Source organism: Ostrinia furnacalis, unplaced genomic scaffold (genome assembly GCF_004193835.3).
Source record: "Ostrinia furnacalis isolate ACB-3 unplaced genomic scaffold, ASM419383v2 OfSCF4672, whole genome shotgun sequence".
Lineage (NCBI taxonomy): Eukaryota > Metazoa > Arthropoda > Insecta > Lepidoptera > Crambidae > Ostrinia > Ostrinia furnacalis.
Window position 1 is genome coordinate 392,757 of NW_021134911.1, and position 134,316 is coordinate 527,072.

The 134,316-nt window shown below is 36.8% G+C and overlaps 1 protein-coding gene across 2 annotated transcripts; it reads right to left on the reverse strand.

Annotated features, from left to right (window-relative positions):
• Window positions 1-29,786: 29,786 nt before the first annotated feature.
• mid (midline) lies at window positions 29,787-112,904 on the reverse strand. Of its 2 annotated transcripts, none has more exons than XM_028314411.1 (6): window positions 112,478-112,904; window positions 101,206-101,367; window positions 97,826-97,988; window positions 63,007-63,280; window positions 40,236-40,471; window positions 29,787-31,837 (listed from the first exon to the last, which is right to left on the reverse strand). In XM_028314411.1, exons 1-6 carry the CDS (start codon window positions 112,629-112,631, stop codon window positions 31,513-31,515), a joined length of 1,314 nt encoding a protein of 437 aa, XP_028170212.1. In that variant the 5' UTR covers window positions 112,632-112,904; the 3' UTR covers window positions 29,787-31,512. The 2 variants fall into 2 exon arrangements, with proteins under 2 accessions (XP_028170212.1, XP_028170211.1); XM_028314410.1 differs by lacking the exon at window positions 112,478-112,904 and adding an exon at window positions 108,690-109,115.
• Between the last annotated feature and the right edge of the window lie 21,412 nt (window positions 112,905-134,316).

Sequence of the window (134,316 nt, forward strand, 5' to 3'; positions counted from 1 at the left end):
AGTTTTCTCGGGTCTCGAGTCTTTTAATGAAAACTGCTGAAATCGGTTGAAATTTAATAAAAACACAGGTTTTTTTGATCTAATATACCTACTTTTATGCACAACAATCAATATTAGAATTTAGTACCACTTATTTTGGTAAGGAAATATACAAAAAATAAAATCTTCCTTCATAATTAATATTTACTAATAATAATAACAAAAGTCATAAAGTCGCGTGCACTTTAAGGATAAATAACAATAGGAGCTACAATTGAATCACTTGTTTTCTTAAGAACACAAGTCCAAATAGCAAAATTACGATAAATAGTTAGTTTTTTTTATGAACAAAATATTTTTTAAAGTTTCTTACAGATAACGACTTGAATTAACTTTACGAGGAGGCACGAGTACCTAACCTAACGTCTGTTAGGTAACGGGACTATTCCCACCTCTCGTTCCCACTACTGCAACTCCTGTGTAGCCAGGATCTACAGCTTGACCGCCACAAAAACCCAACCAATGAAGGTCAAGTTTGTCCCGGGGGAAAGTTAAACTGTCATTGGACCCGCAACGAAATTAATCAGAAGAACATAGGAGGAGTTCGAAATTAAGGTTCGACTTCCCTCCATTGCAAAGCGGATGACAGGTGACAAACAAAGGTTTAAAAACCTTTAAGAAAAAGATTAGATAGGTCTGTTAGGTAAGGTAAATGTCTAGTTAACATTTTTTTCAGTCTTTAAATCAGTTAGATTAAATAGGTACATAATAAATGTAGCATACTCATTGGTGAACATCCTACTTAGAGATCATTACTTGCAAATCAAATCAGTTAAAAAAGGAAAGACTAGGCCAGTCTAAAAGCAACGTTGACCTATTAAATAATTAAAAACTTAACTTTTGTCTAAGAAAATAGGCTTTCAAGAATATTAAAGCTTCAAAATCGAAACTCGAGAATTCTCGAGCTTCGGTAATTTTTTTCTCGTCTCGAATGAAGCCAAATTTCTCGAGTTTTCTCGAGTTCGAGAAAGCTCGAGCAGAAACCCTAACTAATACAAAATGCCTATTTATCACCAAAATTGGTAAATGTATCTATTACAGCTGCTATGGAAAGTATCTAGGTGACCTGGAGATACAGCCGGATTATACAGGGTGGAAACGAGAAGTTACAAAATTCAAAAATTCAATGTTACCAGCTGCCATAATCTGTAACCTATTATTGGTACCATTTGAAAGAGCTCGTGAAGCACTTTGAGAATCAGTAACTAGTTTTTCGATATCTTGTATAGTTTAGAAATAATCGAGTGAGATCACTTATCGTTCCATATGTATAACCACCCTGTATAATCCGGCTGTATCTCCAGGTCACCTAGATACATTACATAGCAGCTGTAATAGACATTTAGGTACATACATTTACCAATTTTGGTGATAAATAGGCATTTTGTACTAGTTTTTGTATAACGCCTGAACAAAAACAAAGGGTAATATTTTGGTGTTATACATAGATTTCGAATATAAAAAATATATAATTTAACTAATTAAGACATGACAAAAAACCTGAGGTATGTCTCGTTTCTGTCGGGTCTGGGTTTTTTTTGTATGGTGCGTGACCGTTCTTCTTTGGATCCATTTTTTGTTTGAAGTTTGTAAAAGCGCTGTTACACTATGCGGAAAATCGATCGAGGCATAGGTATAATGTAAACACGCACTTCAGTTAGTTTCGCCGTGCGTACTCGCGCTTCTGTTCGATAAATTTCTCGTATAGTATAATTGCGCCATTAGTTAGAACCTAATCATTCGCTTAATAGGAAACTAAAGGTTAGTTGTAAAACATAACTGCTGCGGGCTAGACAAAACATAGCATAGTTTCGCTGACATAAAGTTTCCTCGAGTGATCTTGAGACACTGCAGCCAATGGACAAAACGAAAACTTTCACAAACCGTTCTAAATCCGCATCTTCATATAAAAGCGAAGACTGAAGACGCGATTGATTTTTAAAATGCATGAATAACAAAATATCTTTGCATCAATAAATTTAAAGCTGTCTATTGACTGACTATGTAACATTTATGGTGAATTTACCATTTACCAAGCTGATCATATCATGGCTTCTTTTTCGTACTCTGTGCTCCGTTTTGCAGCCAGGACTAACATATTTCCACTACATTTTTTAATAAACGATGTTATTCTACTGCAGCTGCAGCTTGATAAGCACTACCAGCACATGACTGTGACGAACGTTCGGTGCTGGTTTGACCAACTTTACCAAAATGCCAAAAAATTGAGGATACCTAAAAAAAGAACAACTACGGTGATCACCAAGAGTGGCTTAGCTTCGCACTGATCATGGCATGGATACGAATGTTCACATAGTAACCTGTTACATTACGTTGAAGCTAACCAGTCAGTTATCTGCTTATAAAGTTCTCGGTGCCAGCCAAGCGAGAGCGGCAACAGCTATCCCAGTTACTAGTCAGCGAGCACTGATTCAAAAAAATTGAATGATAAATAAATGTAAATGAAAGTGTAAATTGGCCTAATTAATAATTTAATTGTGCTATTTGTTCGGTTTTTTACAATCTGCGATTGAAAGGAAAATCAGGAATAAGATTTTACGTCTGTTTTCTAACCAATTAAAATTCAATGATAAAAAAGGAGCGATAATGAAGGTAGATTTACAAATCAAGCATGTTGGTAGCTATAACGAAGCTCACAGCAGATTTGAAAGCTAATGTTTAGGCAGCGTGAAAGGAACGATGACCGTTTGGTGAGATAGGAACTAGTTCATTGAGTTTTGTCCGTATACCAAAAGGCGCACAATTATTGCAAAACCTATACAAAGGTCAGAAGACAAGACCTAATCAAAGTTGTGTCGAGTCCGTGTATGAAGGCTGCCTCTAGGTATTAAAAGGCAACAGAGGAAGAAGATGTCTTTAACTGGAAATTATTAATGAATTTAGTCCACATCCACTCGTTTTGGGACAGCCTGTACATGCGATCGTTATTATAACCCACTTATTTATTCCCACTGAAGAATAAATACCTAGTACATGATACGAGAAGCGCCATCTTTGGCGCTAATTAGCGAAGCCACATTACGTCACAGCCGTCATTAACACATTGAACGCCAACGCGGTCAATGTTGTCCGACACTGCACTTTCCTACCAGGCCAAGTAAAAATTTCAATTTTTTTCAATTTTCGTCGATTGTTTTTTTTTTTGTTAAATCGTTACATTATAAACATAAATAAAGGAGGTACACTAATCTTGGGAGCCGCGCGGGTCAGCTTATATGAGAATTATTGAAGAAATGCTGTCCATCGGCTCAATACAGAGGTTTGAACATAGGTCTGACTCGCGGTCATCATTGTCCGACGCGGCCCGAACGGAAAGTTAAAGTGTCGCCCATCATTGTCCCCCATGGCCCGAACGGAATAGTGCCATTTTTAGGCTGGCAGCGAAGGTGTTAAAAAAGTAATTAGTCCTTTCCTCGAACTGCATACTTAATTTTAGCCGCACCTAATATTTCAAAGAGTTAAAATAATTACACATATTTGAGTATTACGAAATAAGAAATGTAAGAAAATGCTCTTTTTTTTCGTTCTTCAGTATCGTACATTTCTAGAAACAGCAGAAAAAACAATTTATTATCACTTTATCTTCTTGGTTACAGTAATGTTAATTCGAAAATTATAATTTATTTATTCTAATTAAATTTTATCGCTGTCATAAAGTTTTGTGTAAATCTTAAATCTTAAGATTGCTTCGCCCTAGTCGTTTCAGAAAGTATGACAAATAGGTAGGTACTTATAGTCTTTTAAGATATAAATAAGAATATCAAAACACCTATCCCATAAAAAAACAGACGTTGCTGACTACCGGAACACTATCCGTAACTCTATCAGATATATTTAGGAACCGTACTAGAATCCAAAAGTGTAGTTTATCCAACAGATAAGTAATTTCACGTTAAATAATGATTACCGGTGTTGTAAGTTGGACGTTTTTCTTTATTTTAATAATGAAAGTTAAAATAAGTAAATTAACTAATTAAATAAACATAGGTAAATACGTAATCTAACATCAGTTTCCGATACGCATAGCAAATATTTAGAAAAATATTAATTGCTTTTAAATTTCGTTGCATAATTATTTATAGTTTATTTTTAGGCTGCTAATTTAAATTTATCGCGTTACCTTACATAACAACATACGTGTGTATGTATAATTAATAAAATTAATACTCAACTTAAACAAGTAAATAACTACTGAGCAGCGCGCGGATTTTGTCTTTCGACGACGATTTTCCGGCCAACTTATCCCATTTAATAATAACACTTTCTCAGAATATAATGAACAAAAACTTACCAAATCGGTGCCACTGGACCGATTCGATATTTTTTGTCGAGTTTTGCACTTAGAAACACATTTAGTAATTCAATTTTAGTATGTGGATTTATTGACAGAAGTTTTTAATTAGTAAATTAATAATTGATGAGTACTTATTGGATCCTATCAAATTGTCAGTCATCATTTTTATAATTAGACAGGAATATGTTGTGCTCGATAAAACCATACGAAACAGTTCACACGTCAATTATATTCCGTTATAAGTAACACACGTGTAACGTAAAGTTACGAGTAAGTACTGCCGACGGCTATAGAGCAGTGGCGCCGTAGTCCTAACAGGATCCTAGATTCAAGTACGGGATGGTACATTTTCTAAATTAGACCGTGTCATGAGTGTGCCGGGAGGAGCTTCCGGCTAGTTGTAGTTGTCGAGTAACACTTAACAAGAATGTAATTAGGCATAGACGGCACATCAAGTAAAAAAAGTGTAACATCTTATGCAGTTGGAATAAAAGCCATTTTGCTACTAAATTGTATAGTTTGATGAGCTGTCGACTGTACTTTGGGACCATGACATTAGTAACATATTGCCTGAAGCATTTACACTCAAGCTTTTATATTCTACAAGATTTTGCTGTAACCTGATTTATAACATTTTTATCCTAATAAAATACGTAAACCCTGAGGCATGGTCATATTAGGTCTGTAGGTATGAGAACAAAATTAGGTAAAGTTATTGATGAGATCTACCTATGTATGACATTTAATAAAGCATAGGTAGGTACAATATTAGAAGTTAACAATTGTAAGATAGTGTTGGATGTAAAACTGTATGACTTGCAGCAGGTGTGATTTAAAAATACATTTTCATAATACATAATATGAATTATTTTACCAATAACAAAATTTTCTTTTATTTCAGAGCATGTATGTGTGTACGTAGGTACCTCTATTGTTTCAATTGTGAAACCAATAAATACAAACTTTCTGCCCTTTACTATCTAAGTTCAACATCAACAATGAAACTTCTAAATGGTTATTGCATTGCACACTTTCAGAATGAACTAAAGATGTTGCCTGGTTCCCATGATCTTTTAAGGACTACTTATCTAACTACGACAACATAACGACAATAAAATTGAATAAAATAATCGTCCCCGCTTTTAAGCAAACAGGTGCCCAAAAATAGTTATTAGTATTAGGTCCGTCGAGGTCAATCTAACACAGGGAGGATTGGCAAAACTATTAAGGACCATGCATATTAGAATTTTTGTAGCTACCAATTTTTACCATTTTTTTTTCTATCGTAAGAGTCGCCTCTTGATCTAAATATTTTTAAATTACTTGAAAAAATATCGAACTGCCTAATAATAGTTCATAATAAGGGTTCATCTAGTATCTAAGTAGCTCAGATGGAAGAGCAGTCGCCCGCCAAGCAAAAGGTTGGAGTTCGATTCCCACCATAGGCAGTTCGATATTTTTAAGTTATTTTAAAAATAATAAATTATAACAAGAACGTCAAATAATAATAGCCGCGATACCTACATAAACGACTTTAATATAATTTGACCCTCTGAATTTCAATCGATTTTTGTTGAAACTATTTCCATACACATATACAAAAGAAGTTTTAAAATATAGATGTAAGGGATAATAATTTAACGTATTAATTAGCGAAATATCGTTAGTCTCGGTGCTTGGTCATACACAAAGGGCCGCGAATCATAACACCAACCTTGCTTGAACCGGCTTGAAATGACAAGGTTCCGTACTTTTCATTTAACACNAACCAATTTTTTTTTGGTCTCAGTGTACTGCCTACCTTCAGTGGTAACATCAAGGTAATAATTAGTTAACTAAAAAGCAAGAAATAAGTAAAATTTTATTAAAAAAAAACCGACTCCAAAAAACCTACACTAAAACGTAGAAAAATAATTACTAATTACCTACTTATTTATTAGGACGAATTATTAATATTTATGTAGGTATACCATGATTGATACTTCTGGAGTCGGTGCCAAGATTATGAAACATCATGTAAAGTTTGCCTGCACCGACTCCAAAAGTATCAATCATGGTACGTTTTAGTGTAGGTTTTTTGGAGTCGGTTTTTTTTTATAAAATTTTACTTATTTCTTGCTTTTTTTTTATTAGTTATTTTTGTCAGGGCTTAATTTCACAGTAAGAGTCATTTGCACGATAAGTATGTATCGAAGCGGTTTTTGAAGGAGACCTTATAAACCGTAGGTAGGTAGTAGAGTACTAATCCATAAAAATCGGTCCTAATAGACCCATTACAAATAATTCCTAGTCCGATTTGTAATTTCGAATCACTTGTAGAGTTAAAGGCCTAAAAAACCCGCCTACCATGTCTTAAACTCTGATAATAAGTATGAGTAGTGCCTAATTATACTTATGCAAATTTGCCGTTGAGTAATTTTACAAGTTAATTCAATACGAGGGTATAAATCGGGCATTAAAAAAAATATTGACAGAACTTAAAAGTAACTATTTACTTAAAGAGTCAATAAGTATCCAACTGGAGAATACGGATCTCTACAACTTAAAAGGCAGCCGTTTAAACGCGTCCTAAATACAGGGTGTCTTGTCATTACATCGAACGGTTCGGGATAATTGACCGGCGCCTTTACTGCCACCTTCAGGAAACGTCATATAAACTATCCTATCGTTTAGTCATTACTTTATTACTCGTATAACTATAAGATACCGGGCATTAACTTAATGACTTAATGTTATAAGTAACGCCAAGTTGTGCCAGACATTTATGTGACTGGCAATATTGCATTAAAATAAAAAATATACAATTAATATTGCCTGTTTATTATTCTAACATAAATGAATGCGTTTCTTTAAATGCAGAGGAAATATTCACCTTTGTTACATTGTTTCTTTTAGCCCTTAGACCGCTGCATAATTTGAGTCATAGAAAAACTTTAAGCTTCTATTGATTAGAAACATGAAAAATTATAGGTACAGTTTTACATTTATAAATTGAATTGTAATCGGATCTTTCGCAATGTAACGTTTGTTTCGTTTGAAGATGTAAATCACTGTGCAACCTTCAGGATTATATTCTAAATCGTCCGATAAAATAAACACACAGTATACCTACATATTTTCAGTTATTCGTATTTCCGTGTTAACGTTTCCAAATCGCTATTTCATCGGAGTGTCCAATAGACAGGATTTCAAGTCAAATAATAATCATTTTTTTTTTATAAGCAACCGTTGATCGATTACAATCGTAACTATTTTTAAATCATTAGCTACGGTAATTAATTACATTGATGTTAAGCAATGTTTAGGGTTCCGTTAAGTCATAGTGCTATTATATATATATATAGAGGGTCATATTCCTGGATTTAAAAGAAACAAGCAGCAGTCAACCCAAAAGGAGAAGTATATCTATCAAAACTCAATATTAGCGAGTAAGTATTTACGAATACCTACTTAGTTACTGCTTACAAACAACAGCAATATAGTTAAGCAATATTTAATTCTAATTTTTTGAATTATCCTATCGCCTGGTCGGCTGAATTTCTTTTTATAGAGATATAAGAGAGAGCTTATCTCTATAAAAAATCCATAATAAGTATACGTATATTACTTGGCTTAATCTTAATAGGCAAAGCTTTTCAAATTCTATATTGTTCCAATGTTGGTGTACAAAGGTTCTTACATACATATAGAAATAGACCCATAACATGGACCCTGCTAGCGTATTGCAACATGATATTATATTATGCTGCGTACCCTTTGTAGATTTTATATTGTTTTGCACAAAAAACTTAAAGTAGGTACGAGAAATACCGAAGGAACAGCAGAACTAATTATTTTGCTTCAGACTTGAGTCTATGACTATGTTTGTGTTCAAATCAAGAAAAAAATAACACAAATACTTTGCCAAGGTTGTGCTACGTCTTCCTTTCGGTCAAAGGCATGTACAGTCACGGAATGAAAAGGTTCGTCAGTTTTCAAATTGATTCCTTCAACGAATCGCGAGCACATAATACCTTTTAAAACTATGTTACAGAATAATCTCGAGTTAGAGAAAATAATCTTTAACTGTTCGTCAGTAAAGTTCAAAATTATTGATCAAAGTTGTTTGACGATTTATCTTGTCAAGAAGATTATTATGATTGATAAACTAAAACCTTCTTGTTGGTTCAACCTGCCATTATTATTTCTATTAAATAAAAAAAACTATTGTCAATTGGTCAATGTCATCATTGCATTGCACTGATGGGATAGAAAAATAAACAAGCAAAACCTTATTTGTTAGCAAACGTCATATTTATTTAAATGTTAGCAGCACTGTTTCTTGCACTGTTATGTTGGCAGGTTTGACTCTTACAGTACCTAGTGCAAGCGAAAACCGACACTAAGGTGGCGAACCTTTTCATTCTGCGACTGTACTAATACTTATTATTATTGTAGAGTCAGCTTTCTTTAATGCATTGACAGTACATGAAGTACATCAGACTACACATTTTTGTCAGAAAAAGATTTAAATGGGACCATCATCATTATCATCAACATCATTTCAGGCACAGGACGTCCACTGCTGAAAATAGGCCTCCCCCAATGCTTTCCATATTAACGGGTTGGTAGCGGCCACATTGGAAATCCTTGAGGAATTTTGGCTAGAAGTGGATATTCTGGAAGAAAACCAGAAGTCCTTCGCCCAGCAGTGGTTTAAAAAGATCGTTGGAAATCCTTCGGATAAGCCTTTGCAGCAGTTGGCTAGACAGAAGTTGGAATCTTTAGAGCAGTATTTTTCAACCTTTTTCAAGACGGGACCCCCCTAGCATGAAAAAAATTTTTGCGACCCCCCGACCGTTCGCTTATTTTTTCATGCCTTTTACAAAGATGTTGTAGGGACCGAATTCTTCAATCTATACAACATTTATGCATTTGCATAATTAGATTTCGGATAAATCTAGCTTTTAAACTTCTCTGGCTTCTGTAAATTTTTACTGAGGTAGTTTTTACGACCTCTCGCGACCCCCCTATAGAGGCTTCCCCCCAGGGGGTCGCAACCCACAGGTTGAAAAACACTGCTTTAGAGGATACTGGGAGGCCTTCGCTTAACAGTGGTTTAATCGTTAGAAATCCTTGAGGTCCTTTGACCAGCAGTTGGACGTTCAGCTAGCAGAAAAAGAAGAAGACTACATCAATATACTTACTTGCGTTATCATAGTCATAGAGCAGACCAGCATGCCCCCACAGAAGGAAGTCGCTGCTAACATGTCCACGCTCGTCGACAGGGCTGTCACCAGCCACACCAGGGAGTAGGGCAGGGCTGCTGCGATGAGCACTGTGCGTCTGCCGAGCCTCATCGCCATGCCGCCGAGGATACCACCGATGAGGGCACCTGGGGAAGAAGAAAGAAGGTCTTTAAGTACACTGAAGTAGACCAATGGAACAGAGTGAATCCCAAGTGACATTCTGCGCACCCAATGTTAGCGATGACCTAGTTAAGATTGTGGGAAAAATTCAGATCAATCGCTGTGGCTTAATAATAAAAATAATAGGAAGTACTTTTATACGCTTTACTATACCTTATTCAAGACTAATTTTTTGCAAAAACAAGCTCTTAACTCCTCTCATCTTCACACTAATATTCATTCAAATTGGTACAATGGTTTAATCATGACAGACAGATAATTGCAAGTACAGTTGTGGATATGAAGTCTGAATTAATTTACTTTCTACATAGGTACTTGTCTATACTTATAATAAATCTGTAGAGAGGTCAATTCTGTACATGAAATATACTTTCAAAATAACTATCAGGGGGTGATAGTGATCGATACTGATGCCAAAAATGCAATTAGTAAAATTTTTGTCTGTCTGTCTGTATGTTCCTTATAGAAACAAAACTACTTGACGGATTTTAACGAAACTTGGTACAATTATTCTTCATACTCCTGGGCAGGTTATAGTATACTTAGGAATTCCCACGGGAACGGGAATTAGCGGAAAAATCCTTTTGTATGAAAAATCTAAACCGCTTAAGTTAGATGCTTGTGGCATGCAGGTACCTTAGTAAACTTAAAGCTTAGTTACAACAGGATATTGCAAAATTCCCACAGGAACGGGAGTTAGCGGGAAAAACCATTTGTATGAAAAAATCTAAACCGCGTAAGATAGATGAAGGGGGTAAAACGGGATCCACGCGTACGAAGTCGAGGGCGGCCGCTAGTATAAGCAATAAGACTCTCTTGCTCTTCAGTGAAATGCCTGAGTAGGCAATATACCTAAAGTAAAATCGATATCGACAATCGTTTTACGGCTTCAGGCCTTTAATAGTCACCTGTCTATAGAGGGTATAAATATCTCGCACCCTGTATAAATCTAGCAAGGCATCTATAAACGTCCGCATGATAAGTGGCGATGTCTGTGTGTTCGTCTTCTGGGACAGACTTATAGTCCGTTTATATTTATTGGGTATCGCATTCAGTATTTTATTCGGACAATACAGGGTGACTATTAAATCAAGCAATTAACTTAACACCCTGCTTGCAAATGGAAATGGTTTTTAACTTAGAGATTTTTCTAAAATTTCAGCATCAACTGCCGTTTCAATATTGGTCTTTATGCAATTTTATGATCATAAAATCCAAACTACGTAGGTAGGTACTTATTTTTAAGTCTAACTCTAAACGCGTTAATGTTTTTATCTGTATATTTTTTATAGAGATATGTCGATCGTTGAACAAGAAATTCCTTTATCTCCAAGTAAAATAATGACACAAAAACAAAAACCTATCAAAATGATTATTTTATAACCAAAGTCATTTTCATTCTGAAAACTTAATTAACCTTTCAAAGTCCGCTCCCATTAATATCAAAAACATCATACAGAAGCGACTATCGCTATGATATTTCGTTAACGTTTCCTCAGCAGATAAATCAGGGCATCCAGAAATAAATGACATTTACGTGTATAATTATACATTACCGGCGCTAATGCATAGGTTAAGATGTGAAGCGTGTCATACTGAAATATGATGGTTTACATCAAAGCAGGAGTAAAATTATACACCTATAAAAAATATTAAGGGTTAAGTGGCATGAATCAACATGAAGAACTTGAATTATTAAGCATAAGTGCTAGGGTAAGTNACCTACTTAAAATACACTCGGCGTCAAATAAATCGCACCTCCCGCGACAATTATGTACTTTTAAGGTTTCCTTCTAACACAAACATGATTCTCCATGAATATTGGTATTATTTGAAAGCCCAATAAATAAACTTAAAGAAAAACACATTTCCTTTAATGAAATGAAGTTTAGAAGGTTTTCAAATGGTACCAATATTGGTGGGAAGTGGGGATGCATACGCTTGAAAGTGCTTGTCGCGTAAGGTGCGATTTATTTGACGCCGAGTGTATTATGACTAATAAGTAATTGTAATAACAAGTACAGCACGAGTTATTATGTATTAGCCAGACTCATGGCCAGTGTATATTACAAAATAAATGCAATCTAAATTCAATTCGCCTTTCACGGCTCGTAAATTGATAATACTGTTGTATGGTAACTAAGTAACGCTAACTACAATGTTGGATTTGATGAAACATACAATTAAGCACCTTCAGGGTAATTGTGTCAGAATTTTTGAAACTCGCCCTAATTTATTTATAATTATTACCTGGTTTTATTTCAAAACTTGCGTTTGACACAAAAACAAAGATGCCACAACGAAAACTCAAACAAAAGGAAAATAAATTTGTTTTGGCATGGTATCGTAAAAAGTCGATCCAAAACTGCGCTTTCCTCTGTTTATTTGAAACAGCTTGTCCTTCCCTTATGTTTTCTTGCAAATAAATATATTTTAAACGTAGCCTGAATTGACTGCTTGGGTGGAAAGTTAGGACAAAAATCTGGACACAACAGCTTACAGAAGAATGATCAGTCAATAGTTCTCCCGTAAGTTGATTTGGTAGCTTTTTTTAGCAGAATGAAAATGTCTAAGTATATTATCGGATATATTTTGCAAAACTTTAAATTTTAACGTCAATAAGTATTTGAACTATCAATGGAACCCTATTAGCAAAGCCCACTCGCTCATAAAGCCATACTTATCGTTAAAGAGTCGATTACTGCAGAACACAATCACGCAAAACACTAATTTGCCTACATTCGTATACATTGTTGATTTCGAATTGCTGTAACTGACAAAGTTAATGATATAATTGCTCTGTTGTTAATTATTTACAAGTACCGCGTTATTTCAAGGCTTACAAAGTAACCTGTAAATTACCTCTTAGTACATACACGTAAAATTATAAATAAGTAGTATAAAGGCAAGTATATGAATTACCACGCTTATTGTGTTGTACTTGTAAGTGATATTTCATACTTTTATAACAATCCGCTATAATTTTTAAACGGTTTTATTTAGCTTGCCGTGTTTTTCCATGCCTAACTTTTTAAGAGATTTATATTAATTAACTCTATAAAAATATATTTAAAAAATTTGAAATTAATAAAACATTCATGCAAAGTCAATGTAATTTTTTTTTATTTGTATATGTAGACTATTTAAATAATAACTTACAAATCGTCAAATATGTCATATTTTGCTCGTAAGGAGCCTCTACATGTCTCATAATATTTTTACCCTACCAGCGCTTCGAGACCAACATTTGGCAAGTGCTGAGAAGAAGCGCCGCAACAAATATAGTCACCACTGTCTTCCGGTTGATTTAAATAAATAGAAATAGCAGTAGTAGGTACATTATTGATTCAGGAGCAGCTCTCTGAATTTACCTTACCTACCTACCATTTTTATGTATAGTGTATCGTATAAGAACACTTAGCAATTGAACTTTGCATTAGCCTACAACAAATCCTACTTAAAGGATAGATATATTTCTAAAACACTTAGATTTCGAAATTATTAATCCCCCGGCAAGGTCAGAAGTCACAGGCAATTAGACGCAGGCGCATCGTTTCCTCGTTCCCGCAACAATGCGCTCGTAAATTTGACGCGCCTATTTTTAATTGAACTAAGCAGGATATAGTGTTGTCAATGTACGATTGTATCGACAACAAGGTGTATCGAAAGACATCTTTGTTTTTATTTTATTCAGTATTCAAAGATTGTCAGAAAGGATAAATTGTTTAGAGGATATTAAAAGATAAATTTATAAAAAATATGGACTTAGGTAGAGTCAAATTGAAATTATGTGGTCTTCTTCTTGTCGTCGTGCTTTGATCTTTGACAAACATACATCGACTAAAACTGGAATCTGTGTAGATTATTGCAAATTAGTGATTAAAATGTCCCTAATAAACCTAGAAATATAGAATAATAAAAAATAGACACGTTTAATGACTATCTATAGGTATCTTTTGTATGTAAGTATCATGCTATTTCGTTCATAAAAAGTTCAGACTGTAGTTATAAATAATATTGTCTACTTAAAATTTGACCTTTCTGTGATTTATCGATACAATTTTTTATACCGTGAAATAGATGAACCACAACACTACTGAATATCGAAGAAAGTAGTGATAATATCAGCAATAAAGCGTAATTATGTAACGCTTTTGTAGCACCGGCTGTTATCATGTGTAAAATACCTATTATAGCAAAAAATATTTATAAGTTTGAGATTTATGAGGATATAGATACATTTTTATTATTACCTAAGGTTTTAACGATATGTTAAATACGGTAATTGCGAAACTTCTGGAGGGTTTTCAATTTTCAAGGTTATTATGATATTTTATTCTGTACATAGCAAACATGATTACAGACCTACAACGTCGTATTGTGCATTATTCAATTATCACAATATTTAAAAAATATCATGTGAAGAACTGAAACGCTATATTTTTCTATCCCTATTATCTAGGCACATTTATTACAAGCATACATAATTAAAAAGTATGTTGATACGGTATACAGATACTAAACTAGTAATTAAGTTAGGGTTAAGTGAATGAAAAAAACATTACCGCAACTTATAATGCATTATACATTTATTATGCAATATACACGAAGTGTATAGAGCAAGCTCGTTAGATTCTAGCTCGTAAACGACATGGGCTAACGCCGTGTATTTTGAATATCGCGACACGCACTTAGCGCATAAAACATGCACTATAAAATATCGTCACCGTCGTGGCAGAATTAAATAACTGACAAAACCAAAGTTGCGAGATAATCACGTTTTTGTGTTTTTTTTTTCGTTAAAAATGGCGATAACTTTTAAGGGTTAAAATATTTTACTGTCGGTCTTTTGATATTTTATACAGCAAATTTATCTTTATTAATTCAATAGTATTCGATGATGTTACTTTGTATTATTTTAAATAAAAAAATAAAAATGTAATTATTTAGTTTTGCCACAACCGTATTTTACAACTAAGTTGCAGTTATTTAGTTTTTGTATGTCACTTATTTAGTTTTGCCTCAACCAAGGTATTACAAAAACGAATATTTCCATTGAATAAGTACACTTGTTTAATTTTGACACACTTTTATTGACATAAATGTTGATTTATTCATTTTATTTTATTTGTTTTGTCAATGCAATTTTAGTCAAAATCTGTAAAATTGTTAAATAATACTAGAATATACCTACTTATTTAATACTTATAAATTTTTAACAAATTGGTATGGTAACCATCAACATCAGATTCCTATAACATTGAAATACAATTAAAAGAACCAACATCGAAATGAATATCAAAATTAAAATAATCCAAAACCAATAAAACTGTAATAGGGATCTCTCCCTAGGGATCCATAGGGATTCCTTACCCTCAACGTCATAGCAGAACGACGTTCAATGTCACTGCAGATCTCCGTTGACGCTAAGGCACATCGGCAGCTCAATAGACAGATATGGAAGTCCTTGCAACATGATGTTCGCAACTTTAATACAAATAGTATTAAAGAGGCGATAGAGCGGAACCAAGGCTCGAAAGTGTTCGCAAGAGACTACTCTATTGGGCGAAGCTAGCTTACGAAGCTGAAGACTGCGGAAGGTAGTGTAACGTCAACAAAAGCCGAGGTTCTGGGTGAGATTGAAAAGTTTTATGGACAGCTATATACCTCGACGAAGATATTGTGGATATCAGCATTATCAGCCTATACGAGATTAGGATGGCTCTCAAACACCTAAAGAACAACAAGGTACCGGGTGATGACGGAATAACCTCGGAGCTTCTGAACGCGGGTGGAACATCGATATTAAAGTCAAGTCCTTCAGAGACTATTTAACTTCGTCTTACTCCAGGGAACAACGCCAGAGGCATGGAACAGAAGCGTGGTGGTACTCTTCTTCAAGAAAGGGGATAAAACCTTGCTGAAGAATTACTGACTAATCTCCTTTCTGAGTCATGTCTACAATTTCTGAAAAGTATCGGCACATATCGAGATGCTGAAGTGCTTTACACGCCACCATGTTGGTCCGAGTACAGAAGTGGAGTACGAGGGCGATTCCTCTGCAGCGAGGCATGAGGGAGATGTCATATCTCCGGATCTCCGAAACTATTCACCGCTGCATTGGAAGACGCTTTCAAACTCCTTGAATAGAAAGGATTCGGCATAAACATCAACGACGAGTACATCACTCACCTTCGGTTTGCCGACGATATTATGTGGTTAGTGCAAAATCACTGGAAGACCTCGGCACAATGCTCGAAGACCTTAATCTCCCAAAAGGTAGGCCTTCGGGTGAACAACATGGAAAAACGAAGCTTTTGTCAGTTTTGTCGAATGTCTATGTTGCGCCCTACCCAGTTTCGGTTAGGAGCTCGAATCTCGAGATTGTTGACAAGTATGTTTACCTCGGATAAACGTTTCAACTAGGTAGAGAAAGAGGTCGAATCCAACTCGGCTGGGTAGCGTTCGGGAAACTACACAACATCCTTTCATCCAAAATATTTCAGTACCTAAAGACGAAAATCTACGATCTGTATGTGTTACCACTGATGATGTATGCCTCGGGAACGCGGCCGCTTACTATAGGCCTTATAAATAAGCTCAAAGTTGCACAGCGTGCTTTGAAGAGGGCTATGCTCGGTTTTTCTGTACAAGAGACAAGGCACATAGTACGCAGAACTGATAGACGATGGGGCAGCAAGGTTCTGGAGTGGAGGGCACGTACCGGAAAGCACAACGTGGACTTCATAAAGGTAGCAAGAAAGCACTGGATGCAGACCGCTACTAGCCGGTCATATTGAAAATCATTGGGGGGAAACCTATGTTCGGCAGTAGACGTCCTATATGGCTGAAATGATGATAATGATGAAGGTAACTATCCAGATTCAACATCTGAGTAATGAACATTGAAATTAAAAGTAACATTTAAAGTAATGTTAAGCCACGATAGCCGAGCGGTGAAGGGGTCGGACTGGCCGACTCGTGATCCGGGGAACGCGGGTTCGGTCCCCGCCGCCGCTCGACTATTGTGGTGAGCTCACTCGTGACACAAGCATATTTAGCTTAGTACGAGGGGCTAACGGGACTATTAGTAATTTGTGTAATAACAAATTACTAATAATCTTTTTTTAAGAAAAAAAAAAAATGTTACAAAAATGAAATAAATCAAAAACACAATTGTACGAGTATTTTGAAGCAATGTTTCGGATTGAGTTGTGGCAGAATTAAATAAAGTCACTTGTTGACTTTCTTAGTACAAGTATTTTGAAGCAACGTTCGCAGTGAGTTGTGGCAGAATTAAATAAAATCACTTATTCAGTTTTGCCACGTACATTCTACAACAAACAGAGTTGTAATTTATGGTCAATAGTTTCACTAAACTGAAGATATCTTTCAAAATATAGGTAACACTTTCTACTATACAAAAAGTGGAAAAAGTGGTTTTTGCCAAAAGTGTCAGTTATTTAATTCTGCCACGACGGTGACGATATAGGTGATACGACCACCCGCAGAGGTATGATATATGTTGCAGTTTTTCATGCACTTACAGGAACATTGGCGTCATAAAATTGACATTAGATTTCTACTACTAATCAGCTAACTAATGGAAAACGGTAATAGGAAAGAGAATTTTCAGTCGGTGACTTCGCATTGTGTGAACACTGGTGTCGGACTGTAGCCAGCTACCCTAAACATCATCACATCATGACACTGACGTCTCGCGTTGCCAGGATCACTGATTGTTTTATTCGTTATCTCAAGATGTGTACAGTAAACCTACTTGGGAATTACATTATCTTAATGATAGAGTCCAGCTCTCTGGACACTGGAGTAGGGACAACCGTCACAACAAATTGAAGATGTATTCACCATAGGTAGGATAAATTATATCGCTCATTTTTTCCAGCTCTAGCTTTTCTGTTCCACAAAACTCCCCAACTCTTCTGGCCATGGTGAATGTTAGCCAAACCTTCTACTTGCCTCCGATAAGTCAGTGATAGAGGATCATACCCATGCAGTAGAGACTAAATGACTTGATGACGCCGCTGATGGTTTACGTCGCCTATCGTTACCTATCTCAAACAGCTTTAATAAGACTTAAAGTTTCTAGACAAACGTAGTGCAAATACAGCTGAATACTGAACATGCAGCATTCAATTTGGCTGTCATTTTCGCAAGACCGCCAACTCGTGCCGTGTCGGGCACCGTCGGCCGACAGCGTCGCCGGGCGTGGTCGCGCGATGCTATCACACCCATTAACGAGCGCCGCGCCCAGCCACTATCGCGGCATCGCTGGCCCTTCCAACGCATCAAACATCATAATACCACCACACTAACTACTATCAACTTTATCACAGTCTTATATGAGTCAAAATTCATCGATCTAAATTGCGCTCGAAATGAGAACCGAGTGGATCTAGGACCACGGCAGTGTGTCGCGCCAAGATTGGAGCCAAGAGTAGGTATAGCAACTGTTGGGATCTTAAAATAAGTACAAATTACAAAATTGGTAGCTTTGTAGGCGATTGAAAAGTGAATCGCCAAACGATAATTAACTTTTTGATCTCTCTTTACAGGGTTATCAAGTTTGTCTTATTGTGTCTTTTGAGATGGATGAAGACTACTACCTACCAAAATACTAGATCCACTAACAAAAAGCTAAATAAAACCAGACCCAAATACATCAGTAGAATAAAGAAATCATAATTAGTTATGTATTTTCACATAATATCTAATAGTGTAAACAGATAAAAAATACCACACAGGATTTTTTGAAACTGTAGTTATCCGGTGTTTTTGTATGGAGTTTGATAGATTTTTGATGTTTTTCAAAGTTAAAGTAAGATGGTAGAACCCAGCCTTAAAATGTGACAAAACCATATACCTATTTTAGATTTCTCTTACCTCACAATTACGCGTGCTTCCAAGTATAAATTAGCACTTTGTTATGCCGAACTTGGCTCCTCTTTCACAAGCTAGGCTCAAGTGATATTCATCTTTCATCAGAAATCATAGTTTTTTCCTTGCCAGATTTCGTAAATTCCAATCGCGATGCATATCTCTGCGGTAATTTGCGTGACGCGGCCGTTTTGATGATGATAGCTGCATTGTGCGATAAATTAGGGTGACCATGGCTTGCATGTGTTCAGGCTAATTCGAGACACTAACATGCACATTTCTTCATACTTTGTTGGGAAGTGGGAGGTTGCGTATGAATATTTTATAAACAAAGTTAGTTACGTACACTCGGTTAGGCAAACTTGTAACTTAATTGTTTAATTGTAAATTCTTAATTACTTTAATTGCGTCCAAAATTGTTTTTTTCTTCTTTTAGAATACCCTCTAACTTATTTATTATGTGAGATGCTCTTATGAAATAAAAAAAATCAAAACCTAAATAATTTTGACTCTACTCCATAAGTGTTCCCGGAATGTTTCACCCACGCTCAAGGTGCCTAATGCATACTATTGAACCAACCCCGATAACGATCTAAATCTCCAAACGCGGTGTTGTCATAAGAAAAATTAAAACCATAAATAATATTTTATACATTTCAAAAGCTTACGATCACGCTTCATTTTTTGTTTCGTCTGTCATTAAACTGTTTACTTTTTGTCTAGTAATTAAATTACTGAGAAAATGCACATAACAATCTTAATATTAATCACATAATTTTCATGTAACTTTTCTTCACAGTAGCAAATATTAATTAATCATAACGTCTATTATTGTTTAACCAGCACTGTTTAATTAATTAATTATCTGATTAAGTAGAGTGGAATATTTTGAATACTCTTCCAATTGCAGTGGAAACAATCAGAACTAATTGACGGCGATCGCAATTAATACCTAATAACAGTGGCGTGGTAATGACAAATTATTTTTCTCGATACAGTACAATGATGATTTTCTGTTAATTAAGAAGGAAACCACATTTCTACAGTTTACATTAAGAAACAAATGAAAGTCACAAGCGTCATTATTTTCATTATGTTTGTGGAAAGGCTATATTATTTAGCTTAAGTGGCTGAAGATTAGTATTTTCCAGCTGTGGAAGCTCCAAATCTACGAGTAAATATATCATCAGTGTTACCGGAACCGTTTATTGATGGGCAAATATGGTGTATTTCAGGCGTTATAAAGTCCCCTAAAGGCGAACCATTCACAAGTTCTTCGAAAAATAATTATTATGATTTTCGATGACTAAGATTCGTGCAGTATGGAGGAGCGTGACGTCCCCTTGACAACGAGTAATTATACCACTAGTAACACACCCACCTCAGTGTCCCGATTAGTGGATTCTGGGTTAAAATTATATTGGGACCTATTTACGAAAAACAAATGACTGTTATGATTCTTTTAAATTGACATTATTTTAAATTACCGATACGTTGTTCTACGGGTCGCGTTCTAATCCCGATTCGCGTAGCCGACTGTCCTTGCGTAATAAGCAGTTGTTGTACATGCGCGCGAGCAAGCGTGCTAATTGCCGATCATCGCTGCGTCTGCGCACTCCACGCAACCGACGTTAATGCGAATATTAATGATACGAGGAAAACCGCAATTATTAACCGACTAACCACGCGGCTATCGAGATTTCGACGTAGATATACATACCTACCAGCCGTTACGAAAGGCTTAGAAAGCAGCTTACGTTTGCGGAGGTGGAGACAGATAACCGACTAAGCGATCAGTACCAGTACAAAACAGGATCTACCAGTAGGTATATTACAAATACCATGATGTTTTAAAAGCCAATTGTGAGAATAATTCTCTTGAAGTTCCCTAACTGTGAAATTTTCAGGAGATTTACTCATGAAATTACGTTTTTGAATGCTGAAAGTAATGAAAAAAGTGTGTGAGAAATATTCAGCTGAATATGTAATCCAAGAATAAAAAGAAACAACTTCTTAATGAATGTGGTATTTCAGTTAGTGTTGTGCTATGACTGTGTAGCGTGCAAATTCCATGACATAATGTATTTCATTAAATGCAATGATGTGCAGACAAATGAAAATATTGTATGTATTGTGAACTCTAATACAACCAAGAAATGAATGCACCTACTTTTATAATGAAGCTCTTTATTGACCTAGGCGTTTGCCCTTTAGAAGTGTATAAAAAATAACATTGCTGGCTTTAATTACAAAAAGTACCTTCCTAGAAAACTACCTATTTACCAAAATTTTAATGTAGGTAATAGCATTTTTTCAAGGCTTCTTTAAGAGATAGACAAATGAAACAAAAACAGACTCTACATCTGTTTGAACAACTAATCTCACATCGGAGAACACAAACGACAAGCATTGCATACTAATCTCGTATATGGGAATATTCGTAATTTACGATGCCATTGCACTTCCTTCCTCCAATATCATTGAACTAAGATCGATATCACCTATACAGGGCTACGTCAAATAGCAAGAATTTATGATTCGCGTAGCATACTCGGTTTGCTGCGTCGTGACCGGGCGCGGGGGGTGGCGGCGAGAACAAAGAGCGGCAGTTCAAACGAGCCGCCGCGATGCCCGCTAATAAGCAATAAACAAGGGGGCGGGCACCTGAGGGATCACCGCGGATACATCTCGCCTGCGCGAGAGCAGCCCAACACACGAATTTCGCTTACATTAACCGATTTTTTTAGCTTCTAATGGTGCGGCGAATAATTTGGCAGATGAAGATGTGTGTTGATGAGAAATGTTGTTTTAATGATTTAGTGTTAATGTTAGTTTGTTTTGCTCAATAAAGCTCTGTTTATAGATGTTAGCATCATTTTATTGTAGAAGATCTTGTACTGATATGTTCTAGATTACAACAATACTTTTCTCTCTAAGGCAGGTATTTATGTCTTAATTAAACTTAATCAAAACCATTTCCACAAACACTAAGCCTGAGTTGCACCATCTTACTTTAACCTTTAACTGNTTTAACTTTGACAAACGTCAAAAATCTGTCAAACTCCATACAAAAACCACCGGTTATCGTTAAAGTTACGGTCAATTAGGTGGTGCAACTCACCCTAACTCTACATAGCTTAGGTCATCTCGCCCTAGACATAAGACTAAATATAATTTGAGTTAGGTATCAGTTATTTTTTTTACTTAGCCAAATACTTTACAAACGAGTACTACAGAACAAGTGGTATTAAGAGTCCCTGCTGAAAGAGTGAGCTTTCGAAGTTTTTATAAGTTATCAAATTAGTTTAGTAGTTTGTAATGAAAATGGCAAGTCAGCTTGCAAATGACACTGTTCGCCCTAACAATCAATGTTGAACTCCTTAACACTTGTAAAAACTGATTAATAAGTGGGAATCGAACTGCTCGGAGCACTGGCGTTATCTCATATCTTGCTATAAATCAAATAAATGAATGGCCTCGCTAGTCACACTACGACCATCGAAGCATTACAGTTTCAATGCAATTAAGAAGCAATAAATGAACTGTTAGGATGACGTGCATAAGACCGCAGCACTGTCATTACGATGGGAACAAAAAGTTTTATGGGCTCGCAGACGTAACAAAGTAAACCAAGGTTTACCATTGCACATTTATATGTTTCGTTTTTGCCATAGAAAACAGACATGGATGAATTATCCGATTGCTTTATTACAAGTGAAAGATAAAGCATAGAGACATTCTTAATCACTGAACAAAATAATTATTTTTCCTCTTAAGAATAATTATTTAACTTATTTTTAACAGCCAAAACACAGGCAATTTAGTAAGTTTTTGAAAATGTATTTTCTATTCCACCAATAATATTTAAGCTTTTATTTAATTAAGTAATTAATTACAGCTGCAGTGAGCTGTTGTAACTGCTAAGGAAGTACCAAAGTTACTGAAAGGTCTAACAAAGAATTGTTCGTTTCTTCCTCTGTGCTTTGTTCATTAATACTCCCACTATCTTCACTGAGTGTCATTTGTTTGAACTTTACAACTCATCCTTTAAATGACGCATTTTCACATGTCATGAAAGGCTCGTAAAATACCTCAAGTGCTACATCGTAAATTGATATAAACATAAAATCACAGGAGGCGACTACGAATTACTCAATTAACGCAAATTACTCATTAATGAAGCTTGTGACTGTACACAATAAAAACGAAATAAAATAAAGTGAATAAACTTATAAAACTGCACATTGGTGATAAAAAATCATGGCGTATAATTTGGTTACCACTCGAGATAGTAGGACTTTTATTATTCTCGCCATAAAAATCTCACTCGATGAGTACAATTTTTAATGTCAAAAAAAATATCTTTATTTATTTAGACTAATTAAATTAGTACTTGCAAATCGTCAAATGCTCGTAAGTCTAAGTTAGTGTCTTCTTACTAATACACTACAATAGTCTATGATCACATGGATGAGATATAGAAAACCTAATACACCCCACTAACACCTAGGTACTCATATTTAGATAATTGTCAATTTGTGACAATGACTAAAGTGTTCATATTCATTTCATCCTATTAACCCACAATAGTAAGTTCTATGTTAGCCAATTTCCATGCTGGCGATTAAAAACTAAAAGAGCTCATCATACTCTATGATCAGCAGCTATCTGATTCCCAAGTCATGAAAAGGCTGTTGCAGCGTGACGCGTGTAGTTGACAGCGCGTGTAATGACGGAATTCAAACCAATTGAAATTGGTTAAATTATCGGTACTCGATTGACGGTTTTATTATAGCTTCTATTGCTACGCCTTAAGGCTTCAGAGTTCGGGCTAGTGTGCGAATATAGCAGCGTGGCTGTTAGCCTGTCTGTCTGTCACGAGGCTCTGACGGCTCCTCTCTGCACCACGCCAATCACGACAGCCACCACTTAGCCGGGACATGGTGTTTTGCAAAGTGCACCGCCAATGATCGTGGTTAAAACAAGCCTCGGTATATTTAAAATAGTTAATCGCCGGATAAATCGATTTTATTGCGTACGTGAATTGAGATTTATTTAATAATTTGTTTCCTGTTTCGTTAATATTAAACAAACAAACATGTATTAGACATTTTGAATGACATTTTGCTGTATTAGGTATCCATGTTAAAATAAATTTTCCTTAATGAAATGTGTCTGCCTATGTAAATATAAGTATTGATAAATAAGTAGCTATTTAATTAGAATTTTCTCCTAGACTTACTTGTAACTTGTAATCTCGTATTCAGCATCTTTGACTCCTGAGAGCTATTTCAGAACAAATGTTATAAATTGTTTATCATTTCTTATCGATTGTCGGAGAAATATCCTATAATAGATTAACCCCATTGAACTCCGACATTAATTTCAATAATATTATAATACATACTTACACAACAACTGCTTCAGTCTCGTACCTATACTTACCTAAGCTAATGCTCCTAAAGATTTACCCACTCCCGTTACTATGTTGCCATTGCCTCTAAACATCCAATTAGTTAGTGCACCTTAAAATGCCTTATAATTTTGACTTATCAGACAGAAAATGAGATCCGCTCTTAATCCTGCTGGGGTTAGTAAGAATCTGTGTGCCTACCATGAGTTTACGTTAGGTGTGCTCGCTAGCGAATACGTCAAAAAATTCTATGAAGATTTTATTTCTTGAAAGTAGCCGCTAGGGGCGCTGCACAATATGTCATACATTTAAATGTCATTTTTTTACGCAGTCGCTAGCGAGCACACCTAACGTAAACTCATGGTAGGCACACTGTATCGAAATTATTTCGACCTTGAAGATAGAAGATGCGGTTCAGCGCGCCCATTATGCCCTCAGGCCGCCAATACCAAAAAGCTCGGCAATTACTCACCCATTCAAATATTAGCATACTCATTTGTACCACATTGTAAAGCCATTCAACCTGTTCCCGCGTTTTCCCACTCTTATCCCGCGACTCGGCACTTGGCAGGCATCAATCTCTCCCGATAACAATGCGATTGTTGCTCACGCCCGTGACGCCGTAATTCGTAGTTTCCCTTCGGACGCGACGATTAGCCTAGCTCTATTTAGTTGTCCGATAGAGCTGGCAGCTGACACCGGACGCGACCGACAGCCGGACACCGTTACACTGACTTAGAAAAACGTTTGCCACGACAGCCCGTCTGTGCTGACCTGAACGACATTTAAACTGTTCCTCGATTGAACGGAACGGCACACAAATGGGCGCCAAATTAACCTGCGTCTTTCTGATTTGTATCTCTGAAGCAGATTGAAGTAAATTGTTCGAGACACTATGCTAAGGAAACATGCAACATCTACAACGTATTAACGCTTAAAATCAATAGGTGTTATTAAATAGAGGAAGGCACATACATAGGTATATCAACAGTTGATGTACTAATATATGTTTGCATGAGGCTTTTAACTTTTTCTACTGACGAATCATTTTCTATACATCCTCCTAGGTAGCCTAGGAGGATGTATAGAAAGTCTCATAGCTATGAGATCCGCCACAAGTGCCTATGTTTAACAGCCCTGTTGAGCTAAAAAATACCCAATAATTACAGTGCTAGCGTATGTACTTTTTAAATAAAGCTTTAAAACTTCGTTTAGAATTTTCCAACCAATTGTCCATAGGCACGGGCAAATCGTAAAGGTTTCCCACAGGCGCGATATGTTGAGATCGCGATCTGCGGGGCACGACCGGGCCGGCACGTGGGGCAAACACCTCCATCGCCTTAATCACTGATAATCTGCCGCCACGAACAATGCCTCCAACGCCCCGAACGCTCGCAATTAATGCCAATAATTCCAAATTGCTTATCGTAAACATTGTCTCACATAGATACAGCCGGATAAAGCTTGTCAAGCTCTAATGCGCTTCGTCTGCAGAACTATTGGATAGCTTTTACAGGAACCAATTTACCCTAACCCTCGTAGGGTTAAACAAGTGATGTTATAGTAAGCTTTTTGTAGAGTTTAGTAATTGTTCATGAAAATAAAAAGCGTAATGTAGGTTCTATTTTGTGCGTAGCGTAATGACTGGACTGTCAAAAAGGTACACAATCCGAGAACTGACGATGTCTTGAATAGACACGAACTTAACAACAATACCTTTTTGAAGTGTCGAACAGAACTTTTAATGGCCAGGACCTTTCTTCGAACTAGTGTTTTCCTTGAAAACTAATCAGCGCTGACCATTATAGCATCAGGGTCTTTCTTTAACGCCAATATATCTCGGGCGCTCCTCGGGCGAGGATAGCGCTTCGTCGTCCGTCGAATTAGCTCCAACAACACCACAATAGTCCATAATTATGAAATGTGTTGTGATTCCAAAGGGATACGCAATTTTTCTCTCACGGCGAACAATGCGGGACGGTAATGAAAAGAGTCAATCAGCCGGTGTCTGCGGAATAGGCCGCGCTAATTTATGCGCGGGCGGCGTTCTTCCCTGCGCCAGCGCACTTCGCGTTATGCGCTCTTTAATGTCTCTCGCGCGGACAAAGGGCCATGAAGCGGTGCATCAGAGCACACGAATGTCAAGTTTTGTCCTTAAAATAATTCTTGTACTTAGTTTGATTTGCTTAAAAACACCTAAAAGATTGTCGCAGATTTATTTTTTAAACATATTGATTGACAAATTCATAATGTTCAAATACCTATTTTTAAATAATTTGTTTTTCGGTCTTTTTAGTAAAATTCGACGAACTGGAAAATCGAAGCACCTGGTTCTCAAGATCTGTGATTTTTTCTCAATACTTAGATACGTGAACTTGTACCTATGTTACACACTAATTATTAAGTTAAATAAGTAAGCTCACGATTGCTAATGTTCCTGTAGCTAGTTTGTATGTACATATTTCTAAATAGTAGGTAGGTACTTTAGGTGTATGGTAACAAATCTTAATTGGTAATTATTACTTTTAATTAGACATGAAATCTTTTCATCGTCAGGATCCTGGGTTTTGTCAACTAGGTAATCGCTATCTTTGTATGTTACAAGACATTGTAAGGAAATCTACGCCACAATCATCGCCTAAGTACCCAGTTATGTTAACTGGTCATAAAATAAAGTTTCTTACAAGATATCACTATCTAACTACCTTCCATGAAAAACACTGTTTATGGACTGGACATTAGGTGTTGACTAGGTACTTAAGTTCTATAAACTGTAAACGAAGGAAGAGCAAAATCACTTACCTGCTATCCTCCTTTGAACGGTACCTTCTATGACAAGTTTTCTATGCTTTAGTTTAGTAGTTATTTTTTTCTAAAAATAAGTAATATTTTAATATCTCTAAAATGTAATTCATGTTAGACATTTAACTTTTAACTTAATGCGAAAACTTACATTGTAGAGAGCTGATAATTTAGAATTATCGACACTCAACGCGTAATAGACGACGTTGCACGTTGCTAAGAGGTGGAGTAACCTAAGTATAGATCAAGTTCGTGCTAATAGAGACAATTTTTCAAGCAATTAAAGAACAATGCTATCTATTTAGAAAATGAACTTATTATTTGATCTCAAAGGCCAAAGTCAAGAACGTAATATCGTGATTACTTGTCCAGTTCCTCTAGAACGAAAAACTTTCGTCTTTGCATGAATCGCTTGCGTAGTCGACAAAATTCAAATTCAACAATAACGAATTATAACGCGTCCTATCTATTCTATGTTGTTTACCGTTTATGGCGCCACAAAGACGCAAATGAAAAGCTGCAAAAATCGGAAACGATACCAAAAAGAAATCAAACTCGGGCAGATCAAACGCACGATACGATACGTGATCCGCACTCGCACTTGCCTATGAATTTATAGCGAACGGTGTATTATTTACTAGCATTATACGCACAATTTGCGAAGCTGTCGCAAGGGCCGGCTATAATTTCCCGATGGCAGCAGATCCATCAATAGGCCCTGTTCCCACCTTGACGAACCGTCAATTTTGACGGGCCGTACGGTACCAGGTTTGTTCTCGTGTCCATTAATACGGGAACGAAATAAATCCGTCATATTTTTTTCTTTTAACTTTTCTATTCTTCTCTTCAGATTCCAACCAGTTTAATGGAGTACCTACTACACTTGAGGTGCATTTAAAGTAAGTAACTAAAAATAATCAAAACTGTTCAAAAGCTTTTTCAGTTGTAGATGTATTTTTGATGCATTTGAATTCCAATTCGCATCGCATTCACAATGTACAGTAACGTCACTCGATTTAACGACAAACTCCTTATAACGTTGAAATTTTCTTGACTTTGATGGCTTACCTTGTTTTCTTATCCGCTCTACCATGTCACTCACGTTCGTTTCAGCCAAATGACGTCCACTGCTAGACAAAGGCCTCCCCCAAGGCTGTCCATAATGAACGGTCCTGCGCTGCCCGTATCCAGGTTCTTCCCGTGACATGTCATTCTATTTATAGAAAACTCTCTAGAACGTCAAAAAATGTTCAGTCCCTTGAGTGTCGTTATTCAGAGTTTACACTTTTTAAAACGGATGTGTACGGAAAATCATAAATTTATTAATTAGTCTTTGTTAAAGTTAAACCAAAGTGTCCTTTTTAGGTAAGTAGTTCTATTGCTACTTATCTAAACACAGTACAAAAGACAGTGAATTATACTAAACACTATTATTTCATTTCCAAAAAGTAAATATACGAAAAATCCTGAATATTTTTTTTAATTAAGCTACATTATTTAACATCTGAAAATTATCAAAAAATATCTTAAGTCGGCGTTACCGTCAATCTAAATTCAGTCGGTATTTTTTTCAAAAGTTGTACCTAGTTTAGGATAGTTTGTATTTATCGATGTGAAATCATCTTGGTCATCCTGCTGAAGATGCAATCTAAATCTCACTAAAAAATGTTTTAAACTAAAAGATACCTAAGTTCCTAATATTACCAAAAACCTCTAATAATATGTAATGTACCATCTCCATCTATTCATCTATGTATGGTCGATGATACTGAATAAACATTTTTTCTTTCTTCTTTCTTTCTTTATTCAACATCCAGCATCTATTCTCGCATCCGTCACCGTCAAATTCCCGTCGCACAATGGACCAAAGTCCGATCGCCCGAGGCTCCGGCCGCTTTCAATTTGTAGCCCGCTTACATCCACGGCAATTACCGGACGGAAGGCCGCTCATCATCGATACGCGCTTAATAATGCCTAATGACACTTAATAAAGACGGAAAATAAAAGTGTGACGATTATTTATTGTCTGGAGGATCAATTGCATTCCAATGATCGATCACTGAAGTCCTTTCAAATTGAGTATTGAGCCGTTTTTAATAGCGCATTTGTACCTATTGGACAACCACTAACGACATTTTCAAATCATAATTAATTTATTATTACAAACCTATGTAGGTGAGTACTGACTTCATTTGTTTTTATTCGTGTAATGCTTCTGTACGTTCCTCGCAGATCGTAGCGCCATCTAGCTGAAAAGAACTCAACGATACTTACTAACAAACGAGCTGTATTCCAGTGGTTTATTTTTGTACTGACTACTTTAATCTCATCCAGTCCATCTTGTCAAATCCCATCTATCCTTATACCTACTCAACTAGACTACTCTTTGTAAAATGTGTGACAATCGTTACGAAATCTTAGTTGCGGTGACGCGTATGATGTATGTATTTTACAAACAGTTAAACAGTATCATCTACAGCCCCTACATATTGCATGGAGCCCTCACCCTATTAAAGGGTGGCACTGCAATTTGAGTGTCTTCTTAAATAGAATTGATTTTAAAATTATAACGCTTACACGTTTCATAACTATTTCATAACTATAATATTTTTTTAATTCTTGAAAATTAAATAATGTATTTGCATTTGTTTTCATTTCATAATGCTTTTCGTTTTTAATGTAATTGCAAATTTTTTAATTAAAATAAACGTTTCATAGGCGGCCTAAATAGTGGTTTGAAAGGAGGTAACTTTTCCGGAAAGTTTCCTGAAAATTGTAGAGTCCACCTTTGAAAAGTGTAGATTTCACCTAATTTGAGCTTAAGAACTTGCTCGTCTATGAAAATTTTTCTTTTTCCTTTTCATACCAGCTTTGTAGAGTAAATAAAACAACAATTTGTTTGGTTTCCATTTATTAACACTTAGGGACGCGCCCTGATATGTGTCGCTACTTTTGCGTGATGCTCACACCTTAAAATCTAGGCTGAATTACAAAATCAATTTTAATATGATTTAGTGATTAACAAAAACATTAAAATGTGTAAAATGTCTCATCTAGAACACTTCTTTGGTTTACATTTTGACATCTGAAAACAATATAGCCAAATATTATAAATGTTCCGGATCATTAAGGTAAAATTGATGTTAAATGAACAATAACAAAAGTTTTGACATTGTATCCAATCCATTGACTTTTTCACTTGGCCAACATCCAAATAATTACTTGTTAAACACTACAATATTAAAAAATTGTATGTCATGTTTACACAGTACAGTGTAGGACAGTGAAAACGGGTTTGGACAAAGATACATTTCCAACTCAGAAGTGTGATAATCCACACAAGATCACATAATTATGACACAGTCTATCTTCGATATTTTAGATACGAAAGTGAAAATACAATAATCGAATTGTTTGTTTCAGTTACTGTTTATACTATTTAAATCCAATATTTGATAGCAATTTTAGTATATTAGCTGAGAGCTACGTATACGGAATATTACAAACATTACTAAATCATTTTCTCAATTTTCAGTTATACTTTTCACTTATCCCCCTCGTTTTCATTCATCTCATCAAAAATAGGGGTGCCAAGAGTCGATGAGTCAATGGAATCAATAGTGACATATTCTACCACTTTTAACATAGGTATTATTTGTGCTTTTTCGTGAAATAGATATAAACATAGGTAAGGCAACATATCTCTGCAAGTTTTGTGTGACAGTGTGAGCAACACTTGTAACATTATTTTCTACTAATATTGTAAGACAATACTTCTTCGAAACCTCTTATTACAAACATCTAGGTGACCCTTTATATACAGTGCTTATCCTACAAAAATAATTTAGTCAACCACTATACAAATACATACATTTTATAAGGTATCTTAAACAAATGGAATTAAATATGCTTATTAATTACAATGTACACACATAATGTTATTATAATATGTATATCTAAACAATGTTAGTATTATCACCGATTTGTAGATAACGGGACAAAAGGAAACTCATGAGAATAAATGTGAGTCATGGAATCATTAATGGTAGAGACAAATGCATAGTTTAAAATTATGAGGAACGCAACGTTAGAAAGTTATATTTTAACGTCGTCTCATCTCGATGTGTAGGTAGACAATGAGATGACACGCCAAATGGAATGTTTTATAGTTTTGTAATTAGTAATTTTCTTTGGTTAATTAATGATTTATTTATTATGCTAATCTGGTTCTGTGATGCATTGTGCAATAAGAATCAATTGTAACAAGTCGTAAGTAAATAAAAATTCCAACAAAATAATGCTGACGGTACTGAAAAGCAAAGTTAAAGAGTGTAGGTAACTATTGTTATATTTTTATGTTTTCATAAGTATCAATTTCATAAAATCTACGTTAAATACAATTCAAAATATCTTTTTTCGGGTAGGAACCTTGAAATTATATATTAGAGTACATCTATCGATAATCTTACGTTTATTTAATACATTCGATTCTCTATTAAGGTACTAGTTTAAAATTCACATTAAATATTCGAAGTCCCGTCGATCTCATGTTGAGGGTGTATCGATGAGATCGGATCTCGGTAGTCGTCACAGCACTTTTGAAATCACCACTAAGAGTTTGGAATGGTTGCGTGAATTCACAGCGGGTGTCGTGGCGAGGGCGAGTGGTCAGGTCGCGTGGGGGGCGCGCCGGGGTGCGCCGGCGGCGGGTAGGGGCAGTAGCGGAGCGGCGCCGGGGGCTTCTGCAGCCACAGGTCCGGCGGCAGGGCCAGCGGCTGGGGCCACGCCGTGGGCCAGGCCCGCCCGCCGAGGGCCAGCAGTTGCAGCGCAGGAGGCGTCCGCGCCCAGGCCGCTCGCTTCTCAGCCTCTTCATCTCCACCGACTCCGCTCGCCCCACTTGCGTACAGCCGTAACGGAGACCGAAGCAGTTGCTGCTCCATCAACATCAGCTCCATTGGATCTCTGAAGAAAAAGAGAAGAAACTGTTTTAGAACGTTGAAAGATTACCAAATCTTAGGCACAAAAAGATACACACAGCTGAAATCTATGATGTAAAAATAACTTTGGATCTAAACTGCAGTAAGTATGACGACAAGGATTCTGCGAAAACATACATTTTGCGTGTTCATATGTTTGCCAGTTTTCAGCGGTCTGTAGTCTATAAAACCGTGTTCGAGGAAAGATGAACAACTGGCCATGTGCGCTCGCAGATATCATAAAATTTTATAAGTGTGATTATGACTGTTATTACGGCTAAAAATAACACAATGGAAAAGTGTTAACGTGCTGGCCGACTGTGACACAAAAGGTAAGATAACAAATAAGATAGGATGAAACATGAAGAGTGGTAATCTATTCACACAATATCTCTCGCGATTGTTTCGCTGAAGCCGGTTTACGAGTGCAGCGCGGTTAACGAGGCGTCCCGGCCCTTAACTGCGGTGCGTGATGCCCTTTATCGGTTCCCGGAGGTTGTCGCGACCGCCACCGAGCACGCTTCCCGTTAACCCGCTATTTTCGCCTCTCTACGAAACTATCGACACCACTCACTTACAAGCGTACAATAATGCATCTCACGCCTCTCAATAGAAATCAGACGGAGCACGATCACTTCCCTATGGCGGGAGTTATTGTGTAGCGAGGTGTTTATTAATAACGGGCTGGGTCTCGAGATACACTGGAGCGTTAAATGAGCGTGACGACACGGCTGGCTCGAAGTGAGCCTCAAAATTGGCATGACATCATGAGATGGCGTGTCGAATTTAATCTATCACCGCTCGAGCGGCCGCGGGCGCCGGCGCGTTCTCTCCAGAAATTAAAACAGGTAGTGGAGAGCCCACACGTACGTGAGACATGGATTTTTTACAAACGATCTAGCTTGAAAAAAGTGAATAATGGGATATTAGTGTTATCGTAACCGGCGATTATCTCGCCTATTCCCGATCATTTAGCCACTTCACACGAAATCAACATGTGTTACCGCAACACAAAACACGCAACCGTAATCAAAAATAGTGGATCAAAATTATTAAACATCTACCTACATCAAAGAAGCACACAATACACAATCTATTACACCTTTAATTTTTAGATCATAATATTCCGTACAAATCGACTTCATCTGTTAGTTCAAGTCGTCAACCAGCGTATTTTAACATAATGTGAAGTCGCGTGAATTGGCGTGTTTTTTTATTAGTTAGCGCGGTTGATGAAATCATAATCCCTACTACGTGACGTGACAGAGGGACCTTGGTTACTTAAATAAGATAAACCCAAACTTAACGGGGTTAAGTTTGCAAAAACAATAAAGAAATAGCCATACAATAAAGTCACACGATTACCACCAATCAAGACCAGTTAATTTTTAACTAACACATTCCTCGACAGTAATGTTTTAAAATTTACACTTTCGTTTGCGAGCAGTAAAAGGTCGTAAGTACAGTCGTGTTCTTGTACGAATCAGAGCCAGTTAGTCTGGGTGGTTATGTCGTTTCGGGGGCTGTGGGGGCGTTAATGGCGTATTTATTATGATCCCGGTATCAGCAGTAATAGCCAACACTCTCCGCCGGCAAATTACAGGGCGGCGGCTCAAGAGGCCCGCCGCTAGGGCCGCGCCGAGCCAGCTTATCGATATCTCGCCGCGGTTCACGCTTATCGACATTGTGCTCGAATGCATAATGTTGCCATCTGATTATGAAATGAAATATTGCTTCCTTTCGGTACAGTACTCAGTTATATTTATGCACTGGACGCTGAAACTCATTTGTAATTTACATCTATCTGATCCATCTCCTTGAAATAGTGGCTATTATGCTACCCGGAAAAGTATTTCATTTAAATAACTCTATGCAAGAGGCACAGTTACAGGCTACTAATATAAGAAAAATCTTGATACATTTGTACTTAGTAGTTTATCGACATTTCTTATCGACTAGCATTAACTCGCGTCATACATTTCACAACATTATCCTATAAATCGTTCAATCCAACATATCTGAAACATTGGAAACAATTTCTTCGGTTTTCTACAAAATTTATTATTATTGTAAATTTCATGTTAAGTCGAGTGACTATAACGGGTATTACCGCAATGACGCCTAAAGATATTTAAGGGACGTAACTGTACGTCTACCTCCGCCCGCGGCGTACATGCAGTTGTCGTTAAAGTTATTTCTAGCTCGTACCTAAGTGAATCGCATGCAATTAACGAAGAGGTGCGTCCGAGCATAAATATAAATCCTCGCCCGCTAAATATCGGCCCTGATTGAGCGAGGGGCGTATCTTATTAATTAATGGATGAAAAGCCGCCTCGGCCACCACGCGAACTAACTCCACCGCCCGATTCTCACACAATGGCAATTCATCATACTTATTGTCTGACGATTTCGGACGTCAGCGAAGGAAGTCATTAAGGTTGAGCGCCGTTAGGCGGTTGTTTGGAACATTTTTATTTATGGCGGTGTGAATTCGGCAATCTAAATAGAAATACTATTGAATGCCCTCATCAGACGGTGGTGAACAATGGCCGGCGAAAGCAAGTACCTACCTACTTAATCGGGTTTCGAAATCGGAATACGGATTGTCAGCTGGCAGCTGGTTGAGTGGCAATTTGCATTGAGATGTTATCAGCACTCCTACGCATTGGGCTGAATTAGCGCGGCGCCGGCGCAGCGCACGGTAGCGGCGCCGGTGACTGACACCTATCAAACGCACCGAGCGATATAATATGCGAAGGCTCTAATTATTCTGCCTTTCATTCCGTTACACGCGAGTCGAGATCACGGTCAGGTGAGAGTACAGCTTATAAATTACGTACAAGTATTATTTTAACACTATTTTATTTGATGGAATGAGATATGTAAATTGAACGTTTAAATTTCAGAAATAAACGGTATAATTACACAAATTCTGGAGGTGAAGTAAGCATGGTTTATTATACTTATTTACTAGCATACTTATGTTAATGAACCTACCTAAGTACCTACATGATTTTTTCATTCAGGAGAACACTTACGTTCACTTAAAAATTTAGAAACTACACCGCTTCGTAATAAAAGTAGCCACTAATAATTTTATTAATTACATCGATGATGTGCACATTGAGCACACACTAGTTAAAAGCTTGCATAATTCAATATTTTCTCATAGCGGGCAAGAAAGAGCTTCCAGTGCCGGTAGATGGCGCGACGGGCGGCGGATGCGGGGTAATTGCATCGATAACATCTCGAATTAGCCGTCAATCACTAGCCCAGTGAACTATCATCGCACGCCTATGCAGTATCAATTAATCCAAATCGGTAGCCGTGTACTGACGCGCACTGAAATTAGATTATTAATAGACTCGATAATTCTGCAGATCATGCTCGGGAGGTGCTTCGAGAAGGGAAGCAATATTGCTTAATAAGTGGTTCGTTTCAAAACGGACCTAGTAATTTGGGTATTTATTAGACGTCGATCGAGCTTTTCAATTAATTAGAGGGAATTAGGCTACCGCTCGATAAGTTAATAAGTTTCCAGATTGGATCGATATTCAAATTTCTTAATCAAAATATTTAAAGGCGCAGCCCAGTGTCCTTCGGGTTCTCTATCACTCGTCGACATCTGCGAATTAGATGCAGCTGAGCTCTAATTATGGCACAATCGACATTACCTCGAGCCTTTTCTCTTTTTAGAGTTCGAGTCGAGAATATTGCTCGGTCCATAAAACCAGACAAACACCTGACCGCGAAAACGTGTCCGGATCACGCCTCCGGTGAACCGGTCGGCCGAAAGCGCATCACACCGATGGCCAGATAATAGAAATGCGCTTTAATTTGTCGTTTAGGGCATAATGAGGGCGAGGCCTGTGATTACGCCGCCGCCGCCGCCGGCCGCTGTTGACGTGAGCCGTTTCCACTCCCGCGCCGCTCCCCGCCCTCATCTCGCACATACTAAGGATCTTTGAATATTGAGATGTTATTTCTATAAAATAATATTGGTTTCGGTATTTTTTTTTTCAGTACGTAGATTACAATTGAATAAAACAAACACTATTAGAATCCAAACGCGGCGGAATCATTGTAATTTTATTTTCTATTATTTTTCTTTTCTTCAGTTGGGTTTTTTTTATCTCATTCTACAGTATGTACATTTCATATTATTTTGTTATTTTGTGTGTACTTTTTATTATTTTTTAATTTTAAAACATCCCCATACGAATTTATTCTGCTTAGCCCTGGTTGTAAGAGAATGCCTTATGACATTAAGTTTGCCTTGTGTAGAAATTAATGTGGTTTTTCTTTTATCTTATCCGTAAAAATAAAAGTCTATTTCATTATGTGCCTTAAATAAATATATTTTATTTTCATTTCTAAGCATCGCCAGATTTTTTTTTCTGCTTAGCCCAAAGGTAACTAGCAGATAATGTCTTACGAGCAATATTCGCCTACCAATTTGTAAAGGAACTGTACAGTATTAATAAAAGCTTTGTTCATATGCTAGCTTCGTAGTTCAGCCGAGAGCACTCTTTAAGTGAGAGTGAGAATCCATGGTAAGGCTCTGGGAACGCCCGCGCGATCTCGTGCCTGTCGGCTAATTCGCGCTTCCACGCCGGCCATCATTGAAATAACTCCAAATTAATGAGTACACAGAAACAGGAATTCGCGAAACTCACTGTTACGTACAAAGTCTCACGATTCCTGAATAATATAGTGATTTACAGTGTTTAAGTTAAGTGTCTACGTCGAAGTACCTATTTATTTACTAAGAACAACAATTGTTGAAATGTAATGTGTTGAACTCTACCAACACGAATGAGTTGAGAAGAGGCTGGGGAATCCCCTAACTTCTGAATTTGTGACTTTTAACATAGGCAAATCAGATAGCGATAGAGTTTTTATTAGTCACAATACGAAAATTCCTCTCTTAGAAAACAAACAAGCTTAAAGCTTTTACAATGCAAAAACAAACTTATAGTCAGGTGGTTTTAACTTGACTCACTTAATACATTAGATGAGGTCATACTATGTTATTAAATATTCCTATTTTATTTAATCATAAACTTAAAATGGCAACACCAATATAACCCTGTAATCAAATTACTTGCCACATTCCTGGCAACTCGTAAAGTTGACACCATTTATTTAATACTAGTGTGCGCGGCACTTACAGGCTATCAAGAAGAAGTCATTATAGAATAAACTTTAATAAACTACAGAATATTACCACGTTCGCAGCATGTTGCACGACCTCCATCTACGATTTAGAGACTAATTGTCAATAATTTACTTAGGCAAATAATAATTAACCCAACTAAGGTCGAAAGGTGACTGCATCCTTCGTTATTAAAAACGTATGATATTTATACTGTACGATTATTATCAATCTAATGGAATAAAGATATACACGCAAAAGTAGCACGCAGCTTCCAAATAAGGAGGAACCTTAACTTCCAAACAGATTTTTGTTTGCTTAGTAATTTGAAGACGGAATTGAAGTGAATTTTATTAGATTTCATTACAGATCAAGGGTTCATATCTAGAAGAAGTATTGATATAAAGAAGTTAAGAAAAAGTTATTAGGGAAAATGTAGGTAGGTACTACAAGGTATAGGTCTCGACTTAGGTGCATAGGTAACACACATCAAGTGTGTAGGTAAATATTTATTGCAAATGAGCACTTAATACCTTAACTTTAAGGCTATCAATAACATTATTCACTCTACTACATAAAAGTCAAAATAAGCATGGTAGTTGAGTTTGGTGTAATTAAAAAAATAAGGTATGCCTTAGTCCGATGAAGTTACCTACGAATGACATACCGACGTGAAATAGTCGTGAAGTGACATCGCATATCGCCGTCAATTAAAAACGTCTCATTTGCAAAGAGCCCATTATTTAATAGATACATTCAATATGTAAATAACGTTGATAAACTGCCGCGTGCACGTCACATCTGTGCTGAAATATTAAACCTATAGAATACCTATGATAGAAGTCTCTATAAGGTCATCGCAATAAGTTGAACTGCTCAATTGCTAATGATAAGGGAATTTTTAATTAGTTTAACTAATCCAAATTATAAATAAAATTCTTTTTTAGTAACGATCTATGAATTCAGAGCTATAATTTCTGGAATTACACGACCTAATAACAGCTTAACCTTTATTTACCATCTTTATTTCAGTCATAACAGCACTCTTTTCTTCATTCTCAAGACCATTGAATTCAAATGAGACATTATATCCAGACACATAAAAGTCAGTATGAAAAGTAACACCCGTATTCACAAACGATAGAGCTCTGTGATCGGTTCGTGTGTGACCCTATAAGTCCACGCGCACTGTGAGACCTCATAGTGTTTGTGAATGCGGCCGTCTGTCTGTCACCTTTTGACGCCTAAATTGCTTGATCAATTTAGACTGACATTGAAAGAAAAACATTGGATAGTTTTTATCCCGGTTTTTGAAAAAGGAACACGACGGTAATAGTCTTTCTGTGACAGACAGAAATGAAACGGGCGAAACCGCGGACAAAAGCTAGTGATCAATATATCATTGCATCCACTATCAATTCCTTGAAACCAAAATGGATNAAAAAATCAAAGGCGCAAGTCGCAGGGAAGTGTCAAAAAGTGACAACATAAATTCTTCTTTTTTCATTGCCGGCCAGGAGAGCGCGGCACGGAGCGCCGCGGGCGGACCAATGAGTCCGGATTGTGGCGTACATAGAACGCCACACATTCAATATGTAAATAACGTTGATAAACTGCCGCGTGCACGTCACATCTGTGCTGAAATATTAAACCTATAGAATACCTATGATAGAAGACTCTATAAGGTTATCGCAATAAGTTGAACTGCTCAATTGCTAATGTTAAGGGAATTTTTAATTAGTTTAACTAATCAAAATTGTAAATAAAGTTCTGTTTTAGTAACGATCTAGGTATTCAGAGCTATAATTTCTGGAATTACATGACCTAATAACAGCTTAACCTTTATTTACCATCTTTATTTCAGTAACAACACCCTTTTCTTCATTCTCAAGACCATTGAATCCAAATAATGAGACATTATATCCACCAGACACATAAAAGTCAGTATGAATAGGTATTACAAATGCAAAGGTAACTAACACCCGTATTCACAAACGATGCTTGCTTATGTGAATCAGCAAATCGAACGCACATAGAGCTCTGTGATTGGTTCGTGTGTGAGCCTATGCGTCCACGAGCACTGTGAGACCTCATAGTAATGTTTGTGAATACGGCGTCTGTCTGTGACCTTTTGACGCTTAAATTGCTTGATCAATTTAGATTGAATTTGGTATAGAGATAGGTTGACACGCGAGAAAAACATTGGATAGTTTTTATTATCCCGGTTTTTGAAAAAACAACACGACGGTGATAGTCTTTTTGTGACAGACAGAAATGAAGCGGGCGAAACCGCGGACAAAAGCTAGTGATCAATATATCATTGCATCCACTATCAATTCCTTGAAACCGAAATGGATTGTGAAATGAAATAATTTAACAATGACCCTACAATTATTTCGGAATAAAATAGATGTGGGAGATAACCACGGAGCGGGATCGCGATCGCAGCAGCCTCGTATCGGGCAATCAGGCGAGCGTTTTTAATCTTTTATTCATGTTAAAATCGCTCGCCGCGCAAATTGCAGGGCGGCCGACCTAATGCCTTTCAACTGTTGCTAATAACCTGCCAATTTATCAAACCTGCCTCGAGCTCCGAACGTATAGATTTGGAACACTTTAGCGTTATTATGGACATGTGAGGACGACCGTCAGATGGGTCCTTTAAGTAACCTTGGCTTTGACGGACAGAGCTTTTAAAGCTGTTTAGAGGCGCTAATCGATGTCGACCCTTACAATTTAAGTATGAGGATAATAAGTTTTTTAAGGTTTCGCTCAGAAAAGGTTTTAAACGAGCCGGCTTGGTTGTCGAATCGAGTCTGCACAAAATCGTTTAAGCTTATTGCGGTGAATAATCTCTTTCATTATTTCAGGTATGTGAGGACACCAACGTAAACAGTCAATAATTTGAGTATGATACCTACTTTGTAACTTAATGTCATGACATTAACGAGGAATAAGTAAAAAAAGAGAAATTACTAGGTAAAACACGGAATCTATGTAGGTATGATATTTTTTCCCGAATTGGATAGCTAGTTTTTTCTTATTTAACCTCAACACTTAGGCTGAGTTGCACCATCTTACTTTGACTTTAACAAACGTCATAAATCTGTCAAAATCCATACAAAAAGCATTGGTTATTGTTAAAGTTACGGTCAAAATAAGTTGATTCAACTCAGCCTTAAATTGTTGTCGTATTTTTATCGATCGATTTAAAAAAATGTGTACTAACCTATCAAAATCCGTAAGCCTCGAGGAATCTCTGAACCCTTTCGCGAAAGGGTTCGAGTCAATCTTCAGTTTTGTGATGAGTTGGTTCTGGTATGCCGTGACAGCCGTGAACACGGTCTCAGGGAACACAAACGTGCGGTGCTGTTCACGACAGAGGTCCGTGATCGGTCCACCTCCGTCGCGGACCTTCACCAAGTGGATCCTGGGCTGGTACCGGTGCATGGAGTTCAGTACAATCTGTGGAGAAAATGGTGAGGTTTAGTGATGTAGAAAAGATGAAGTGCTTTGAACTCATATGTAAAGTCCACAACACAACAGTCTTCTTAATTTATTGCAAAATAGAACCTAAGTATTGCTACGAGATAAGATGTTGCAGTGTTTATACATTACTGTGTTTCCGTTATTAAATCAACGATATTAATTACTAGCTTTCCGCCCGCGGCTTCGCCCGCGTGGAATTTTGTCTGTCACAGAAAAACTTTATCGCGCGTGTCCCTGTTTCAAAAACCGGGATAAAAACTATCCTATGTTCTTTCCCGGGACTCAAACTATCTCTATGCCAAATTTCATCAAAATCGGTTGCGAGGTTTAAGCGGGAAAGCGTAACAGACAGACAGACAGACAGACAGAGTTACTTTCGCATTTATAATATTAGTTGGGATTGGGATGGACTTTTCTATGCTATAAAAATTGAAGCTTAAATAGACAATTATCAAATCATAATTGTTTCAGCTCCACTGAAGAAATCTAAAACAAACATATTTTACGAATTGTCTAAACGAGCTGACAAAGTTGATATTAAATATTTTACTTTAGAGCTAGTAGTAAACAATATTATTGTTTACTGTTATTACCTACCTAAGTTTATTGTTTGGAAAATTCGCTAACGATCTATGACTTCAGCTCGATATTGTATTTTCGACTAACCTAGATATTGCCTTGATAATTAATTCAAATTAATTACTCTAAAGTCGACAATTGGATTTTATGATCGCTAAAGGGCATTCGGCTAAGGTTGGCACAAACCATAAAAACAAGAGCTTTTCTTTAATCACATAGGAACAACCTATTGGTAAATTACTCCAACAAGACGTATATTAATTACCACAATCATCAATTTTCTCTATCATTAAGTGCTTAGTTAACCCAATAGTTAATATTCCTCAGTAACACTAACCATTAGATATTATGACAGTCTTGTAAAAAAATCTTGCTTAGCAATACATTGGAATAGTGCATTAGTTCGTTGTAAGACAGATGTTTATTGAATGCATTTTTTATTCATACGTGTTATGTTAATACGTTGCTATTTACCCGAAGCCAACATCATTAGTTAATGCGATCAAATTAATGATGCCATTAGTGGATCAACTTTTTTTTTTTTTTTTTTTTTTATCCACAACGAGGAAGCTCTTGGCCTGTATCTCACCTGATGAACTTAGACCCTTTTAAGGAAACTGGAGGACATGAGCATTATATTACTTCCTATTTCAAATAACTTCAGTTGTAATCGTAAAAGGACGTGTGATAACTCTATTATATCGCAATTTATTGCAAATTGTGTAATCTCATTAGCTCCTTATGAGCTATGAATTATTTTTACAGCAAAATACCACAACAAAGGATTACCGAAAATGTAATGTAGTAATGTAATTAACGAATCTTTTTGATTTAATTTGTTCTAAGCTAAAATAGATTTATTAATTGGCAGGAAACAAGCGGAAAGTAAATACTTTATACCTATAGATATTAGAAAAGCGAGATTTTTCCGAGAACATTTTTCACTGGTTTTAAGATAAGAATGTGACATTGGACACTTTCAAATTCTGTAATCAAAACAAGATATTGACAGACTAGAATTTTACAGCTGCCTGAATNGCCTGAATAGGGAGATGCAAAATATTAGCACATAAACATCTTTAGGCTGAGTTGCACCATTTTACTTTAACTTTAACAAACGTCAGGAATATGTCAAACTCCATACAAAATACACCGGTTATAGTTATAGCTACAGTTAAAGTTAGATGGTGCAACTCAGCCTATAGTTTGTCAAAGTTTCCCACTAACAAAAATATTTAAGACGAATTAAGTAAAAAATTTTGAAGCTATCCAAAAAGCCCTATTGCTTTGTTAATGCTTTTCAATCTTGTTGTCTTTTTCGTTTGTTCGTTTCAACCAAAGACGTCCACTGCTGGACAAAATAAGCCTCCCCCTAGGATTTCACAACGATCTTTACCAGATCGCCGGTCCACCAAATTTAAGGCCTGTTTAATTCTTCCAATAGACAATGTCAATTTATTTATATACGAAAAGTCTTCTTACATTTGTAGACGACTTAAGGTTGCAAAATTAGCAGCAAAGAGATTTAAAACCGTGTTTTGTGTAGCAATAATTTTGGAATAATTGGATATAAAGTTGTCGCTGGGGCCAAATAATACATCATTTCATTTATTTGTTCGTGACATTGCATAAAACTCATTATTTATTTTATTTTTTTCAATAAATATCATAATGATTAACTTTGTGTGTTTACTTTCGAATCACCGCAGTACATAAATTGTACTAAATTCATTGATTGTATTGTAATTTAATGCCAATTATATTTTTGGTAAAGACAATTAATTAAATTGTGTTGAAAGTCTTTTTAATTCATCTATGAAATGATTTGTAAGGTCTTATAAAACGTCAATGTAATTTCAGCTTTATCAAGATTTCCTAAAGTCCCAAACTTGCCTAACTCGAAACATAGCGACTGCTAGATTTCTTACGTTACAATATTTTAGTGATCAGTTCAACTAATTAATAGTAAAGCTAACGAAATTGTGTTCCAATACTTAAAGTAAGGAAGCATATTGTATTGATTGAGTGTATTGATGTGCGAAACTCAACAATTTACTCTACATTTTTTTGTCTGTTGAAAAAATGCTGAAGACTCTACTTAGGTCTTTTCAAATGCTTCATTTCTGTGAATCGGCACTGGAAGTGCTAAATTTAAACGTCTAGCAATATCTTTAATTATTTTTCACTGTTCAGCACTTTTAGAAAACAAATATTCAAATGTGTCTAACTTGCCTTAGAGTAATCGTACAACTTTGACACCATATTATTTTTCTAAACGAGGATTCCCATCCACATAATTTTTTCGTTGGTTGGCACTTTCAAGCCATAAAAAATATTAAGGATGGGACTTTTTTTAACTGAAATTCATTATTTTATAGAATTTACTCTTAATTAAATTTATGAGTTATCGGAAAACATTTCCAACCCAAGGATCGCACTAGTAAACAAAAATAGCCTTGAATTTGCTTATATGGACGTTGTGTGTATAATTTTATATGGAGGTTACATTGAATCTCACAAATAAAATGAGTCATCATTTTTGACTCACAATTTAACATGAACTTCTTTGTGTTTCCGCAACGTAACGAATATATACATACTATTTCTCTTTACAATACCTACATACGTCATTTACTCTTTCACACTACGAAAAAGCCTAAAAATCAATCTGGCAGCACCACAATTAAGGCGGTACAAATACGATGTTGGTAATTAATTATCGAGCAGCTTTGTGACAACTTGATAAATCATTTATAAAATTGGCACAGAACTCTAGGTGTAATTTAATTTGGAAGTCGACGAAACCCGCCAGACATGCAAGCTGTACAATAATGATCAGTTTATTTTAGAATTTACAACTATTATCTGTATGGAACTGATAATTCCGCGATGTTTTATTAAAATCCATGTTTATTACTTCGAGAAATAAGTCGTAGTTTATTTAGGTACCGTGATTTCTTATAAAGTTCATCCATTAAGAAGGATCATGAATGTAACAAATAAAATAAGCAAATAATGTCGAAATTCGAATCTCACAAAAGCAGCATAGAACTTTCTGCGTTTGACCGTGTTTTTAGTTAACGAAAGATATTTTTTCAGTTCTGTCTTTTCTTTTTACAGTGACAATAATTAGACTACTTAGGTACACCTAATAATGTTTGTGCTGTAATTTCAAATTAAATGACCCATCTAATTTATAAAAAACAATTCGTTTGGACAACGTTCTAATGTCAAATCCTAAAACCTTGTACGGGAGCAACTTCTTTGATGATTTAACCGCGAGATAACTTTAACGACGGAATTGTTAAAATTATAATCCGTTGTCTTCTAGCAACGCTAATTACAAACAATATGATTTCTCGCATTACAATGTAGGTTGTTAAGTGTTGAGCTGTCGGCCGATGTGACGAGCCGATAAGCCCGGGCAAATTGGACGGGCCTACGCCTGATGAGATAATTAAACTTCGTAAATTAATTATGCCGCGCTAGTTATTTTTAACGAAGGGAAATGTGCTGATTCACTTTAGTGCTCCAATGAAATGCGTATTTACAAGTGGGTGTAGGGAAATGTCGAATTACTTTGAGTGCATTTTTGAAGTTTCAAGTTCGGCATTCTAAGCACTTTATAGGCAAGACTCTTCGCAACAATTATTTTATAGTAGTTAAATCACTATTGATTACAAAATAAAATATAATAAATGTGCATGAGTTTCATTGCTTGTGCGCCAATTTCATCAAAAAATGACATCATCATCACTTTATTACCAATTTGTTACCAATTGTATTTGAAGGTGTATGCGTAAACGGTGTGTTTGCATAAATAAAATATTTGTATTTGTATTTCAGCCATAGGACGTCCGCTGCTGAACATAGGCCTCCCCCAATGCTTTCCATGTTGATCGATTGGTAAAAAGTAGCACAGTTAGCGTCCAATAGCAACGCAACCTTATTCCAACTGTAACAAAGACGTGTTGCGAACATTTTGGTTGCTTCGCGAACTATTTGTCGCTGACTGTAGTAAATACCTGACCTACGAAGTGTAGAAATGCAAAAACAATACAAACAATATTTACTAGTTCATTGACTTTATTGACACTTAGCTTTTAACAATTAAAAACTCATTAATAAATATTGAGGTAGTTGTGTTATTTCTGAAAATTATATGCTCGTACTTAATCACGTAACATAAAGTGTAGCACATTAAGGTACTTAAATTGACAATTGGCACTGATTAACACCTTTCAACTATTGCTAATTACCTGCCAACCTGTCAAATTAAGGACTGATCATACATAACCACTGTTTATAACCAATTTTGGATGAGTTCTTGTAGTTCAATCAATTAAAATCCGATACCTGCCACTTTTTGTGATAATAAATAAATAACAATTGAAAATAACACCAAAAACAATACAATTATCATAATTTATCAATTAAATTATTTCCGCAATTATTTTCATCGTTATGTATTAACGAGTTGTTATTTGATTAAAATTGTTTGGTAATTTAATTGAAACTCAGATAATTGACACCATTTTTCATTGATTTAATATACTATATCCCGACTCTACACTGAATACAGAACATTGAAATTAATGCTTTATTTACAAGACTAATTAATTCAAATTCAAATTTCTTTATTTATAACCAACCAGGTATTTACTTTACCAGGTATTTAGGTTGGAGACTCTACACTCGAAGTTGTTGACAATTATGTATACCTGGGACAAACAGTCCAGTTAGGTAGGGCCAACTTCGAGAAAGAGGTCAATCGTCGAACCCAACTCGGCTGGGCAGCGTTCGGGAAGCTACGCAATATACTCACGTCTGAAATTTCTATATTGCGATCGAGGAATTCTTTTAAGTAAATAAATACTTGTGGTAGAATATCCTCGCTCTCCATATTAATTTAACATCAATTGACAAATATAAATAATAATTATTACATTAGATATATGTTATTTTTCAGCCTATTTTAATTAATAGAGACTATTATTTATCTTAGGCTAAACTTATTACAGGCTTTAACTGCTTTAATGANTTAAATTATTAATTTTAACATTTAAATTATATTAAACTAATCAATAAAGTAGGTAAATACACTGTAAACACTGGACTTAGAAAATGTAGAGTTCGATACTTCTATAGATTTTCTTCTTTCATCAGTTGCATGCTCATAAGAGTATACTTATATTGTGTAACTTCTTCTCGAGAAAGTTTTGTGAGAACTGACAACTCGTTTTATACCAGAGTTAGTTTTAAAAAATATTTTCTCTCTCAGCATACTTCAAAATCAAGTATTTTGAATCTTTTGACAAATTACTATTACTACTTATTGATTACCTGCAAAGCCTATCCTTTATTCCAATGCAGCTCCGCCTTTAGGCGCGAACTCTCTATACAGGTTGAAATGAAATGAAATATGACTATGAAATATGAAAAAAAAATTTTTTCCGTAAATCGATAAAATTACTGAGATTCTGCAAAGTCACCCACCCTGTAGAGCCTGTCAGCATACCTTCAAAATCAGACGTAGATTTACGACATTTAGCAAGAAGAAATTTATTTCACCATCTCACAAATGACTCTACTTAATAAAATAATTAACTAGCGATGTAACTTGATTACCTGCCTATCTTTTATTCCGCAACTCCGCCTTTAATTTTTTAAAATTTATATAATAATTAAAAAAATGCCATTTTCGCCGGCGCATACTCTCTGGTGCTAATTGCACAGCAGGGCGTGGTCACAGTCATTAGGGCGCCACTAATTTCCACACATCAGCTTAATTAATTATATTAGTTCCCGCAGGAATCACGGCTGTAATAACAGGGATCAATCATTGCGATGACATTGAATTATTGAATAGAACGTCAATCGATAACTGGGTAATTAATAGATGCGAGGTTGTGATAGTGTCAAATTAAATATGGAATGCCGATAGTGTTTTAATCGTGGGTTAGTGTAAAATACACTTTTAAGCGTGGATTCGACCAAACAAGAGTAAATATAAAATCTAAAAAAATCGTAACTTATTCGACATTTTGACATTAATACTTATTATTTCCCATACCGAAGATGAAGATACTATACAGGGTGGAATTTTGTAATGCCACCTGGAGGGAAAGTACTCTTAATATTGTAGAAAGAAAAAAAATCTCAAAGAAAACATTCCTTTATTTTTGAAAGGAAATAGAACTGCATTCAAAGATTTCCAAAAATTAGCTTGCCACACCCGGCAATCGAACCAACTAAAATCTGTTACAAATTGCACCCTGTATTTTTATTGCATCGATCGTTAGGGTCAAGTATAAGGATAAAATCTCTTTAACAAACTTGATAAATTAAATGAAAGGAAATCCATAAAATCTTAAATTATTTTAATTTTGTTCAGAAAATTGTATGGTATGGTAGTGAATTTTCGAAAATTTTTCGAAAATCTATGAATGCAGTTCTAGTTCTTTTCAAAAATAAAGGAATGTTTTCTTTCAGTAAAATTTTCTATCTGCAGTATGAAGAGTACTTTCCCTCCAGGTGGCATTACAAAATTCCACCCTGTATACCAGGAGGTATTCTCCGATAAAAGTTTGGTCGAATCGGACATAAGTACCTAATATTATAAAGAGGAAAGATTTGATTGCTTGTATTGAATAGGCTCCGAAAGTATCTCACAGATTTAAAAAAAATCTTTCACCATTAATCCTACGAAGTTCGCCGGGTCAGCTAGTTAGTAAAAAGATAATCCTCCTTTCGTTCCACAAAATATCAGATGACCAACTTGAATTGAAACTTTCAAAATGTATTAAGTAATGTCGATTATGTACAACATTGTCCGTATGTTTCTTTACTGGCATAGACATTTTCAGTGGAAACATCATTTTCGCGTAAAAATTTTCACGCCCATACCGCAGGATGAATAATTATACTTGTTCTACACTTTGGAAGTGTGGAGACAGATATAGCTCAAAATTGGCAAGGGAACTCATGTGTTTGATCTCTAAACGAGTAATACTTAATTACCGAACCAAATCCTAAACCTAAAATCTAAGTAAATCCTGGCGGGTAAAGCTGCGGTAAACGCTTAACTATTTGTTATAAGTACACTGAAAAAAATGTTTAGTTACTACTTACTGCGTAAAAAGTGACTTGCAAATTGAATGTTAACCTACGAGTATAACCAAACCAGGTTTAGCTCACTATAAATAGTTTGGTTAATTTAGGTACACAACATTTTTTTCCTCATAACCAAAGTTAGTAAGTAGAGTAGTACGAGTAACTTCAGGTACCATTAAGTGGAGTCTGGAGTTGTCTGTCTAAGCTATTTTACTCAAATAAAATAATTTAATTTATAAAACAACATATTATTTTATTTTCGGATTTGTATAGCTTTTATTATAATAGAACCTACGAAAATACCTATATAATTTTTTTTGAGAGGCAGTCGAATATGATCATGAGTAAATAGCTACCTTAAATTACATTAAAATCTGAAGTAAGGTATATTACACGAAATTCATTACCATAAAAATGTATCGTTTATTATACCTAAGTGGGAGTGGGAGTGGTGGGACTGGTATTTTTTCATAATTGGGTCCCTTAGTAAAAACTGGTTTTAAGCCGCAAAATACCCTTAAAGGAAAGTTCATTATTAAAGCAACACCTCATGAATATTTTATGAGAATATATTTATTAATTAATTTATGAGAAACCAGTCTCTATGTATCAGCAAAAAAAACCACGTGTAAAATTTGGTTCAAAACTTCAGCCATTCCCAAGATTACGATTATAAGGATGGCTTGTAATGGAAGCCAGTAGCTCTGTAACACGGGGACCTAATTAAAATAAAATATTAATAAAGGGCGCACTATTGCTAATTGGCCGACCCTACATCAAGATAAAGCGTCCCAGTCCAATTAGGCATTCAATAAATCCCTGCGAGTTGCCGATACGATACCATTACGATAATTATTAGTCGATGGCATCACGCAGTACGTAGGCGACGACACGGAGCGCGCAGGGATGCGGTTACGGCCCACCGGGGCGGCGGTCGCCACGGCGTATTAATCTTTATTATCTGAGCGGTAAGATAACTTATGCGGCGGCGGCGAAAGGGCCGGATAGGTGTAATTGCGATGGGGGGCGTTGGGAGGGTCGTGGGGAGGAGCGGAACATGGCGGCCGGTGGGGGCCAGATGGCCGCAAGCCGTCGGTCAGTCAGCATGGCTTAACCGTGAGCCGTTACTTTAAATACTTGCTAAGATCTGCTATTTAGTAACTCTAGTGTACTTACCTACTGTGTTAATATTAATGTTATTTTTTATTATTGCAATAGCACATTAAATGAAAATAGTGCTTTTAAATGTTAATTAAGAGTCGTTTTTTAAATCTATTATTAAATAATAAATCATAATACCTAAATGTTGTTAGCACGGTTCGTTTGAATATAAAACATAAATAGATCATAAAATCTTGCACCAGCCGAAATTTAATAAAATAACAGAAATACCTACAGCAATTAAGTATTAGATTTACACTTGGTTCACTGATCTGCACCGACTCTATCACTAATTGACACTAATTAAGACGAGTTTATTTCGCTGGTTGTTGATTCATATGACGTTTTTTGTAATATAATTGTTATGAAAATAGTTAAGTAATTAAATTTATCATTAATCTAAGCGTGATTTATTAACAAATCCAAGTGACAGACTCCATAAAGTTGTTTATAAAATTTTAATCTCTGGCTGAATATTTCGAAGTTAATAGTTTTTCAGAAGCTGATACATTCATGCCCAGACAATATAATTTAGAGAGAGTGCAGTTAGTTTCTCGCTGACCCCATAAGTTGAAATATTTAATTCTCCTCGATCTCAGTCTCGTTCGTAACTTAACCCTTCCATTGCCATAGCTAGAAAAATATACGTAACAAATGATCGCTCATCGTTCACACCGGGCGGGTCGCCGATACGCGTCGATATTTCGATTAGCGCCGCGGCCGCGGATTACGGCGGCTTTGCGCCTCCCGCGACAAATTGCGCCATTTGTACCGCGCCGCAACTTGCCGCCCGACACGGGTACCAACTTAACGGATAAATAATTTTAGAACGACCCACCTGGATTCGAACGGGTAGCTGAATTTGTAAATAGCTAAGGGGTTTTCACGTCTCTAGTGATGTGTTTACATCTTTTAATGTGTGTGTGTTATTCACTGGCTGACAACGAATAAAACTTTTGGATTCATAATACGTTATGTTATTTTTAATAGAATTAAAAATGATGCTTTAAAACGACTCTACCTGCGCCATTTTAACACACAAGCAAGACTAGTAGTTATTTCAACCCGCTTAAAAAAATATTGAAATCAAATCTTTTCATAGTCACTATTCAAAGCTGTATAACTGATAAATGAAATTATTTTCAACGCACATAAATCTACCTTTTTAGTATTTTGTCGCTGTATAATTGGCATGGAATCTTTCTTCATCAATGTGATTGATTACATTAATTAGTACTAAAATACTACTAATTAGGAACCGTTGAAAATTTGATCTAAAAATCAGAGATCAAGATATTTTTCCCGGAGCTGATTAAACAAACCATAAATTAAATAGGTTCTTGTTAGCAGTGTCTGCCATTAGTAATTATATGAACAAACTCCCGAGCAGAAGTTAACTAGAAAAGAACGCAAAAACATAGGAAAAAACTCCTCATAGATCCGTGAAGGTGATTACTGACGTAAATGCTGCCACCATCACGTTTATTATTATTGTTAATTATTAACACAATAACACATAACTAGTTTAATATTATCTACTTTAGTTATTTTAGTCGCCATTATACATAGGTATTTTAGTTCTATTTTAAGTCCTGATTTTACATTTTAGTTCAATTAATCAAGATTTAGAACAAAAAAAGTTACATTGATTACCTCCAAGGACTAAAACTAAACTCTCTTTCTTTACTATGAAGGTATTGGGAATATAATGTGTCAAAAGTATCTAATTTATAACTAAAATAGACTATTACAGAGTTTCATAAAGTTTTTTTTTTCAATGATCCTACCTATAAGTTCAAAATGAAATGGTGGCAGCACTGTAGACATATTCATCAAATACAAACCACACACCTATCTAAACTGTTAACTAAACGACGATCGTAATCCCATTGTCTACAATCGTTTATTGAATAAATAGCCTACATAGTAACAACAAAGCTTCACGAGTCACGCAAAAATAGCTTTTAAAGCGTCGTAATTGTTATGGGTTTATAAATAAAGTCCCAAATTGCTTCTGTCGCGTAGAAATAATAATATTTATGCAAACAGCACGTGTCCTTTCATACGGGATGTCAACAAGCGAGATGGAGCCCGTGTATTCCGAATTCGGAGCGTGGGCGGTACAGTCACGTACATTAGAGCGCTGTTCAATTATTCAGTTTTTTGCTACGAGCACTTCTGAATTTGGTGTTGGGAACGCCCACGGTTAAAGAGGATGTTTGTTTGGAATTCCTAACTGTACTTATTAGGTATGTATAATTTTGAGAATTTTCCATTATCTCACACTTTTTACGGATTTCAAATGGTAGAGCTCAAATAAATGCTTAAGAAGTTTGAGCTCGAATTCAAAATCTGTAATAATCTTAACTTAACATTGAAGATAAAACAAAATTTTTATCCAGCCTTTTTTCCGTGCATAGATGACTATGCAAAATTACCTCTTACTTCTGTTGAATATTTTGAAACTCAGCAGAATGCCAGCCTTTTCTAAAACAATATTTCAAGTTAATAAGCGCGCCATCTTTTTCTCGCGACTGTCCAAATGCCCTGAGCTAAGTCAACAGCGGCGGTAAGCGATGAGAAATGATCCTCTAAAGTAGCGGATTTCTTCGCATTTACATTAGTTAGGCTCCACGCGGACAACGGGCCAGTTTTTATGTTTATATCGCGCCCATAAATACGCAAATATTATTTGCCCACCGAATACCATGGATTATTTTAATACGAATCACCAAAACAGTTTGTTTAACGCTGTCATTAATAACTTAAACGATTTTATTTATGACTGTACCGTTGATTGAGGTAGTCACACGCAGTTTTGTAAGTAATAAAATAAATTCCGTGGATATGTTCGTGTAACATTTTTTTATTTATATTTCATTCCGAATATTTTATTGGAATTGTCACACATTTTTTTGCTATAAACAATCGTGTAATAATTACTGTAATTGCCAAATAAAGTTTTATATTCTTAACTTTGATTATTTAGTGTTTTGTACTAATACTCGTATAAATAAAAATAAAATAATGACACTGTTTTATTTTTATTATACCTGAATGTCTCAAATTCAACCGGAACATTAAAATAACTTAGTGACACGTAAAACGTTCATCATAACATCAGTGGCAGTAAAGTATCTCCGAATAAAATACTCGCTCGTAAAGAGAGTGACATCGGGAGTCGAATGAAAAACTGGTAAATCGTCATTTAAGTAGAGGCGCGCGTCGCGTCGCCGTCACCCGGGGAGCCACGATAAACGTCAGCTCGGAATGAAAAAAGGAGAAAAGGATTATTAAAAAACGACCTCCGATTGAAATGAAGTGAGACGGCCGAGCGAAAAACAAATACGACTACAGAATCGAAGTGAGAAATGTTATGTCGCTGTAGTCGCCCCCCGCCGCGGCCGTCCGGCGCGTCGGTCCCCTAAGCCATCATTACACCGTTTGATTAATACAACAAGTCGCAGGCTCCTATCACTGCATCGCTCCGTGACAACACGTGAGGATCATAACTCCACTAAATGAGCTCGATACCTTACGGTGGCGCCCGTATCGATTTGCATACAATGCCACTTTCTTAAACCGCATTCCGTAGGTGCATTAATATCGAACGTGTCATAAAATAGTTTACCATCACAATGCGGTAAATAAATAATATTAATATCGAGATGCTACGACGACACCATAATGAAATTCTGAAGTTTTTCTCTTTCTCAAAACAAATGTCTTATTAATTTTCCTGCGTAGTTGTAGAAAAGCTTCAGGAGCTAGCTTTTCTTCAACTCAAGCAGTCTCATTGAAATTACTGTAGGTAGCATTAGCACTTTACCGTATGGTGAACTGTGGCACCTACTTTATTTTACTACTTTTAAGACATGTCCATAGAAAGCTTTAAGCTCATCAAGTTCAAACAACATGTCACAATTTTATTAAGACATTTTAATATTATTAATCTAATCTTCATATAAACGTATTAAACTTTCCATTCAACTAACTGCATAAAATCTTATTACCACTTAAATCAATTTCCAAGCGTTTAAAACGCAAGAATGTTTGTAGAGACGCGCAAGCATTTCAATACTCAGCGTCAAGTTGACGCAGCGACTGTGCTTTTTCTTGAAATGTTTGAGACAGCTTTAAAAGTTTCTCGTGCGCCGTGGTCGACTGGCCCCACGGAATGTCATAACTAAAGTGTAACCACTCACAAACATAATGCCGTTAACGATGTGCCGAGGAGAACAATGCTCCATCCTCTACCAATGCTAGTAACATACGACCGTCGAGTGATTATGCATAAAAATGGAAACTTAATTTTTGCGTGTTTGCTTAGATGTAAATTTTAGTGGCAATAATTATCTCGGTGGAGTGATTTACGTGTGGGCCTCAGTTGCTTAGTAACAAGACAAAACGTTCCCGCAGCTCCATAAAGAGCGTAGTTTAGTGGAGGCTCGGCGACAACGGAGGTGACAACAGACTGGGTCGTAAACTTTCGGTCTCTCGCTTCAAAACAAACAAACACAATGTAAATCAAGGCCTTAACATTCGCATGTTGACCGACACTGCAACTCCATTATCGGTGTTGCGCGCGAAAATGCCGAATATCCATCACAGGTTGAAGCCCGTACATATTCACATCCCGTGATATTTTATATTTATTCATCTATAAATCAGTCATAAGTTTACGTAACTATTTACTGAACGGTCTAGTACATACTTACTATCCCTGGCGCGGATCTTGAGCGGCCCGCGAAAAGGATATCTTCGCGCACCGTACATGACTGGTAAAATTAATGGTTTACTCATATGTTGTGCCTATACTTTTACTCGTCTAGTTGTAAGCAACTTGCTTAAGGAAACAACTTAAAGAACCTTACTATAAAAACGTAACGTCTAAATGCTGAAATTCAGTCAATTTAGGTTTCGGTGTGTGGTAGAGTTCGAGACTTTGGAGCTTTCTTGTAATACGAACTGAAAACATTCCTTATATTGCCTGAGGGCAATATAAGGAATGTTTTCAGTACGTTAAAGTTGAATGTCAGGGATAGTTCGTTTATTTTTATTCTCAATTCTCTCTACAATGGCTCTCAAATACAATAACTAAGTACATTTTTGACTCAATCCGTTGTCCATTTCTGATTACTATTATGTGAAAAAAAACAGATCGCTACAATACGACATTAATACAATGCCAATTCGTACACAGTTTCCATTAGTTTCATTGTAAAACAATACCCACTAATCAAACCTACCAAGCCTGCTATTATGGTTTGTCTAGCGAGTCTTAAGGGACGCATAATGGAAAATGACTTCAAACATGCAACCATTTAATGTGAAAAAAAAAGAAAAATAACTAGTACGCAAAATGCCATGTCTCAACTAAAATGTTATATGTTTAGAAATTAGCACATTTGCTAACCATTAAGTTTTCATACGAGCTTAAAATTGCACAATGCTAGCAAATTAGCTGCTCCTTGGACAGCGCCGCTCGGTTATTACGGATCCGGCTGCGCGCACGCAAGCGGCCCTGTTAATAACAACTTGAGGTACGGCAACAGCACGTCAATCTAAACACTGCGGCATCTTATGCTGTTGTAATAAGTCTTATTTTGCAACAAAAAATATAGTTTCATGTGCTGTCGTCCGTTCAATTAACGATTCATCCTCGACTTTGGCAGAACGTGGTGATTAAGAGTCACAATAATTTAATTATATCGAACCTTTACGTCGTATATGTTTCTTCCTAGATTGTCATGAATAACTAGTACACGCTTAACGCTACTTACCTACTATAAGTGTACATTTTTACTTTGTTAATTCCTGTTATTATAAATCACAAAAATTACAGAAACATTGGTGCTTAAATAACTGGTAAAAGCCGGTATTTACGAGTAAAACAACACATTAAAAATCAAACCCCTCTACATCTAGGTTGATACGTATTATGTGTGGTCATACCACTTACAAACCCGTATTGTAGAATCGAGAACAATATTGGCAACGTAAAAAGCATCAATTCCACAAGTTGCTAACAAAAACAATATTTCGAGTGGAGTAAACGATCGAATTATAAGCAATAAAAGGCGATGGAGGCGGCCAGACGCGCGCGTTTCCGCTCCTCGTTCCGATTAGGCTTATTATGACATAAAAGTAATCATGAGATCCCACAAGCATCGCCACAAAGTATATTAACAGCCGTTAACCCTATTTGAGTAGCAAGGAGTCGAACGTTTTAGGATTCCGTGACTCAATCGAAATTCGTAGTCGATCCATTTTTTTTTCTCTATGTTCCATCTATAGATCATTAAATTACCAATTTGGATTTTAAGAGAGAGTATATAAAAATTGTTCGTTTGTTTCAGCCAAATAACGTCCACTGCCGAACAAAGGCCTCCCCCAAGGATTTCCATAACGACCGGTCTTCTTGCGCTGCCCGCATCCAGGTTCTTCCCTCGACCTACACCAGATCGTCGGTTCACCTAGTAGGAGGCCTGCCCACGCTACGTCTTCCGGCCCGTGGTTGCCATTCCAGAACTTTTCTGCCGCAACGGTCATCATCTCTACATCTCATCATCATAAAAATAGTAAAAGTTTGTAAAACATTACTGAAATTAACCTCATGATTTAGGTATTGAACATTCACTTAACCTACACATCGTCATCCGAGTCGACTAATCGTTAAAACTTTATTTCATGATACGGAGCCCTCAAAGTGCGAACCTACTCGCGTATGACCGATATTTTTTACCCCTGTTAATTTAACACGATCACAGAAACAATGTGCGCTTTTAATTGTACGCAGTAAAAGTTTCACCGGTTTATTGGCAATCGTAACTAGCGATTGCGGCAATAAACTTGAAAGTTTGTATGTTTATCAGATTTTTATCACCGCAGCGGGAATGATAACTAATGATATCTCGTATTACTAATTAAGTAGGAAGGTGATTTGAATTAATTTAATGGCGTCTTATTAATTTTACACCTTATACAAATTGCTTCAAAATGAAATGAATCTTTCGTGGAAAGAATATGACATCAACGTTTTGCAATGATTTAAAAGAAAGAAAATGTACTTATTTGATACAAGTACAATTTAAATAACTATTAATTAACTGTCAGCTGAAATATGTCCATAGTAATTTCTTCAGGCTGCCATAAGACACATATTCGTATTAAAGCTTTTTCCTTAACGAAAAGCGTTAAATACGTTTAAAAGCGCTATAAAAGGAATAGAGCCACATTTTCACGCGCTGTAGCACTCTGGCGCACTCTATGCCATTATATTCGACATAGCGTTTTAATACTTAACCGAAAACAAGTAATAATTTAGTATGAATGAACCTCTACAACTCCTATAGTTATTACATTATTTTATATTTTTCAAATGAAGAAATTCAATTTATAGCAATGCTAAAGCTCGTTTGATTGCTTACTATTTTTATATCTTATTACCTAATCACCAGTATACAAGTGACCCTTGACACATGACGGCTCTACCATGGATATTGTTACCAATAGATTTGTCAGTTTGTCACAGATCCGAAGGGCCGATAACGGCACTCGTTCAAAGTTACGAACGCCCCGATAAATGCTTTACGGTATGACGTTTTATTGAGACCTTTATTACGCATATCACCCTATGCGACGTTTTATGTCTTTTTACAAATTATGTAAGTAGGCTTTAGTGGCTATTCGTGGCTTTTTTTCTGAAAGGCTGGTTTTAGGATTAGCTTCTAAGTTTACATTTGATGGACAATAGTTCGACATTTATTGTGATGAATCATAATAATATTTTATTATTTGATTTGTATACCCAAGAAATGTAAACACGAAGATTGTATATTTATTTATAAGTGAGTGAATCTTGTTATCGTTGCTGAAAAAGGCTCTACGAAAAATTTAAATATTTTTAAGAGGTTAAAAGTCATGTTGTTTAGTGCTTACATAAAAATTGGTAAAATATAATGTAAATACATGTATTTACTGTCGAAAATTCTACAAATACCGATGCCGCCTGAAACTAATGTTGGCTACTCATTTCCGAGTAGTAACTTTTTATTGCATAAAAAGTTACTAGATTACGTATACTAGTTATTAGAAAACTGTTTAATGCATGTACACTAAAGTATGCCTTATTTATTAAACCTTTACTTATTTGTGAATCAAAATTAGACACTCTATGAAAGTTACATCAGTAAACAAAGACTATTATCTATGATGTCACTTTAAAATTAGTAGCAATTACTAACGCAATTCATTTCTGTAATATCAATAGAGGTAAAAAGCCCTGACTTGTAGTAATGACCCTGACCACCACGGATATTGTTACCAATAGATTTGTCATAGATTCCAAAGGGCGATAACCGCTTTCGATACCCTACGGTGTTTTATAGAGACGCCCCCGATCATTCCGAGCTTGACATTTATACGAGCTTTTTTTTTTCAAATTCTACACATTCCTTGACTTACTCATATTATTATATTTTGGTAAGTAATTCCTAGTCATTGACAAGAAAGGTGTAACAGCTCCATTAAGACCTGACTTTATTAATATGCGCCATATTTGAATAAGCAAGGCGGAAATTATTATAATTCAATATTTATTAACAGTCGGCGCGATTAATTAATTAACGATGAAATAAATTAAAGGAAGAGTAATTAATAGCTTTAATTAGTATGCCTCAAAAAGACCTACCAAAACTGGTCATAGCTAAAAACGAACTTTCATAGGTAAAATGTAAATACAATAAATGCAAAACCGAACCAATATCAATGTGTCAAACGATTAATGAAGACAGCTTCTCATTACCGTTAATTAGTCGGAAGCTTGAAATGTTTTGAAATTACCACCAAAAGAATAGAGTAATTTTCTTAAAAAGGCTTGCCTGGTAAATGCGTAAGTATGCGTATACCGACCGGCGCGCGCCGCGGGAGTCCTCCGACGCGATATAACTTATTAATTTATATTATACTTACATCCACTACCTACTCAAATCACCTGTCTAGCGTGTTTGTTTTTATAATTGCCTTGTCCCTTGGATATACGTTAACGACGTGAAAATATCAACAGTAATTAAAAACGCAAATGATCGTTCAGAATTGATGTTTGTCGTTGTTCATTAAGACAAGCCGGACGACGCGGTGAGGGTTTTATTAAATTTTATTGGCCCGTATATCTGTGCCGTGGCGCGAATACCGCCATAAATAAAATGCAGATTATTAATAATGAAAGTATTCCGCGGATGGTGTTGTGCTCGAAGGTAACCAGTCGTCTAATGACTTTAATGACGGAAATGCAGCTACTTCTGTGAAAAAACAGGGCTGTATGTATAACCAAGCAGTTCTAGGCTAGGTTTACACACTACAATAATAAATATTAGGACATACCATAAGCGATAATACGGTGCTTAATGAAATTCTTGAAAGCCCTTTTTCGTATGTAAGAAAAAGTTTTCTGTTGCTTTAACTCACAAGACAATCGGATAAACGGAAGCCAATCACGTGAAAAAATGTAATATTACTAACAAAAATAAATATTTTAGAAACAATCTTGATGTTCGCTCGCTGTTGCCGATGAGCGTAACGCAATCATCTTGTTTCTTATGAAAAAGCGGTCCGCAAACGAGATAAGCTGTGCACACATCTTAAGTGCATTATAATTGCCGTTCCAGTTGCGTCGGACATTGCATAAAATAAATACGGCGATAGCACGTCTAACGACATAATTCCCAGTGTAATAAATGGGATAAATGACTGTGATTACGCGACGTATGTGGCCCCTTGGCGAGCGCGGTACTTGGTTCGTACCAACTGACTGCCACTGTGATTTCGCTCGAGCTTTGTGGTGAGACGGAGTGAAACTCAGGTGTAGTTATTGAATAAAGCTGGGGTATATTCAATAATACCAGTCGATTCATAAACTAGACCATAGGTATTCATTTTGTTTCCATCTGTGTCATATTACTTCAAATCATCTACATAAACGTCATTTGTTACATAGTTACGAGTATGACTAGAAAAAAATGTAGAGTTAAGTACAATACCTACCTATACCAAAAAATACTTTAAACGTAACTCAACTTAAGTATTTATTTTTTGAAATGCTTTATAACGTAACTCTAAAAGTAAGAATTGTGGCACCTTAGTAGGGCTCGTAGCTCTAGGTTCTAGGCCTAGCTAACGTGAACTGCGGTCAGTCGACACCTCAGGCGACGACAACTGATCGACATTAGTCCGTCGTGCAAATGTGCGCTGATTGCACTTTCGTTGCGTCACACCGCGAACCGACTCCGGACCTGCACCCTACTATTAGGCCCTCAGCGCTTTAGCGTCTGATTTGCCGATAAAAACTCTTATCGATCGTTCCGAAACTGGTACCAAATTTCGGACACGTTATGCGGTTTTAATCATTCTCGTTTTTAGGTAAGCGCAGGAAATATAGTTCATTAATCATCGCAACCATTCGTCATTAGTTGGAGCATGTATAACAAAACCGGTAATTTCCATATTTTCATTAATTAAACGTTACGTACAATTAGCCTTAAACTCGATGTTGAGTGGATTATTTATCGGGTTGGCAATCGGAGAATGAGAGTATGTGTGTTTAACCCTGCGATGTGGTTAGGTATTTATGGGCCCGTATCGCGTCGCGCACAGAGGCCGAGCGTCGAGCGCCAACATTCGTACAATCGCCGCCCGTCATCGCCGCGCTTTCGTGCGACCATTCTCATGAATTGTAACGTTTGACCCCGATACCTCACGAAATTGTATTAAGCTTTTAAAGTTAACCCTCTAATGTCAATGTGACCAAATTAATCCTAGTAAATTGGAAAATTACAATTTCTAGTAAGTAGATTGAAATAGACTTTGATTATTTGTAATAACTTAGCTGATGCTTAACTTGATAACTTGTTACTATCACCATCACCTCACGCAGACCTAAAATTAGAATTAATTTTAAGATTCTTTTGAGAAAAATATGACACAAATACGAATAGGTAGTAAAATATAGATTACGAGTAAGTACAGCATAAGTAATTAAAATATCAACTGATTAACAAAGAATCTCAATTACAATGCACGTTTTATTGCAATACACAACAATAATATTCATGAGAACTGCCTACTCATCAATGTTTACAAAAAGAAATGTATACGTCGTCATAAAAAAAGGCATCGTAAGTGTAGCAAAAGGTCCCACGGCGGCATTGGCAGGGTTTCTAAATTACAAGGCTTACGAATGCAGCAGTTATTTCTGTATTATTCGAATACAGGTAGTTAAGTCGCGAGCTGATGATTAATTCGTCGGTTTCATGGAGTTTTTGTTCCACAATTAGGCAGTCGGGCACGCGTGCCAGTGTCGAGTTGCGTGGCCGATACATTGTTACTATTAACGAGTCCGGTTCCGTTTTCAGTAATTTATTACTAATTACACTTTTTATTTATAAATTTCGGTGTATTTACGCGGCTCTAATATCGATAGAAGCGGCCTAAAGTTTCGCTGATATTTGGTGCGCACACTTCACGGTCTTGACCTACTACATAATTAGCTTAATATAATAAACCGTGTGACGTGCGCGATGCTATCGCCCCATAGCTATGGGAAAGCCAATTAGGTGTGTTTTTCCTGAGAGTTGGGTCCATCCATCACCGCGCCCCGCCCGTTCCGTTCCGACTCGTTGCTATAGGGACCTCCACAAACTTACGATATTGGATTGATGTTGAACCTAATTGTTAGTTATAAGGCAAACGAATTAATTGGATGAAAATGTACTTAAACAATAAGGTAACATTAACTCTACCGAAATAGTTACAAGTTAACAGAAATGTAAAGTCTCAGCTGATTTACATCAATAGATTTATTAATAACCGTCGGTATAAAGGACCCCACAAACACTAGTTTAATAGTTTCCTAAAAAAGCGAAATTGATTCCGGTCACTCCAAATCAATTACACCTTAGCGATCTTATCAGTTCTATCCATCACACGTAGGTAACCTGCGTCCGAGCTAGTTTTTAATAGAGCTCTCGTTTGTAATAAAACGTTTGTATCGACAGGTCTTTGTTGAGTGGTTGTAGATAGAGCTCTCGGCGTTTTCAAAGTGGGAGGAGACGCGGGTCTGCGGTGAGTGGTTGGGCATGTGACATTTGCATCGGCACCTGCGCCGAGTGAGCCGGCTGACGCCAAGCAACATGTGCGACTAATTTGTTGCCAACAACGCGTCATTACGCGCGAAGCCCGAGGTGTCGCCGACACCGGCAATTTTGCCCCGTAATTCTATAAATTGCCACACGCATAAGGAAGTAGAGCACGTGACAGCGGCATCTCGAAGGCTCTCTAATTGACCATGGTGCGAAAATTGTACTGCGGTCTTAACAGCTGATAATTATTATGCTGGGGACACACCAGACACATTTGTCACAGGCAGTATCGTGAAGTTTGAACTTACACGTAACGTGGTATCTCAATTAAATAGGTAGATATATTTCCTGCAGTTGTGTTATCGATTCAAAACAGAATTTTGAACCCAAAACTCTACTCAACTCAAAACATAAATTCAAGCCGTACTTAGTTACTTGATGAACAATGTTGTAAGCTGGAGTGAAGATACGGCCGTCAAGAATTTATTGTATCACAACATACTCCGGGTGTGCACCAGGCTTTACTCTCACACCCATTGCCTTTTCTCCCGAACCGATCGAGTAGAAACTTCCATTATCATAAACGCATTACACACCATTACAGTGAAAACCTTTTATTAAATTGTCTTGTTCTGATTGCGATTTCTACATCATAACATTACCTGTTTCATTGTTTTAACACTTATTCGATAAATAAACGTTTTCTTTTGTTGTTGCCATTATTCGCCAGTAATCAACAAATTATGATGTTGAAATTATTGTGAACCAAACCTATCCAAATATAAATTCAATTAATTTTGAGTAAGTCAAAATTATCGCATAGTACCATCAAAATTTACTTAATTATCTTTCTCAGTAACAGAATACATTAATCTTTTCGTTATTACATTAATTAAATCTCACCGTACCTATAGTTTATTAAATTTAAGCGTACTTGAAGATATCGTAAAAGGCATCTTTTCATTGAATTGCCAAGGTGGCCGTAGTATAATTAAATGCTGACGGATAATTTATAATCCTCTATTTGTAGAGAACAAACACTAGTCCAATCCGCACTCATCGTTAATAGTCATTAGGGGTGTTCATAGCCTACATTTATGACTGACTTAATACTTTGCCGCAGTGTAAAGTTGTCAGGCGATAGCACCAGCCTGTGAAACAGTGTTTAGTGCGTCGATGAGACTAAACCTAATTTACCGAGCATGTGGAGCAGCGCACGGTCCCGCTCGTTAGTGCCAATGATCCCGCGGCGACCCGTAAATCAAGTGTTTTACGTCAACACTTTATAGCTCATTCAGCCTCCTCGGCCGCTTTATCACCTTGTTCCTGGCCATACAGCCTCCACGCTCGGCCGTACCGATACATCACGTCATTTATGACGATACTATGATACGACAGCTATTGACCCGAAGATGCATTCGGACGGTTGAGTCATCAATCATCTATTTTAACAGATGTACGAGTAACATTTGTTTTACGAGCGGCTGATATATTGGCGTTTAAAGAGAGTTACGGGCTGACCTGTCCATTTTTGTCCATCTCGTTGTTGGTGAGCTTGACCTTCTCGAAGGAGACGACCTGCTTGCGCAGCTGGTCGCCGGTGAAGGGCGAGTCGGGGTGCGGGTAGAGGCGCGCGGGCGCGGGCGGGTCGGCCTTGCCGGCCACGAGCCACGAGGAGCGGTGGTAGGCGTAGCGGTAGCGCTTGCCGTCCACCGGCACCACGTCCAGCAGCACGGCGTAGCGCGCCTCCGCGCGGCAGCCCGCGAACGACACGCGCACCGTCGGGAACATGCGTCTGCGCACAAAAACAACACTTATAGCACATAGCCACAAGGTACAAAACACCGTGTCCTAGTTGATTCAATTGGGAGTGATCCTGGTGACACTGCACCGTCGGGAACAATGCGTCTGCGCACAAAATCAGTACTGAGACATCTATCGTAGGACCGTAGGTGTAGGTTACACGTCTAGTTATATCGCAACAAACTAGAGTTTTACAACTCTCAACTTAGGATCATAAAACTCTCGTCTGGTGAAAACATGAATCTACGCACTAAATACAACACTTCCAACAATTTATTACACGAGGTCAACATAATATCGTCAGTAAAAATTAAAATAACTCGTCNTATACTTACTACACATAGCTACAAGGTACAAAACACCGTGTCCTAGTCGATTCAATTGGGGGAAAGCTGGTGACACGTGTCGCACACAACAACATACTGCGACATCATCGTAGGTGTAGGTCACGTCTCTTTTATCGCAACAAACTAGAGTTTTACAACTCTCAACTTAGGATCATAAAACTCTCGTCTGGTGAAAACATGAATCTACGCACTAAATACAACACTTCCAACAATTTATTACACGAGGTCCACATAATATCGTCAGTAAAAATTAAAATAACTCGTCGTCAATACCAGGTGATCCCAAATTTTATTGCGACAAATTGTGTCGACATAAAAAGTTAAACTTTCAACTATAAATTTTCCACCCCAGCGAAGACGGACCTCACTTCGCTAATGACCGAACTCATAAGAACGGACAGAAATCTAAATTAGACATTAAGAACCAAAAGCTTATAATCCCCAAAAGTGTTTTACGAGACCAAAACACATGCTCGCAATAAAAAAAGATGATTAATGCATCTTTACAAAAACCGCCAGAGATCCGGCCACGGACGGTGACTTGTATAATTACAGGGTAAAACGCGAACTAGGAAATCAAACAAATATGATGTATTCGATTTTAATGCACCCTTAAATGGGCCGAAGCGCTTCCTGCCGGTCACGAGCGATAACATCTCACCTCAGTTTATTTATGATGTAGTCTTTCTTAATATTTTTTTTCGTAATCTTTAAACGGCACTTTTGTAATTTCGGGGCCCGACTAAACAAGTAGTCGTTGACCTGTCAGGTTAGATAACCGTCCGCTGACAATTTGTCCGCCGGCCTAACGCGATCGGACGTCCGTCGCGCTACAGCTGTTTCTATTAGCTATATCGTCCCACTTAGATCTATCGCTACGATCACAAACACGGAATGTGTTATTCAATTTCTAAGTGCGTGCAATAAAGTTGGAAATTGAAAGAAAGAATTATTAGCGGCCATAAAACACGGCAGTGGTGTCAACCGCCCCATAAGAAAGTATGATAATAATAATAATAAATAGAAGAAACCTATAAAATTCTCGGAGGCTGAACGCACGGCCGCAGCACGACGGACGATAAAGCACGCGTATTGAGGTTCTCGAGTTAAGCGGTGGTCATAAATAAATCGTATTAAGGTATGTTTTGAATGGTTCCGTATCGGTCGCGCGGGATCTCGTGGTCGACAATAAGTCGCTGTCGAGTGCGTTTATGAGAGTGTCGTTAAGCGAGTGCAGACGCGCTGCCACCCAGCGCGGGCGCGTAATGAGCCGCATCAATCACGGATAACAATCGATCGCGCCACGAATTCCTCCCTGTCTCGGATCTGCAGGTAGACCGTCCCGAGGCTTATTAAAAATGCGCAATTTGCATATGCCTCACCATTTACATGAAAATATTCATAAACGACTCTATCACTCCTAAAAGCTCCTCTAATCCGACGAATTTAACATTCCAACTCGCATCGTAGGACTCAAATGTCAATGTACTGACTCGAACTTAAAACTAGATTAATTGGGGTTAGTTAAAACTCATTTGCTAATGAATTAACCACAAAATTCAAGTAGAAAACAATATGCAAATTAGCTCTACAATTTCTTGTTAATAAAACCGCATCAGATTGAACATAGTAAATCAACAAGTTTTTGTAATGATCATTAACTATGTACTTACACAAATCGCATGGAAGTAGTCCAATAAAATCGCATTAGAAACAAACAAACACACGGAGCGGTATGGTTGCATGATACACGCTCGATTTCTGTTGAAAGAGCCGTTGAAAAGCATTCGAGTGGATATCTCAAAGAATTATTGATGGCATTAATTTTGCAAGCAATTAACTGGGACCTGGTGGAACAAAGCTTACAGTTCGATGTTAACGCGGCCACGTAATAAAGTCGGTAGGAGCGTCGGCGGCGTATTTGCATAATTCATTTATAAACGTCCGCTCGCGATGCCCTCGGATAAGCTTTAACAAACACCAATTGGAAACGTATCTGGAAGTACATTAAGGTACAAATCATACGTCATAATCTTTGTAGCGACAATATAGAGTCCAAAATTGAATACAATGGCCGAAATACTGTAATTACGGGTATCACGCGTAGAGTCTACTGTGTTTGGTTAAAGCTTATTTACTATTCCATTTATAATCATTACAATGGATAGGTATTCGTAAACCGTAGTATCACAAAGTAAATTAAATATACGAGGGTAATGATTGTTCGTTTTCTATGCAATTGGTACTGAAAGAAGTCTTTAACAATCAACCAAACAATGGAATTATTTCTTTTATCTCGTATAGACTCAAAGGAATTCATTCTGTATCGTTTTTACATGAACCTTGATGGTAGCATCCATTATTACCCACATACTGTTTACCCACTGGCGGTGAGAAACCACGTGGATGACAGTGCGCTGAAGAGACCCAATTTCATGTAACAACGCCAATTACGTATAACCACTTCCGCGGAGAGGCGCGAAATTGCCCTACATTGGTCCAAATGCCTTTGTTTACTTAGTTCTGCAAGGGTCGGAGGGGAATTTATTTATAAATTGCTGCACTAAATGAATTCCCGTGGTTTGCCTTTCCTGTATTCAGGGAACAAATTTTCCATTGCCTATGTAAAATGACAGTCCAAATTAAGTTTACTTCATATGATGAACGAAACTTAAGTATATTTCCTACACAATACTTTTAATACATAATTATAAGAATTTTAACTAAAGAGTATCCCAAACAATTAGATTATGCTTTACAGGATTTATAATAAGACTGCAGATAAATATTAATGGGAAACAATCCTTTGTTTACTTTAATACGGTAATCTCATTACGTGGTACAAGTAATTAGTGGCCTCAGCCAGACTGTTTTACTGGATAATGACTTGATACTTATAATTAGATTATCATCGATTAATATGAGAGTGTGACCTTTGCTTTAATTAGCAAATAAATGCGGGCACACACACTGCTCCAATTCAAGTAGTAATTGAAGTGTATTAATTGTCAGCAGTTTTTCATGTCCGCAGGCTTGTTCTTGCGGGTGTTGCGTGCACGTTGAAATGGGAAGTTATCATATCGACGACTGTTTAATCGACTTTTTATTGCTTTAACTTATGCTAGTTTATCTTTCCATTTATATCAGAATGAAGACAATTATAATAAATGTAAACAACTCGAAAGAAATTAAAATGCCTAATATGGATCACTGCAAATTAATGTTGTTTGATAAACTATTTTTTATTAAAAGTTACGAATGAGGAACAATTCTAAACTATTCTTATATTATGTATGTATATTAAAACAAATTATTATTAACCTCCGACAATAATTGAACTAATTTTATTTCGTTTTGGCAGAAATATTTCTGAGTCAAAACTAAATATTACTCGTAATGTTGAAATAGTGAACTTAGTAGCACCTGTCGTTGGAGACTCTACACAATAATAGTAGATTCTGCATTGCAAAATGTTCATCAAATTCGAAACATGTTATTATAAGAAGCAAAAAGTCGAGATTAACTATGGCTTAGAATTTTTTCCGCAAAGATTGGTTATCAATCATTGATTGGACCCACCAGATTATTTGATTGATTCGTTTAGATATGATAAGTATGTATTTTATTTTGGTTTGTTTGGTAGCAGAACTCATGATGCGCAAGTATATTCGCGAACTAGTAGTGGTAAAATGTATTTTGTATGATAAAAACCAACTTTTTTTTTTTTCACTTTTACTATCAGAAAATCGAAAATTAACTAAAAAAGTTGAAGAAATTCATGATTCGGTTAAACATTTAAACCCTANCAACCCTGTACTGATAAGCATAAATAAAGTCTCTAGTATTATCGTAGTACACATGATCCTTAATAAACAATCCATCAAGATCATCTGAAGCCTGTATATTAGCATAGCATAGCTCGTAGAAAACAAGGTGGCTAAGTTAGAATTCTCGTAGGTATTTGTAATGAAATCATACATGACGTCGGTCGTTTATAAATGTCATTGGCAATCAGCAATACTATTAATATTGTGTCAAACGAGAAACTAGCAGCGTTTGTGTGAAACTGGATAGGCTGTATCTATCCGTCAGTCGATTGTGGCTCAAACTGGTCCCTTCTGTAGTTCCTTTCATAATTCGTCGTATTGTTGACTATTCTGGCAACGGTGTGAATACCGTAGCTTGTTTGTTATGCCCTCAATCTTGTTAGTTAAGTGCCATATTTATGTCCTTTGACATAAATCAATACAAAACTGTTATGGGCCGTATATTACCACATCCTTTTTTTACTTTTATGAACAAAATTCAACATGCTGGGTACAATATTTACGTTTACAGTCGATCGTGGAATCTAGAAAGCCATAGAGTTCTTTTTTTATTCAGCCAAACACGTATTTAACTACTAAGTAGTGGTCACGCATTCGCGTTAGACACACAACTGGTTGTATGAAATGTCATGCAGTCGCATACAGGGCTGGCACGCAACCCGGCGAGAGACGGTGCATTCATGTTTATTCAGTAGAAATGGGCCGACTAGTCGCCGACTAGTCGGGAAAGCCGACTATTCGGCATCATTTGTAGTCGGCCGACTAGTGACGACTATTCGGCAAAATCTGCCGATTATAATCGGCGCATTACAAATTAAATATGTGAATGAAATAAAACTCATAATTACCAAGATGATTATGAGGAAGACCAAGGGCGTTTATCTAAACCATTTTTGACTGCAAAAAATCAGTAAAAAGTGGTTTCAACTGATTTAAAATTTTGGCAATCAGTCTAAATTCATACAAAGTTAAGATTAGTTAAAATTACCAGGAAATCATCAAAAATGTGTAAAGTTTATGTAATTGTGTCCATATAAAAATTATGACACTTTTTTTGGGAAAAAATGCATGGAATTGCATACCTATCCTGCGGGGAAGTGGTAGATTATGTGGGGCTCCTCATCGGAAGGATGAGGAATACCCACATAAATAACCCCTGAGCTCCGTCGATCGCCTTAGTGTGAAGAACTATGGGAATCCGGACAAAGCCATCAACTATCACAGTCTGTGCCAGCAATGAGGGTTTTCGCGATTGAAAAATCCACCAGATGGCAATACGTAGACGTGAGGTCCAAATGCTGCATGATTGGTTATTTTTGACATGGCATTGACAGATATGTCAAAAATCAAAATCCACCAATCATGCAGCATTATCGCGAAAACCCTCATTGGCTGGCCCTGCCTATCCGACGGTGGTGGTAGTCCGTGCTAAGTAGGCGGGGGTCCCGCATGTGGGGGCCCCCACGCCCCCAGCTTCTGACCATCACGGTGGAGGGTGGTGAGGAATCAGTGGGCTTAGAATGCGTGCCACGATAAGCGCAATTTTCCCGTACATTTTGACGTCGATAAGTAAGAATAATATCACGGCACGCATCCTAACCCAGCAGGAGGCGATCATATTCTCACCTCCTCTGACCCCTCCGCCGTTGAAAATTAAGACATCTACCTTAGGTACTGTTAGGTGATTCTAATGTTGCTTTTTATTTTTTTTCATAATTAAAAAAATCTCATTTCTCAAGAAGTTGTATTTATCTCTTTAGAAATCTAGATATTCTTATTTCTTTAGAAATCTAGATATTCTTATTTCTTTGAGAAATCTAGATATTATTCTTCGGACAAGTAGGTATTAGAATGATCGGCATTGCCGACTAGTCGGCCGACTAATCGGCAATTTGAAAACCGATTAGTCGGCTAGTCGGTTAGTCGGCAAAGACCATAGTCGGCCCATCACTATTATTCAGTCAATTTGCACCTAATATTATTGACGATTATGAGTGACCTTTCCCGGTTCTTGTAACACTTAGTTACCAGTAACAAGTATTGATGATATATGAGTTCGTCGGGAGGGGCGATGTTATTACTATAGGATGTAACGGTGAACAGTCGGTGTACATTGCAAACGACCCGCGAATTGGAAGCTTGACACGCGTGACGCGTGCAATGCGTGGCGCTGCTGTCGCTCACACGTCTCGTTACGTCGCCACGCGGCCTCGTCTCTCACGGCTAATCTCCCAACTCAAAACAAAGTATCCTGTTACTTGATACTTCGTTTGTGTGACGTTAAAAAGACTAATAAAATAAACTCAACAAGATTCGCAGAACACATAAGAACTTCGGAGTGACGCCACCGTCGTGGGACGAGCGCCACGCGAACTGTCATCTGTCAGACCGCCATTTTAATTCCGTTGTAAATTATACAAATTGACACTTGACATGTTTTGTCGTCTCCTGGGTAATCGTGCAAAATGGAAATCTCATTTTATTACTTTACTTTTGTAAATTCGTCGGGGGTCGGTTCTGTAATTTGTCTTGTCGGGTCTTCCCTTTTCGTAAATTAGTCTTTGAAAGTTAAGAAAACTCTTCTAACATTAAATTATTTATAAAATACACTACTATTGGCGAAATGAAGACATACTCGTACATCTATCAGAAGTGTTAAAAGAATAGTAAATGGAAGCCGTTATAATAAATTATAGTGTTATAACTGTTTGCTATCAATTTATGAAAGTGAAAATGGCACTTCTTCAGCGAAGTTTCAATTTTACGACGTCGTTATACATGAAATATAATGGAGACATAAATATGGTGAAAAGTGACGTTTTGTTAACGACTCGGGCGCAATGTGAATAAAGTAGCGGAGCCGCGGGGCGCCTCACTACAGGAAAACGCTTTGATAATTAAAAATTCTTCTTTCTTTTTGCGTTGAGATTGTAGTTATGCGAGAAATGTTTTATTGTTTCAACACACGATAATTCACGAGTAATGTTTCGCGTGAAATTCCGATGTAATTTGGATTTGCCTTATTAAAATATTAATGAAGCGATATATTTACTTTGTGTTTGTGGTTAATTAATTGTAAGACATTCCTAGAAACATACTGGAACATGTTAATTACGGGTGCGTTTAAGTCTTGTACGTGTGGTATAGGCGGTTGTTGTTAGAGCAGTATGTTTTTTTATGCATTCATTCGCTGCTATAACTGCGTTCGAAATATTAAATTGATTACTTTATATAGAGCGCAAGCTGTTTAAATTATTTGTTTTGTGCATCGCGCAGACAGTGAGGTGTCGAGGCAAGGTGTGCTGCTACGATTTAAGAGTCCACATTAAAGTTTTATTGTGAAGCGTACGCGGTTGATGCGCTGTTATTTCATACTTTATTATCGACCGCCGAAATAAAACCTCTTGAATTCTAAAAATGCGTTTTATTTGACATAATATTTGATATATAAAATAAATCAAGGGTATTAACATGTACGATAAAGTTAAAGCTTTTTTTATTGTGAATTTTACAGCCTTAGTAAATTTATTCGTGTTTATAGTCAAGTCATGTTTAGGCGTTACGAACATGCTAATTAAAAGGTTCGTATTTTAAAGTTCGTTATACTAAGTACTTAAATGCCAAATAGGTGCATTTTATTAAGTTACGGAATCTTAAGAATCTTCGTATTGATAAAAATCTATAGTAAGATAAGTATGATAAGATAATGAGGTCTTCGAACATTCCTGCGCCGACTCCCATTCGCACGGAACACCTTAGTTTTTCCGTACATAACATAGTAATTGATCGATAATTAGAGATGGAGCAATCGATTAAAGTGTAGCGTCTTAATAACTCAATAGGCTAATGAATATCGGGGTGGTAATTATAAGACGGTTAACGTAACAAGGTGCCCTTTAGTTGCTATCAGCGAAATCTGATGACGTAGTTTTACAAGACTTCCGGCGGAACCCGGGCGGTCGTAAAGTTAACTACGGCGATCGCCACAACCGCCGTAAATACTGAGGTCACGTGAAATTTGATGGTGTGGCGGCGGACAAAATATAAAAATGCTGAATGCTCCAATTATAATTTTATAATGCAATAAAAGTTACCATTTTGTGGCACCTGACACGCGTGCCCGCCTATTAATAGTGTATCGGGGCCATTTTTTAAATTAGCTACAGCCTAATTCACTAATAAGAGCGAACAATGCGTAGAGCAGTAAAATGTTAAGATTGAACTCGTTTATTTNTTTTCCTTGGTGGCTTTGACTTGGTTTCTATTCGAATAATTATTTGATTTTTTTGTATTATGGGACTAGGAGACTCTACTGGGCAGTTATAAATAATGTACCTAATAATTACATCAAGAGAGTAGGTAGGTACCTAAATAGAAGGCATATTTCATATATTATTATTGATCACTAGCTGACCCGGCGAACTTCGTACCGCCTTAGCGTAGAGATTTTCTTAATATTTTTTTCCGTAAGAACCATCCTTGGACTTCCACAAACATTAAAAAAAAAGAATTATCGAAATCGGTTCAGCCGTTCACACGTGATGCCGTGACAACGCTAAACGGGTTTCATTTTTATATATATAGATTATTTCTGTAAGTCTTTTATTCAGACAATAAGGTAAACCTAGAGCAGCAGTCGATAATACGATAATGAGCCTTTAGTTTAAAATATTTTCTAAATAGGTACTATAATTTATTAAAAAAACGAAAATAAAAACCCTAAATTATCAATACTAGACTATAAATTAACAGCGAAGTGACATTTACTCAGTTACCTACCACATACGTGCTTTCATAATAACTTGCCTTTTAGACGCAAACTTTAATTCAAATATAATAACTGTGTATACGCAGGTAATTGTACAGAGACAGCATGATGTGCTTATTTATTTTTGTAGCAAAATCGTCTCTAATACTAGGTAATAAGAGGCATCCATGTACAGCTTGACGTGTCATCGTCTGAACAAATATTTATCGCGCACGTATCTGAAGGCAATTGCGTTTTACTATCGACAAATAACCTTCGATTACCGCCGTAAAGCTCTATTTAATTTAACATTTAATTATTGTAAATAAAGCTTTTAAGCGCACTGTGTAATAACGCGTAAAAGAACCGCTTTTAAGAAATGAGTAACCATAACTCCGTGTGAATGCTGGTGTGTGAAGAGATTGGCTACTTTTGATTGGCCATGTAACTTTTGTAAAGGAATGATTCTGACCTACTCATAATATAGATACCTATTAAATATTCAATTAAAACAATATGTATGACTTCTGGTTTATGAACTGCTATTAACTCTACAATAAACTTGCATCTGCAAAGTAACTTTTTTACTTAACTTTAGCTTAAACTGTGTAACTAAACTTATTTATTTCTTTTCCTGTCGTTGAAGTCTTTCCACTGAAAAATGACCTGAAGATTAATTAATAGATAATAAGCTGATATTAAAAAAAATGATTTTGAAGTTCTATATAAGCAATTCGATATTATGGCAAAATTTAATTTATTTTGCCCGGTCTTTTTTTCAGCAGAGACTCGCCCGGATGCCGGTCAATTATAAAAAGTGGAGTAGCAGACGAGCCGCCGCCCGCAGCGATTACCGGCTAAGCACCCGCCCGTCTGTGCCGTACGTGATAGGTCGCCTATGATTATCACGGAGCTGCCGCTGTGTATCATTACCTAATATGAACTGCACTCGATCAAACCAAAAAAGTCGATTATTTAATTTCGTATTTATAACACGATCTCAATTTATACGCAAAATGTCAGTGGGCATCTTAATTCGACGTTATCGATTCAGATGAAAAAAATATGGCTGTTTGTATACAGACTAAGCTACTATAAAATTAGATATAAATTGAGACAGAAATATCTTTGACTAGATACATAATAAATAAGCAATTACTTTAATTCGTGATTTCCAACTTCTACAGATTGTCATTTAAAGTAATAGACTACAAGTGCTGAATATTAAAATAAAATGTCATACATAATATTAAGTAAATAGGGTAAGAAAATTAAAGCTCATAGATTCTACTCAAGAGCTCCGCCCATTCCCATTTTAGGAAGCAAGCTGTTTATTCATGTGGTAATTATTTATTTTACACCTCCTGTTCTCAAGAAAGATAATTATTTTACAAGTAATTAAGTATTTAGTTTTTAACCTTGAGCTGGATTTCAGAGACAGACTGAAACTATCTAAAACAAGTACCTATCGTAGGTAGAGTCTACGCGTCGTATAGGGTTTCAGAAAATCATGTCAAAATTTATATAAAACAAGTATCTAATCTAAATGTAGAGTCTAACCGCCGTATAATTATAACCTTCTGTCACAAGCATCAAGCTATATTGAACAAAGTATAGCAATGTAGCGGAGGTACTGCGGGTTGAGATTACGCCAGTAATTATCTGTTTTACACGCTCCTAATGGCTTCATTTCGCTAATGGCCTCATCCTTGCTCCTATCTGCCCTACCCAACCCCTTTAACTCATACTTTCAACTTCATAATTTAGTTTCGTTTTGATTGTGTCTCGCGAAACGATTTTTCATTAAGTCTGTAGGGATTCAGGGGAGCATTAAGCAATATTGTTTATCTGTTATTTATTACCAATCCCTGTAACATAAACATAAAAAATACTTATCAACAAAAATTATACTGGACGCTAGAAGCGGGCAGTTGATTTTTTTAATCATTGAAACAATTTAAAAATTACGCACTAGGTAAGTAAATTAAAGCTCACCAGATACCCATGTTTCCCGGCATCACGTTTATTTTAATATTCAATATTTTAAAACATAAAAATTGATCTTGACTGTTAACGCATCTGGGGNATTTAGAATTACTTAACTAATTTCCCAGGGCTATTTAACACCATGGTAAATAAAAAACTAGAGCTGCAACATTCTTCAATTAATTTGACTTAGTAATATTAAACTAAGCACTTTTTATACTGGTGAGTTGGTAAAATAGACGGTAGTTACGGACAAGCTGTCAACGAGGCTGCAATTATTCCGTCAACTTAATGTAACGGCGCGCTCAATGGAGCGCACGATTGTTGCTGGTTTACAAGCTATATTAACTTACCGGATTCTATTATACTTTAGTACACATTGAAGATTTTATGCTGATATGACAAATTATAGTTATTGCAAGGACTGAAGTTTTTCAGTTAAAGTAACAACAAGCATTGAGTATCAGAAACATAAAAAAATTGCCGTCAAAACATCATATTATACGTGTGCAATAACATATATCATAGGTGTGGACATATTGTTTCTACTTAGTATAATTTTATTCACGGATATTTCTAAAGCATTTTATACAGTTGCTTGCTATAACGTTTATAGATTCTGTACCCACAATTAATATCATAGAAAATGTAAAGTACCTACTAATTGAAAGCAAATTATTGCGGCCCGTAGGTACTTACAAAAAGAAAATCGAAGCTCAATCGACTCAACCTCGTCCTTAATTCACAAAGTTACTTCAAAGACGCCTAAAGGAGTCTCATCAGGCAGTGTCCAATAATCTCTTCCAGTGAAAAGTTTGTCGAGTGACATTAACCCTTCGGTGCGTGTTATCGACAAATTATTGTTACTCGCGTGCGGCGATAGTCGCCCGTTAGATTTCGACCTATTAAGTGCGAAAAAAATCGTAGCTCAAAAAACCGACTCTACCTCGTCCTTAATTCACAAAATTACAACGAGGACGCCTAAAGGAGTCTCATCAGGCAATTAATTATCAAGTGTCCAATAATCTCTTCCAGTGAAAAGTTTGTCGAGTGACACTAACCCTTCAGTGCGTGCTATCGACAAATTGCTACTCGCGTGCGGCGATGGTCACCCGTTAGATTTCGACATGTGCGAAAAAAATCTTAGCTCAAAAACCAACTCTACTTCGTCCTTAATTCACAAAGTTACAACGACGACGCCTAAAGGAGTCTCATCAGGCAATTAATTATCAAGTGTCCAATAATCTCTTCCAGTGAAAAGTTTGTCAAGTGACATTAACCCTTTGGTGCGAGCTATCGACAAATAGCTACTCGCGTGCGGCGATGGTCGCCCGTTAATCAACCCGCGGCCGCGCCATTCCACATCAATGCTCGGCCGGCATCACACTATTTTTTACTCCACTCAAATTGATCTAATGATTCCAACCAGTTCATTATGTTTATTACTTTACTTTTACTAATCTAACTGAGGTAATCAGAAATGTACACGGTGGCAACTTTGTAGGACCTTTCGATAAGGTAGAGCTCTTTTTGTTCGTAATTAATATGGGATAAAGAATATTGCTATAATTCAGTCGTGATGAAACAGTTTATGGTGTTGTTTTAATTGACAACTTTTAGTTTGATGTAGGTATTTTCTGTCTTATGAAGATGTTGGCATTAATTAATGTTGAGTAGGGAAATAAATATTAGACAATTTTGTACCATTTCACACCTCCGAAGCAGTTAAAGCCACAACTATAAAACAACTCAACCTGCAAAGTCTGAGAAAATTCCGCACTACAAACTGTAAAACCACCATTTATATTTATCACGTCTAATATAAAATATCTATAGATCCGCGACTCACCGTGTATAAGTGGCATTCTTATATGATGTTTTCGTAACGAGTTCGCGCATGGCGGGTTTTTACTGCGTTGCCTAGCGTAACAACTTGCGCTACACAATATTTCTCCACAATAAGTATGTTGATGTGAAGAAAATTAATAGTAATTGTAGCAATAATGATAGATTGATTTACTGTCGCGTTGTAACAGTTGTTTGCAGACTGTGCAAAAACATTTCTATTGTTCCAATGAGATGTCTGAGCGTTGGCGGCGTTTGCGAAATGTTCACGGCAGCCACTCAATTCAGCGATAATGAGTGGACGGCACGCGCTATGGAAATATAACTGGGATGTAGCACAAAAACTTGTTTAGTGGATTATCTAATGAAGACGTAATTAATTAATTGTCTTAGACGTTTTTATTATTATTTTTTACTCTTCTTTCTGTTTTTGTTAAATAGCGCTGCAAAAAGGCACCCACTGAAAATCAGTGTCTTGGCAGTCACACTGTCAAGATATTACTGAGTGGGTGACCTTTTTTGGCAACTAAGTAATTTTTTTTTCTTTTTTATGTATGTCTTTGTTCCCTGAATCTGTTGTTGTCAAAATAAAATTATTTTCTTTCTTTCTTTCTTTCAATTATGCATATTGGAATAGGTAATGGGATACGCGTAGAGCGGACATGGGGCGTACGCAGACGCTAGATCGCTGGTAACTCAGGTTTAATGAACCGAGAAGCGTCTATAAATGCCAATAAGCGTGTCGCAGGTGCTCGCGACATAAGATACTGCTCCGGTTCTAACGACATCGGTGCCAATAAAATTATTCACGGCCTATGACTGAATAAATTCACGCTCTGAACACTGGTTAAGGATTATGCGTAGACTAATTCTGATGTTAAATGATCCAGAACTTACAAATCTAAAAAATAATACCAATTATAATTTTCAGTGAGTTTAGTTTTAGTACAATGTGAAAAATTAAAATACGGAAAACATCAACAAGTTCCTCATGCAATGAGGAATATCAATTCCAGATCCGGAATAGCCGTCGTTATTCTCAAGTACATTCTAAAACTGTTCAGACAATGAGCCTTTACTGAGGCCAACTAATTGTTAGACGTTGCGTAATTTATAGTTTAATTCATAGCTAATTAATTTTTTCATTCGTTTTTAACTAATTAGAAAAGCAAAATGCATTTACGTGGCGAGTCTTATTCCCATGATGCGTCCGCGAAGATTGATATCTGTACTTAGTTGGAGTCAGCTGGTGATGCAATTAGCGCTGCGACTCGTGCGCATTCAACACCATAGGTTAAGGGCTCTATGCAAAAACATAGTAGATCTTGAATTTAGAAGATCAGAACTTTAGTTACTGAATGAAGTATCAAAGATTAGGTACATAGACAAAGAACACATATTGCTGAAAGAAAAGTTCTCAAAGATTTCTGTCATCATTTAGAATTACCTATTATGTCGAAGGTATCGGTATGAAATAAATGCTAAAGCTAAACCTCAACGTGTATACTGTAGACATAAATTTACAGATGANTCCTTTACAGATGAATAGTTACAAACTTCACCCATAACTCTACAACTCAGCAACTCACTCAACAACAATTCTGTTGAAATTTTCCCGTAAGTTATAGAAGCCTAACATTACAGAAAATGTCTAGCCCCTAGCCTATGAAGACTCGGACTACATCCAATATATCAGGACACCGCAAGTAATTGAAAGTGGTGAAAAATGGCGACCACATGCGGCGCCTTTAATGTCACTCCCTCTGGCATCGACTACTTCGACGGCTATGTTTGCTTTAAATAACGCAATACGTTTCTTTTTTATTTTAACGAGTCCCCATTAAATGCAATTAAAAGTCTTCGACACCCTGGATAATTGTATTTTCTAAATAAGAATTAATGAGCTGATGATATACCTAAATGGAACAAAGTTGATAAATGTTATTTTGTCCAGAAATATTACTGGTTTATAGAGAACAATGATTCTTTCGTAATACCTACTTCAGATAAATAATTCCTTAATCCTCAGGTACCTATTTAAATTATTCGCAAATGAGCAAGGAGATCTATGTTTAAAGAGCATTTTTTTTTCTAATTAGGTATATTTTTCGAATAAATAGGTACTTACCTGTCGCTATTAAGATTGTTTTGCAACATTTATTCGCAACCTATAGCAATTAAGGACTCATTTCACACATGAACGGTTAACCCCTCGATTGCGACGTTATATTATTGAACCAAGCACTCCTAATAGATCATAACCGCAAACGATTCGTTTTAAGATAAACCACAAGCTATTAACTTCGCACGTTGACTTGCATAATACTTTTGTCGATGTTAGAAGCATTAAATTATTAATTAACTTCGCAATTGCTTGCGAGTTTTATCGATATGGATATACTTAAATATCAAGTGCTTGGAAATGAAGGTTCACCTTGGCAAGCCAAATGTCATAGCTGAAGGTAATAATGGTACAATTCACGTTGATTAATACAAAGAGTTAACAAGATACTTACTCAATGTACAGGATGATAATAGCAATGCGAAAATTATGATTCTATTCATAAAGTCCGTGTTTATGTCATTCAGGATTAATCATACAATTCTTATGTAAATTTGTGAACGGTTTGTGTTACTTTGTGCTACAGGGGGTAAGCTTTGATATTTAATCTGGTCTGGGTCTATCTAATATTTTATGATTTTCATAATTTGCCCCCATTTAAACCAAAATAAGATTAATTGTCGAATATTAATGCATTGCTTTATAAATGAAGAATCCGATCGATCAATGGTAAAAAAAAAATAGTTTGATACTGCCGTGTTCCATGAAAATAATTAATTTGCCAGCTCTAACGATGTACTACACACTGCGTATAATCGCACTGCTTAAGTTTAATTGCTTGTTGAAATGCGACATGCGAGCGACGATGACAGCACACTTACGATTAACTAAGACAATACGGAACTACTAGCTATAATTATTTTAATTTTATAACTAACCAGTAATTCCTACGAAAAAATTCCAACAGTGAATATAATGAGGTGTATATTAAAAACCTACAACCGAATTAAGAACCTCTCCTTTTTAACGATGATTGACAAAAACTAATCCTCGTGAACACCTAATTGGTTTATTAGGAACAAAATCTCATTATGATTTTTTCCTAAAATATCATTACCAAAAGTAAACGGAATGTTCTCTAAATAAATGATAATAAGGAGAAATTCCACCAGTCTAATATAAAATGTGCAGAAATCTGTACATTAATAATTAATTGAATTGTTCAAATATTTTTTATTGTGTTGACAGAAGTGCAATTGTGTCTCCATTACATAATTATTATATATTATTATCATAACAAGATGAATAATTTTGCGAAAATGACAAGATGTTTGTTAACTGTCATTGTTTCTGAGCTAGTATTGTGATGAGGTATATATAATTAATATTGAAATGTATATTGAAACATACAGACTCTTGAATTTGTTTGCATGTTTTCATAATTAGAACACGAAAAATTTATTTTCAGGAATAAGGAAAAGTTACATCTACTATTTGTAAACATTAGTTCCATAACCTTTTCCCGATCAGGGACCACTTGATTTCTTGATAGTTATCATCATGAATCAACAAATGATTCTACCACCAGCGCTTTATTTAAATAAGTTGCTTTATCTACATTTATTAATCGTAATACGGATTAGCTATACTTGTGTTTCTTGCAGATCACTGGTGGTCTTAAGACCTCGGGTTGAGAACCATACATCTACTATACGGTGCGACACGATGCGATACGACACGACCTGATGGACGGACGGTCGTTAGCGGCGTACCATTACCGATGATGGATCGCCGCCGCCGGCGCCGCGACCGACCAACAAATTTAATTTAGACCGCTAATATCGGTGTACTACTCCTGATACACTTGTGAAACTTGCAGCTAAACAAATTATGTGTGACACTAATGTCGTCGAGAACGTTGATGATGATTAAATGTCTATCGTAACTTTCAATCGCAAATAGTAAAATATTAATCATAGTGGATAGAGACGATGAAAGTCTAGGTAACTTTCATATAGATATAAAAGTAGTAAGTAGCTGTTTGCAAATATTTTTGATAGAAGCTCTATCTACATAGAACTTATGAAAACTTTAAAAAATATATGTAGATTAGTGATGAAAATTCCTAAATATCACACCTATTATGCACATTATCCCAAGTGTTTACGTGAATATTTGTTACAAACCATACGCTACGATGAAAAAGATTACTTTATTATATAGCCTACTTGATTCGAAACGATGTTCTATCTTAAATTATAAATAATCATGTAACAATGCAACATGGCTCCATAATCAATTCAAAAGGGATACAAAAACTGGAAACGACTCATAACTAGTGTAGAGCTACAATTAATCTGGTGAATAAACGCATTACAATGTTTCGATAATTCCCCGAGCACATTAACGTAGCTACAGTGTACGCGTATAAAATTTATAACGTAATTCAGTTTTAATGAGCACAAATAACATTTACAGGTCGCTCGCGAGGAGATGTAAACTGCTTTAATTGCACCTTCCCGAGCGAGCTACCGGCCGGCGAATCAACACCTCCACTCGGAATAGGTATATAAACGGATCGTAATAAACGGGTTTTGCTGTGCCTCAAAATGTAGCGAGCTGAAAACAAAAACGTTTGCGGAGCCAAAATATGGCAGAAAACGTTTCGGTAGACAGGTAGGCACGTATGTGTGGGTGGCGGGTGGTAAATGCAGTCGGTCGGGGCGCTAACGTGCGCGGGGCGGGGCGGGGGTGCTGGGGAGCAGACGTCGTCGAGGAGCGTCGGAGGCTGCGATCGATGGAGCGCGGACACGCCTTGCGCACGCCACCGCAGCCGCAAACTACACTCATTGTTGATTCAACCGTCGCATCTTCCACCCCGCCACCTCTCCGCTCGACGTCATCCCAGCCAGAAAAGGCGATCGAAGCTCGCATCAGAGCTGTCAAGAGATCTTCCAAATGCGATGAGCGTGTTAAACGACTGCATTGTATCGCGCTGTCACTCGCCGGTACCTTTGGGCGGCCCTTGCCACGTCGATATTATCTCGCCTCACGGGCTAGGAAGCCACTCACTTCTAAATCCGGACTGTTTCATAAAAAAACGAACGTAATCTGACATCGATCGATCGACGATCTTTTAATAATCCCCTTCACTAATAGACGGTTTTATACGATTGTTTATTTAACACGAGTACCGACGAGGGTAAAGTCAGGAGTTTTTTTGTTTATCGTAGAGACGTAAAACAATTTACTGGAAAGTCTCATTAGGTACCTGTTTTGTGAAAGATCTACGATAAATGTCTGAAAATTTCACGCAAAAACGCTGAAAGTTTCCTAAACAGAATAAATAACTCCCTCTCTAATCTCGTATGTAGGACCGACTCTACATAACACCAAGTTACCTATTAGCATTCACCTTTCGTAGAAAGATCCTTTTGTCGTTCAGATATTACCAATCATAAGACAAAAAGCTCTCGATATTCAAAAAAATCGAAAGCAACGTTATCTGTACATCTGAAATCTTGTCAAAACGGTTAGCTAAGCGCGGGATTAGGCGACGAGTACAAAACGAGCACCATGTCGGCTCAACCGCCCCAACATCACGTAACGACACTACACGTATCCCCTATTCGTTCCTAACCTGCTCGATATAGAGCCCACATTCCCGTGAACTCGCATCCAGTTTTATAGTTTTGTAAGCGACGAACAATTTGAATTCCAGATGATTTCAGAGGACACTGATCCGTCACCGATAAAACACTTTAGCACCGTTTGGTGACAAGTGAGTTGTCCACTTGTAATCCGTCCGTTTAAGATATATCTCTATTAATTGCCCGCTCCGGCGAGCGCGGCTCGGGCTCGCCGAGGTGTTTTTTATTCGCGTCTTAAACGAGTCTAATTACTTTATATGCCCACTAATATTCCGTTAATTTCGCCATAATGGTGCTGACGGAAACGAATTATGAATATTATATCTATAAATTCTTTTATATTTAGACAGCTCCTCCATAATTTACAATAATAAAATAATAACTACAAAAGTTAAGCACGGTTAATGAGGCATCAGTCTAAATTACATTCGTTTGTGGAACGCAACGGACGCGCGGTCGGAGGTGCCTCACGGCGGCTGAAGGGTCAAATAATATGAGTATCTACGCGTTTCTATATGTATTATGTTCATGTGAGGTTCCACTTGGTTGGCAAGGGTTGCTCCGAGCTAGGGGGCTTGTGCTATACATGAGACAACGTATAACACCGCCACGGTCGTTGCAGACAATCGCCTCGGTTTCGGGACCTCACTTTATTTACAAAGCGGGAAACGCGCGCGCTCTACTACGCTGCCAGCTAGGCCACCCCGCCGCCGGATTTACACCAAACTGAGGTGGGACACGCGATATTGAGACATAAAAACTTATCAAGCCCGTAACATGGCTAATTAGAACTTTACTAATTGTTATTTATTGGCTACACACTGGGAATTTCAAGTTAGTGGTGTCACCCAGTTCAAGCCGTCACGAAACTTATCATAGGTACTTTAAACTTTTTTGTCATTTACTCGATGATCGTTTTTAATGAATCAAAGACTGAAATTATAATCATGCAATTAACCTAATTATGCAATTACTTATGCTTAAATAAGATACAGATACCACAATAAATCACTAAATGCCAATATTTTTTCTACATATTTCTTCATATAAATAACTTTGTTTTTAAATAGCATGTACTATATCATTAATGAAATACTAGTAAATAATTACTAGTAATTGGTATGATAGTTAGAACAATTTATTATTTATTTAATTAACAAATAATAAAAAAATATTTTTTAATACGAGTCATTGATAGAATCAATCAAATCACATATAATATAAGTGTCCCGAATTATTTTAATTGATCACGCCCAATAAACAACTATTGGTCCGTTGTAAAAAAAAAAGTTATTAACTCGTAAAGCAACCTGAATGAATTGACAAGCATTCCGCGAGTTAACGAAATAGAGATACAGGGTGTCAGTGTTATTGTCGTAGATAACGTCAGTGTATTTTAAAATGACGGTTTGACGAGACATGCCTCACCTGTGCCCGACGCGACGGTCGGTCTAATTCGTCCAAATGCTAATGGGGACCGGTCGTCCGGGCCGGACACCCGTCGATGGTAACCCGACGCTCCACCTGTCCCGATATGAAATAATTTTTATTTACGAAGCCCCCCGAAGATTATGGATATCTGTGTGCTATCGCGGAGCACATCGAACCGCATATTATGTTACGCGCTGTCCTATGACGATCCACATTATTTACAACTCTCCGTGGAACATATTATTTTCAATTGACACCTTCTTTAGTAGTCGTCTGGCTAAATTATTGAGGTATCATATGACTGAAATAGTAATAATATAATCAGTTCCATTCTAAGCTTTTTGTCTGTTGCATTTATGTTCATATATCATCAAACGGTAAAGTTTTTAAAGGTTGTTAGCACTGCTTGTTTTTATTATCAAGAAACGTTAAAATTTATCGTGTAAATGTTTGATATCCCAATTCGAATTAGTGGTTCGAATTAGTGAATGGAAACCGTGGAGGGTTTCCATTTAACGGACCACAACACGAGTTTTGACAAAAATTGACAGCGTACGAGGTGGGGTCATCAATCAAGGCCCCCGCGCCCGCGGCGCCCCGTGACGAATGCCAACCCAAACACCATTGTGCGCGCCACACACAGCCTCGCGAATTGTACGGTGGGTTCAGTATACATTTTTTAGCTCCGGAACTGAAATGAATAGCCCTGTGTTCGCAGATTCATCATAAGAAAGCGTAAGCTCATAATTGACGTGATGGTAAATAATCCGAGCTGTTGACGTCATTACAAGAGCTAAGCTAAGTGGCATGCATTGAACAAAGACTAGGTCAGGCGTCCGAAAGGTTAATACCAATGTTTATGTTACAGTCAAAACTCATAATGGGTCAGTCAGTCAGTTAAAACAAACTGCAAAAATCAGTCAAAAGTGCTTTTATTCAACTGATTTTGAGTTTTGACTGTAACATTTATACTATTCTTTTAAATGCACGGTTGTATCATTGTATGCTCCTAGTTCTTGGTTTCAGTTTCCAATAAAATCATTCATAGTCTGGTCAACAATATTCATACTTTCGATATCCTATGATAATTTTAATTTACATAAACGGTAGTCATCATTCATTACTAATGAATCATTAGCATAAGATTAAGCAATATCCCAGTTATTTTTAGACTGTATTAATCATGAATTAACATTCGTAGAGACAAGTAACAAAGAATTAATTATTTACTTAGCATTTATTTATCTATATATATAAAAGAAAGTCGTGTTAGTTACTTCGCTTATAACTCAAGAACGGCTGAACCGATTTAGCTGAAAATTGTCCGGGAGATAGTTTAGAGCCAGGAGAAGGACATAGGATACTTTTTATCCCGTTCGAAATTAAAAAAAAAGTCTGCTTATTTATTGCCATTAAGGCGGAACAAAGTTCGCCGGGTCAGCTAGTATTTTATAAAAGCCTGGCACTTTTTGTAACGTTTTGTAGCGTTTGTTAACGTGTGCGTGGGTTTGTGTAGAATGTGCGAAAACATATTCCCTAATTGATCTAATATTAACAGATAATTAAACCCATATCAAAAATATAGGTGTAAGTTATAGGCACATCGTCAAACAAGCGTTCAGTAAAAACTGTACAAGCACTGAATCGCGGCAGGTTTCCCACGCAAGCTATTTGAACCCTAAACCGTATCGTGTACACATGCAAAAACGTTCATTGTTGGTGCTCATTGACACGATCCTTTCAACGGCAGAGCATTGTCCCATAATTAATGGTGTACACTTGCCCAACCTTCCTAGAAGATATCACGCTGCGATACACCGGACCTGACTGAGACTCGAACACATTTACGACAGCAGCGCCACACACAGCGTGCTAGAAAAAATAGTCACTAAACAAAACTCCACCTTAGGCTCTAAATAGACTGCCATATTTTCCAAATTAAGGTGTGAATTTTATATTAAGCTGTATTGAAGGCATCTTTACCTATAGAGTCATCTCAGAGGTACGTTTTTATCCTTTCATCAATCACGCGGAAACCAGCTTCAAAACTTGAATATTTTCACCATAATTTACCTAGGCTTAGAAAATCAAACCTAGTCAACTTTTTTATTTACTTACTTTACATTTATTATCACCGATGTTACCTACTCGTTAGAGTGTAATTCCGTGTGACTGCTATATACTTCATTTACTCATTTCCCCTTATTAATAAAAAGTTACACCATGGTTGAACCATTTTAAAGTAACGTTTAGTATGGAAATGCCACTTTAAAACAAAGTTCAACTAGGGTGTAACTTTTAATTAATAAGGTAAAGTAGATACCTAATGAAATATTTATACCTTTGCGAAAAATAACAAATAGTCAAGCAAGTGCATTGAGCACTGGCTATTCGCCCCTGATAGTATACCTACCTAGGTACAGTCGTAAACATAATATTGTTCAATAGCCCCCGGGGAGAGTACCGAGCGTGCATGGCAATCAATTGCCTTATCGCCGCTTTATTGATTCGGTAAGGCGATCCGTTTTAATTACCGCCATCTCATTTGCCTCTGATTGGCGACCAATCTTGAGTAGCGACAGAAAATCGAAAACGAGCAAAAATTCCACGTTCAATAGTCCTGTGTTCGCAGAAATTCGAGTTGAAGGCATTAATTAAAGGGGCGCATAAATTGGAAATTAGCTGCGATTCTGTAATTGATTTTATTTAACTCGGTAAAAAGTATTTGTATTACTGATGGTTTTTCTTAGAAAACCTATTAAAATTGATGGTTAACGAAGTTTAAAACACGTCATTTTTACTTTATTTCTTTAGCTGAAATTTAGTTTAACAAAGCTATCTTATCTTCTGAGTCTTAACCTTGTGTGGTTAAAATTTAAGTTGATTTTCGCAGCTTTTACACGACACCCCATATTACTTAACAGTTACTGCATACAATACAATATTTGCTGTCAATTCAATAAGTATGAGCCTGCAAGGTTTTCTGGTATTGTATAATTTTGTGTCGTAAAAAGGGCAACAAACACAAGAGTCGGCGAGCATATGTCGCGCTATTACCACTAATTGACAGTCGGCTCGGCTGCATTTGTCACACCGAGCTAATGACACGCTGCGACTGTGGGTACACAGCCTTACGCCACAAAGGGACAATGTAGAGTGCACTAACATTTGGAGCTGTTGTAAGCCATTGTAAAAATTGAATAAGGATTTAATGACGCCGAGTGTACTTTGAGACAGAAGTTCGTGAAAGAATCGAGATTACAAAGACATACACAAATAATCATATTGTTTATTATTTTGTAGGTGTCTGTTGATATACAGCGCTATAATAGAGTTACTGTGTTAAGGAAAATCCCAGTTCAAATCGACTCAGAAGATACTTTAATGATAATAGCCGCGTTAATAATTATAGTACAAAATTACACGTAACTCTAACATCTAAGCTGATGGCTCATAATAACCAGCAATAGATCACATCAACGCGGCACTTGTCCGCCACTCCATTGGGTCATCAACAAACTTATCAATAATCACGATTTCGTTAATATCCCGGGGCGAGTGTCGGGTTCCACAACAGACTCATAATAAAGATATAATATCGCCGGCGGCACTCTCCCGAGGGTGACGAATCGCTCGTCCGATTAACTCTTAAACGACAAATAGAGGAACTCCCTTCCCGCAGCCCTCCCGCTCGGGGGTAAACTAAGCCACGACTTCCGCTAATTATTCGGGGGAGCGGCGTCGCACCATCGCCGTCCCTCTCCCACTCCACGAGCCGATGCACATCTCCGCAAAAACTCAGTGAAAACCAAAATTTTCCCTTCTCCCGACGGGCGGTCATATTTCTTCCCTCTCGCTCCCATTAAACACGCCGTAAACGCTTTCCTTTTTTCACGCCCTCGCTCTAATAGAAAGGCAAATTACGAGCTTACGGGCGCGGACGGGCGGCGATGTACGAAACCGCCGCCAGCTCTCCCGCTCGCGCCCGCCGCCCGCCATATTTCCGCGTCGCTCGGGAAAACAGGGGTCGACGTGAACTTTCACGTCATACGTTTGTACCTATCACGCTGGCTAACTCGCCGCACTCTGCCACGGCTTTTGAACGTCCGATCTCCACCCGTTTTGCAACTTTCTTTTTCTTCACTTTTCAGTGCGGGAAAGTAGAAACAAGTTCTTTGAAATATTACCAAACATTACAGCTATGCAAAACTTTCTGCATATATGACAAGTGACGGACAGTCCCTCCCCAATTGGTGAGATCTTGCAAATATTATGAGCGACATCGCAGAACTACTATACAAAACGGTTCATGAATAAAATATCAGATACAAAAATTCACGTTTGGCGTTGAACGTCAGGTACAATTTTAATATTTTATTAACTAGCGAACCATCCTGGCCTTGCAGTGGTATATATTACTTACTGTACATCCCTGCCTGCGGCTTCACCGCGTGGATTTCGGTCTGTCACAGAAAGTCTTTATGTAAGTCCCACGATCAAAAACCCTTTATTTCTTAACAGAAGCATAAATTTGAATTTTCATTTATCCCTAACATGAGAAAATTATGGATTCCCGATGCATACATAGCCACCCCATTTCACTCCTTCAGAGGTAGGTTAATAATGTCGCAATAGATGCATAATTAATTATTATCAAAACTACAGAAACACGAAAATCCCAAGTTTTATGTTAATCTGATCATATTTTGGCCTCTTTTTCCCCTAGGCGTTTCATTTTCAATTTTATTATATTTCCTTTCCTTTGACATATAAGATAATTATTAAAATTAAGAAACCTCTACAATAAAATCTAAAAAGTTTCCCAGGGCCAAGGTTCAGTCTGGTCTTTGAAAAGTCCGTGACTCAGATCAATTCTATTACTATATAAATTAGTCTAATCAAACTTAATTACTTATTTTCATGGTGAAAACCGCATCAAAAAGCAGTTTAAAAGTACCTAATTAGCGTCTAAATAGAACTTTCGTAAATTCAATTCAACCATGGCAGCTCTACAACAAACGCTGGCAGCATTGTTTTTAAAAGCAAATTAGAACAAAAAATAAACCGTTTCTATTTCGAACCCCCCGACAGCCAGTAATGGAATAACTTTATTATCTTCACGGATTTGGGTTTGAAGATAAAAATATGAAAATGGCGTGTCGTCAGCCGTCGGCCGGGATACCATGTTAATTCGGCATTAACGGTCGCAATTTGTCGTCACGCGTGGATTTCCCTGTCGCCCCGAGTGACTTCTAGCTATTATAGTGATGTAGTAATAAATGTAGTGATATAAACGGCAGTTACAGCGACACGCGACGAGCGGCTCGCGTGACGTCACCGATAGTGCAGTCTTAGAACGGCACAAGTGCAAAACAACTAATGTTAATCAGATAGAGACATTTTCGTAGAATTCTATAAACGAATTATCATGTCTTTAATTGTATTAGAATACAGTAAACAATAATAATTTGGCACATTTTACAAATAGGTTTCATGTACTGCCAGTTTTTAGTGTCGTTTTCAGTATCATTTCAGTAGAGTTTCAAAGACCCGATAGTATGCCAATTTTTATTTTCAGGCTACATCATCATTTAGATATGACAAAGTTTATCAAAATTCAATAATCGAGGGCTTCCTAATCTTTAATGTAATGCACAGTAACTACATACACAAAGTTTTCTATGAAAAGTTGTGAAAGCTGTATTAAAATTTCATACAAATTTTCATCAAAGTGAGTTCTTAAGTTAATAAGTTCCTAAACAGCAATTGGACCAATTGGTATTGGATAACATTCCACATCGCGTGGTCTAAATTACAATCCAAACAGTTGTAACTACGCTGAAGGAGGTCGGCTCCATGATTCGGTAATGAGCTAGCAGATTGTAGGCTCGGGCGGCCCGTCATTTTCGAGTTATCGGGTTAACGCCGCGGAAATGGAAAATAATGACTTCATCGGACGGCGACCGATGTAATTTGAACGCATTAGCCGTCATTTGGACGAAAACTTAGACGAGCACTCGTTATTGTTAATAGTACAGCCGTTTTTGGCGCATGATAGGCATCTTTGGGATTCGTTAGTTTTTACTGCTGCCAAGTAAGCAATTGAATAGCACACGCAATTTGCAATCATAAACTTAATTTAAAAGGCTAGTTAGACATTGACTTTCAGAATAATTCATAATTTCATTAAATTGAAGAATACCACTCTACTAGAGTTGATATTGTATCAGATAACTGAGAACATCAAGATTTATAGTATAATGAAGACTTTACCAACAACTTTATAAATACTTTATGCGGGTAGTTAGCATGTATTAAATTACACGCGTTCAAGAAATCGAAACTTTAGAAACTGAACATCTGTTCAGCGACCGCAGAGTCGCGTCGCGAACTCGAGAGCTTATCACGCCTTTAAACAATCCTTACTTCCGCTACACGACAAGAGCTTTACGTTGTGACAAAAAGCTCGTACATTCGGCCACCCGGAATCGACATTAATATAATTTATAAGAAGGGTAGCTGTGAAAATTTAACGCTTCACAGAAAAAAAATGACACCACATGACGATGTAATACACTCTGCCCTGTATTCTTGGGTGGTGTGCGAGGGAGGCATAGTGATGGGGTTTTTTACGTGTCGCCAGAAGCGGTGTGATTAAAAAACTTCATGGTGCAACTGGCGTGCATTGCTTCCGCGTGTAGTGCCGCGCTAACGACCGCTCTAATTAGTGACCCAACACATGACACCGCTCTACCTATCATGTTTATTATAATATATGCCCTCATAATTCAATAAACTGAAATATAAAAAAGAACAGAGCTTTTTCATTCATTTTCTTTCAATTTAGTTAGTGTTATAATTTTGTACTTTATTATGAATGCAAACAAGACAATTAAGTGCTTTGTTATTATTTACAAGCCAAGATGAATCAGTTCTAGTCACAGCTGAGTTGAAGGCGACCGCTAACAAGACTAGAATTCCGGAGATCGGTCAGCGCGAGGTCAGCTGCGCGGGCGCGGTAACGAGCGGGTCGCGGGTCGCGCACAATGGCTCGTCGGGCACAATGCCGCCCCCTCGCGCCCACTTCATTACGCGCGTATTGTACCACCGCCACGCGCGACCTACCCGCAACCTCTCCGCGACCCGCCGCCGGTGGCCAAAGCATTCCACATTAATACCTTTTGTTTCCACACAACAAACATTGACATTCAACATCTACATTACACCTGTAATTTATACGAACAAATGCACCAATTAAAAACTCTACACGCATCAAAGAACCCGAAAACCGATGCTTATTCACACACAATAATAAAACCATCGATCATATTTGAAGCAGCTCCGGGCGCTGGTAAAGCGAATTAAAGCAATCAATCACAATGAGTCGAACACAAACATTCCAAATCGACGGTAATATTAAATCATTATCTATTTAAACATCGGATGTTCGGCTAATAATACCTCATTGAAACGAGTGGAATAGCAAAGTGCGCGATTGAAGCGATCACAATGGGCGTAGGAGGAAAACTAACACGGGCCGGGCGCCCGCGCACGCACAATGCGCCACAATAGCGGGCTAATTGCGCGTCGACAGCGCCCTCGCGGCCGAGAACAACGTCAATGTCATTATTGAACAGCAGTTTGCACAGCCAGTCTATAACCAAAAACAGTCTTACGACGACCGCTCCGACTCAAGATATAAATCAACCGATAACCAGCGATGCGTAAAATTAGTCAATTCCTTACCAGTCCTATTCGATTATTACAGAAAAGTATCTGCAGTCTGTCTCGCATGAATCGTGAACATCTCCGATACAACACCAACGAGCCGTGAGATGAATGATGATTACTCTCTATGAGATTCCCGAAACCACCCGATGTCCGTGATTACGTAATCAATCTCCGTCGGCCGTCGCCGTCAGCCTTTCATCGGGCGGCGCGCGCGCATCACTCGCCGTATTCAATAGCCTTTTACACCTTTTTTCGTAATTATTTAACGTTGCTTATTATGTTTTAGGCGTTAATGGCTGTTAAATGACCACCCTTCCTTGATGATGCCTCTCCGTCATCCGACCTCATTTTGGGTAATGTGCATCGTTCTTTGAGATCAAATTGACTTTTAAAGTGAGTGTTATGGTGAAAAATTATACAGTTTTCGTCGAAGTGCTTAAGGAGATCCGTATCGCATAAATCATTTGAGTATATGCGTATGTCCCGAAGTCGGATGCTGGAGTTAAGATAAGTCGCGATGATACAATGGGTGTGCGCGGTCGCGGTTGCGCAGAGCTAGCGAACGGTAGCTGACAGTTCGCGGCGCGAATCGCCTGCGCCCACGCACCCTCATTGTATGCATACTTCATTTTCTCTCATTGAATGAACACTAAGTAGCTGCTACTTGTGATATTAATCTTATTCACTCAAATTGATGTAGGAATAATTAGGACCTACGAGTAGCATGACGTCTTGATTTTTCTTTAACATGTAATATCAATTAAGAATAACGTAACAAATTAATTTCATGTGTACAACGTACTAAAAGATAATGTTCGTGTCATAATAATTGTCAGTTAAAAGATATCATTTAATTGCATCACATAACCGACACGTTTGTGAAATACAATGTTTTACTTTCAATAACTTTGAATATTTTAAATACCTACCTAACTATATTGCATTTTGTGTTTCGTAATAAATCTTTTGAGTAACTTTCATGTTATAACTAAACTAGTAAAGATAAAATAATTTAGAAATACTGACAACCGCTATTGTACTAATTAGATTGTCATATAATGCTACCAAATTAACATAAATTACACAACTAAACTGCAAATCACGTGTAATGTCAAGTATTTTATGATTTAAAGATGTTTATGTTTGTTGTTATTTCAAGTAAAATTATTATATCGATCAAAAATCAAATGGCAATTTAAATGAGTCGCATGTCGAAGTGTTTGTAACAAATTAAAAAAATAATTTGGATCGCGTCAAGCGCGTAGTGCGTTGAACTCTTTCCTGAGCCCGTGGTTGCGCAAGAGTGGCGAGCGGCAGGCGCTGTCAGCGCCGGCTAAAAGGTGCATTAGTGCAAAATAACACGTACCCACGAAAATTTCAATTAACTTTAATGCACATGTCCGACATCCCTTCTCCCTCCCACCCTCTCACTCGCCGCACAAGCGATTTATTAAAACCGATTACAAGTAAGCCAGCTGACCCGCACTCTTTATTGCCCTTCCGTTTGTTCTCTTAAATAAATGCTTTACGATTTCGACAACCCTATATTTTGATTTCGCGATTGGAAGCTCCGTATCTAAAATTTGATGGCTGATAACACGGACTTCATTAAGACGCATAAGAAACAGCTGTTCTTAATCAGGCATAGCTTTATTTGTTAATTAAATTTCTTGATCTGTATTAAAATTCGATCAGCCTAAATAGATTTGCTTATTTTTAAGAGAGTTAACATTACTTAAGAGTTACTTTACAGAATAAATACGACGTATCATCTTAAATAAATTAAGTTCTTAGCGCGTAAGTACTCTCATTACATTTGGGTAAACAGAAACATTAATTCGTAAAATACAAGCGTTTTTATTGCAGGGCTAATATAAAGGCACCTGTTGGCCGCCCTCGCCAAGCAAAAACTGCATTATAACCACCATAATCGACAATAATCATTGACTACAATAACTGTCAAAACGCCACTAAATATTGTTTGTTAAATGCCATAAGTTTTGTACTTTTTTTAACGGTCAACACCTTTGGAGCGCGCACAAAAGACCGTAGGAGGTGATCAAAGGGTGCCCAGGTGCTAAAGGTTAACACTCTTTCAAATGGGAATAGTATTCAGAGGAGCATATTTACTAAATGAATCATCATTTTAATATCTTTAAAGTATACTTGCGAGAATTGAACCTAATCTTATAATCAAGAATTGACACTAATAGATTTTTAAGGTATAAAGTTACTAGGTATCCATAATAATGCGATGGGCGATGTATTGACATTCAGGATAATAATTTGACTGTCCATTTATCTATGGAATAAATAATGGATTAAAAAATACCTACATTTCTGTCGTGAAAAATATCGATTTACTCACACACTTGAAAATTTACAAAAGTATGTAGGTATTTATTTAACACGCATGTATGTGGAATTCTCAGTTATTGTTATTTTAAAGAGGTGTTTTTGTATCAAGTTTGACAGGTTTTTGACGTTTGTCAAAGTTAAAGTAAGATGGTGCAACCCAGCCTAACTATAAATGCGTCGAATGGATTAGCTCACTATTAACAAGATCAGCTACTACACAAGGACGCCTAAGTAAACATGAAATTATGATTAACTCGTGTATTTTATTTCGAGTTTCATCAATTACTTATTCAGCCAGTCACCAGCGTACGGTTTGCTATCATCGCCAAGCAAAACTTGACACTGACATCAAAACATTTTATTTTGCATTGTATTTTAATTTTTCCCTCAAACGCTCTTTTTATGTAACAAAAACAATTGAAAAACAACTGTTTACGTCGCTCAGCTGTCATCGGGATATTTGACGCAAACTGGCAGCTTAACATTTGACCGGGAAACAAACTGAACTCGTGTTGACTATATGGAAATAAGCTTGTATTGTATTTTTATCCAAGGCATTACATCTTTTATTCTAGCAGTTTTAAAGCAATGAATATTAATAAAGTCTATTGTGTATTTAGTACTACATACTAACTAAACCGTTTGACGTAACACAAAGACCTTCAAGTTTTAAACTAGGTATTGTAATAATTTGTATTGCCAAATATCGAAGTACAAATGGTATCTTTTATGGTTAGGATTAGATGAACGCGCTCAAAACACAACTTTGTCTTGGCTCGTTTACGCTGACAATGGACTGACCGCAGACTGACGTATTGCGGTGCCCGTTGTTAATCATCGGCGGGAGAGGGCGCGTTATGACTTAACAAATATTTTGAACACACCGACTGTCCGGCCATACATAAATCGTCCACCACTTACTTCCCTCTAACAAAGTCCACTCGGCAGTAAAGTGGCCGATTGTAAATCAAAACGACGAATCGAAAAAATGAAGAAAAAATAAACAAATCGAGACGAGCCGACATTTCTCGCGAACCGCGCACCGATAGGGATGTGACGTGCAAGATATTAAACGTCGATAGTGCACGACATACGTCAATTGTAACGAAATGTCGTTTATGTGTTTTTTAAACATTACTTAAGATTAATACATCAACTAACACTCAGCATGCCTATATTGATACAGTTCAATGTTACTCGTGTGTGATTAATTGATACCGCTAAAGAAACAGTTACGACAAGCGTAAATTATGAGTGCAATTTAAGCCTGACTCATGGTTTTGCTAACCTGTCATTGAAGTTGCACGCAGAATAGAGCTATTCGTCAGAACCACAACCACGCCTGTTGTAACCGCAATGCACAGTTGATATTTATACCATAACGCTATTAAAAAGGAAGCTTTTTTAAGCTTATTTTCTCCCACCATATTGAATTCAAATAAAATAAGCAATAAATTATAAATATTGAAATAATCAAATTAAAATACCAAAGTAAGGCTAATTTGTAACACAACGCGGATAATCTTCAAGTTAGATGGTATCACAAAAATATGACCACTATCGATAAAAATACGACAAGTGTTGGGAGCGAGCCAACTGAGCCAAAACGTGGAAAGGAACGGATTGTGCATCGCAATAAAAAAAGATAAAGCGTATTACGGGATGTCCGGAGATAAGGGCCCACTTTATGTTTTCATATTAAGTTTGTCATAAAAATGAGCACAGTAACGCACTTTATTGCTATTGGTCGCCTTTGTTAGTTTTGCACGCGTAAAATTGTCAATTTTCACGTTATTTTTGTCAGTTTTATTTTTAAACTCTTATTAAAGTTAAATGCACGCACGAGTAAATTAATAGAAGGCATTGTAAAGCAATTTAAAAACATGTCCCGACGCCCTCCCCTGATAAAATTTGTCCCCGATATCCCATTTTGATTGGATGGGTTGATTTATCTCTTGTTTAGATGTGAATGTGAAGATTACACGCGTTTGATACTTTTTATTGTAATTTAGAACACCTTTTATAGTTGTTGGAGACAATAAAATGGTAAATTATGCAAATTGATTTTCCTATTAGACTTTTTTACTATTTGTAACAAAGTATGGTAAATGCATTCGGTGTCACATCGGGCACTTTATTGTTTATCTAATTTTAAATAGTGGTAATATGTAGATTTTACTTTTTATGTTTATTAAGTATTGCAGGAAACGAAATAGAGTATTATTTTTCAGTGCACATTATTTTCATGGGAAATCCCTAATAAACTTTTTTCAAAATTTTATCGATTATGATTTTTATTCTTAGATGCCTAGTATCAAAATGAGACGTTCGCTATACACGCAATTGAACAATAGCACATCCCTCGGGAGCGATCCTCTCCGGAGAGCACAGTGATTTAGGCTAACTGCACGCGAGGGGCGCGCCCTCGCCGCAGATAACGTATGACACGAGCCTAATGCCCCGATTATACTCATTCTATGCACTTGTTCCGATGGCTTATTTGTCATAACAACAAGAGGGACAGTCAAATTATGATGAGATCGCTTTTTATTAGAAAATTATGTCATTTGTTGAATATGAAAGTAATTTTGTGTAAGTAAGTACAATAGTGGGCATTTTGTATCAGCCGTTATGCTTTTCGAAAATAGCGAATATTATTTTCACCTCAACGCCTACATACAAAAGACATTAAAACATGTTCACAGCCCTATGAAAACATAATATTTTATCGCGAACTATAACGTCTGTAAGGCAATAAATATTGCCATTATTGAATAAAAATACGGTCATAAACAAAACTGTTATTGTTGACCATAAAGCGTTCATAAATATTGGAATCATAAAATTTGAAAAATGTACCTACCTACGTTGAAATGTTAAACGACGGATTTTTTGGTTTTTTAAGATGTCGCTCAAAGGCGGTTGAGTTTGAATTTGAATATTGTGCTCGGAGCGAGTGTGCACCCCAGAGAGCAGTTACTCGGTGTCAGGCAGCCAAAGATCAGGGTTCCGAGCGGGGAGCCGGTACACGATACCAATTTTCCGGTCTGCGCCGCCGTCTACGCAATTATTTAGATAAACCTCCGGCTTCACTATAAAAACATCTTCCCTCCCCTGCTTGTTGTCTTTGGGGCTCTGTGAATTTATGGCGTGGCATTACGCGGACGGTTAGGAAAAAATGTACTTTTAATTTATCTCGTTAAAGGGTTGAAGGACGGCTGGGTTCGCAGAGTAATTATTCCGGAATTGGCCACTTTGCCTGATGAATCCATTCCGTTCAACCCTTTCCGAGGGCGATTGTACAGTGAATTAATTTGTTTCTGACTCCGATTTCGGCAGAGTGAAAGATTGCATTATGTTGATGAGCCGAGTAATTATTAATTTCGGGATTGCTTTATCTTCGGGTGGTGAATACTTTAATTCTTTTTTTGAGTATCGCAAGAGGCTTTTACCGAAATTAGGAATGTTGATCAATAAAATAAGTTAGTTGATGGGTAAGGTAGCCCCGGGTGTCGAGTGGTAACCACTAGGTAGCGCGCCTTTACAAGGCCGAGGGCATTATGTCGCCGCCCTGAATAGATCTCAATCACGAAACATAATTTTAACATAAATTAAAATCATTGGTGAATTATCAACCGACTTCATATTTAAGGCTATACATATAGCTATATGCTATGGTGAGCCAAAATGACACCGAAGCTGGACACATTCATATTAATTATTTATCGATGGCTGTTAATTCGGATGAATTTATGCAAATTTCTTTATACTCAAAGCCATATAAAGGAAATGTACTAAAGGTATATCTTGATACAAACCGAAAAGCGAATCAATTAATGTATGAAATTAAATTCCAATTTCGATATTATACCTTTTTACCTACCAGCCAAACATATCGCCTAAGGCTGGAACTACACGAATTCGGCTCCTTTGAATCTTTGAAAATTGAAGGGACCGATTGAATCCAGACAAAAAATATGTAAGAGGGCCTGTAATAATCAAAATGATCTAGCTGATAGGTAGAGCGTGTACTTTGGTGACCAAATAACGAAAATTCACACTACTTACATTCTTATAAACTATAATATTTCATGACTCCTCGCTTATGCTCATCACAGTAACATTTGACCCTCGCAGTATTCGAATCCATAACCACAAGAAGCTATTTCAGTCCTATTAATAAACTACCAATCCAACCTGCCATAAAAAATCGTCCGTTAGGTCCATTTAGTCTGAGCCTAACTCTGGCAGTTTTCAAATCGTTAAAAAAAGAAAATCAAAGATCACTTTTAATTTTATTTAGAGAGAGAGAGATCATTAACACTGGCAGTTTTCACAAACCAAAAAAAACAAAGATGACTCTGAACCTACTCTGACAGTTTCCATACAAAAAAGAAAAACAAAGGTGTCATATTTATTGCAATTACAACGCTGGCAGTTTTCACTTAAAAGAAGTAAAAACAAAAGTAACTACGTAGGTATTTAGTGTGATTGGCACTGGTCACTGGCAGCTTTCATAAGCTCAAAAAAAAAGAAAAACAAAAGAGACTGACCTCCCAGTCTTCGTGATGATCATCTCGGTGCCCAGGTCGTGGAACTTGTCCCAGAGCTCCTTGGTCTCGAGCTGGCAGTCCACCGAGAGCAGCTCCTCGCAGTTGCAGGAGGTGGCGGGGGGCAGCGGCCGCGCGGGGGACGGGGTGTCCCGCTCGCCTAACTCTGTCAATGGGACGATTGTGTCAGAAAGTTTAACGTTACCCTAGGATGTGCGCTGCGATAAGCGTTTATCACGCCATTTTATCGATTTCGCCCATACATTTTGACGACAATGAGGTACGTAATCACGGCGCGCATCCTAGCCCGACTTAAGAGTGAAATTAGTAGTAGAAAATTAGCTGCAAAATTTATAGAGCAGATTATATCAGAAAAACATATCTATCTACTTAATCTATTTTTTTGCACATGATTTTTTAGAGATAGTTCGTTCATACAATGGAAATAAGAAATATACGTGATGGACTAATGAAAAACAAACAAATAATATTAAAATCTTGACCCTCCTGGCGCAGTCGGGTAAAAAGCCATCCAAAATATCAAACTTTCGATTTTAGCAACGGTCATTTATGATTGACCAGCTGCTATTTTGGATTAAAATTCAGTCACATTCGGTAAATTATTTATTATAGTACCTACTCGTAATCAAAGCTAAGTAATGAATATTATTTGAACTTAATTACGGGTTCAAGTACCCACAAACTGATTGCATTAATACATTCTCATACCGCATCGGAAATGACCAATCGCTCCCGATATTTTTTGCTTTCACGACTCGCTACTGCACCATTAACTTTTTTTCGGCAGCACTCACCTGTCGACGTCTATCGGAGCTCTAATCCATTCGGCCTACACTTGCATTTTCTCACAACTTCATTACGCTTTTACTCATTTATCTTATCGGGGTGATCTCGAACCGTTTGATTTAAGTGTACGTTTACGTCTGACGAGATAACATACTCAAGTTTTGTTATTAACATGAGATTCTAGACCTGTCATAATTGTAATCTCAGGAATTAGCAGTCATCGAGAAACAATGCACAATAAGCTCTGGCGCACACTATGTGGGCCACCTGTGGTTGCCAGTTGTGCACGTTATTTCCCTTATAATTAGTTATCAGTGCATATTAGATTTTTTAATATTCAGCTGAAATTTCCCTGTTATATTTAAGAACTATTACTGTGCCTCGAGAGGTAAATGAATATAGGATCGTTTTAACAACTTTTGGTAGAGTCGACCTTCTTATGATCACGTCCTCACATTCAAGCTCAGTTTAATCGAGTGCACTTGTGATCGCCTCTTACGGCTTACGGCTTGCTCGTGTCGTGTCTCGCGTCTCGAAGCGCAACTTATCAACTCCGACGATTAGTCGCCGCCACCTGTAGCCTAGTGTGCGGCGCGGCGAAGAGAGCGCGCTCGTTTTGCACTGTCTGCCTTTATAGCCGGCATCGTTGACGATATCATCATTCTCCGCACTCAGTCGATCAGACTGTGAGAACCGAATTGTATTTGTCTGAGAAAGCCTGTTTATTACATCGATAATAGTCCGTATAAACACGAGTTCATTTACTTTTTGCGTCACAAAGAATGAATACGATAGTGCGGTATGTGTGAAAAGAATTTAAATATGCGCACTTAATTTGTTTTTTAATCAGTGTAATACTAGACTTTAATTAGAATGAGATAAAATTAACGATATGAAAGGAATATTTTTGATGAACGATATAAATTAATTGTATTGTAGAGCAACGTGGAATTACGGATCTGCATTTACAATTCCAACCAAATTGTTTTCATCCATAATTATTTTAAAATTCCCACTGTTAGGTTTCATGGCGCCAAGTAAAGCTCTCAAGTTGTATCCCATAATGTAAAATATATTCATAGAGTAAATGAGGAACTGTTACAAGAATATTCAATACGAAAACAAGTGACGAAGTAATTTTACGGTTAAAGTGACATTACGAGTAATAGGTATTAGTCAACATCCGTTTTGAAGTCTCCTGTTGATTGAGAGGGGTGACAGCTGGGTTCAAATGAACTAATGGATCATTTACTAATAATAACATGCCTGAAGATTAACACGAGAATGCACCATCGTCAAGATTCGTCCCCAACAGGCATATTGACTCCATCCAACTACTTATTGCTCTATTTTCTGACAGCAACTGGATTCTCAATTACTGTCAATCCGTCTACTGAAGGGTTAATAAACACAGAACCCAGTCAAAGTGGCCGCGAGCAGTTACTAAATCCACGACATTTACTTAATGTATGGTTTGGTCGCTATTTATAGGGGTACATTTGAAAGTTTAAAGTGAAGCCTTGTTTAGAGATTATACCATATTTAACATTTATAGAGGCACGTATTCAGTAAAGTTAATAATAATAATGAATTATTCCAACCTTCACACCAATTATCTAGCCTCAAACGCTTGTACTATGGCGTCCAGATAACGGATAAATATACTTAAATAGATACATATGAATATTCATTCATAATTATACATAAATGCACATGTCTCCGGGTACTAACGCTAACATTTGCCCCCGGCGAGATTCGAAGGCGCAGCCGCAAATGGCGGTATAGTCTGGTGTGCAAACCATCAGATCAGGTGACCTTCAAAGTTTTAGTTACAGTAAAGAAAATTAATAGCGTCGCAGTTGCATCTGTCCTGCGATTTCCCAAATTAGCCGGACTGACTAGTCCAGCAGTATCCACAGCTATGATTTTGAAATAAAATAGCGTAAATTCCTATTCTGCTTTTTAGCCTTTGTATGCCGGAACTCACCGAACCGAAAGATCTTAAACAGGTTTAAAGGCACCTTTTGAGCAAGCTCGCTCGATTTAAGATCACATCTATGCCTGTCTCTCATCTCAAGCATAAAATAGTTTCGAATCTTTATCTCATGAATGCTCTACACGGTTCCTTACACCGAAATTAAACGGTAGCCAAACCGCTGTCTAATTATTATATGAACTGGTGTGGGCAAAAACAATTTGTCTAAAAAAGTAACGGTATTCGTGATGGCTGTCTACTTCACAGTACGCACACCATAGGATCTAAAAAAGCATATAGCTATATAAGCATAGCTGTAGCTGTATGGAGCCTGTATAAAGGTGGAGGTCTACTAAGCCGTATAGGTTCGGCAGACTAGAATGAGATCAACTCCACTCTTTTTGTGAATGTCGACAGAGAGAGAGGTGACAAGAAATATGCGAACATCAGACCTCTCCAACTAGTCTGGCCAAGAATGAAGGCCAAACCCTCCTTTTTTGCCTCTTGTATAAAGTAGGTCTACTTCCTGACCTGATGAAGATGATGCTGATGATGACTGTCTACTCAGCATAGTAACTAAGTTAATTTAAAGCTTACTTACCAGATGAGGGAGCGGGCGAAGGTATGGCGTGATCGGAGGCGTCTCTCTCGCCGTCCGAGCACTGTTCTACGTCAACCTCAACATCCTCGTCCGGCCCCGGAGACCGGCAGCTGGACGCGGGGGAACTGAGCGACGCCGGTGAACTCTGTCTCGACACCGAACCTGAAGAAAAATCTATATTAGTTTCACTTCTTTATGCACGGGACTATTCCCACCGCTGCAACTCCTGTTCAGCCAGGATCTACGCTACATCTTGACTGCCAATAAAGTGTTTTTTTTTTAATGGCAGTCAAGATGACCTGTATTATTACACACTGAACAGGCTGTCGCCATACAAATGACAGCTAATTTTGTGTGGCAATTTGAAGCATCACTACGATTGTCCGGAGAACTAATTTTGACGACTTTGTATGGAGTAACTTTCCATGGACAATCGTATCTGCCTACAGTATGGCCTACAGCACCAAAATGGCGAAACTCAAATTAAGCACAAAAATATTATGACAGCAGTTAGTCCAGTGTGTAATAATACCAGGTCAGTGATAAAAACCATTTATTTATTTAGTGACGTGAGTGTGAGAGTGAAGATCGACGATCAGTGTGCCTACCATGAGTTTACGTTAGGTGTGCTCGCTAGCGACTGCGTAAAAAAATGACATTTAAATGTATGACATATTGTGCAGCGCCGCTAGCGGCTACTTTCAAGAAATAAAATCTTCATAGAATTTTTTGACGTATTCGCTAGCGAGCTCACATAACGTAAACTCATGGTAGGCACACTGATGAAGGCCGCGGGAAACACCAGTGTACCTACCATGAGTTTACGTTAGGTGTGCTCGCTAGCGAATACGTCAAAAATCTCTATGAAGATTTTGTTTCTTGAAAGTAGCCGCTAGGGGCGCTGCACAATATGACATACAATCAATGTCATTTTTTTACGCAGTCGCTAGCGAGCACACCTAACGTAAACTCATGGTAAGCACACTGGATGCAGCCAACGCAGGACCGGTTGTTATGGTAATCCGTGGGGAAGGCCTTTGTCCTTATAGTATTGGATAACATTAATTTGGCTGAAAAAACGATGCAGTGACGTTAGCCGTATGGTTCTGGCAGAGTAGAATAGAACCTACCACACTCTTCCCGTGGATGTCTCAAAAGGTGAATAAGGGGAAATATGCAAACATCAGGCCCCAACCCATCTATCTGCTCAGGCTGAAGAGTGTAAGAAAAATTCTCCTTTTTGCTTCTGGTAAACTAGAGTGGGTCGTACTCCGCAGCAGTGGAGATTAAATAAACTGATGATGTTGATGATGATAAATGATACAGTGATGGCAATACTCTACATTTTACTAAGGTTCTTATAGTAAAACATATTTGAACTGTCAAAAAAAGTATTTTTCATTTAAAAATAGCTGAAAACACGAGTAAAATCTGTAAGTAGTTGTATGTTTCTTTCGTTACACTAAAAAGAAATCCGGTAGTTACATGATATAGTGACTTAAAATATTGTGAATCAACAGAATTAAAGAGTTATAGTTTTCAATAGCTAATTTACCTACCTTAATTTATTTTTACTTTAGTGTAGAGTCAACACTGTAAAATTATTCGCAGTAACTTGAGGTATTCTCTACCTACTTTAATAAACGTAATAGGGTTCTTTGTAGAGTTCATGAATAGCTCACCTTTAGGTAAAGGAAGTGGTAGAGATGTTTCATACATATTCATCTTACATGTATTACGGATACGTAAGGCTAAGATTTCGTAATCTCAAAATAAGTAGTGCGTTTACAAAAACGTGTTAGTATTATAGTAAGAGTCGTTCCACTAAATCATTCTCTGAACTGATAAGATTTATCAGATTAATGAAATAATTTCTTCTTAATTAAATGAAGCGTGTCCATTGACCACGCCACATATTGATAACATTATGACATATTGACCAGAAAAAACTCAATCAATTTTGGTCCTGAGCACTTTATGAAAAGATTAGCTTGGACACCAGGATGTCCAAATTGTCCAAATCAAGTACTTCTTTTCTTCATCAACGAGCATTCTCAAAAACGCTTTAACTACTTCAATTAAATAAAAATATGGCCTGCGTGGTCTACAATTTTTTTTAGATATAGCTACATTATTAGTTGCACCACCTAAGTTTAACCGTAATAATATCGATTATACTTCGTCGCTGCATCCTCGAGATTTTCATATTTACCAGGTAGTCCACTTCTCATTGTACTAGGCATCGAACATTTTAGAGCATACAATACAAAAAAGTACTTGTTATGACTCGATATCCGGCGGTAGTGGGGCACGCTAACGTCACACCCCTCCAACCGTCGAGTCGTCATTCGCTTCGATAGTGCGGGCATCGTAACATCGAAATTTCTCGTTCGTGCCGCAAAAATTAAATTAAATTAAATTGGAAAAAGTGTGTGCTTCGTGTGTGTTTAAATGTGAAATGACCATAAAAGTAAACATTTCGATAAAATACACAGTCATTACGTCGTCTAGAGCGACGCGACATTTGGAGGATAATAATGGCTACCTGTTGGGGAATNGGGTGTGACGTTAGCGTGCCCCACTACCGCCGGATATCGAGTCATAACAAGTACTTTTTTGTAATGTATGCTCTAAAATGTTCGATGCCTAGTACAATGAGAAGTGGACTACCTGGTAAATATGAAAATCTCTTCGGATGCAGCGACTCGTATAATTACGGTCAAACTTCACTTAAGGTAAGTTTGTTTAACCATAAATAACCGGTGCTTTTTGTTTCGAGTTTGACAGATTTTTGACGTTTTTTAAAGTAAATTGATGGTTCAACTCAGCCATAAAAGGTCTTATTAGTTAATTGTCTCGTACCACTTTTTAATCAACCAGTGATATTATATTGTTTCTAATTGGTTAATTCTAATATTCTTATTCCTAAACTGATAACAAGTAAAATTTTGCGAGTATTTAAAGTATCTTATATTTTTTGTGTGTTTTAAATACTGAAAACATAATGTCCTTGCATTGTTATTAGTTTTAACAAAACATGTCTTGTAAAAAATCAAAAGAAAAAAACTAATATTTAAGAAATTGAAACGTACCTACTACTGATAATGACAATCAAATCAAAACTTTACACATACATCTCTACCACACATTTATTAGGTACGTTCTTACTGAAATTTATTTTCAGGTCCCCAGTTTAGACACTAAGCAGTTTAGGCTTAAGTTAATACTAAATCTGCACTTAATTCAAGAATAATAATTACATTTTATATTTGTGGTTAATCTTGTGTGATTTAAGCAGTCAGTAAGTCATACTTTTTATATTATTTCTGTTACTTTACAATAACGGGTGAAACTAACTTTTCTGATTCAGTTCTCATAGTTTTATCAGTTTTTGCTATGTCATACTTGTTAATGGATCATGTTATAGGTAAATGATGTGCTATTGTCTATAATCAACCTTCAGAGAAAGTAAGTATTGATAAACTTTCCAATAATATTTATAAATAAGTAATAAAATTTAAATAATATGAACTTTCCAATGCAGAACGTTCATTGTAATAATAGTATAAAATAATAAAAAAATCGCAGGAAAGCACATTTAGCAGTAGCAGTATAATAAACATTATTTACTTCTAAATACAGTGAAATATTTATCTTTTACACAAAGATATATTTCTCAGTTATAAGAATTTTAAATTCTATTTACATATACATATCGCACCTTCGGTAGAACAAGGGCACAATTGCACTTTTTGCAATTTTACAGGAGAGCTATTAATTATTAGCTACACATTTTTAAAGTATTTCTGCATACTTAACTCATTTTTGCAATTTTTGACAATCGTGCCCTTGTTCTACCGAAGGTGCGATATGTATATAGAAATAATATCATGTAACTTTTAAATATTAGATATTTTTATTTATATATACAGGGAGGAATTTTGTAATGCCACCTGGAGGGAAAGTACTCTTAATATTGTAGATAGAAAAAAATTCTCAAAGAAAACATTCCTTTATTTCTGAAAAGAAATAGACCTGCATTCAAAGATTTCCAAAAATTTGCTTGCCATACCCAGGAATCGAATCAACAAAAATGTTGTTAAGGATGAAATCTCTCTAACAAACTTGATGAATCAAATGAAAGGAAAACCATGAAATCTTTAATTATTTTAATTATGTACAGAAAATATAATCTTCTTTCAATTTAGGTGAGTATGACATTAATAACATTCATCATTTTTATCATCACTACGTCATGTCATATAATTGTTGGAAATAAGGTCTTCCCAGGTGCAGAGAGGTGCAGGCCACCGAAGCCGATCTTTATAAACCCGTATAGAGTGGGCACATAACTGCAACGTGTAAAACGTGGGTAAAACAAATTCAATAATAACATATTTGAACCAAAACTTTTACACTCAACAAACAATAAAACATTGAAAACAGTCGGTAAACATTTAGTTACAGAATTTTCTGCTTAAATCCCAGGTCAAACACGCTGTAACAAAATACCAAAGAGGTTGCAAAAAAATGGGAAATGAAGTCATTTTATTTTCCAAGGATTTCGTGTCCAAGCTCGCGGGCTGGTGTCGAATGTGTTCCGTTCCACGCAATTAATGTGGAATAACGAACTGACCCGACACACGACGCCTGCGCCCGCGCACGACACACCAATTACGGGACCCCTTTCGCTTTGCCCGAAATATTATTGACGGTAGACATTAAAAAACCTTCAAGATTTTGCGGTGATTATGGTTTAAGACTTCGGAACGGTGTTACAAATACATTATTTGCTAAGGCGCTATTATTAGAGGTTCCTTTTCAGAAATTAGGTCATAATAATTAAAAATATGAAGTACCTACTCTTCCGATATACCTACTAATTACTATGCGAGTAATTTATACAAGGTGGCTAGGGAGTTGACGTTCAAAGCTAAAATTGGATTCCTTACATCAAGGTGTAATTAAATCACCCCCATGTATGTTCTACGATATAGCTTAGTTTAGGAGAAAGAGTTAATTTTGTGATTTAGATCTTGATGAGAAACAACCGTAAAGCTTTGAAAGTTGATCTTTACTGGAAATTTTTCTTGCATAAGTAAGTAAAAACAAATTACAAGTGCTCTCCAGGGTGAGAAAAACATTAAAAGCCAACCAGGTGAAAGGAAAAAAATACAAAATTAATTCTATCTCATATCATACATGGGGGACTGGGGGTGATTTAGATACACCTTGATGTAAGGAATCTAAATTTTAGCTTTGAACGTCAACTCCCTGACCACCCTGTATAAGTTTGTAGAGTCTTTTGAGTATTTGTGTGGAACGGGATTTTCATTTTATTTAAAATGCGACTCCAATTCAGAAAGAATTTGATACATCAAAAAATTGTGATTTCTATGTTAAAATAAATTTTGTATGATTCAATATCTTTAATCTAAACAATTTATCTAGGCATACCATTGAAAACTATAAATTATGAGTCCCGTCTTATTTGAAACTCATTAACAATTTTATAATAAACATGTTGGCTTAGTTTTAGCTATTGCTTATGAAAAACAATTCAAGTGAAGATTATTTTTAAATCAGCTCATTACAGCTAGTTAAATGGTTAAATAGATATCTCAAATATCTTTATTATTGAAATAGCTTTTATTTTAATAGTAGGAATGAAAATATAGATAGGCTGGCAGGTATTTGAATAATTGACCTATAATATTATACATTTTATTTCAATTTGTGCGTTTGATTACGTGGATTCAAAAGTAGGCAAATGTACAGCACTCTGTGTACTTTCTATTTAGCTTTTCTGTGTCTTTAATCTCTATAATTTACATACTTGTTTAGTTTTCATGCTTTTCTTAAGAAAAACACGGGTCAATATCATGTAACATTACATAAAACTTCAATAATCACTATTTTAGGTTTTTGTTTATGAGTGGATTAAAAACACATCTTTTCTATTATTATTTTAAGTCTCTTTTATATTTTAAGTGTGCCTTTGTAAGTATTTAAGTCAACTTTATGACATTTTAATTACTATTTTTAATTTTTTTATGACATTTTAATTACTATTTTTAAATTTTTAATATTGAATTGACATTGTAATATTACGACGACTAGTGACTTATAGTTTTGACTACTTAATAAGCAATCAAGTGTTTTGTGTCATTAATGCATGTGAATTATTAATTTATTAATTGATTTATTAATCACTTATATTATTGTATGCCAACCAGGCGAAACTTAGTGAGACTATCACAATGTATTATTTTTATCTGTAAACACCTATGTTTCACAATAAATAAATTTGAATTTGAATTTACAACACATACATACATAATATGTATACTGTTTTCACAATGTCGATTATACAAAATCGGCTATCCCAGCCGCTACTATTAGATTGAATGACTCTACATTACTACAATAAGTTCTGATATTAAAATATGTATATGGAGCATTGTTTGTTTTGATCGATATAATTCAAATCTTATAAAGATGGGTATATTATATTATTTTATCTACTTGGTTTTTGAAGTATAATCATTATAAAAATTAAAGAATAGGTATTAGTTACTCAAAAAACATATTTTAATTATAATTTGTAAACTGTACCAATAAATTAACTGATAAATTTTTAATTGTCTGAATTATAATAATTTTGATAAGGTTTTTAGATAACAAGATCTAGAAAGCGATATATGTACGAGTAGGTATTTAATAAAATAGTAGCTGAGATCCAAATGGATCTTTATGACCGAACAGAAGCGACGACAAAGTTACTTGCTTGTTATGAAACTTAATTTTTACATACCTATTATTTTGATATTACCATCACAAAAGCTTTTTACACTGAATTTATGTTAGGTATTATTTTCCGTTTCCTTTGTGTAAACTCTACCATAAAGCGCGTATACTCAAAGAAAATAATGTTGTCGATAAAAAATAATATGTGATTAGGTAGTTTAGAATTACTTACCTATTTCATAACCCATAAAATCACTGCAAGCGGCTAGGCGTAACTAATTACGGCATTTTCAGGATAATAAATTCGTAGTTATTGTTTTTAATCTACGGAATTATATATTTTGGTGACAATTCATTACGGCTCTACAATATCGGCATTTGATTTCGTAAAAATCTTTGGTTATATTATTATTTTTAGCAGTATTCAAGACTCTACCGTAATTTTTTTAGCGATAAATAAAGAATTTGCTTAAAAACATAGAATAATTCCATTTTATGTTTATCTGCTAACTCTTTTGTAACTTTTTGTATAAAAAAAGTAAGCGGTCTTCAGCATTTACTTATTAAAAACAATTTATGATCAATGTAGAGACTTTTAAAGCGTTTTCAATTAAACAATACCCAATTGATTGCAAAAATACTTGATTGTTCATACAAACGGAACGGAAACTCATATTTCTTTAATTTTTACGTGTGTTTTGAAGCGTTTTTGATTAATAAGTTAGGCCTAAAGTTACCGGTGTGCGGCGGCGAGCGCGCGAGCGGGCTGCGCGGCTCCGCGGCGCGGGCCATGATGGCCGCGATGGAGAAGTCCGTCGCCCTGGTCTTGCCCTCCTCCGCCACCATCCTGCCGCCTCCCGACCTCCAGCACTCCGCACCTTCCACATCCATCAAACAACTGTGGCAAGTCCGATCTCTCTCAGCTTTCCCATTTCACCGGCAGCGTCCGAAACATCGTTCCCTTTTCATCATCAAAAATTTTATCACCGAAAACAAATTTCAAAAACTCATCTATTACTAGAAGCTCAAAGTTTGATACATAACTCGATTAAAAAAAATGCACTTGATAAACACAATTTGTAAGGGTATGCGTTTCGAATCGGTTTATCGTTGAACTCGTATCGGTATTGACGGTGCACTTATGCACACAAGCGAAAGCGGTACGGCCGAACGCGGACTGAGCGCGCGGGAGCGGGCGCGCGCGGGGCGGGGCGGGCAGGGCGCCGCCCCCGGCCCCGGCGCAACCACTGGCCGCGCTACCCGCTGTCGCCTGCTCCCCCTCTACCTCCCCTACGTACCGAGCTTTTCATAACAATAAAAATAATATCATTCCAAACCTATTATTTAATTCGTATTCAACGCCGGATAATCGCGATTGCAATTATTTCTTTGCATTCCGATGCAAAAAAACTTTTTATTCTTTGTGTGGAAATCGATGCGAAAATTAACACAAGAGAACGATNCCCGATTGCAATTATTTCTTTGCATTTCGATGCAAAAAAGCTTTTTATTCTTTGTGTGGAAATCGATGCGAAAATTCACACAAGAGAACGATGGATGAAAAATTAAAAAAAAAATAATTAAATGAAAAATGAGCTCCAAATTATTCTTAAAAACAAATATAGAGTCATATCAAAATGGTGTCTAATGAGAACGCGCGCGCAGTGACAGAGTAAATGCGCCGCCCATAAAAAGTGATCAGTGGTTTAGAGCGGGAGAGAGCGCGTCTTGAAGTAACCGCAGCCGCGCGCCAGAGCGGGACGAAGAGATGATAGAGACTATTGCATGCGCAAAGAACGTTTAGCATTGCATTGCAGAAATATATTGCAATAAATGTATATTTTATACATAAACGATAACTATCGCTTTAATATAAAAATGCCATTATGTTTACTATAGGTCTAGGTTATAATTTATAATCCTATTAGTATATTTAATTTTATTTAGTGTCATTTTTAAAGAACATACTTATTTATGTATATTTTTAATAACATCGTCCCCAAAAAATATCATTTAAATGAGTTAGGTAATCTTTCCATGATAACGACTATAAAACCACCAATACTTTAATTATATTTTATTTGAATAAGTTTGTAGCATTTTACTTTTTTATAAAAAAACTCACAAAAATACTCTGAAAAATAGTGTAATGTTATTATTTTTTCAGGAATAGGCGCATTAAAATTAGTTGTAAATAAAAAAAAAATATTTCGACGATATTGTCATTTTTTTTATTATCCTAGGCATCTTAAGCTTGAATTCATTAAAATATTTTTTTTATCAAGAGGATTTTATTTATAACAGTCAGACCTGTAGAATTAGAATATCTTCAATAATTAGAAAGGAGTCAAACTGCAAATGGCTGGCGAACACATTTTGATAAATTCCAATGGAACACTAAAATGTAGAGTCTACATGAAGTAATCTTTCGAAAACAAAAACGGAATCAACATCAATCCATCTATTTAAGAGATAAGATTCCACAGACAGACACGAACACACGTCAAACCTATAGGTAACACCCCTCTGTTTGTGTCGGGGGATAAAAAAATAGAGTAAGGGCGGAGAGTCTCGTTCACTTTTCTAAAGATACCTACTATTTTTCTCTACAATGTAGAATTATATGGAAGATAAAACTGTTTGAACAGGGCTCTAGGTAATATAAATGTGCCTGAGTCAATCGAGTTAAATATGACAATCAAGTAATCATATTATCATAAATAGAGAAACAGAACAATCGTATTCTCATTAATTTATTATAAACACTTGATTTCTTTTCAGGCGACTACTGTATACTCATATTGGAAACTCATATTTCTTTTCAGAGAATAACTATTGTAAATATTTTTATCTTTTTCTAGGCAATTTTTAATTTGTCTGACAACATTCGGAAATCGAATAACAACGATGTTAACAATGGATAAGTACTTAAGTACTACTTGCTCTACCAAGAAATGATCATTTTCTTTGTTTGATGACGATTAAACGAAGTAGAAATCCGTTTGATAATTTGGGAATAAAGATTTCTGAAGAAAATAGTAAAAAAATACTGTAAATATGGTACAACTCAACAGACCAACGTTTTTGACTACTAAATAAATAACATTTTAATTACTTACCTATCTTATTTATATTTTTCTGATATCTTATTTATATGCGATTCTGTGTATTGCGTGTGTCCAGTAACGTATTGTGTTAAAATCACTTGTTGTTACCTGTACGAATATGTAATATTCCTTTTATAGTATGTAGGATACCAAAATTGCCGGATGTTTTATGAAACAAACCAGCTTCAATGTAGAAGACTGCATGGTGGCCCTAAACTCTATATTTTTACGCCATTATCTCAATTACGCCAAAATTCATTAAAATAAAACTGTGACGAAATTCATGAAATCTCATTATATCTCATTATAGTTAAGTAGAACTAGTGGGAACCCGCGACTTCGTACGTGTGGACGCCGTTTTACCCCCTTAGAGGTTGAATTTTGCGAAGTCCTATATGAGTGACCTTCGTTCGAAAAGGAAACCCCATGCAAAATTTGAGACTCCTAGCACTTGTTGTTTTTGATATTTCGTGCTGAGTGAGTGAGTCAGTCAGTCAATCAGTTACCTTTCGCTTTTATAAATATATAGAAATATAATATTCAGAGATAAAGTATCAATCATAGCAATCGAGAGATACAATAGTTCATTTTTAGTGGCGAGTGGGTGTAAAAGGACCACCAAACCTCCTCATAAAGCATACACATTCGCTCTTCTTTACCCAACTCTGGTGTCGGGCTTTACGACCGTCAGTAGGCGTCTACATGACTCAATCCACAGCTTAAAGTTCCATCCAAATAATAGAATCACATCTTTTCAGAACAGCAGTTGATTCCAACTTATAATGTCCCAAACATATTAAAAAGACTGTGCCTCTACCATGAGTTTACCTACCGAGCATCTCGCTATCGAGGGCGTAAAAAAATGTATGGCAAATTGTACAGCGCCTCTAGCGGTTAGTAGCTGAACCACAGCAAAACTAAAAACACTACCATGAGTTCATCTCAAATCGTTAGGTAAAAAACCTATCTAATTGAATACGATAGCGACTAAAGTTTTTATTAAGTTTCATACAAATAACTTACCATGAGTTGCAATTTTCAAAGATGTCATCGAAAAATACCTTAGCTGTCACAGTAACGTAACTCACTGGCTTATTGACATGTGAAAAGCAAAATAAAATTGTGGTTTTAGGTCATTTTAGGTGTTTTCTTTATTAAATTATGTCGGAAAGAAGTTTATTACGATGGAACATGTTATCAGCATGTGGGCAGACCTCCCACTAGGTGGACCGACGATCTGGTGAAGGTCGCGGGAAGAACCTGGATGCGGGCACATTGTGGAGATCCTTGGGGGAGGGAGAGGATGCTGCGTTTCCCAGAGATATGCGAGGGAATTGTGTCGTGCGAAGATGTCTAGCTGTGCTGTGAAAATGTGTGTTTTGAAGCGTTTTTGATTAATAAGTTAGGCCTAAAGTTACCGGTGTGCGGCGGCGAGCGCGCGAGCGGGCTGCGCGGCTCCGCGGCGCGGGCCATGATGGCCGCGATGGAGAAGTCCGTCGCCCTGGTCTTGCCCTCCTCCGCCACCATCCTGCCGCCTCCCGACCTCCAGCACTCCGCACCTTCCACATCCATCAAACAACTGTGGCAAGTCCGATCTCTCTCAGCTTTCCCATTTCACCGGCAGCGTCCGAAACATCGTTCCCTTTTCATCATCAAAAAATTTTATCACCGAAAACAAATTTCAAAAACTCATCTATTACTAGAAGCTCAAAGTTTGATACATAACTCGATTAAAAAAAATGCACTTGATAAACACAATTTGTAAGGGTATGCGTTTCGAATCGGTTTATCGTTGAACTCGTATCGGTATTGACGGTGCACTTATGCACACAAGCGAAAGCGGTACGGCCGAACGCGGACTGAGCGCGCGGGAGCGGGCGCGCGCGGGGCGGGGCGGGCAGGGCGCCGCCCCCGGCCCCGGCGCAACCACTGGCCGCGCTACCCGCTGTCGCCTGCTCCCCCTCTACCTCCCCTACGTACCGAGCTTTTCATAACAATAAAAATAATATCATTCCAAACCTATTATTTAATTCGTATTCAACGCCGGATAATCGCGATTGCAATTATTTCTTTGCATTCCGATGCAAAAAAACTTTTTATTCTTTGTGTGGAAATCGATGCGAAAATTAACACAAGAGAACGATAGATGAAAAATTAAAAAAATATTAAATTCAATGAAAAATGAGCTCCAAATTATTCTTAAAAACAAATATAGAGTGATATCAAAATGGTGTCTAATGAGAACGCGCGCGCAGTGACAGTAAATGCGCCGCCCATAAAAAGTGATCAGTGGTTTAGAGCGGGAGAGAGCGCGTCTTGAAGTAACCGCAGCCGCGCGCCAGAGCGGGACGAAGAGATGATAGAGACTATTGCATGCGCAAAGAACGTTTAGCATTGCATTGCAGAAATATATTGCAATAAATGTATATTTTATACATATAACAAACGATAACTATCGCTTTAATATAAAAATGCCATTATGTTTACTATAGGTCCAGGTTATAATTTATAATCCTATTAGTATATTTATTTAGTGTCATTTTTAAAGAACATACTTATTTATGTATATTTTTAATAACATCGTCCCCAAAAAATATCATTTGAATGATTTAGGTACTCTTTCCATGATAACGACTATAAAACCACCAATGTTTTAATTATGTTTTATTTTAATAGGTTTGTAGCATTTTACATTTTTATAGAAAACTCCCTAAAATACTAAAATAGTGTAATGTTATAATTTTTTTCAGGAGTAGGCGCATTAAAATAAAAAAAAATCTTTCAACGATACTCTCACATTTTTTTAAATTACCCTGCATCTTAAACTTTAATTCATTTTTTTTAATCGAGAGGATTTTATTTATAACAGTCAGACCTGTGGAGTTAGAACACCTTCAATACTAGAAAGGAGTCAAACTTCAGATGTCTGGCGAACAGATTTTGATAAATTCCAATGGAACACTAAAATGTAGAGTCTATATGAAGTAATCTTTCGAACACAAAAACGGAATCAACATCACTCCATCTATTTAAGAAATAAGATTCCATAGACAGACATGAATACACGTCAAACCTATAGGTAACACCCCTCTGTTTGCGTCGGGGGATAAAAAATATAGTAAGGGCGGAGAGTCTCGTTCACTTTCCTAAAGATAAGATAGAATAAATAACATTTTAATTACTTACCTATCTTATTTATTCTGATACTGCGATTCTGTGTATTGCTTGTGTCCAGTAACGTATTGTGTTAAAATCACTTGTTGTTACCTGTACGAATATGTAATATAACTTTTATAGTATGTATAGGGTACCAAAATTGCCGGATGTTTTATGAAACAAACCAGCTTCAATGTAGAAGACTGCATGGTGGCCCTAAACTCTATATTTTTAACGCCATTATCTTTAAATTTACCTACGCTATTGCATAAAGTCATTAAAACAAAACTGCGACAAAATTCATGAAATCCCGTTAAACTTAATTCAGAGATATCGTATCAATCATAGCAATCGAGAGATACAATAGTTCATTTTTAGTGGCGAGTGGGTGTAAAAGGACCACCAAACCTTCTCATAAAGCATACACATTCGCTCTTCTTTAGTCCCAACTCTGGTGTCGGGCTTTACGACCGTCAGTAGGCGTCTACATGACTCAATCCACAGTTTAAAGTTCCATCCAAATAATAGAATGACATCTTTTCAGAACAGCAGTTTGATTCCAACTTATAATGTCCCAAACATATTAAAAAGACTGATGTCAATCCAAAGTTGTGTTAACACTTTTACTCAGGACTTCTGGCATTCGGGACTCTTTAATGACTGGGATTCGAGTACGAGACGTAACAGGTACGTTTCGTATGTTACAAAATTTTATTTTTGGAGCAGGATAAAAGTTTACATTTTAGACACCTACAAATGGGATCTACATTCATAAGGACTCGAAAATGGTATTTTTATCTCTACATTATTTTAAAACATTTTTACGCTTAAGTGGACGCACATAAAAGAATTAGGCTGGGTTGCACCATCTTACTTTAACTTTGACAAACGTCAAAAATCTGTCAAACTCCATACAATAAACGCCGATTATCATTTTAGTTACGGTCAAAGTTAAAAGTGGTGCAACTCAGCCTTACGCCCGTATTCACAAACGATGCTTGCTTAAGTGAAGCAGTTTTCTGCTTCGAACGCACAGCGTTGAATAGAACTCTGTGATTGGTTCATGTGTCACCCTGTACGTCCACGCGCACTGTGAGACCTCATAGTAATGTTTGTGAATACGGGCGTTAGTGTTTTAATTAAGTCTTGTTAAAAATAAAATCCATGAAAATAAGATGGGGTAAAATATTTTCCTAAGCATGTCTAAATTGTCGAAGTACCTACCGCTCTAGTATTAATTACACTTTATGCAAATCTTGCAAATTGTGGGAAATTTTATCTTAATTAATTCTGGCATGAAAACTTAAGATTTGTAATACCTTTTTCATTCTCTTAACTAGTGCTACACAGTCTCATCGTCATTACCTATGCCTATGTAATAAATGAGTACCTACATTAAAGACAGGTCAAAAGGTAATTATCAAGCCGCAATAAAATCAAATCATCAGATTTCAAGAGCATATTGTGAACGGGCTCTACAATTTAAACGACGCATTGAAAAGGAAGCTTGTGCGAACGATTTCCAAATATTTTGGCCTAAAAGCATCAAACACAAATTGTAATCATTTTAGCTAAGTGGTATAGAAGTAGAATCATTAATAAATTAAATTAATTCAAAATCCAAAATAACACTTTAATACGAGTAGTGTCTTGTAATAATTCTCTCATATTAGTCCAGTCATTTAAGCTTAAATTAGGTAAGAATCTCGGAATTAGAGATACCCAGCTGTAATTCTGTAAATACTTGTATATTGACACCCTAAAAGTTGTCTCAAAACCTACATATGGTAGAGTGTAAGCAACTATTAAATTTTAAGGTCAAAGGTCACAAAAATCGTTTTTTTGCGCTTTTTTTGGAAATATCTCATTTCCTATGGGTTTTTTGCTATTTGTNATGTCAATCCAAAGTTGTGTTAACACTTTTACTCAGGACTTCTGGCATTCGGGACTCTTTAATGACTGGGATTCGAGTACGAGACGTAACAGGTACGTTTCGTATGTTACAAAATTATATTTTTGGAGCAGGATAAAAGTTTACATTTTAGATACCTACAAATGGGATCTACATTCATAAGGACTCGTAAATGGTATTTTTATCTCTACATTATTTTAAAACATTTTTACGCTTAAGTGGACGCACATAAAAGAATTAGGCTGGGTTGCACCATCTTACTTTAACTTTGACAAACGTCAAAATCTGTCAAACTCCATACAATAAACGCCGATTATCATTTTAGTTACGGTCAAAGTTAAAAGTGGTACAACTCAGCCTTACGCCCGTATTCACAAACGATGCTTGCTTAAGTGAAGCAGTTTTCTGCTTTGAACGCACAGCGTTGAATAGAACTCTGTGATTGGTTCATGTGTCACCCTGTACGTCCACGCGCACTGTGAGACCTCATAGTAATGTTTGTGAATACGGGCGTTAATGTAATTAAATTAAGTCTTGTTAAAAATAAAATCCATGAAAATAAGATGGGGTAAAATATTTTCCTAAGCATGTCTAGATTGTCGAAGTACCTACCGCTCTAGTATTAATTACACTTTATGCAAATCTTGCAAATTGTGGGAAATTTTATCTTAATTAATTCTGGCATGAAAACTTAAGATTTGTAATACCTTTTTCATTCTCTTAACTAGTGCTACACAGTCTCATCATCATTACCTATGCCTATGTAATAAATGAGTAATAAATTAATACCTACCTACAGTAAAGACATGTCAAAAGGTAATTATCAAGCTGCAATAATCAAATCATCAGATTTCAAGAGCATAATAGTAAACGGGCTCTACAATTTAAACGACGCATTGAAAAGCAAGCTTGTGCGAACGATTTCCAAATATTTTGGCCTGAAAGCATCAAACACAAATTGTAATAATCTTAGCTAAGTGGCACAGAAGTAAAATAATTATTAAATTAAATTAATTCAAAATCCAAAATAACACTTTTAATACGAGTAGTGTGTTGTAATAATTCTCTCTTAGACCCCATGAATTTAGTTATCCCTTTACTAATTTCAACTCATTATAACCATCATAGAGATAGGTACAGGTATGATACTGGACAAATGGTGTAATCTACAATTTTTGGGCATTTCTTTCTAACTAAAGGTAGTTACTTACTCACATAAAATATTAAGAATCCATCTCGTTCGCTCTGACTCAATTCGGTTGCCGAAACTACAGCTAATTTTATCCCAGAAATTCATAAATCCCCAGGAATGCAGTGCGAGCCACTGGCAGGCACTTTTTATGTATAATGGCAGTAGGAATTTTAAAAATAATTCGAAATTAAGGAGGTAATGGCGTAAGATCACTTACCAACTGTATAAATATTCACGTGGAAGATAGGAGGAGGGATTTTAAATGTCATAAGTACCTACCTGTATAAAAAAACTGACAGCGCACATACAGGCGGGTATATACCAACGCATCTTTTGATGCCTTATCTTTCAATCTTAAGTACATGGTTTCAAAACGAGTGATCTTTATCACTCCAATTGAAATTCTACCGCTGAAATGAAGTATTTCTTGCTAACATGTAAAGCTTCAACTGTTGAAAAATTCCAAACAATATTAAAATTTTCAAACTTATACAATAGAACCAGTAAGTCGACTAAAATTTGCTCTTTAGAGAATTAGAACTTAGTTGTTAGGTTTATGTTCAAGAATGGACACACACTAACGTTTTAGTTTGGTTCGTCATTGAAAAGCTATGGCGTATCTTATAGTATATAGGGACTTGCCTTTATTTCTGCATTATAGCTCTATTTTTTCTTGAATTCTTCAGGATTTGTACACTATGCTCACAATGATGCGTCTGAGCTTAAATTTTTCACCTGAAATGTGGCTGGTAATGAGTTTAGTGTCGTAGATATACTAGATCAAATGGCAGATCTTCACACCAATAAAGACTCATTACCAAACTGAATTTTAAAAATCTGCTTAGAGTTGATATTGTTGTTGACGATTTGGCGAATGAGTGCCAGTTTATTTCTTATAAAGCACCTACAAAATCGGGACCATTGTCGCAACACAAATCAAATTAATCAAAATAGGTGTACATTGCCAATTTCTATAGAGAAGCTAACATTTGCTATCGACACGAATTCGATGAATTTACACATTAAAAGTTCAACACGATTACAAATCCACTAAGAAAGCTGTCTATAAAATTGTGAGGAGGTCTCGGGTACAAATCGACATTAAAACGCAATGGATGTGAGATGTTACTCAGTCACTATTTCACGCAACCCGGTAGGTATTTCTTGCTGAACTGTACTGGTTTAACTAAAAGCTGAAAATTTCGTAAAATGTGCTTATCTTTTAATGTTTTTTGTTTAATAAAGACGAGGAATATTTTAATGATTTATTGCCAGTAAACTGATCTTTACAGCGCTATACAGGATTACATACTACCTACGCTACGGTAGACTACGAAAGGCCCGGGCTTTGTATTTCGTGATTTCATAGGAGAGCTAGACCAAACAGCTACGAAAATCTGAAATAGGTAGGTACCTTATATTATTTAAAACTTATTAGTTCAAAATATATTTGTTTTAAAATGTTTTGTTTAATATCTGTGTCGATAACATTCGTAATTCATGTTACAACTTAGGACATCAAGTTGCAAAATGGTTGTACAGAAACTATTATCCTATAAAGCAGTGGTTCCCAAACTTATTTAGCTTACTGCCCACTTTGAGAATAAATTATTTTTTAGCGCCCCCCATTTTTGTAGTCAAGAGTCGAGCTCAGTCGGTGTCTAAGAATCCTCCTAGTAGATGACGCCTCCCAAGCCTCTACACAACATCCCGATTTTTTTTTCTGGGTCTCTTACCGCCCCCCTTTAAGCCTGCAGCGCCCACAAGGGGGCGTTATCGCCCACTTTGGGAAAGACTGCTATAAAGGCTTAATTTGTAAGTCCTAATACGCTAATATGGTGAAGCAATAAAGTATTGAGTATTATGTAAGTACATACTATATCATATTACTTGCTCTTGCTTACGTTTATACCTCATATTTAATAGACACCTAAAGTACAAGAATGACATGTGAAGTCAAAGCTGTGGACAACGAAAACAGCAGGCATTAGGCACAAAAGAGAAAAGTAATGAAATGTCTTTCACTCATAAATTCTGGCGCTGATACAAGTGGCGTGTGCGGTGTTAAATCCATTGCTGCCTTAAAGGTGTACGTCTCTTGGTGTGATATCTATAAAAGGCTTTTAATAATGCATTCCCTTTAAGTGAAATGAGAGAACAACACGGGGCGCCTATTCAGGCGTCGCAAGTCTTCATGTGTTAGGTATAAAGTGTGAAATATTGCCCTCCGCCGGCCCACATTGCGGCGCCAACTCAACCACTTCGTCTCGCAGCGAGTAGCGAAGTGCTGCTCTACAATGGTTCAAATAATCTACATTATTGAATCGATTCTAAATTCAATCGAAGCATGTTCGTTTCAGGAGATCGTAAAGATTTGTTGTCTTTTTTGTTTTCTCCCAAAGTAGTATTTCTTTGTTTTATAGATTCCTTAATATAACTTTCTGATGGTAAACGTTAGAAATAATAAATAACTAATTAAACATTTTCAGGTTTGATTTAGAAAAAAAATAAAAGAGTAAGTTGGCGATTGAAAATAGCAACTGCAATCGTTTCCGCAAAATACAGAACTTCCATCATTAAATACAACAAAAAAAAGTTTCTTATCCAAACAAACAAACCTCATCTAACAAGACATAAGATCATTAGTTACATAAATGAAATCAATCACTGCTTACGTTAATTATGCCAAGCCTATTAACTTGCAAAAAGTTGTGGGTTTTATTCGAGTAAATAAATAAAATTAATCGAGTTTTTTCTACCATTCGATTAATTTTCTTCGCAAACATGCATTGAATTTATCTCTTACTAGGAACGTCCCTAGTTTTAACGAACGGGGAACAAACGGGAGGTAACGCCGTAACCGGCGTACGCTCTCGTCGAACACTCTCATTATTTGCGAAAATATGAAAAATACTGCGCACTTAAGGGGCTATAACTCTCTGGGTGAGGCATTAAGAGGCATTATGAGCCACTCGGATGTTTTTCAATTTGGCGGAATGGCGTTTGTGGAGTTCTACTTGCGTCATACATAGCTAAGTCGCTTATATTTTGACTATGCTTCAACTACTCTAACATTTGCCTTGTATAAATCCTTGCAAGTACAAGGAAAGCTTGCTACAATTTTATGTCGAAAACAAATAAAAAGACTAAATTAAACCTTACGTTTGCTGAGATTCATTATATCTTATTTGTAGACTAAGCAAACAACGATTTACAATAGTACATTTCCCTAGCTTTGAATAATGATACCGTGAATAATCCCATAAAACCAGTCACAACATTGTAAAGCATGACGGAACCCATAATTCATTCTTAAAATCAACACCAGTGACAAGCTATAAAAAATACATAGGAAATGTAACGAGAATACGTTTCGGAAGCACGTACAAAGCATTGAGAGGACTTATGCCGTACAAGCTATTGTGCAAAAGTTGCTGGAGCAAAACGGCAACCGCACTCGGCGCCCATTTTTTCAATCTCGAAATCGAATGTCAAAACGTCAATGAGCCTTTGAAATACCAACCAAATATTTGAGCGAACACACACATGGCGGCCACACAGGACGGTTGTTGGCCACATTGTGCAACATTAGAAAGCGACAAACTTATGAGTTTTCACCTAAAAAAGTTAATACAAACGAATCAGCAACACGTCAGCCACACATCAACCGTGAAATAAGCCGGGGAATGGTGCTCGGAAATCAATTTCTCGCGAGTAATTATATTTGAGTGCACTACACAAGGAAATTATTGTTTCATTACTGATTTGCTTTTTTCAATTAATCAGCAAATTAAGTCTATGAGGTTTAAAATAATAATAATTGTAAGTAAATAATGTAATTTTCCGGCACGCAGGTGTGTTAATTAATAAGTTTTCACATAATCCATAAAATATTTTATGTGGCCACAGCACCGAAATGCTCAGTGGAATCACGCTGTTTCATATTGTGTGAGTATCCACAACACAACGTGCCATCAACATTAGGCAAAAATATGGCCGTGTTCACAAACGAGAAAACTGAAGTCATAAAATGTCATAAAAAATATGGCGCACATCGCCGGGCTTGAATATTTGAATAAAGAATAAAGTGAACATAAAAAGGTTGTGTAGTGGCTCGTGAGGTGAGGAGCAACAAATCGCTCGCATTATAAATGACAAATGTAAGCTGCGCGCGCGGTGTCGGGTTGCGGCCACCCGCGCGCCGGATTAGTTTCAGCTTACTTTCCTGCGCCTGCGCCCTGCCACCGAAATAGCGTGCCCTATGCCCTTGACGCCTGCCGAGCCATCAATACTGTTACCGGATTCCTATTAAAGAGGGGAACATACACTTCCCAACGCTAAGTGGAAGTAACTCTAATTAAAGAATCTACTCGTAGTAGAAGATAAACAAGATTACGAATCATTAATACAAATACTGAAGTAAGCTGAACGAATAAATGAAAAAGTTAGTTATTAAACTAACTGTTTTTATCCCTGGAATGAATCTAGACTTATTTACCTAGTTCTTTCGGACATTTAATATTTGTAAATTATGGTAAATCTGAATCTGAGTAGATAAATAGTACCAAAAAAACACGCATTTCTCTATAAGATAAATTATTACGATTATTGAAACAATATATTTATTACTAAAGAATTAACAATAGCATATCAAATTACATTGTGAAATAAGTAAGAAATGCTTAATTCCACTGACTTATTACGAAACTTCACCTATACAATGAACTTACAACAACAACTAAATAACCCTGAAAGATGTTTCAGGGTATATCTCTATCAGCGCAATGAATCTAAAATTACTTCTCTTTAACGACATTTCTTAATGCAATCACCATTAAAATGTGTGACTTTCATTAACTGTTAAAAATCTTTAAAACAATAATGTATTATTAGCGGTCGTAAAATGAACATTGGCGCGCGAACGGAGTTAATGAATCGATTATTATGAACTAATCGTTAACTTTTTCCATGCGCTTTCTGCTTCTGTAGTCCACGCAATGGGTCCATTTGCTAAAGCTTTCTCTCCCATTAGTTATAGAAATAATAAATCGATGTGTTATTTGCCTTAGCAGTTAACTGGAAAGAAATCTTCCCGTTTTTAAGATTTACCTTTTTATGTTATATCTAACCATCCGTTTCTAACGTTAGCAAAGAAATGGCTTCAATACCATTCAGTGTGACAGAGCTTGAATAATGTACGCAAAATAATAAGTAATACATCCATAACTATCTGCTACGGGATACGGTGTAACTAGATGTGCTACCGAGTATACCAATCGGTCATGGGTCCAAGACTAGGCTTGTAAAATAGAAAGCCACGAAGGCAGTTCGCGGAGAGCTATAAACGAGGGCTCGCCCGCGCAACTCGCGACAACACAATGGCTCTTCTACAATCGCAGCTCATACCAACCCATTGAATTATTCCAGTTGAGAGTATTTAAGCTTTTATCGAGGTGCAGCCATAAATCGGTGCGCAGACGCACGTAATCCCCGCCCCCGCTGCGCCCGCGCCCCGCCGCTAGCTATAAACAGAAGTCAACGTGTTGTACTTATAAATCGTGCTCTTAACTATTGTATCTCACGCCACAATAATGAAGTTAGCTCATTCAGGAAGAAATACGGGCCCCACGTGGGTGGCCGATGCGGTTGGAATAAATCCTTACAGATTATTGCGTACGAATGCGTTTAACTGATTTTTTGTGTGTAAGGCGGTAGTCGGCCGTCGTCACCCGAAGCTCCGCAAATGGTGAAAGGTCTCCTGAAAAAACAATCGGCGGTCGAGCGAAGCGCGATGCTGATGACGAGTGTCGGATTGCGGTCTGTCGAGATTTATATGCTCGCAAATGTTACGCTTTTTTGGTAGCCCCATGAAACTGGCTCAGAAACTACGAGTAACGAGACTACCAGTAAGTTTATTCTAGTTTTCATTAGTTTCAGTTTGTTATCTCTTTCTGTGCGCATCTCAAAGCTTTAATTAAAATCAGATAAGTTTCGAATCATTTAAAATGCATGCATCAGACTATGACTTCCCTTTGCCGCCAGTCGCCATAAACTCTTTTCTATCCCCAGACGAGCACCTAAACTACCTACATTAGGTATACTACCTAAATCGAAAATGACCCACGAAAAGTAATTGTTGACATACTCGCCTAGTCATTGAAAATGATTGCAGAAGTCGCTACGGCCAACTGGAAATAGGAAAATCGTTAATTCATGAGTCCGGAAAACCGCCCAATGTCTTCTTCCATGTTTTTTATTACAGTAATATTGAGGTTCACATAAAAAATACCAAAAAGCTAATTATGTCAACTTACATTAAAGCCCTTTCAAGCGAGCTTTCAAGAAGATAGGGACGGCCAAAAGCTCTAAGCTCCATTGAAAGGCTTTCGCAAGTGAGAACGATCGTGACGAACGCAACACTGGCCTTTGAGTGCGTAACAAAAGGCGTGCGTAATCTTCCTATAAACAAACACTCGGGCGCAACACTAAAACTGATATATTTCACCAAACTTTTATATCCGTTTGCTCCAACTTAAAATATATTACTTTTTCTTTAGCACCTTTTGTATCTTTTTAGTGTTGTGTCCCCGCTTTTATGGGTGCAGGCGGTTCGTAAATCATTGTAGTGGAAGTGTGCGACAATGCGCGCCCCGCGGCTGCACGCGCGCACCTCGTTGCAGGTGACGACTTATATATTGGGTAAAGTTATAGCGTTTTTAAAATTAGCTTTACGGTTAAAAAATTGTGACCAACAAACACAAACACATATTCTTTATTCGGTGTCAGGATTTTCATTGGTGTAACTTCCAGTCCTGACATGAGAATTTATTTTAAGTAAATTAATATTTCTGATCAACAATGCTATTAACAAGCTATACTTTACGGGTCTCAGTATTTTCCTGAAACATTTATATTTTTGAAGTCTCTAACAAAAGTTCTCGTCAATAGAAAATGGGTAAAAATAATAAGACCAAGACAGTAACGTTAACAGTAAATGGCCAATGTCTCATTGAGACAGTGCAATCTCCGTTTCAATACTGAAAGTTTTTCAAATAAACACTTTCAGTTACTATGTACAATTTTTTTTAGGTAAATAGTGTTAAAGTATTCTAGAGACTGATAAAAAAAATGATTTTACAAGTTTGTATCTAACATAGGTGCAAAATATGTAGGTACAGCGCTATGACAGAGGTACTCAGTATATGAGAGCCTATGTAGGAAGGCAAGAAATCTTGACGCCTGCCCTAGCGATATGCAGATAATTTATGACGTTGTGAAAAAATTTGAATTTTAAAATACCTACATGTTTGGATTATTATTTTTCATGAAATGTTTCTTCATTTCCTAAACTGATTTTAAACAACTATTTCTTGGTTCTTGATTTATGTGTCCGTGGCAAGCACAACAAGTTTAACTTTTTTCACAGACACCAGAACACGTAAATAAGGTATTTTTTACTACTCGCAATACATATTTAGGAGTCCCACTAAATAATGTTATAATTTAACGAAACCAATTCATCGGCATTAATCAACAAAAATAATGTTTAAAATACAAATACTTAAAATACAACTCTCGTATAATTCTATCGAGTAAGTTGAGCATTCCAACACTAAGCAGCTAATTAGAAAACCGTGTTCAAACAGAGAAAGCAGCAGCGCGAGTATTAAGCTATAAATCGTTCATTTTATTTCAACAAAGAAAACAATTTTCACGTTGGGCCTGAATGTGGACATAACATTACCGATAACCGTTAATCCGTAGACGCAGCAGAGCTGTAAATTAAACTTTATATCATTTTTAATGATCGCCACGAATGGTGTTTTGATTGCGGCCGGCTGGAGGCGTCGACAACTCGACACGATGATAAGGCGACAGTTAACGCAAGACACAAAAAACGCGCGTTTAATAGCTAAAAAAGCGAGTCTCACGCCGCCGTCGCTGCAGCGTCCCTCCAACATAGACTTTTATGTGGATTCCTGTGCCGCAATCACTTCACTTTTACGACCCCATAGGTCCCAACTTGACGTAATGGGCCATCGTTAATAACTCTTTAAGTATCTCCCTCAAAGCATTTTTCTATAACTTTCAGATTTCACACATCAATAAAACGAGTCACTTTTTCTGAGCTTTTTCAGCAATAAACACTGAGGACAATGTTATTGTTTCAGTCCGTTAAGGATAAAACGATAATTTACCGCTCATTTGTGTTTAAACAGTTAAATAAACCGTGAAACGAGGCCACAAAATGAGTAAAGAGCATCGAAGGATAACAAAAAGGCAGCCATTAATCTCTCATTGTGCGCCGGCGCATCGTCCCTTGTTTGCGGAGCGGCGATCAGACCCGTTTACAGCTCGCATTGTCCTTCCTAACAGCCTGGGTGTGATCTGCCACAATAACAAATGGTGTCGGAATAATTGTCAATCCGTCATATCTGTGTACACAATCTTATTAAACGTTTGATATAAATCACTTTACAAAACAACAGTTTAGTAATTTTTACACGTTTTATTATGAGATTGTTTTAAATTTTCTTTTGATTTAAATACAGGGTGTGGCGTATGTACATTACATATTTGTTAAGTAGGTATAACTCATGCACTGTATTAACAATTTTCTTTGAGAAATATAAATAATTACCCAATATCTAAACTACCTTCAACTAAAATTAACGTTATTCATTAAAACGCTATTGTTTAAAATCTCTGCCGTGAAGACAGGGCATACGGCCGCGTTGACATCTGAAATCATCAAAAAATATTTTAACGGTGACGGCAGATGTGCCGAATAGCACACAAAATCCAGTTATTCTATTATTTAATTTGTCGTTACATTGTGTCTGTCGGTTGGCGTAAAGCGCGGGCAAATGTTTCCTTATTCATGATTTACATGCGGAATCCGGACAGAAGTCAAGTTAGGCAGTGTCAACATGTCACTGTGACAATAGCCGTCACACGTCACGGGCTGTCAATCGAGAGCATGAGAAGCGGGCGCTGGCTCGGGCCCGGGGGACGCACTTCGTGGGACCAGCTCGCACAAAAAGGAACACTCCAACATGGAAATTCTTTTCGTTGTTTAGCGGTGAGCGATCGCTCCCTTGGTATATCGAATTTCACGCGAAAACATTACAAATATTCCTCAAATTCAATTGCAGTAGCTGTTTCGGCGTCTCTGACAAATTGGAAGACAATTTGAAGGTTCCACGGAAATATTAAAAGAAACACTCCTTATTTTCGTTAAGACATACCATCTATCAATGAAGATGTCAAATTTATTTAAAATTAATTAAATGCTAAAGTTAGCGGAGGTAGTTAAGATATGACGAGCGTTTAGAGATGGTTTAATATCGTATTTCTTGTCGACTAATATATTCAATCCCGCTAACGCTCATTAAAATGTAAAACAGACGTTTAAGCATGCCTGCATAATGCGAGTACAAAAAGTCACTGGGCAGATTGTGTTCCGTAGAAAAACAAAGGCGATAGCAAATAGAGACAAAAATAGTGAACAAAAACATGCTTTTTGGAGTAAAGTCAGCAAATGAGGAGTGGACGCGCCCCCCGCGGTCGCGACCCGCTGGCAGCGCAGCCAGAATCTTTCTCTCTACAAAGTGACAATTTAACCATTCAGCCCTAATGTTGTTTAGGGAATATTCAATGGACAAACAATCCGTTTTATTTATGGTCGTGTTGTGCGCCCACAATAGATGACACGTCTTAAATTCATTTTAAGCTGTTTCATTTCCGGATACAGTGTAAAAAAATGCGTCCTGATTCTGAAGATGTTTTGTATGCTGAAGTTTTTTCTTGTTTTTTGACTTTAGTCTTTGAAATACGTACCTACATAATATGTAGGTACAAAGCTTTAAAAAGCAAATACCTACACATCAAAAACTTTAAAAGACACAGTTAAAATTAAATCACAATAAACATTAAAATTAAATGCTTCATCAGCATTGGTTATGATTAGACTTATGTTACACCCTATTAGAGCAAAGTGAGTTCACCAACCGTTAGAACGTTGATGGACCTTCCAAAATCAGACACTCAAACAAAACTTAGCAGACGTCTTCAATCGCTGCCATTCTCCTTAGTATCGGCATGTAATCCGCATTAAGTCGCAATCATTGCACAGAGGGTCCCGCCCTTGCTATTAGCTCACCCTCGTCTGTCCCGGGCCGGGGAAGTGGCTAAATATCTTGTGCAAACAAACACTGCTTGTTCCATTGTCGGATGACGCGGCCGAGGCAAATCGGATTATGCGGCGTGAGGTAGCTATCATGCGCCTAATTACTTCAGGATTTGCTCCGGAACGAAAATACTTATGGGGAAGATCGGTTCTCGTAGGTTATTTTAATATTTACTTGCTGAATAATATTTTTCAGACTTTGTTGCAGAAGTCATTACTGCTAGCTATGGTCTATGAATTTAGTTTTCTCTATATTATTTACCTATCACATCGTAACCCAAAGAAATCAGATAAGTAGGTACAATAGAAAAGTGTTTTAAAGTCGCTTTCAAGTTGAAAGTTTCAACGTAGTAGATACATCGTAACGCTAAAGATTTTATAATACTAAACTAGACCAAATGAACATACAAAAAATAATATAATTCTTTTGATGTTCGTTAAAACTTTAATTAATCTCTCACTAAACAAAGAATCTGCACAAAAACACTTTGTATCGTTGACACACTCGCGTGTTGTTTACACCGAGAAAGCAAGCATTCTTAGGCTGGGTTGCACCGTCTTAATTTAACTATAACAAAAGTCAAACGTCTGTCAAACTTCATACAAAAAACACCGGTTATGATTATAGGTACGGTTAAAGAAAGGTGGTGCAACTCATCCATAGAACCTTCGAATTCGATGGAGATTAGAGTAAAGAAAAAATGTGCTGTCTCTATTCACTTATCAATAATGCAATTAGGAATGCCTTAGCATAATTTATGAATACTTAGTCCACTATCTACCATGTAAAATACATATTTGCCCTCAGAGAACAGTCCTCAAAATTAACTATACTTAACCTGATTTCATTCAGCGAGATATAAGAGTTAAAGCTAGGAAGCTGTTACTTGTAATAACCACTACCGAAAACAAACATCGTTTGTCCCTAACACGTTATACTAAACAATGGTAAGTGCGATCATTGTGCGCGTACGACGGATCGACAGTTGCCCGCCCATCCGAGGCTCGCGAGCAGTCTCGCACTACTATATGTAAATAACTACTGAGAAATGGGCATGTTACAAGCCTGGCATAGCAACCTGCCACATTCTGTTCTGAATTATCATAGATAGGTACGCACCTTCAAATGTAGCATACAAAGTTGTGACGAACTAACCAGTAGAGTTACGTCAACGACACCTCTAAATTGGGAAATTATAGTCTTTTCTATTATACTTAAATGTGGACGATTTCTATCTTAATCTTATTAGAAAATCTTAGTACAATTAAATATGCACTCTATTCACCTAAGGAACTCTACAAATTTATTTCAGCAAGAGAAACGCAGCATGTCCCCAAGGTAACATTAGACACGCCAAAAAAAAATAGGTCTCCCCCAATGATTAGATAGAGCTTTAATCTACGAGTAGTTTTTATCCCGGTCCAGAAGAGATATGACTGCTGAAATCGGAAAACCAGGAAATATCGGTGAAATTAAAGTGTGATATTTAAAGTAAGTTACAACTAAAATCTTTATATCATTCAACACTTGAAAGAAAACGAAATAGAAGCTTCTGAAAGTACTATATGAATAGGATATCTAAAAACCAAACATGTACACAAAATTATACGTAACTTCTTCTTTTCGCTTAAGTTGTATCTAGCTTTAATAATATTACGTACCTACTCGTAAATCTTATGTTTCAGCCACCATGTGTGTTTGAAAAATATTCAGACCACTCACTGAGTAAATAAATAAAAATATGACTGAGTTTCTTCTCTCCACTTCTACTCAGCACCCAATTTGTTATCGAATTTGTTGTTGAAGTGATTGGGCAAGCCATATTGGGACGTGCATAACACCCTGAAAAGTGCCTACTTACTCGTACTACGAGTATTAATTTGAACCATTTCAGTCTTACTAGACAGTTTGTGTGCGTCATGGCACAAACCTGTGCGCTAGGGGTGTCTGTTGAACTCGCCATTTGCATACGCAGCGAGGTGACGTTGCACATAGCGAGGAAGGTCGGGCACTGTTAGTAGAGTCACCAAACATCTCCACACAGGAAGATCGAAAAAGATTTTGCTAAAGCCCATTTCATAAAGTTTGACTACTGCTAGTGCTGACCATTACCAAAAGTACAAACTCATAATACTGACAAAACAAAATTGATTTTACGGACATCAAGAATCGTCATTTACCTAGTGGTATAATGCCTAACTTCATTCCCTACCATTATGTAAGATCGTCATTCAATACTTCTTAACTTCAACTTTTTATAGTCAGATAAACAATAAATGCTACGAAATTATGATCACACAGTAACATCAACTAAATACACTATTAGTTCCGTAGGAGACACTTCCTACGCTACGCAGACCTTTGACAGTTCGTAAAGTCTAACACCACCCAACCAAAAGCTGTTAAAACCCACACGACGGAAGAACGGGACTTTCCCGCTTCCAACAGCAAACATGGTGTCACTGTACATGCGTATTCATGAGAGCGACGGCTGTGCGGCTGTGCGCCCCGCATTTGAATAAATACAATTAACTTGTTTGTTTTAGTCGCCCTGCCCTGCCCGACCCGGCCTTCCGGTAGGACACATTCCTGACTAGAAAAGATGGCATCTCAGTCACTGTTTCGAATTTTCTTTCTCTCTCTTTTTCTCTAGTATAGTTGGTGAAGGATACTTACCTACACATATTTCCTCGTAGTCTCTCTTATCTACACATTATTGGGTAACAGAATACTGAGATTGGCTGCCGATGGTGATGACCTACTCTAGAATATGATTCTGCACTTTATGAAACGACTTCCTCAGGATCTAAACTCGTAACCATCAAGAGCTACTGCATGAAAGCGAATCATTTTTATACTGAAGACAGTGTATTGAAGATTCAGAATAAGATTTTTAATAAAAGAAATTGTTGCTTAAATAGAAATTGAATAAAACTAGATACTTTTATTCAATTTTCAATGTAGTATTTTCCATGTAAAGTCAGCTACCTAGCTGACAATCATCAAAAAACTACATAAAGAAGACCAATAAGACGCGTATAAAATTAAAAATTTGGCGTTCCAAACCTATTATTTTCGTCCTAAGGTATGCACTTATGAGCCAGACAAGAAAGCTCATGGTGGCAAAATTGAAAAGGTATTGGCGTGGAGGTATTCAAATTGAGGCTAATGGTGATATTCGGCAGGCCGGCAGCGCAGGGCCCGGCGGCGGCCTCAAAGCCCTGCTGCGCACGCCGCACTGTTATTATCTCAACACCATCGCGCTCACACCTAAACCATTCCTTTTTTACCCGACGCCTCCGTCCTCTTCCTTCCCATCCCGGAGGAGCGGGACTCCCACTAATTTATACTAAACTCGACTTGGGGGCGTTCCTTCGACGATTTATCATTTAGCGTTGCCTACAGACATTATTTGAAACGCATTAAAATCGCGGTTGTGGAAAATTTGTCGGCATCGAAATTAGTACTCCTCGCCGAGTGCATAATTTATCGCTTATGACGCATCCGGCGAGAGTTGCGATATTTCTAATTAGAATTTCATTGACGATGATTATCTATCTCCTTCTTATGTTTATGAAAATGAAAAGCAACCCTTTGAACAGATGGAGCAGATAGTTGGAGTGCATAGACCTCATATCGCAGCAAAAAATATGAAGGTTAACAGTGACATCCTACCTAATTAACAATTAGGGCATAGATCTAAGGGAAGTGATTTCCTAGAGGTTGATCAACTAGATTAAGTTATAATTAAATACACTTATGATGTTGGCCATAGATATTGATATACATACCTACCTAAATTAAAACGAATGATGGTTACCATAACAAGTTAGTTGTAATTCGTGACAACAATATATTATCATAGACGTCACCTCCCAAATTACCCGCGTTCTCGGGCCCTAATGAGTTAAGGGTTCATTAGCATCGCCACAAAGTAATCTACAAGTGCCAGGTTCATTTTAATTAAGCGAAGTGTAGCGAAGCAGACGTGTTTTTGCCTGCGAAGAGAGCAAGTCGGACGGATCGAGGTGCGGCGGAGCGAGGACCATGAGGCTGCCCTGAGGAAGCTGTCACGCGCGGCGCGAACATCTGATGAATATGTATCGGCAGGCCGCAGCGGCGCCTTGTAATTTGAGACTCGCCGGTAATTATTTACGTGAGAATGGGCCGGGGCCGGCCGCGCCCGCGCCCCGCGCCCCGCCGGAACGAATCGCTGATTGCGCGCGAGCGGAGATGCCGCCGCCAGATTGCTGCGCACGCTCCGCTGACCAGCGCTGCTGCGGACGCGCCAACACGGCCGCTACTAATGCCCGACTTGATACATGAACACTTCCAATGTACAAGATAGTAATGATCCACAATTGATACATTACGGCGCTGCTCCGGATAGCAAATTGAACGATTATATCATTAGTCAAAGGATGATGGGCATATTGGGCGTTAAACCAACAGAAACAAAAAGTATACTAAATTAAAGCTTAATACTAGTACTTCATTTCATAGTATGACAACAATCCTGAAATACGCGGGGATACGGAGATAGAGGTCGTTGAATATGCAAAGTTTCCATAGTATTTCACAGCACATTATTGTAATAAAAATAGTATTAGGTCAATTCGTTTGTTTTTATCGATCATATTGAGAGTATTGTATCGATTTAGTAAGTATGTATGTATACCGAATAAATCATAATCGATTATTCGATTGCAATAATCGATTATATTGCTGAAAATAAGGAATTGAATTAACAATCAAATGATAGAAATGATGGTAGTCAATAAAATCGATTAATCGAATTGTTAATCGATAAATCGTTATTTGGCAATATCGATTAATAATCGATCCGTGATCGATTATGCGACAACACTACAACTTAAGTGGTAGAAATCCCATTGAAACATGTCTGTGTTCATGTCATTTCTCTAAATGGTACCTAGGCATGGTCCTACGCTTATATGTAGAACATGGTTTAAATATACCATTTGTTGGCCCCACTCCTGAACTGTAGGACATAATGATGGATAAATAACTTAATGTATTTATAATGTAAGTAGATAAGTATATTAATTAATAATATTTTTTGTTTGCGCAATAAAGCACCTATTACTATTACACATTATGTCAATTTTCAAGCAAACCCGGGAGTTTTTGGTAGTTATTTATATGAAAATATATTTCTGATATTAAGTCGTAACAAATAATAGTAGTTACATTTCTGTTGGTTTTACGCCCAGATTCCATAGAAAAGTGCCCATCATCCTTTGATGACTGATGATTGATGCTAATGCGCCCTAACTGCGTAGGAAAATTATGCAAAATTATTGCTATCAGCGAAAAGTGCTACAAACTTTTAAAAAGCTTTGAAGCGAAAACCCGAAGAGTTTGTGAAGATTTATGCGGATGCAACCAATAAGTGCGAAAGCATAAAAAATCTTAACTTGAAACTTACCTTGGACCTGATTTTAAAATATACATTTCGCTTGAGCTTTGGTTTGCTAGATACACCAACAGATATAAAGAAGGTAGAGATATAAATTCCTACTTATAAATTAATTCTATGGCAGATATTTACAAACTGCACCTGCATGAAATCTAAATTGTCATATCATATCACATCGCGTTAAAGCAATTGAGCGGAGGATACAAAGAAATAAGCTAAATATGTATACCTGGAGCTTCTTGTTAGGGTTTTATTTAGTCGTTTTAGTGCGTGGTGTTGGAGTGATGACGGTTGTTTTGACTTGCCCCGACACTTGCCCGGACGAGACGAGGATGCGGGGCAACATCCGTACACAAAGTTGCAAAGCGGCAAAAAAATATCACCTGTATGTTACAGTTAACGTTTGGTAAGAAATGGAACGTATTTATCATACAACATCAAATAGTTGATAGCATCAACTAGTTGTCTATCAACGCCATCTGCTGATCAAGGTCAAAACGAAAAGTGTCGTTAATTTGCTTTACCATAGGCAAGGTGTAGAACAACTTTCCACAGAAGTAGGCAATCAATAAAACTGTCAGAAAACATTTATAATTTCAATAATCCACTAGAGCAGGTCGTGTTTGTTTAAACAACAGAATGTTAAATTAGCTGCTTTCAATAAGTGGGCACGTTGTTCGTCAGCAGGCGGGCGGGTGCGGCGCCCCGCTGCGCCCCCTAAGCACACACAGACCGCGGGGCGCCGCGCCCTGCCCGCGCCCCGCCACACCAATAACACCGTCTTTCCCTCTGTCATGCCTTATTTCATCCCAACCACTCTTGTTTTTTCCACATCGTTTTTTCCTTCGACTTGGAATATTAACAATAAAACGAACCATTGATGATAGTAATCCTTCATCCTCATTGTCTTTTGGCAGTTTCGTGGAATAAAATATGTTGTGCTCTCGCGACTTGATATCCGAACGTCATATTATAAATGGCATCGTTTAAAATGTTTTAATACCGTCTACATGACGGCGATATTAATTTAGTACGGTTGAGTTGAGCGGTCCTGGTGCCACCACCGGAATGTTAAATGACGGATTACCCGCGCCGCCGAGATCGAAAGATAACCCGAGACTCTGTTGATCTACAAGCGCCCCACGGTTTAACCACCGAACACCATGTTATTATTTAACCCTTATCCTAATTAGAAGTAGCCAGATTAACCATCTGAAAGTAATATGAGTATAACCCTTCATATTTTACTTTCGTGTTTATTCTAATCATTATTACTTGGAAAATAATATTATGTCCAATAAATATTTGTAAATATTTAGTCTATGTAGGTTAATTATGTGTATTATTCTTAATCTCTTAATTCTATA

What these genes read in the sequence shown, in the direction of transcription:
- mid (XM_028314411.1), bottom strand. Translation starts at nt 112,631, where the DNA reads ATGGATGTGGAAGGTGCGGAGTGCTGGAGGTCGGGAGGCGGCAGGATG. An exon ending in GCGCTCGCCGCCGCACACCG is followed by an intron (nt 101,368 to 112,477) that starts GTAACTTTAGGC and finishes ATTTTTCTTCAG; the next exon opens with GTTCGGTGTCGAGACAGAGT. An exon ending in AGATGGACAAAAATGGACAG is followed by an intron (nt 40,472 to 63,006) that starts GTCAGCCCGTAA and finishes TTTTCTCCACAG; the next exon opens with ATTGTACTGAACTCCATGCA.